We start from the raw sequence: 127,630 nt of genomic DNA on the forward strand, positions 1-127,630 counted from the left end.
CACTGAATGCCCAGGGCCTCAATCAGCGCCCACACACAGCAAGGGCAGCACTGATAGATGAAGGAACCTTGGCTCCCAGGGGGACAGAGGGAAGGCAGGGTCTGCTGGCTCAGGGATGGATTAACTGGACAGCAGCCTAGTCAGTCAGATACTTATGGGGCAGTTGCTATTCTGAATATAGTATCAGCCAGGCAGTATAAGGACCCCCCCACCACCAGTGGTGTCACATGACCTCAACCTCTGAACACTGCTTATAACCCTGCAGAGCTGCATCCGGCCTTTGGGCACTAGAAGAATATGGTCTGGGTGAGCAAGGTCAGATGACAGTAAGACATGGAGGATAGATAAGTACCGGACTAATGAGCCATCTGCCGGGCAGTGAGGTTTCCATGCCAGGCAGCACAATAGCTCTGCAGATCAGTCTCCAGATAAACCCAGAGAACATCAGAACGTTTAACAACAAAACTGAGCTGTAATAACAGCACTCGCTCCAATCTTTGGGGATGCATGCGTGCATGCTAAGTCACTCAGTCGTGTCTGACTCTGTGCGACTCCATGGACTGTAGCCCACCAGGCTCCTCTGTCCATGGGGTTCTCCAGGCAAGAGTACTGGAGAGGGTTACTGTACCCTCCTCCAGGGGATCTGATACATTTCACAATTGTGAGTCAGGTGGCCAGCTGTGACCACCCAGCGGGGTTGATCCTCCAACCCAAAGTCCTCCTAGTTCCTCCTCTCGTCCTCAGCCACGTCCAAAGCAAACCATGTGGTGCCCAGGCTCTGACATGGTCCCGCCACTGCACTGAAGACAAGAGCAAAACCATCATCATTCCTTGAGAGCCAGTCGGCCCTCCCACCTCACCCCAGAGCAGGCAGGGGACATGAAGTGACATATGCTGGACCATCCAGATCTGAAAATGATGACCCCATGCTGCACAGGGCTCCAGCCTGGCCAACTCCCCAGACCGCCAGGAGGAGTCTGGAAAGCCAGTGACCATCCACTAGGTGAAGGCCAAATGGCCAGGAAAGGAAAAGCAAAGACCGCTGATTGTGGCCATGGTCAGCCTAGCCCAGGCAGACAGGCAGGGAGGAGGGAGACCATGTGCCCCAGACACTCTCTCAGTAAGCAAACCCCAGACATTCAACAGATGGAAAGCAGTGGCTTGGAATTCTCTTAAAATGAAACAATAATTGCATTCTCTGTCTGGTTTTTACACTGGCTTCCAAAAGCAACAGGCACTGAAAGCCCTTCAGCATCACCACCCTCCCCCAAACTTGTTCCCACCCCCAAGAGAACTGGGGAGCCGCAGAGGCAGTCCCCACTGGGATCAGCAGGTCAAGAGCTGCCTGTTATCCCTCCCTTTCCCCTCCCCACACTCCCTGTAGCAATTAACAAGGGGGGTGGCGACCAGAACAGTGCTGAAGCCAGCAAATAGCGGGTGGCTACACGAGGACAGAAATAAAATTGCCATTTCAGCTCTGGGTGCAGCTGGAAAAGGCGATCACTCTCGAGGGTGTACACAAACTTAGGGGAAGGAGGTACCTGAAGGAGAAGGAACTTTTCCCATCTCCTACTGAAATTAAATAAGGATGGCTCTCACAGCAGGGAGAGATGGACCCAGGGGATTCCCCCCAGGCTTAAGTGGTGCTTGGGTCACAAATAGCTTAGGGGCCCATGCCAGCCAGGTACCTGCTGATGGATGATGGAGCATCCACCTTCAGCAAGAGTCCTAATGGAGCACTGTCTTTGTCGGGAGGTGACCAGCCCTGCAGCCAGAGGGGGTCGCTATGGGAATCTAGTCACCTGAGAGGTGACCAGCCCTGCAGCCAGAGGGGGTCGCTATGGGAATCTGGTCACGTGGGCAAGCGACTAGCTTTGCAGTCAGAGGGAGTCACTCACTATGAGCACCTGTCCAGAGGGCAGTCGGAGACCGGCTACCCACTTGGCCCAGATTACCAAGGCGGCTGGAGTCAAAGGGACGATGAGGGGGCGTGCCTTAAAGTGGGAGGGGAGGAGAACGGAGTGTAAACCCGGGAGGGAGGCGAGAGGGGGCGGGAAGGAAAAGGAGGGGAGGTGGAGGAGGAGGAGCCGAGCCCGCGGCCCCGCCCGGCGGCGCTCTGGTTGGCTGGCCCCCGCGTCCGCCCGCCGCCCGCCCCCTCCTCCCACGCCCCGCCCTCCCCGCGGCGGCTGGCGTCGAGAAAGTACAGTAAAAAGTCCAAGTGCAGCGCTCGGCAAGATGGGAACCGGCTCCTCCAGCTACCGGCCCAAGGCCATCTACTTGGACATCGATGGACGCATTCAGAAGGTAGCCCCTTCCCCAGCCTCCCCCGCCGGGCTGCGAGCGCCCTCCCCGCGCGCCCCTCGCCGTGCCCGCCTGCCGGCAGCTCCTCCCCGGTGACCGCGCGGGGTCGCGGAGGCGGGTGGGGGCCGGCCAGGGGGGCGCCGGCGGGGGAGGGGTCCGCGGTCCAGCGCCCGCGCATCCGCGGAGGCGGCTGCGGCCTCCGACAACTTGGGCCGGGGGCGGTGGGGCTCCGCGGGGCAGGTGTCCCCACGCGCGGCCCGGTGGAAAGGGGCGACCGCAAGGGGAGTATTTTTTCCTTTCCTTGGGCAGAGCTTTCTTTGTAACAAATATGATTAGGCTGAGTTCCGACGTTCCGAGGCTGGTCCATTAAACCTTTAATTTCCGGTGGAAGGACCCTGGAACAGTCGCCCCAGGAGCCGGTGGGCAGACCCGCGGGACGGACCCCCCGGACAAGGGGTGCGGGTGGTGCCTGGAGCTCGAAGCCCCTGCGGGGGCCGGGCACCACTTCCTGCCTAGCGGGGAGCAGGTTGGGGCGGGTGTCGGTGGAGGCTGGCACGGCAGGAGCTGTCGTCCCCCACCCCTTCGGTTCCTCATCCCAGCAGGTGGGCAGCCCTGAGCCTGGAGGGGGTGACCCGGGGCTGCTTCACCTCCTGGGGACTGCGGAGAGACCCTATGACCCTCCGGACGAGCTCTGCATTCAGAGCATCTCCTGCTTCTGATTGGCAGAGAGGGACAAAAAGAGAGCTGGCTTGGAGGACGCTTCTCTAAGCTCCCTCTGAGGTCCTGGGGGTTGGGGAGAGGAAGGCCACAGTGAGGGAAATGCTCCAGCTGGACACTTCAGGGAAGCCGTGCATCCGCCGCGGCTCACTTCGCTCTTCCCAAGGCTCATCCAGAGCGGGGAAACAGGCAGAGATGCCCCAGCCGGGCACAGAGCAGGCGCCAGGGCTTGGGTGTCTGGGGTTCTCAGACACCCTCTGCCAGCAGCCTCACTCTCGCCCCATCCCCTGCTTGATCCCAGGAAAGGAGAAGTGTGGGCTTCCCTTCCTCCCCTGTAGCCCACTTCATTGGAACCAGATAATGGGGAGCAGGGGCTCTGAAGCGAGGGCAAGTGGTCACTAGGCGCAGGACTCCCCCAGATCCCCTGGCTTCCAGAACTGGGCATCTGTGACTGCACAGGAATTTAACAGCCTCCCCAGAGGGAGAAAGGGCCCTCTGCTGAGTACTCCCATGCTCCAGCATGGGCACGTGTGCACAGACATGCACACACGGACACACACATGTGCACATGCATCCACACACAGTGTGCACATAAAATGTGTGCACACACATACACACAAGCGCACACACGTACACACACCACATACAGACACACAAGTGCAAACACACAGGCAAAGATGCACACATACACACACGTGCACACATGCAGGCACCACATATAGACACACATACATATACACAGAGGCAGACATACACACAAGCACACACACAAGCACACACACACGCACACACACAGGCAAAGATGCACACATACACACAAACACACTCATGTACACACACAGGCAAAGACACACACATACACAAGCACACACACTTTTTCTATCCCAACAGAGGAGAATTATCAAAGCTCAACCCCTTTTACCTTTTGAAAGAGGTGAGATGAGATGCTGTCAGCATCAGAAGTGACAGTTCCCTCCCAAGAATGTCCTGAAGGTTTCCTGGAGAAATCCAATGAATGTGGGTGCCAAGTGGAAGACAGGCTCCTGAGGGGGGGAGCGCTGAGTGGGGGGCTTGACTCGGCTGTCCTTGGGGACATTTTGCTGCTGAGATACTCGAGGTTCTGGTGATCTCTACAAAAGCAGCCGGACAGGCAGTCCTGGGAGACAGTGAGCACCTGTGTTCCGGAGCTGCCAGATCTGATGTGGAGTGCCAGCTCCACCACTTTCTGTCATCCTGGACAACTAACCCTGAGCTCTTCTGAGCTGGCCTCCAGGCCAGTAAGGTGGGACAAGAGCATCGTCTTTGTAGACTGTTGTGAACAGTGAAGGAGGCCATGTAGACTGAGTGCCTGGAACCCTCTGGAACACAGCAGGTGTGATGCTCTCTGTGGTTGGTCCATGCCCTTTGATACAAACGAGAGGAGGCAGACCGTGGTCCTCAGACCTCAGACCTCAGTCACTGCTTCTTGACCTTGCTCTGTGTCCTCTGCCTTTGCTGCTGGTGCTGTGGGGCTGGTGGGGAGGGCTCCTGGCTGCACCTTTAGCCCTGGGGAGAGCTGGATCATCTGGGGTTCCGAGCGTGTGCTAGAAGTCCTAACCCCCAGCCTACCTCACACTGACACCCAGCAGCTTAGTTGGGACTTTAAATCCTGGGCTGAGAGTTCCTACAGAAATGTTTTCAGTGGCCGCGGTTTCTTAAAGTCCCAGGCGCTGGATTAATTCCGAAAGTTCCCGGCATGCCGTTGTGTTCTGTCTTATCCATCCCTTCTCCTTTCTGGGGAAGTCACTCTTGAAGGGAGAGCCTGGGGAGGCAGGGGGGAGGCAGGAGCTGCTTCTGGTGCTTGTGTTGTTCTGTCCACCCCGTTGGCCCTAGGCGGCTCCCACGTTGTTTCTGCACTCTGTCCCTCAAGTTCTCTGGCTCCTGGTCCTTCCCGTTCCCCCCAGAGAGAGCCCCAAAGGGGAGGAAGAAGGTAACATTCAGAGCAGTGGCTTCTCGGACAGTATCTGCTCCAGCACGGCCTGGGGGGTAGATCTAAAGTTGTCCGAAGGGATGGCCGGCCAGCGTCCCCTCTGAGGATGTACCGTAGGGATAATGCTGTAGGTGTTCCAGGTTCTTAGAGAAACCGGTGGCACCCCAGTGACTGGCTTCCTGCTTCCTCAGTATGAAGGAGACTCGAGCACACACCTCGCATCACCCACCCAGATACCCAGTGCGGGGCCGCCACAGGAGTCTGGGGTTCCCTTGAAGGATCCATGTTCCATCTGCGGGCTTTTCCTGCAGAGGTTGTGCATAGGTGGCTTGGAGGTCGGTGGGGGCAGATGGGGCTAATCTTCCCGGGTCTGGGTCCTTCCTGGGTATACCCGGAAGCAGCCTCCAAGGGGATGGAGAGGCGTGCAGGGAGCCAGTCCCTCTTCGGGGCCTCCACTTCCAGCCCCTCAGATCCGGATTAGTTCCCTAACCTCCCTCAGTCACGATTTCTCCACTGCCGCGTGGGGTGCTCGTCGTCCTGCTTGTTGCAGGAATCAGAGTGGACAGGGCAAATCACTTAATTATCCCAAGTGTTCACTGAGCAGCTGCTCCATGCTGAGGGCTGGGGTCCAGGGTGAATGGGGCATTCACGGTGCTCGGTGAGACCCACCAAGCCATGGCCCCTTTGCATACCCTCCCCGACCCTGCTTCCCCCAGGAAGGATGGACTGAACTGCTGCTGTTGCAGGGCACCCAGTGAGGGACAGGACACAGCAGGACCTGGCTGGTGGACAGGGCTGATGCCGGCTACGTGTGGGTTTCCATGAAGAGGCTTCCTTCCTTAGGGAAGACCAGCCTGGCGGGGAAGGGGCCCTTTTCCCAGGCCACGCAGCTTCAGGAGGACCCAGCCTGCGACTGCCGAAAGGCCAGGGCGGCAACCTCGCGCAGCCAGCTGCATCTCCACACACCTGTCCACATCTCCTGCTCCGCCACTTGTCGGGGGCACAGGTGGGACCTGGCACCGCTTGACACCAGGTGAAGGAGGAGGGAGTGGGAGCCGGGAACCCTCCTGTCAGGACTCCCCTCTGGAGCTGATGCACCTTACCCCCACCCAGAGGGCTTGCTGTTTCCCTCCGAGGTTTCCCCCACCCCAGAACCCACTCCTTTCTCCCACCCGCCTCCGGAGGAGGGTTGGGCTTGGCTGGGTTTCCTGGGGCAAGACAGATGATGCCACTGGCATCAGGGAGCTTGAGGGACTCCTGCCTGGTGGCACGTCTGGGTGTGGGTTTGCCCACCTTCTGAAGGAGGCAGAGAGGCCTTTGTGGGCTTCCTGGCCCTGGACTTGGGCTTAGTGAAAAGCCTTGCCTGGGCAAGAGCAGTCACTCTGGGGACCATCGTGAGTGGCGCTGAAAGGGACCTGTTGGTGCACTGCCTGTCTAGCGACGCCCCCCTCCCCCGACCTCCGCTGCGGGAGAGCCCCTCACCAGGCGCTCTTGGCCACTCTGAGCTGCGTCCCGCCTCGCTCTGTAGCTGGAGTCCAGGTCTCAATGGGTATCGGCCGCTTGAGTTGTGCTTGCCTGTTTCTGCCCTGAAACAATGGAACAAATGAGAAAAACCTGGAAGGAAGAGCAGAGAGCGCCCTGGGAAGTCGTTGAAATGTTAGCAGAAGGCTGTTCCCAGTTCCCGGCTGGTTGTGGTTGGGTCCCCCACCCCCCGCTGGGACTGCTCCCCCTCCCCTCTTTCCCCGCTGGAGCTAAGCCCTCCTCTGCTGAGGCTCCTCTCCATGTGCTGCCTTCCTCTCAACCTGGCTATGTTGCCACTTGGGGCCCCGGGCCCTGCCATGGATTCCTCGGGAGCCAGCAGTTAGCCCCCGTGGACCTTCAGGGCCAGGCCCACCATCCCCTTCCCAGTGCTTCCCTGGGGCTCAGGCCCTCCTCCCTGCTCTGGGGGCCCTGGCTCGGCCTGCCACAGGCTCCCCGTGTCCCCCTGCCCTTCTCCAGCCCTGCTCCCTCCAAGGACGTCAGCCTCCCCTGCCTTTGGCACAGACACAGGCTTTGGCCTTTCAGGCTGGCTGCTCATCTTCAGGGCGGTCCTGTCCTCTGTTTGTTGAAGGGTGCCCCTGCCACAGACTTGTCCACTGTGGTCAGTGTGGCAAGGCCTGGAGCCCTTCCCTGGCTCATGAAATGTCTCCCCTCCTGGGATGTCTGTCCGGCCACCTGGCCAAGCCCAGTGGAGAGTCCCTTTCACCCTCAGACATGTACTTGGCTCGCCCCTCACTCAGAGCCTCCTTTCCCTGCCTATTGGCAGGGTCTCAGCTCATCTGTGCAGGGAACGTCTGAAAGACCCTCCACAGTTCTCTGGGCTTTGCTGTTGTCTGGCTCCTCACATCACCACCAGGTGGACGGCGGCTCCCCTTGGTTGCCCTCCCAAGTCCCAGAGTAGTCATTTATCTTCCTTTAAATGTTCATAATGTAAGAGCTTTAAAAGGATATTTTGAAATGGTAACATAAGCTAGTTGCAGCCAAGGAAGCTGGAGAAACGGGGTCATTCCACACCCTCTCGGGGTTTCAGTGTAAATGGAGGCGGCCCCCGTCATCATGGGGCAGAGACCCTGCCCCTCGCCCGTGATGACCCTGTGTCTGCAGCTGGGCTGTGAACATTGGCGCGTCTCCATTTTCAGTCTCTCTTCACCACGTAGATCAGCCATTGGAGTGCAGCCGCCTGACTCCGGAGGGAACGCACCGGGTGCTCCCCAACACGGCCTCTTGGGTGCAGGGTCTCACGCATTCCAGCCTGAGGCTACAGGGGACCCAGGAGGCTGCAGATCTCTCTCCTCCTTCCCACGGGCTATGGTCGGAGGCCTCTTAAGCCAGACACTTCCTGACACCCGGAGGCCCTGGGAGGGGGTTGGCTGGGGACCCGAACCCCACTAATGCCATTGGGGTTGACGGATAATGATGTGGAGACCTTGTAGGCCGAGTGCAGGGAGCAGGGCTGCTCTCCACAGTCACCTATGTGGTGGGCTGAGGCCATGGTGCTGGACACAGCATCTCAGTGCCTGGCTCTGCCAGGGGAAGCCCGCAAGGAGGTCACCTTCTCCTTGATGAGGTGGGTGCAATGCTGGCGTCCCCCACCTGGGGTGATGCATATGGCTCTGAACACCACCCATATGGAGCCCAGGGCAGAACTGGCCCCCTGCAGAGGCTCAGTGAGTGCATCTTGTCCCCTGGCCCCACTCCCTGTGCCCAAGACCTATCCCCTCGGAGACTCTGGAAGGAGCCTGGCAGTGCCTCGGTGTCCTCAGTTCTGTATCTGTGAGCCCACTACGACAAATAATCACAAAGAGGGGGCAGTGCCAAGGCCCTGAGACCCCGGGGCCCACTGCCCAGGCAACTCCTTCTCCAGCCTGGCAGAGGCGATGCCTATTGGCAGCAGGTCTACCTCATGCCCTGACCTAGGGCACCAGTGGTCTCACCAGAGCCCTTGTGGGCTGAGGGGCTGCTTGGCCTCAGAAACATGCCGAATGCAGCCCTGGGGATCAGGGAAGAAGAGCACGGGCAGAGCGCCCCATCAGAACCGACGTGCAGATGAGAGATGAAAGGGATGCCTCCAGGATGCTGAGCCCTGTGCCAGCCATGGGGGCCCAGACACCAGCCCGGCTGTGGGCAGCAGGAGCTGGGTGGACAGGTAGCCTAGAGTCACTACAGGCTGGGACCCTGCACCCCTGTCCTGGGTTTACTGTCTGCGATTGGCAGGCTGCACTCCTGGGGCCTGGAGGGGGGCAGACTTTGGCAAGAAGGTCTAAGTGGGTCCCCAGAGGACTCAGAGGGACCTCAGCTGTCCTTGTGACAAGTAGCCCAGTCCTACCCCACTGAAGGATTTCTCCATGCTCCATCTCCACCCCTCCCCACTCGGAACAGACAGGCCATGAGATGGAAGAGGGCCCCCACAGCCCTTGCCTGGGTAGGGGAAAAGCGGGGATGGCTCACAGCCAATTGAAGGGACACATCAGTGGCCCAGCTCGAAAGGCGTTGACATGGAGCCTCTTGCTTGGCTCGCCGGGCTGTTTCCTCATGCTTTGTGGCTATTTGCATTTCCAAGGTTGTGAATCTTTCTGAGAACAGTGTATTCTAAGACCATGCACACCTGAAGATACAGCTGCAGGAGTCTAAAATGTGCACGCATGTCTCCCTGGGCACCAGTTTACAGCTGTGCTGTGGGTCACTGCACAGTGCATTCAGCTGCCTTGGAGATGGCACCAAGCATTTTCAATCTCAAAAAAGTAATATCTGCAGTCGATGGTGTGGTTACGTGCCTTGACCCTACTCCTGCCTGCTTGTCCCCTGCACCGGCTCCATCACCTCCACCAGGTACCACATCTCCTTCTCGATTCCCAGAGCTGTTCACCCAGTGGGAACTTTTGCCTAAACAGAAACTTTCAGCAGCTTGACTCTGTCTGTTGTTGCTCAGTTGCCAAGTCCTGCCTGACTCTTTGTGATCTCATGGACTGCAGCACGCCAGGCTTCCCTGTGCATCAACAACTCCCAGAGCTTGCTCAAACTCATGTCCATTGAGTTGGTGATCCCATCCAACCATGTCATCCTCTGTCACCCTCTTCTCCTCCTGCCCTCAATCTTTCCCAGCATCAGGGTCTTTTCTAGTGAGTCAGCTCTTAGCATCAGCTGGCCAAAGTATTGGAGCTTTACCTTCAGCATCCGACCTTCCAATGAATGTTCACAGTTGATTTCCTTTAGGATTGACTGATTTGATCTCCTTGCAGTCCAAGGGACTCTCAAGAGTCTTCTCCAGCACCAGAGTTTGAAAGCATCAATTCTTCAGCGCTCAGCCTTCTTTATGGTCCAACTCTCACATCCATATATGACTACTGGAAAAACCATAGCTTTGACTGTATAGACCTTTGTCGGAAGAGTAATGTCTCTGCTTTTTAACTCAGTCTAGACACGATTAAAGAAAACCCTGAATGTTCTGTTCCTTTGGGTTCAGATTCCCTGCCTAATATATTTTTTTTATTTTTAAAAATTGTAGTAAAATACACATAACATACAATGTTACCGTCTTCACCATTTTACGTGTACGGTTCAGAGGCATTAATTCATTCACACTGTTGTGCAACCATCCCCACCATCCATCTCCAGAACTTTCTCATTTCCCCAAATGAAACTCTGTCCCCACTAAACACTGCTTTTCTGTCCCCTTGCACAGACCCTGGCACCAATGACTGTCTTCTGTCTCTGTGAATCTGACTTCTCTGGGGACCTCCTCCAGAGGGGGAGTGTCATACAGTATTTGTCCTTTCATGGCTGGCTTCCTTCCCTGACATCACGTCCTTGAGGCCAATCCAAGTTGTGGCAGGCGTCAGAGGTGCCCTTCCTCTTTAAGGTCAGGTGCCCTTCCTCTTTAAGGCTGAGTCAGATTGCCCTGTGTGGATGGACCACACCTTGCTGACCCGTTTATTCATCAATGAATCTGTCTGCTATCTTGTAAACCTGAATCATTTCCACTCTTTTCCCCTCAGTTTGCAAAGAGTAGGTCTGTTGCAGTGTTGCGTTATTGTGTCTTCTGGAAAACGTTGTGTTCCCGTAGTCCTCCCGTTTTCCAGACCTGGTTATGTTCATCCTCGGGTGGGTGTTTGCAGTGGGGGCCCTGAAGTGTGATGTGTTGCAGGCGGGGATGAAAGTAGACTGTTCAGGGAAGACAGATGCTTTTCCGATGCAATTTCCCTCAGTCCGTTTACCGGCAGCGTGACATCAGCGTCAAGAGCATCAATTCAGGGAGGGGTGCGGTTTGTGTGCGTTTGTACCCGTGAGTGTGCAGGCAGGTTACGTGCCTCAGTGTCTTCATCTGTGTGCTGGCGGGAAGCCAGCGCCCACCTCACAGGGTGGCTGTGATGAATTTCAAGTGTGTATGTCTGGTGCTGAAATGGGGTGGTGCATGGTGTGTGCTCTGTAAGGTCATGTTGTTTTTCTTTATCTGTGTCACGGATTTGAGTTGCCAGATCTCTGTGTCTTGTTGGGGGAGCCTTCCCGAGGCCCCTGGCCTTGTGCATCTCCCCATCGTTCCAGGCCCAGGGCCGTGTCCAGGCATGCTCTGTGGAACGAAGGCCAGGCCAGCCCCACGGGTGCGTCCCGCTCAATGACACTGCTGACTGTGTTCCCCAGATTGGTCCCCAGTCCACACTCCTTCCCCCATTTTTTCCAGGAAACGCAAGACCGGGAATGCCTTTTATTTCTCCTCTGACTGTTTCTGAGGCGGCGCTCTGTGGGGACTGCAGTGAGGAGGGCGGGTGGGAAGATGGGACGTGACCCCCCAGTGCAGGCTCTCAGCTTGGATGCACCGGGACCACCAGCCCGGATAGTGACATGGGGCAGCCTGCGTGTCTGTACACGCTCCAGCTGCATTAGGGTTTCTAGGCCTCTGGTTCATTTATTCTGTTGGAAGGAGTTGTAGAGATACTCACAAACACTTAACAGTAATTTTATAGGCGGAGGAAGCCTTCCTGTGGAAGCGAGCCGTGTGTGGAGCATGCTTGGCCAGTCACTGGCCTCTGTAGCCTGGAGGGACTCGCTGTCTGTCCCTTGTCCACTGGCTATACCCCCCCAACCCAGGCCCTCCGCACCTCATGTGCAGCCTGGGAGAGCTACCTGGTCCTGTGGGGGGTTTGGACAGGGGAGCTTCAGGGAGACAAAGTCAGAGCCCGCCCGTGGATGCTGGGAGTCAGGACTGTTTGTCACAGGCAGATCCTCCTCGGTTTAGCCCAGATAGAACACAGCCACAAGGCAAAGCGGCCACCGCCCTCCCATCAACCACGCCCAGCCCCGCAGGCTCCAGGTACCCGGGTGCTATCCAGGGGACTCAGGCATCCCCAAGGCCGGCTGCACGTCATATTGATTCATCCTGTAAGCAGAACAATTAGCGGAACCCAGCGGCTCAGGCTGCCTTTATCCTCACAGCTTCTGCCTTGGGGATTTGTTATTGTTGTTTTTGCTTTCATAGTGTTACAAATCACAGAAAAAGAGGCCGTGCATTTGACATGATCATCTAGAGATCTTCAGGAATCTCTCCACCTGCAGTTTACATTTGCAAAAGCAGCTCACGCAGAGTGTCGTTCCTGGTTACGTAAAGGCTGACTGTCAGCCGCAGCAGCTGGGTGTGGCTGGTGGCTTGTCTGGAGCCTGTCTGCTGCACGCCCCAGTTCCAGGGTGCTTTGGGGAGCAGCCCCCAAGATGTTTTCGCTCAGAGTTGTGTTATGTAAGCTTCACATGGAGAAAAGTTGAGATATGGGCAGTGCTTAAAGACTCAAAATTAATGGTCATACATACTCTAAAAAAAATCTCTCAATGAAGCTTCTTATGTAAGCCTCAAATGTCTTACCATCACTGTTAATAACAGAAAAATCCAAAGCTGGGAACAAATACAAGGAGCACTGAAACTCATGACTCCAGGGATGGCCCAGGACGCCCCCTGGAGCTGCCAGGATGTGCAGCCGTGGCCCAGCATGCATGGGAGACCGATTCTGCATGAGGTGTTTTGAAGGCTGAGCCACAAAGAGCAGAGATGAGAGATGGCATCTATGCCCTCTGGGCAGAGACACACAGAATGTTCCAAGGAATGAGGGTGTGGAGGGCACTTCTGGTGGCCAAGTTATAATGGGGAAACGTGTAGAAGCAGTGAATTTCCTCCAGGAATGTTTCTTGAAGCAGAGCTGGGTGGCACTGACAGAAAAGGTGGATGAGATGGGTCACAGCCTCGGGGAGTGGAGAGCACACACCTGTGCAGGTGACGCCTGGGTGGCGGAGGAGCAGCAGCCCTGTGGGTGGGCGGAGGCCGAGGGAGGCCCTTCTCAGCGCGAGACTCTGGTACCTATCCAGGCGCCTAGGGTGTTAAGCTCTGATCATCGGGGTCCGACTCTGTGGGCTTCGGTAAACAAGCCTGGAGGGTGTGGGCTTCATGCACTGCCAGACGCAGCTGATGTTTTGAACTACAGACATGTTGAGACCTCTTTCCACCTGACCATTGCTCCCTGCACCCCCACATTTCCCCCCAGAACATGATGGAGTGCGGAGCCCCACACCCTGGTTTTCCCGACTCATCTTATTTTATGCACAGTCGCTCTCCTTCCAGTCCCTTCCCCGAAGCCCAGGGCCTCTCTCGGGATAGAGGACCCTGGGTCTCTCATGTTGGTGCTGTAGCCGGGGCCCTCTCTGGGTCTGGGGTCTCTGACTCCGTCTCCAGCCCTGCAGTGACCCCTCCAGCTCCCACCCTGCTCTGAAACACCAGGCTTGGCTTCTGGAAGAAGGAGCCATGGGGGTATAGGCTTTCAACCAAGTGCCCTGAGCCCCAGGCATCAGACTTTAAGAGCAGTGTACCCGAGAGGAATTGTTTGGTTCAGTGCAGAGGCTGCTTGGGTCACACGGCCTCCACATGCTGGGTGACATGGGTACCGTGCAACCTGGGACAATGTAGGTCTCAGTGTGGCCTGGAGACACCCCCCGGCCGATGTTACCTCAGGGACAAGCACCCCTGAAAGTCCAGCAGCACTGAGCAGAAACCCCGATCTTTGGAGGCACTTGGAGCAGCCGTAGGGGGGCCCTTGGGGGTTTTCTCCAGATGGTGGACACTGGCCTCTGGCTGGATAAGAAGCTGGACGGTGGGGTTGGACCCCGTCGAGGCTACCATTGCCCGTGCCCAGAGACATTTGTTTTCTCGCAGGAAAACTATTTTTCTTTTTCTTTTAATTTTGTGTTGGAGGTCGGCTGATTAACAATGTTGTGATAGCTTCAGGTGAGCCGCCAAGTGACTCAGTCATACACGTACATGTATCCATTCTCCTCCCCACTCCCCTCCCATCCAGGCGGCACATAACGTTGTATGCTCAATTTTTCTAATGAAATTTCAAACAATAAAAAGAAAAGGAAACACAGGGGGCCATGGAGGGAAGAAGGAAGGCCTCTCTCCACTGCACGTGGAAGCTCGTCGGCTCCCCCGTGCCCCACGGCCAGCTCTGTTCAGCAGCCTTCCTTCCCCACCTCCCATCTCGATGTGATCACCGTTGCTCACCAGGGTGTCTGATGGCCCAGGTTCCTCTGGCCGGTTCCTGTCTGCCCACGTTGTGACCTCATCTTGCCTTGTTCCTGGGGCTTCCTACTGTTTTCGGTGAATTGTGTACCCCCCCAGAAGGTATGCCCGTGTTCTGACCGCCCCCGCCCAACAACCTGTCAATGGGCTGTTTGGAAATAGGTTCTTTGCTGATGTAACCAAGATGAGATGAGACGGGGCTGGACTTGACTGTCCTTGAAGAAGAGGGAGGTGTGCCCGTTCAGAGGACAGATGGTGGAGGCAAAGCCTGGGCTGATGCATACACAAGCCAAGGAGCCCCGGGGGTGCTGGCCACTCTCCAAACTGCAGAGAGACAGCATGGATCCTCCCTGAGAGTTTTCAGAAGGACCCAAACCCACCGCCACCTCTACTGCAGACTTCAGCCTCCAGAGCTGAGGATGAACTTCTGTGGGTTTAAGCTGCCCTTTTGTGGTATCTTGTTATTGGGCTGACTAAAAATTTCCTTTGGGTTTTTCACATCATTGTACAGAAAAACCCAAAAGATCTTCTTGGCCAATTAATACAATAGCCCCAGGAAACTCATAGCGTTGCCTCATTTTAACTTAATTACCTCCTTAAAGACTTTCTCCAAATACAGCCTGGAAAGCCTGGACCCTTCTCTGGAAAAGGCTGAAAGGCACAGCTTCCCTAGACACGCCAGATCCCTGGATCCCCTATTCATTCCTGCCAGGAAGTGATGATGGAGCCGGATGCTTGCTTCCCAGGTCTACTGAGGTCTGACCTGAGCTGGAGGGAGGGGTCCTTCCCGCCTTCTGGTCCTAGGTCTCACTTTCACGTGGTTTCTTCTTGTCTTTTGCCCTCGCCCAACCTCCACCTTCTTCATCTGCTTTGAAACAGGGTGGGAGAGGCTGCGTGCTGGGACCAGGCTCCCCGTGGATGGTCCCCAGGGCCCCAGGTCCTCCCCAGCACCTTCCCTTTTGCACCCTTCCCTGCCCTGGGACACCCAGGAGCCCTGATCCTGGAGTGGATCCCCGGGACCACATTCAGAGTTCTGATGCAGCAGAGCCCTGGGCTCTGGGTCACGAGCCGCCTCTCACTGGGGTTAGAGCTCGAGAAGGAGAGCAGGTTCGAAACCCTGGGAAACGTCCGCACCTCCAGCCCCGTCTCAGCACATTTCTTATTCTCTTAGTTCGTCGCTTTCTGCATTTTCAGTCGCCTGTGATCCATTATTTATAACAGGGAAGACACCAGAAGTGAAAAAAAAAAAAAAAACAGAGTAACCCAGAGAGATGACAAGGTGCTGAGTGGCTCAGCCGTGACAAATGGGTTTCATGGGGAGAAGGCGGCTGCTGACTGGGTGGGAAATGGGCCCTGAGATCCCACTGAGCCTGAGGAGGCTGGGGTTTACAGCGACTGGGTGGCCGAGTCCTGCTGGTGAACATCACTAACCAGGACGGAATTCCTCCAACTGGGCTCTGTTCCCTCCAGCCTCTCCACCTCCCTGCCCCACACCCACAGCAGCTCTTACGGGAGGTGGGGGAATTGCAGCCTTTGACCCTCCAAGCCATCAGTGTCTCCTGTCTTCAACCTGTCCTTCCCTGGTCCTGTCCTAAAGCTTTATCCCAGGCCTGTAAAGCACTCCGCACTTCACATAGCGTCAAGGACTCCTCATTGTTGTTCAGTCGCTCAGTCGTGTCCCACTCTTTGCAACCCCGTGGACTATAGCACACCAGGGTTCCCTGTCCTTCACCATCTCCTGGAGTTTGCTCAGACTTATATCCATTGAGTCGATGATGCCATCCAACCACCTCATCCTCTGTTGGCCCCATCTCCTCTTGCCCTCAGTCTTTCCCAGCATCAGGATCTTTTCCATTGAGTCAGCTCTTTGCACCAGGTGGCCAAAGTATTGGAGCTTCAGCTTCAGCATCAGTCCTTCCAATGAATATTCAGGGTTGATTTCCTTTAGGATTGACTGGTTTGATCTCCTTGCAGTCCAAGGGACTCTTCAAGAGTCTTCTCCAACACCACAGTTCCAAGGCATCAGTTCGGCACTCAGCCTTCTTTATGGTCCAGCTGTCTAAAGGACTCCTATCACCTGCAAAAGAGATTCCAGCCATCTCAGAATGAAGGTCAAGGTGTGCCAGATCCCTGGGGCGTCTGTAGCAGATTGCCACAAACAGAATAACAAAAAAGAACAGAAATGTATTCTTTCACAGTGCTGGAGGCTGAAAGTCCTAAATGAGCTTCACTGGGGTCAGAGTCAAGGTGTTGGCAGAGGCCCTGGGGGAGCATCCACTCCTTGCCTCTTCCCACATCTGGGGCTGCTGGTGGACCTCTGCTTATGGCCGTAGCCCTCCAGTCTTCAAGGCCAGTATCCTCCAGGTCGTATCTGCCCCACACTCTTCACATCACTTTCTCCTCTGTGTGTTGTTAGCTCTCACCCCGTCTCCCTGGTGACTGTATAATTTCATTTAGGCCCACCTACATCATCCAGGATCGTCTCAGGAGCCTTGATCTAAGCACACACTGCAGAGACTATAGGGCAGTATTTACAGGTTCCCGGGGTTAGGGGGAGGGTATCTCTCAGGGGCATGGGCTTCCCAGGCGGCTCAGCGATAAATCCGCCTGCCAATGTCGTAGATTCAGCTTTGATCCGTGGGTCAGGAAGATCTCCTGGAGAAGGAAATGGCTACCCACTCCAGTGTTCTTGCCTGAAGAATCCCATGGACAGAGGAGTCTGGCAGGCTACAGTCCATGGGATGATAAAGACTCGACTTAGCAACTAAACAACAACAATCTGTGGGGTGTGTTCAGTTGCTCAGTCGTGTCCAATTCTTTGTGACCCTATGGACTGTAGCCCTCCAGGCTCCTCTAGCCCTATGGACTCCTCTGTCCATGGGATTCTCCAGGCAGGAATACTGGATGGAGGGGGCCATTATTCAGGGACTGCAGGGATGTCAGCTACATGGTTGTAAACACATTCCAGCTCCAGATGGCCCCACATTTCCTGGGCTCCGCAGGCTCTCTGCATGTGGTCGCTGTGCCCTAAACCCCACGGGATCGCTGGTCTGGAGTATGCGTGGGGCAGAGCAAGGGGGTCGCACCTTCCCTGCAGCCCCAGCCCGTTCCTCTGCTCCTGTGGTCCACCCGACCCTCCCAGCCGAGCTTCTTTCACAGACATGTCCCTTCTGCCTTTAGTTTCCTGTGTGTTGTGAACATCCCGCATCCCCTGCCTCCGGCACAGGTGACAGGAGGGGCTTAGATGTCTCTCTAAGATCTGCTGCTCCCCCAGCAGATCTTGCTCTGCGTTTGATTGTATTAACTCATGCCATGTGAGACCAATGCGCTTCTCAGATGCTCTTGCCTAACAGACGTTTATTGAAGGCCTCCTGTGTGTTGGACCCCAGAGAAGGTGATGCTAGGGAGGTGATGTGCTTCAGAACATCAGCCTCAAGTCACCCTCCTTCCCCCTGGGTTGCTTTTCCCATGGCCCAGGTTTCAGCAGAATGGGGTTTGCCTCCACCAGTATCCCATGCTGCTTGTATGATCTTGGGCCTTAGTTTTCACATCTGTAAATGGGGCTGGTACCTGCCTGGCACACATTTGGATCATGCTTAACACACCCTAGAAGTCTTGGGAAGTGTTTTATAGAGGCTGTGTATCTTCCCTACATAGCAGATGAGGAAGGTATGCATTGAAGAGGGTAAGGCATTTGCCCATGATCCCAGAGTCCATGAGAAGCAGAGCCGGTAAACCAGGAGGGCTGACTTCAGGCCCGTGTGGTGACCGTGCCTCTCGGGGAGAAGGAATCTCACCCGTGGGGTGAGGTGGTCATCCCAGCGTATGGGGCTTGGGGCAGAGGCTGCCCAAGGGAGCCCCCCAACACCATGAAGCAGGTGGAGCTGGTGTTGTCCACTCTGAGGATGAGATGTCGGAGACTAGAGGTGTTGGGAGACTTGCCTGCGGTGCACAGTTTATTCGAGAAGGAACAGAGTCAGGTCCTGATGCCCAGCCTGGAGGCTTTTCCTCGGCTGGTTCCTCCCGGCCTTGCAGGCTCTGCAACGAGGTTGGGGTTTGGGGCCTCTCTCTGCATTCACCCCAGACTCACCCTGTCACAGCTCCAGGAGGCTTTGCATGGCGTGTGCTGCGTCCCGAGCGCATCCATGATTCCTGGCCTCACCCAGCCCTGGTCTCCATCAGCTGAGATGGTTTATCACACTGAGCCACCAGCTCCACCCTTCTCCCTCGCTCTGACCATCACCTGCCGCTGGACTGGCAGTCGCCCTTCCTTTTCATCCTGCTCACTTGCTGTGTGACCTCGGAAGAAGGGTTCCTCCCCTCTCTGAACCTTAGTATCTGCAAGATAGGAATAATAGTCCCCACCATTAAAGCTTGCTTTAAGAATTGAAGACAAATAAGTGGCAAGAAAAGGGGACCATTCTCTCTTTCTTACACACACACACACATATACACACACTTGTTTTCAAGTCAGGATCCACAGGGTACATTTACTTGCTGTCACCCTTGGCCTCTTTCTATCCATTTTTTCCATCCCCTTTGCGTTCCTTGTCATTTGTCTAGGAAGACATATTACTTATGGTCCTCAAAACATGCCCTGGAGATAGATCTCTGACATCTGAGAAATAATAAGGGAAATTGTTGTCAGTTTTCTTTGCATCTGACGGTAGCACTGTGGCTTATCTTGAACCCTAAGAAAGAGATCTTGATTTTAGAGATCCACGCTGAAATACGAGCATGAAATAATATGATGTCTAAAATGAGCTTTCAGATAACCCTGATGGAGGGAGAAGTTGGGAGACAGAGAAGGCAGGATGGATCTTGTGTTGCTAATTGTGGAAGCTGGGAGCTGGGGACTGAGGTTCTGTTATGCCAGACCTTAGGCTTTTGTAGTAACAGAGCATTTCCATTATGTGTAAAAGTTCTCTCTTTTTTTTTCTTTTTAGGGAATGTACGTAATGTGCCCGGTTCATAGTAATAAATGGTAGTTTTTGTTTTTATTTTATATGTTTTCAAATGACAGGGCCAGAAAAATACCTCTTAAATTGGAGCGAGAAATGAAGCCTAATTCAGATTTTATCTTAGACAAAGAAGCCGTGATTGCCTGCCTGGTGGTTAGCAGTGATCCATTCTGAATGTGACATTATTGTAACATGTTCTAGAAACAAGGGGCAGGATGAAATGAACATTATATTCACCTTTATGTATGTAATTTATAATTTGAGGTAGACTGCAGAGGAATTGCAGATATACATGCGTGGATGGGGAGATAGCCTACAATCTTTCCTTTGGTGAAAATGTGTATTTCTTGAGGGATAGTAAAAAGAAAGTTAAATATGGGATTTGGGTCTTGGTCTCTTTGTAGCTTGTTTGTTTTATATATTAAACACTCATAATTCCCAGGTGCTGAAAAAGCAATAGAAATTCAGCTTTTAATTCCCCCAAAGATAGCAAAACCACCACTGAGTTGGCGTTCAGCTGTCCTGACAGCTGGCCTGGTGAGTTCTAACTCGTGGAGCTGGAGCATAGGCACTGGGGCCAGACTGAAATACTCTGGTTTACTTTGAGGGAAGACACAGCCCTATAAAAGCTTAATAGTTTATAAAAGCTGTAAAAATGACTCATGGTCTGATAGACAAAGGAAAGGAATTTGGATTGGTTTGTCTTCTTCTGAGCGTGGGGTCCAAATCAATATTCACTCCAAGTAGGTGATCAGAAATATCAGTAATTTAAGAACAAGGCAGACAGAATATAGACACCGCTCAGGGGGAGGGAAGCAGAAAAGAGGCCAAGTGACCACCTCTGCTTCCCATTAGGACCACCGTTAAAGTCTGATTTCAGCACTGTGCACATCTCTGGGCTTGGAGCCAGGTGGGCCAGGTTTATATCCAGGACCACACAGACCTAGCCAGGCCAGGTTCTCTCTCTGTGTCAGAGCTCTCATCTGAGAGCTGAGGGGATGATGATACTCCATGCTTAGGAGGTCCCTCCAAGGACCCAAGGTCACAGGGTGTAAAGATACTTGGCTCAGGTTTTGGCCAGAGCGTGGACTCAACTGTGTTAGATGTTGGTGGTGGTGGTGGTGGTGATGACGATGGAGTAAGGGATGGTGGCAGTCACGGTGGGGACAGTGGTGGTGATGGTGGAGGCAGAGGAGGAGGTGGTGGTGATGGTGATGACGATGGTGTAAGGGATGGTGGTGGTCACGGTGGGGACGGTGGTGACGGTGGAGGCAGAGGAGGAGGAGGAGGTGGTGGTGGTGATGGTGATGGAGTAAGGGATGGTGGTGGTCACGGTGGGGATGGCGTTGGTGACGGTGGAGGCAGAGGAGGAGGTGGTGGTGGTGGTGATGACGATGGAGTAAGGGATGGTGGTAGTCACGGTGGGGACAGTGGTGGTGACGATAGAGGCAGAGGAGGAGGTGGTGGTGGTGATGGTGATGGAGTAAGGGATGGTGGTGGTCACAGTGGGGATGGTGATGATGACGATGGAGTAAGGGATGGTGGTAGTCATGGTGGGGACAGTGGTGGTGACGGTGGAGGCAGAGGAGGAGGTGGTGGTGGTGATGGTGATGGAGTTTGGGATGGTGGTAGTCACGGTGGAGGTGGTGGTGGTGATGGTGGAGGCAGAGGAGGAGATGGTGGTGGTGATGACAATGGAGTAAGGGATGGTGGTGGTGACATTGGAGGTGGGGTGATGGTGGAGGTGATGGCAGTGGTGGTTGTTCACCTATAACCACAGGTGCAGAGTTTGGCCTCAGCTTATTGACGCAGAAGGATGCTTGGGCCCTGATATCCCAACATGTGAAACCACCCAGAGATGCTGACATGTTGATGTCAAGGCTGTGTGTCCTTGGTGCCTCTTGCTTGTGAAAGTGGCCTTGGTACATCAAGGGGGTGCCTCTCCATCTCCAGGGAAGACATCTGTGAATTTCAAGGGGCCCTCCTGTAATCACAGCTGCCACTTAGCTGAGCACTTACTGTGTACCGGGCTCTCTGTATGTCATGATGAAGCCTTCACCCTGGTATGACAATGCTCACTCTGCAGGGGAAGAGTCAGAGCCTCAAGGTTAAGCATCCTGCCCTGGGTCAAGCTGGAAAAGGAGAAACTGGGCCTGAAGTCACTTCTCTGACTCCTCCCCATCCACCCCTCTGCTCTGCATGTGACTGGAGCAGTGCGCAACCCTGGCACCAGCTCAGGGCAATCCTGGGATGTGAGACTGTGGGAACCTCAGGGGCTGCAGCCAATCCAGGGCCCACTCCATCAGAGGCAGCCAGCTAAGGGCAGTCACTCACTGACTGTCCTTGCTCTCAGGTGCCCCCTCTGCCCTGAGGGCCAACAGTCAGTGCAGTGATTTGTACAACGTTTGCAACAGAACTGTTTTTCTCTCAAAAATTTTACATACAGTCCTATAATGTAAAGCTTATACAAACAGTTAACTGACTGTATTAGTACTCATTTATTCTGTAAATTCAAATATACAGCCCCCACTGGAGAATTAGTGGGAACAGAAAGGTTTCATGTGTGAGCACTGAGTTTGGAATTGGGGTTTAGGCTGGCAGCCGCAGGCTTACATTGGCGTCAGCACCAGTGAGCTTCAGCTCATTTCACTGACCCCCAGAAGGCTGCATGAGGAGGGCCCTGGCCTGACCGTCCTGTGGCCATGGACAGGCCTGAAAACCCCAGCAGGGCGGCCCTACAACTCTCCGGCCAGGAGGCGTGTAGATCCGAGCCACTAGGGTCTCAGGACAGCAGTCATGGGCAGGCTCATGGGTGCTGACTGTGTGGACCTGACACCCAGGATGACATCTCCCTCCCCAGATGTGTTGGTATTTAAGTTATTACAGCTGAGTAACTTGCTTTAGAGGGGCTTCCTTAATGGCTCAAATGGTGAAGAATCCATCACAATGCAGGAGACCAGAGTTCAGTCCCTGGGCAGGAAGATCTGCTGGAGAAGGAAATGGCAACCCATTCCAGTATTCTTGCCTGCAAAATCCCGTGGACAGAGGAGGATGTGGGCTACATCCATGGGATTGCGAAGAGCTGAACACGACTGAGTGACTAATACACACACACACACACACACACACACACAGTTCAGTTCAGTTCAGTCGCTCAGTCGTGTCTGACTCTTTGCAACCCCATGGACTGTAGCACACCAGGGTTCCCTGTCCATCCCCAACTCCAGGAGCTTGCTCAAACTCATGTCCATCATGTCAGTGATGCCATCCAACCATCTCATCCTCTGTCACCCTCTTCTCCTCCTGCCCTCAATCTATCCCAGCATCAGGGTCTTTTCCAATGAGTCGGTTCTTCACATCAGGTGGCCAAAGTATTGGAGTTTCAGCTTCAGCATCAGTCCTTCCAATGAGTATTCAGGACTGATTTCCTTTAGGATTGACTGGTTGGATCTCCTTGCAGTTCAAGGGACTCTCAAGAGTCTTCTCCAACACCACAGTTCAAAAGCATCAATCCTTCAGTGCTCAGCTTTCTTTATGGTCCAACTCTCACATCCATATATGACAACTGGAAAAACCATAGCTTTGACTAGACAGGCCTTTGTTGGTAAAGTAGTATCTCTGCTTTTTAATATGCTATCTAGGTTGGTCATAGCTTTTCTTCCAAGGAGCAAGTGTCTTTTAATTTCTTGGCTGCAGTCACCATCTGCAGTGATTTTGGAGCCCCCCCAAAATAGTCTGTCACTGTTTCCATTGTTTCCCCATCTATTTGCCATGAAGTGATGGGACCAGATGCCATGATCTTAGTTTTCTGAATGTTGAGTTTTAAGCCAACTTTTTCACTCTCCTCTTTCACTTTCATCAAGAGGCTCTTTAGTTCTTCTTCACTTTCTGTCTTCAGGGTGCTGTCATCTGCATATCTGAGGTTATTGATATTTCTCCTGGCAATCTTGATTCCAGCTTGTGCTTCATCCAGCCTGGCATTTTGAGTGATCTACTGTGCATATAGGGCTTCCCTTGTGGCTCAGCTGGTAAAGAATCTGCCTGCAATGCTGGAGACCTGGGTTCAATCCCTGGGTTGGGAAGATTCCCTGGAGAAGGGAAAGGCTACCCCCTCCAGTATTCTGGCCTGGAGAATTTCGTGAACTATACTGTCCATGGGGTTGCAAAGAGTCAGACACAACTGTGCAACTTTCACTTTCGCTCACTTTGCATAGAAGTTAAATAAGCAGGGTGACACTATGCAGCCTTGACATACTCCTTTCCCTATTTGGAACGCGTCTGTTGTTCCATGTCCAGTTCTAACTGTTGCTTCTTGACCTGCATACGGATTTCTCAGGAGACAGGTCAGGTGGTCTGGTAATCCCATCTCTTGAAGAATTTTCCACAGTTTGTTGTGATCCACACAGTCATAGGCTTTGGCGTAGTCAATAAAGCAAAAGTAGATGTTTTTCTGGAACTCCCTTGCTTTTTCGATGATCCAGCGGATGTTGGTAATTTGATCTCTGGTTCCTCTGCCTTTTCTAAATCCAGCCTGAAATCTGGAAGTTCACGGTTCACACACACACACAGTTGCTTTATAATTAGTGTCTAAAGGAGTTTACAGAGACCTACTTAAAGAAAGGAAACCTGTCGCAGCGCTGGCAGACCAACGCCCCCTGCCCTCACTCCAGAGCAGTGCTGCTCAATCAGACCCCCTTCCCAAATTGGGGGCATAGCTCCCCCGGAGATGGTCTTGCCCCACCTGCTGTCTGAACCCCTGGGAGACCCGCCCAGGCTCCCTGCAGCCCCCTAGGAGGACTCTACCTACACCCGTCCTGGTCACTGAAAACCTCACTTGGGTGGGGTCTGGAAGATGCAGGGGTGTGACGGGCATTAGGTTAGGGTCTGACGCTGTAGAAATTCTTCACCAGGAAGTCCCGCTGTGTGGGCGGCGAGTCTTAACTGGAACTGGTGGGCAGTGGTGGTGGGGGTGGTGGGGACCACCTTCTCTGCAGCCCCTTCTGCCTGCATGGCCTCGGGTCCCCCAGGGGCCATGGACAGTCCCTCCAGCCCCATCTCAGCCTGAGTCCCTGCAGCTGGCACAGAACCCTGGGACCTGCTTCCTTGTCCATCCCGGGAGGTGTCCGGCCTCATCCTTCCCACCCTGTCCCCCCACCCACAGGGTCCCTGCCTCTCTCTCCATTCTGGTTTTCTCCGGTGCTTCCAACTCACACAGCAGCTCCCCCCATTCCTGGCCAAATGCTATTTAAATTCTGAATTTTGTCCTCTGGCTAACTGTCATTTAATTTTCTCATCCTCTTGGCTTAAAGCCAAAGAGTATTCTTTCCAAATAAAAATGGTAAAGACCTTTTTTTCCCTCTCCCAAGATTCTTATGTAAATGCAATGCAGCCTGCTGTTAGGAGGGAATATTCATAAGCCAGTTCTGTTATCGATTATTAACATCAGCTTCTAGATCTAGATCCCTTTTGGCTACAAAAGCCCCACGTATTCTTTGTAGAATATTTGAAAACTACAGAGCAGTATAAAAAAGAAAAGAGAAGAACCCGTTAGCTCACCAGAGAGGAGAAACTGCTGCAAACATTTCAGGACCTCTCCCGCTGGTGTTGTCAGCAAGATGGAGAGGGACAGGATCATCTTCTTTAACATAATTTTTTCTTTTGATCATTGTCACTCAGCATGACAGAAGCAGCAGTGTTCAAAATCATGATTTTAGTGCCTATATAATGTTCCATCGTGGAGACTTACTTAAGATGCAATCGTTTTGTTGTTTTGAGACGTTTAGCTTAATTCCATTTCTCAGCAGTAATGAACACAAGAGGAACACCTCCACTAGCTCTTTGCTTGCAAAGGGCCCGTGCAGGGCAGTGGTTTGGACCCAAGCCTGGGAAGTGACCAGAACACAGTCTAGCACTTCATAAAAGTTTTTATTTTTTTGGCCGCACAGCATAGCATGTGGGATCTTAGTTCCCTGATCAGGGATCGAACTCACGGCCCCAGCATTGGAAGTGTGGAGTCTTAACTACCAGACCACCAGGAATGTCCCCATGAATGCTCTTATTATTATTAAAGTTTGCTGTTAGTTTTAGTTTTAGATTAAAATTAAAATTTAGATTAAAATCTGTTTCTGGAAACAGGATACTGGGTCAGAGGGCACACATGTGGCCGCAGTTCTTCCCAGCAGGGCCACCTGGGTACATGTTCCTCAAAGGGTGTCCCTCTCTCCACCCCCAGCCAGAGCTGGTGTGTTTATTCGGATAAGCCCTTGGGGAAACGTGAAGACTAGCATGTAGTTGTAAGCGATACCACGGAAGGATCTGTGTGCCCTTCACCCTGTTCCCCGCAGTGTGACGTCCTGCAAAGTTACAGTCTGGGGTCATGGCCAGGATATTACAGTGGGACAGTCCCCCGCCTTATTCAGACTTCCTCATTTTCTTGTGCTCATTTGAGGGCGTATATGGAGTTGTACAATTTAATCACATGCGTAGGGTCTGGTATCCTCCACCACAGTCATGGCAGAAGACAGTCCAGCCCTTTCATGACCACACCCACCTCCTTCCTCCACCCCCACCCCCACCCCACCCCAGTGCTGTCTGTTCTCTCTCTCTTTGTCATAGTAGAAATGTCATATGAGTGGAGCCATCCAGTAGTAAGCTTTGGGGGTTAACTTTTATTCACATAGCGTACATCTCTTGGGATCCATCTCAGCTGTCTAGATCAATAATTCATCCACAGTGCGGATGGACCAGAGTTTGTTTAACATTCACCCGTTGAAGGGCATCTGGGTCGCTTCCAGATTTGGGCTCTCCGTCCCTTTGTCATTCTTACCAGTGTGATGATTTTCCTTCCATTTCTTGGAGGCCAGTTTGGCTATTTTTAGAAGTCAGTACCCTCATTTGGCTGGGTGGAGATTTCTGATGTCAGTGGGATATGCATAATTCATCATCATCAAGATACAAGAGTAAATACAGCTGTGGTGAAGTGTTAGATTTAAGATGCTGGGGGCTGAGATCCATAGTCCACGTGGATGGAGCAAGGAGGGGACCAGAGCCTCCAGGTCTGATCAACAGAGGAGGAAGCAGAGCTTGGGAACCACCTGGAGCAGCAGAGCTCGCCATGTGCCCTCCAAAAGGACAACCTGCCTTTCTCCCCTCCCTCCTTCAGGACCTCACATCCTGGTGTCTGCAGACCTCCCCACCTCAATCACTCTCTTCTTCAGCTGTAGCCATTTAAAATCACGTTGGGGAAAAAAAAACTGCACTAGAATTATAATTAAGAAGATTTTGCTCAAGATTCATTACTCCAAGTTCAAAGATGCTCTGTGAAATTTGTTGCTAAGGCAGTTGATAAAAAATTTTACATTCAGTGTGAGCATCACAGCAAAACAATGAACGTAATTGCATGTTTTACAACCAACCCCAAAAGCACAACTTAACTGACACAGATAATGTTTAATGACTTTGAAAGGGAAGTAATGCCATCCTGGTTTATGAGCCCTGTGAGATGTCTCTCTCAAGAAAAAAACTGTAGCCGGCCTCCCAGAGAGAATTCCCAGGGACGCACTACTCTCTCGGGAGGTCTCCGACCAGCCATCGTCCCGCCTGGTGCCTGGTCCCTGCCCAGCATCCACACATTGAACTCCTCTTTTGTGATCGTGGTAGGTTTTGGCTTCCCAGACTGCAAAACTCAGCCCAAACCTAAATTGCCACTTGGTTATCTCATTTGTCCAGGACTGGGAGTGTTTCACAGCGTGGAGCCACAAATGTCGAGTGAGAAACCCACAGCTTCCAGTGGTCACTGACTTTAAGCCAACCCAAACTAGAGTTTGACAAACCCAGCAAGAAATGTTCTCAGCAGCTGCAAGGAAGTGCCTCAGACAGAGTTAGGAAACAGAGCTCAGGGCACCAAGATATGAAAGGGCGATCATCGCAGCCCCTGAGGGTGCTCAAAGGTTGTCTTGGTTGTCTCTCAGCTTTCTAGGTTGCTCTGCTCTCTTAACCACTGCCCCTCCCATGTGGGCTCCCAGTTACTCAGAAGGGAAATATTTACTCGGCAGCCACATTTGGGCTGAGTAGATGCTGAAATGGCCAGAGTAAATGGGGCAGGGACCATGACAAGTCATTTTCACCTGTGGAGACCAAATGGAAGGATGCTACACCCGATCTTTCTTGTGTTTGAATGCCCCAGCCACGGCCTCCAGGCTCGTTCTGTGCCTGGACTGCTGGGAGCCAACCCTGGACTCCTTCATCCGCCACCTTAAAGAGGGGGAAGCAAAAAGACAGAGGAGAGCAGGTAATGGACATTAATACCAGCATTTTGGGAAACTTTGGTTTAAGAAGTTCACCTATGTGAATTTTACATGTGAATTTCAAGTTGTGAGTGTCGGGGCCATAACCCTCAAGTGCGTACTGCAAAAATCAGAGCTGACGCTGGTGAAGATGGAACACAGCATCTTTTCTTAGCAGCCATGACTGTCATGGGGCTGGCCGGCCATGTACCACGGTCACGGATGCACAGACAGGGGCAGGGAGTGAAGTCAGAGACCCAGGGGACAGAGTCTGAGCTGCATAAAACCCTGTGTGTCACAGTACAGGAGGTTTCCCCACAGCAGAGTCCATTGCTGAAGGGATGGGCTGGTTGCCAGAGATATCTCACTGCACCAGCCACTCCAAACTGGGAACCAGACTGCTGCTGCTGCTGCTGTTTGGTCGCTCAGTCACGTCTGACTCTTTGTGACCCCGTGGACTGTAGCCCACTAGGCTCTTCTGTTCATGGGATTCCCCAGGCAAGAATACTGGAGTGGGTTGCCATTCCCTTCTCTGGGAGATCTTCCTGATCCAGGGATCGAACCCACATCTCCTATGTCTCCTGCATTGACAGGCAGATCCTTTACCACCGAGCCACCAGGGAAGCCCGAAAAATAGTACACTTTGGGCTTAATTCTGCACCCTCCAGATTAACACACACACACACACACACACACACAAACACGGCAGGTGAGCCAGATCACAGCCTGAATGGAGAGGCAGAATCGGGGGAGCCCTGGAAGGGTCCATGAGCCAAGTTGGGGAGGTGAACGCAGGGCCCTCTCAGGAGGTGAAAGATCCTCCCTGTTGGAACAGGTCCAGCACGCATGGGTGGGGCTGCCCCCATCTGTGGGTGAACCTCAGGGCCTGTGCAGCTCCCTCTGAAGCCTAGAGTCCCACCCCTCCCCATTGCTGGGTGACCTGTGTCCTGGTTCCCGCCCACCCCATCATAATCGGTTTCCACTCTGGATCAGCTCAGCCACTCTGTATTCACGCGGGTCCCCTCTCCTGTACAGTGTCCCAGTGCTGAAACACGTAGCCATGTCTCTCAGCAAGAAGTCCTGGTTGGAACCTCTCCCGAGGAACATGAAACCCCTCCCTTCTGGCTTGTTTGCAGGAAGACCACAGAGTGCCCGCCAGGAGCCCCGCTGGGCAATGATCAAATCTCCATCCTCCTAACCTCGAAACCAGAAACTCGATTATCTAAGCTGCCTGGGGGCTTGGACACCATCCGTCCACCTGCTTTTTGACACATGGACAGCAGTGTGTGGCTGGAACACGGGAACTCGGGAGCCACTTTGTGCATCCTCCCCTCCATGAACCTCTGAAGGGGGTCTCCCAGGGGAGAGAGATGAAAACGCAATAGGGTCCCGTCCCTGGAGGAGACCTCCAGACTCAGAATGAATAAGAAGTCACCCCCAAGCCTTTAGAAACTGCAGTCCCATCTCTTTAGCCCCGAGCCCACCTGGACGCTGGTTGGCAGCGCTCTGACCATCTGTCACACAGTCGCCAGCCCTGGTTTCTAAGTGTGTTGGTGGATGTGCTGTCGGTACCAAGAAACAGAACCGTGCTGGTGCCAACTCAAGATGCTGGGCTCTCCTACCCCTCCCCCTGCCCCCTGTGGTCTGGCCTCCCTCCCCTCTCTTCTCCAGGGCCGTTCCCGCAGTGATCTCACTGGTGGCCGGTGTGGTCGGCCTGGGTCCCGTGACCCTGGGACTCACCCCAATTGCCACCAGCTCCAAATTGCTTAGTAAAGTCAGAAAGATCCCCTGGAGGAAGCAATGGCAACCCACTCCAGTATTCTTGCCTGGAGAATCCCATGGAAAGAGGAGCCTGGCAGGCTACAGTCTATGGGGTTGCAAAGAGTCAGATATAACTGAGCGACTAAACACACACACACACACACACACACACAAAGAGCCTGTGTTTGGGTCACGTGTGCACTGACCAGAGGGAGACCTGGGCTGTGGTCCTGGCTCCCTGACCACTTGCCAGCTGGGCCCAAGGGAGCCTTGTCCACCTCTGTGTGCTGCTTCCCTTGGGGGCCCTTTGGAACGGGGCTTGGCAGGTGGTTGGCGCTCCCTGAGTGTCCAACTCTGCAGGCAACCAGTAGGTTCCAGCACCAGAGTTCCCTGTGACCTTCACAGGTCCCGGCTGAATACATGGAACGATCAGCGTTCTGCAGACGAGAGGCCTCTGGGTTCTCATTTGTTTCTCTTCTCTTGTGTTCATATTGCAGAGCTGCCAGTCAAACCCCATGGAAGGGTTGGGGTGATCCGTTGTGCTTACTGATGAACGGCAGCCGGTTCTGCCTCTAGTCGGATGGCAATATAAAATCTTTATTCCTCTGTTAATCTTGCTGTCTCCACATCTCACTTATAAGTTTCATTTCACCAACACTTTTTTTTTTTTAACTGCTGTTTATTTCTGGATTGAGGATAAAGGATTTGCAGAATGATTCAGCGTGGGAACAGAGAGCCTTGTGCCCCCCTGACCAGGCTGCTGGGGGATCTTCCCACGCCAACCACGCATTTGTGGGGCACGGGCTGCTTTCCCACGCCAGGAATAATCCTTCTAGGCCGGAAGCTTCTTCTGGCACCTGGCGAAGAGCTGGGCTGTCTGGGCGTGTCCCACGTTAGAGTCACGTGCTGCTGATGTTAGGGTTCATGTGATGTTCCAGCCCTAGCTTCTCACCTGTGTTGTCCCCACTAAAGGCTTCTCAACTATTAATAATAAGGTGAAAGCCTGATCAAACACACATGTAAAGTGGCCACACATCAAAGAATTTTACCCTAACAATGTCTTAGCCGAAGAAGGAAACTGGTAAGAAGTCACAACTGGTTCAAAAGAGAAATCAAAGAACCGGGCATTTCTGTACAGTAGAGGCCTGCTGAAATGGATTTACCGGTGGACACAGCATGATTTTCCATTGCAATGGAAGACACCCAATGCAGTCTTTTCTGCTTATTCCTGATTTCCTTCCAGCCCCCTACCCTCCAGCCTGGTGTTAAAAATAATCTCTAAGCCTGTTCTGGACACAGGAGAAGGCTGGCCTCCCTCCCTGGGTTGAGCTGAATCAGTCACAAGGGGCAGCGAGAATGGCAGTGAGCCCCTTGGGCGCTCCTGGACTTGCTTTGCTGGAAGACTTCATAATTGGACTTTTTACAGCTTCTATTATTCGCTATCCTGAGGCTAGGAAACCATCACAAAAGACTCGCCTCTAGATTTCATCAGCGGTGCTTATAAAGTTGGGCAGACTCACTTCTTGTCGAGGTTCCCCGGATATTCCAGGCTCTGGGTCTGTCTTCCCTGGGGAGGGCCTGCTCAGTCGTGACTTCCTGGAGCCATGCTCCACTCCTGACCAGTATCTGGTCATGACCTGCAAGCCGCCTCACCCCTTTCTGGAATCTTCGGGCAAATCGAATGTTCACAGACAAAGCTGCCCTACCCTCTGCCTCCACCCACCCCTGCCCTTTACTGGGGTCTGGAGAAAACCCACAAAGTCAGTCTGCACCAAATGGACATGAACTTCAGAAAGGTTCAAACGGGAAAGTCAGAAATGGCCCCTCGTCAGTGGTGGGATGGCCAGACTCCATACCTCACCCCACACAGGCGCAGCCCTAGAAGCCAAAGTGAGAATGAAAGCCTGTGCCGGGGGCCCTGTAGGTGTGCTGTCCTGAGAATACGATGGATGAAAGCAAGAGCCTGCTGGCAGTGGAGCTGGGAGGCCCTGTGGAGGAGCTGCGCCAAGTCCTAATGGCTGGGAGGAAGAGAGGGGAGGAGAGCCCCTGGGAAGCAGGGCCCTGGAACCAAAGAGGGCAGGGAGGGGTGCCCGTGGACTAGAGTGAAGGCGGGCTGAGGGCTTGGCCAGGACACAGGCTCCAGGGACACACTCCAGAACCTCAGGAGCCCAGCGGGGAGGTGGACCTTCCTTCCACCGTGGACGCACAGGGCAGCAAAGGCTTCTGCACAGAAAGGCAGCACCACCAGGCCTGAGTTCTAGAAACTGAGGCTGGGTGCTGGGCCGGGAGCCTGCAGGGCCAATGCGGGGGGTGCTGCAGGGGTCCTGGTGGACCTGCATTGAGCCAGGATGGTGGCCGCGGGTGGACAGTGCCCATCAATGGCCCCGTCACTGGGGAGTGCAGACACCGCCTGGGGTGGGGGATGGAGTGGGCAGCCTGGACGGGGGTGCTGGCTTTGTCTCAGCGTTGCCAGGCCAGTGGCACACAGGAGCTGTGGTAGTCAGGGAACGGCCACGTTTGTGGGGAAAATATCTGCTTGCTCTATTTCACTCTTTCCAATTAAAAAAGATGCAGTCTGATCTGGCTGAAAAAAAACAGTGCTCTGGGCACTGAAAAATCCCCACTCTGTTCAACGTGGCTCTGCCCATGTTCAGTGGAGAGGCTCTGCCCACTCCTGCTGGTGAGCAGAGGGGCCTTACAGCCATTCCAGGGAGAACACTGAAGGAAAACAGCTATTGTGATGAAAACAGGAGCCTTGGCGGGGACTGTCCATGCACCGTCCAGCCTTGGAGAACAACCGCAGGCTGTACTTGAAGTCCCCTCTCCCAGGGAGCGATTCTGGAGCCCACACTCACAGTCGAGACCCCTCGGACAAAAGGTGCAGGTGTGAACGTGTTTCTCTCCTGTCCAGCCAGGACTGGACACCCAGGCTGGGTGCAGAATTAATTGCGTTGCGTGAAATTTGTTCCCTGTGTGGACCCACGGTTCCAACCACATCCTTTCTCATTGTGATTCCCTGTCTGATTTAGTCCTGCAGCCCCAGTCCCCAAATCCTAAAGGGCAATCTTTTATTTTTAAGCTGATGACCTTGAAATTGTTTTTTAACATAATGGCCCCAGAGGTCGTTGAGCTTCCCGCACCCGCCCCGCAAGATGGGGCATGATTAAGCCGAGGTTGTGGGTGGTACATCAACGTCCCCAGTGGGGCACAGGGCAGCCTGTCACCTGCCAGTGTGTTTACCTGGGTGACAGCATTGTTTCTCACAACTCTTCAACGAACAAGAGAGTCATGTTTTCCTCAACTTGTATAAGTCAATTCAATGAGATGTGCATGTAGCATTCCAGAGCTCACGGTGATTTTGGTTTTTTCTTTGTAAGATTAACCTGCAGGTCGGGAGCAGAGAGAACCCCCTGGAATCTGACATCACCGTGGAAACCAGCTGCCCCACTCCTGCCCGCCCCTCACAGCCATGTGCTTCTGTTTTTGCAGGTGGTCTTTAGCAAGTATTGCAACTCCAGTGATATTATGGACCTGTTCTGCATCGCTACCGGCCTGCCTCGGTGAGTGACTCAGAGTCACCCCACCAGAGGGTTGCCTTTAAATTCACCCGGAGGGGCAGGTACCTGGGGGGCCGAGTGGCTGAGTGTAGGGGATGGGAGGCCTGGAAGGGTTGATGGACTCACCTTGCACCTTGCACATGGGACCTTTCGAATCAATGGATGAGTCCCTGGAGGTTTCAGCCACCGCTGCCGGCTGCCCACCAACAATCATAGCTGTGTTAGTGGAGTGAACCGTTGGGCAGGATTAGGCAGAAACTGCTGTTTTAAAAGTTTCTTTTTTTTCTTTCTTTCATTTATTCCTTTGTTTTGGGAGAAAGGATAAAGAAGGGTGGTAATGTTTAGGCTGTGATCCCCCAGCCCCAGATGACCCAGGGATCCAGATCAACATTTAAGAAAAAAACTGATATCAGAAATAAGTTGAAAAGACCAGAAACCTACCCTCGAGAACCACAGTCAGCAGTTTGTTCTAGCAAGTGAATTTTCTGTCCTAACTTCGTGACTATAGAGAGTAATCAGGAATAACTTTGACCTGCAGTTAACTTTAAAGTTACGACCCAGGTCAAGGAGGGTGAGAAGGAAGAACAGTCAGGACCTTTCAGAGTCAGGTGAGAAAAGGAGAGTCAGGCAATAGGTCACATGCCTGAAATTACAGCAAATGGCAGCTTGGAGCAGCAAGAAATGGCCCACAGTTTGGGGCATCTTTTGATAAGCAGTGTGCTAAGAAATAAATATATATTCCTTTTTAGAACAACCCTGCGATTCAGGTGTCACTGCCACGGCGCAGATTTTAAAAATACACAACTGAAAACCAGAGTTAAGTCGTATGATTAATGCAACACCTTGGGTGAGAGGCCCCCAGAGATGGAGGTTAGAGGAAGATTCAACTTATCCTCTTAAAACTGTTTAGTAGGAGAGCTTTTTGCCTGTTTAGATGGACTCCCCCAGGAAATGAAAGGGAAAAGCAAACCCTGAATTCATTACCGGCTGATATAAATGTTCATTTCTACTTTACCACAGTTTTATTGAGCCTCCCAACTCAACAAATTAGACTCTCTCCAATTCCCATTTCAAATGACTTACACATCTGTTGAGCACTTAAAAGTGCACCTGCAACCCTTAATTCTGTTACCAAGCTGAGGCCAGAGTCTTGGGGCTGACCACTCAGAGCCCCTTGGGCAGGACCGCCTGGTGCTCAGGTTCCTACCTCAAGGGAGGCCCAGATTCAAGTGTGCACCCAGGAGACAACATCAGGGTGAAGACAACAGCTTCTCCTGTCTTCCAGGAACACCACCATCTCCCTCCTGACCACGGATGATGCCATGGTCTCCATTGACCCCACCATGCCCGCCAATTCAGAACGGTAAGTGGCTGGCAGGCTTCATCAGCTCTTTCTCGCCATGTCTGACTGCTCTCTGCAGGCACGCCGGGGTCTCCAGGGTTGTTTTCTTAATGTGCAGATGCAGGGAAATCCGCGTTTAAACCAAAGATGGGAGAGTCTGGGTAGGAGGCTTCCGGTTACTGTCCAGAACTTGTCACTTTCCAGGAAAGCAGCAGCTCTAAGCGTGGCCAGGGACCTTGCGGAGGGTCCACAGGAGCCCTCTGAGGGGGTAGTTACAGCTGGGGAAGCCGAGGACTAAGTGACAGCAGCAGAGCTGGCCCCTGTCCATCAGAGCAGGAGATTCCCTGACCAGAGCACCTGGTGACACTGGGCATTGACCCCTTGAGCAAGTGCTGCCCACCAGCTACTCTGCCCAGTGATGGGAGGAAGCCTGGGCGCTGGAGGAACGGAACCAGGAGAGGCCGGAGAGGTAGAGGCTTGGGCAGTAAACACATTTGTGAATATCAGTAGAACAGCCTGACCACTTGTGGCCAGAGGGAAGATGAGGACTAAGCAGAGCCTCCCACTCGTGCCCGGCCCTCTGCCCAGCAGCCGGAGTCCCTGGCGGTCCCCACTTTATATTTTCAGTGGGGCCAGGCAGGATCCAAACCATGTTCCATGCGAGGCTGGGAGCGGGAGCGAGATTGGGCATGGGGTACCCTGGGGACCCCTGCCTGTTGCTCCTGCCGCTCACTGCATCTCCCTCTGAGCAACACGGGTCAACCCAGCCATCCAAGTGGACTGATACAGCTGCTCCAGCCTGCAGGAGGGGGCGTGTCCAGGCAGACCCTCTCATGTCCTAGCCACCGGAGGGCCCCTGGCTGCCTGATGGCAGTGTGGAAATATTTAGGCTCCTGGGATGCGGTCCCTGGGACCTCCGATGTAAGTGCCTTAAAGTTTCCCCCGACCCAAGGTGCGTGCAGATCTGAGCTGAGCAAACGTCAGTTATCACTCGGACCTTGGTGCAGGGCCCCCAGTCACCAGCAAGGACTGCCAGTGAGAACTGCCAGGCTTTGGTGCAGAAAGCCGTACCCAGGAGGTACGAAGTCCTGGAACATTCGAACAACCTCCACTGTCCTTTGAGCTCAGTGGTGGGCGGCCAGTACTGTCCTGCCCTGAGCACTGGGTGCTTCTGCCAGGCCTCCCCTCCCCCTCCTTTTGTGTCCATCAGTCTCCTGAATTTTTAATTTCATCATCAGGAGTTTCTGCTCCCACGTGCTCTGGCGCTGATTACGCTCAGCTTATCGGCTCCGGGCTCCCCGGAAGGAAGAATGCTAATTGAATCCCCAAAGACTCCAAGAACATTGTTGTAAATTGCAGCACCAGCTCCAGCCTGACCCAGATCTGTATTCATGAGAAAAGGCACGAGTGACCTGTCACCCTTGACGTCCACAAGACAAAATGATGTCATCAGAGGGGAAGTGTCCTGTCCATGTGATCTGGTCTCTGATGGAGCAAAGCTGCGTGTTTCCTGAATTAGTTAAAGCAGTTTGTAGGTTGTCTATTCTGTTTTGTCACTTCATCATATCTCGTTTGGCACTTTATTCTGTGCCAGCCCTTGTCAATGGCGTGCAGTTTTGTTCTCCAGGAGACGCTGGGGGAAGTCTAATGTTTTGGCTGCCACAGCGGGGACAGGTGTCTAGCACCCAGAGGGCAGAGACCAGGGCTGCTGCTCCATGTCCCCGAGCCAAGGGCCAGCCCCACCCCCCACCCCAGACTCACCTGCCCGAAGGTCTATGGCGCAGAGGCTGGGGACTGGTTTTAGTGGTCCCCACAACTTTCTCTTTGCAGACCTACACGTTGCCCCCAGACCACCAGCCTCATGTGCATCCCCAGGAGCTGGTTGAAGCAGAGCCTCTTCCCTCCTGCTCTCCAACCCCTCCATCTGGTTCCCTAGGTCCGGGGTGGGTCCCCAGAACTGGCATTTCCGCAGGTTCCCAGGTGGTGGTGATGTTGGCCGGGACCCCCTTGATCACCATTCTGGCCACTGAGCATCTCCGTCTGCTGCCTTCACCCACTCCCTGCATTTGGGGTTGTGGGCCTTTTCCATTTTTGGAGTTTCCGCCTCCAGCTTCTCCCCGTCTGTGTTTGTTTTCTTGCTCTCAGCCCTGAGGAGGCAGTATTCCCAAGGTTTCACACCCGAGCCCCCGTCCAGGCCTCCCATCTGCTCCTTTGCCTCCTGCTCTCCAGTACCACCGTTCCAGCTGCCACTGGGCTGTCCTGCCCACTTTATATATGCATAGTGTGATCTAGCCCAACAGAACAGTGACTGTCAGCCCTGACTAAAGGTGTAAACCACCAGGGATCTTCAAAAAGGTGCTGATGACCAGTCCCCCCTAGGACCTAGTAAATTCAAATTTGTGAGGGATTTATTTTTAAAGCTCACCAGGTGATTCCAGGGCTTCCCCAGTGGCTCAGTGGTCAAGAATCCACCTACAGTGCAGGAGGCCCAGGTTCGATCCTTGGGTCGGGAAGACCTTCTGGAGAAGGAAATGGCAACCCAGTCCAGTACTCTTGCTTGGAGAATCCCATGGACAGAGGAGCCTGGTGGGGTACAGTCCATGGGGTCGCAAAGAGTCAGACGACTGAGGGGCTAACCACAACAAAGGTGATTTGAACATGTGACACCAGAATCACAGATGTAAAGTGTGGGAAACCTAGGAAACTGCCCTTGACCCCAGCAGTGACCAGAAGGTCATGCCCACCAGACACAGGGTTTCCCTTTTTGGTAAGTGCTGGATGAATTTTGCTTCTTCTCAGAAGACAGTCACATCAGGTTGTGTCCCTCCAGCTTCCTCCATCTCTGAAGACCCTGCAGCCCCTCAGCCTTGCCAGCCTGGTCAGTGCCTGTCCACCCCCCACCCCCACCCCCGCCAGCCTCAGACTCAGGAACCACCTTGCAAGAGGGGCTCCCTGGGGGCATCAGATGGTCCACCTCACCTGCCTTCTGCCCAGGTCATGTTCTCATGGGGCGTTTTCACAGTCTTTTCTCCAAATTCCAAGGACTCTTGACGGTGATCAGCTGGATACCGATCAGAAATCAGGGTGCCCCATCTCTTATATTAATCTTTTCAGGTCGTTTCAAGCCAAATTTCATGACCTTCTGACTCTGTCTTCAAAATACTTCTTGTCTTAATAATCAGTGAATGTTTCAGACCAGCAGTTTAAATAACCTGGCATATATTCACCTAAGTCAGAGGGGCTCTTATCAAATAGTGGGCTGAGTGGCTTCCTCTTTCTTTTGGAAATGGTAAGAAAGCTGATTGCTAACCACCCGATTCCTGAAAACCAGCAAATGCAAGTAGACACGTCCCAACTTTGCTCAGATCCTGCTTAGAGGGACCGAGCATCTGGTCCTTGCTGGACTGGGGACATTCTGGATCCCATGGTGTCCCACTGACAGGCATGTTGCCTCCTGAGAACACCTTCTGTTTCTGCCACTAATGCTTCAAGACCCTCATCAAAGGAGAGAAACAGGCGCTTAAATAGTTCAGGGAAAGATGGGGCACAGGGCAGAGCATGTGGAGAGAGGGAAGAGCCAGGAGGGCACAGCACACGTGTGACATAATCACTCCTTTAGTTCCAGTTTTAGCCAAGCTGTGATACGTGAGGTGCCCACTGCATGAAATGGCTGAGCACTTGCATGGGTGGTGTATGTGACCACGTACGCCAGCTGGGAAAATGCCTCCTGGATTCCATCCTGGCTCCCACTAAACATGTTTGAAAAGACATAGTTACATTTCAGAAAAAGACAAATACAAGTTCAAGGCAAGTGGAAAGTGGTTTATGTTGGTCCTGTTGTTGAGGAAGAAATAATGAAGCTGCAACTCATTTTCGGGCTGAGGCAGGAGTTTATTCATTCGTGGAAACGCTGTGACTGGTTCTGAGAACATTCCTGCCATTGAGAATCAAGAGGATTAAGGATGGAGGAGCCAAGTGCCATTTTGCAGGGCCCAGCTGTGGTCTGAGTGTGCTGGGATGCACAGCTCTGCCTCTCCCTCCACCCACCTCCCTCACCTGCTCTGATTCACTACCACCTCCCACACCTGCATCAGGTCTGTGGGGAGGAACGGAGGAGAGACAGTCTTGTGGCTGCAGAGGAGGGGGAGAAAAGAGAAACAGGGATGAGGGGGAGGGAGAGAAAGCGCCAGGCTCCCTCTCTCCCCACGGCCCCGGTGTCAGTGCTGCTTATGGGGGAGGGGTGCGGAGGGAGGAGGAGAGGGGGTGGTGACGGTCGCCTCGCCGTGGCTCTCCACCCTCTCACTTGGTTACCCAGACCCCAGCCCCTCACTCCTCTCCTGGGTGGGGCCAACACATGGCTCGGAGCACGCCACAGCTGGTTCACAGTCAGCTCCATGCACATTCGGGGGGTTTCAGTGAGCTCCCCCTCCCGGAGCTCTGCCTCCCACAGTCTGCAAGCTGACGAGGCTGACGCCTGCTAGGGTGGGGGGAACCAGGGAAGATGGAGTCACCCTGCTCAGTTTGTCAGTGTGAAGACCAAGACTACTGGTACTACCTTGGCCAAGCCCTCCCTGCCACGGGCTCAGCAGGTGGGACCACGCTTCACGCTGCGTGGGTTCTGAGGAGGGTGCTCTGTGATCTGCCAGGACCCGAATACCATTACTGTGAAGCCTCTGTAGTGAAGGTACCCACATCCCAAATAACCAGCTTCCAGGGGTCTTCGGAAGAGGCCCTTTCTCTAGGCAAGGTGCTTCCCTGAGGAGGTCTGGGGGCCTTGCCCGTCCGTACTCTTTCCCAGGAGGACCCTCGTGGGAGGCCAAGGTCTGAGAGGCTCCTGGAGTTGTCTGTCCACCAGCCACAGTGCCACGCGGCTGTTATTTTTATACTTTATCGGCATTTTACATTGCAGACAATTTTTTTCTGTGGCCTGGAAACCATTAAACCACAGGTATGAGCCCAGTTAACACTGGAGGCAAAGGACCCACCTGCCAATGCAGTTAGACGTCCCAGAGACGCCTGGGTCAGAAAGATCCCCTGGAGGAGGACACGGCAACCCGCTTCAGAATTCCTGCCTGGAGAATCCCGCGGACAGAGGAGCCTGGTGGGCTTTGGTCTGTGGGGCCACACAGAGTCAGACGTGCCTGAAGTGGCTCAGCTCACACCCAGGCTCGGTGTTTGGTGTGCATCCTTCCAGCACCTATGCCTTCTTCCTCCAGGGCTTAGCTGGCTGACTCGCTGTGACCCTGTCTCTTGCTCCATCTTCCTAATGAAGTGTCGTGGGCATCCCTCCACCTCGGTACTTGGACACTGTCTCCATCTTTTTAACAACCTCTCGACCTTCCACGGTTCAGCTGAGGCATCATCCACCCCCAGTGGAGAGGGGCCTGAGTATTTCTTAGCCATTCAAAAGGCAGCAGCCATGTCCTTTCAAGGTGTACTTGACCGTGGAACGTTGGGTCCGTGAGGGCAAAGCCTTTTTGTCTGGCTCGCTGTTATGTCACCAGAACCCAACCACACTGAGCACTCAGTGAAAAAATGTGCTGAATGAATGAATAAGTGGCATATGAAGATACCCCGGTGAGATAGGGGTGCCCAAACTCCAGGATCTAATACCTGATGATCTGAGGTGGAGCAGATGTAATAATACTAGAAGTAAAGTGCATGATAAATGTAACGCAGTTGAATCATCCCAGAGTCTCCCCCTCACCTCCCCCGTCCGTGGAAAACTGTCTTCCGTGAAACCAGGCCCTGGGGCCAGAAGCGGGGGGGTCGCTGCCGTAAGAGAGAATCAAAGGCGTTACTGCTGTCATTCCCAGGTTCACCTGATGAGACCGTGGATTTTAAACTTGACTCCGTGGTTGCTGTCCCCAGGGTGCTGGCAGTCCATACGCCCACCAGCAGTACCTGTCGGAGTCTGATTCCCTGTGCCCTGTAGCACTCTGGTCATCTGCTTCTAGAATTTTGCTAAACCGTTGGGTTAAAAAATAGCCTCTTTGTTGGGGTGCCTCTCTTTATTTTTGTTAACTGTTGTCAACCATTTCCTGTTCCTATTTTTTGCCTGTTTCCCATTGACTTAATCATCTCCCCCATCCCCAGCTTTGCTGGGGGTCCTTGTATGTCAGGGACCATGACCTTCAATCTGTGGTGACATCACCAGTATCCTCTCCCCACCACTGTGGGTCTCTTGATTACTGGTGATGACATCATCAAGGTGCATCACCAAGGTGATGACATCACCAAGGTGCCAGTGCATTTTCGCCTGAGTTATTGACACCATCCTGTCTTGTGTATGTGGGGGATGCCGTCGGCAAGAGCTCAAACCAAGTCAAAGTGGGAGAGCCTCCTGCATCAGCCAGGTGTCAAGGCAGACCAAGGCAACTCTGCCATCCAAGCTGCATTCAACATGCTTGTTTTATTAACCAAATATGAACATGGCAGAGGGGGTCCATTATTTAAATAATATATTTAAAGTGTTGAGAATTTCTCTGAATGAAGAAGCTCAGAACCACCAAAGAAGCTCATTTTTTTAAAAGACCTAATTCACTGGTAAATTCTAATTCAGCCCAAGTGCTTATCTTTTGGGCCAGATGTGTGTGGACGTCTTTGATGGCGTCTTACAGTGGAACTGCCTTCTCTCTTGCAGAACTCCCTACAAAGTGAGACCCGTGGCCATCAAGCAACTCTCTGGTAAGGCCTTGCTATCGTTTTTTTAAATTAAAAAAATACAGGAAGCTGTAGGCTGCCCGTGGATTGAATATGTATGAGTTAAGCATTGAAGCCCGGTGCCGTTACAGAATGTAAAGTCACATACTGCTGTTAAGGCAGCCATGCTGTGTCCTCCACAACCCCCCAAGTGCCCAGCCCCCCAGAATGCCCTGTCCTGACAACCTAGCAGACGCTGGGTGACACCCCAGTCCTGTCTCCCTGGGCCACTACTTGTGCTGTCCATTCAGACTGTAACGCAAGAAGCCCAGCCCTCAGGATGCCTCATAGACTCAGTGGTGTTGGTTGTTAAAGTCCCATTGCCTTCTGGATCTTGGATCACTCCTATTTATGTATGACATGTGTAATAATATGCTCCTGTTTAAGTGTGTATTTTGATAAGGCTTTGAAAGTTTTATTCATCCTTGTCAACTGTCACCAAAACCAAGACCTGGAACGTTTCCATCACCTAAAAATGTGCTGTGCCTCTTCCCGCTTAACCCCGGCCCCTCTGTCACAGGTCTGTGTCAACCACACCCTCTCTTTGAAACCGCAGGTTAGATGTGTCTTTTTGAGACTTTCGCAGAGAAGAAATTACATAAAACGTACGCTTTTTTGACCCAATGTTGTTTCTGAGCCTCGTCCGCATGTTGTATATGTCATTCTTTCCTTTTTATTGACATGTACCATTCCAGGTGTGGCTGGTCTGCAGTGTTTATCCATTCACCTGTTGAAGGACAGCTGGGGTATGAATAAGGCAACTATGAGTATCCAAGAACAAGCATTTACAGGGACACAACATTTTTATTTCCCTTGGAGTCAGTGGGATTGAATGGATTGCTGGGTCATGTGGTTTAGTACACGTTTCATTTTATAAAAAAATACTTCCATGCAGTTCCTTTCCTTCTAATGATCCAGATCTAATGGGCTCTCCTTCTTCTAGCTACTGAAGGAGGAAGCTTGGCTCATTAATATAGATCTTTCTTTTTTTATATAATAACACAAAGCTAGAGATTTCCCTCAGAGCATACTTTAGCTATATCTCACAAATTTTGGTGTATTGCGTTTTCATTTTTATTCAGCTTAAAATATTTTCTAATTTACCTTGTAGTTCTTTTTCTGATCCATTTGTTATTTAGAAGTATATTACTTAATTTTCAAATCGTTGGGTATTTTCCAGTCATCTTTCTGGTACTGATTTCTATCTTTTTTTTAATTTATCTTTGGCTGTGCTGGGTCTTCGTTGCTGTGTGAGGGCTATTCTCTAGTTGCAGCGTGGACTTACTGCAGTGGCGTCTCTCGCTGCAGAGCAGAGGCTCCAGGTGCGCGGTCTTCAGTAGTTCCAGCTTGCAGCCTTAGTTGTCCTGTGGCATGTTGAATCCTCCTGGACCAGTGATGGAACTCATTGCCCCTGCATTGGCAGACAGATTCTTAACCACTGGACCACCAGGCAAGTCCCTGGTATTGATTTCTCTTCAATCCTTTGTGACCATATAACTTCAGTCTTTTTTGATTTACTGAGATACATGGTGTATCTTGGGACTTCCCTGTAGCTCAGATGGTAAAGAATCTGCCTGCAGAGCAGGAGACCTGGGTTTGATCCCTGGGTTGGGAACATCCTCTGGAGAAGGGAATGGCAATCCACTCCAGTATTCTTGCCTGAAGAATCCCAAGGACAGAGAAGCCTGATGGGCTACAGTCCATGGCGTCACCAAGAGTCAGACACGACTGAGCAACTAACACCACCACCTTGGTGACTGTTCCACGTGCACTTAAAAAACAACGTGTACTGTTGTTGCTGGGTGAAAGATTCTATAAATGTCAGTTAGTTCAAGTTGGTTGATAGTGTGTAGTTCAAATTTTCTCTATCTTTACTTATTTTTTGTCTACTTGACCGGTCCATTACTGAAGGATAAGAATTGCAATATCCAACCCTATTGTGGATATGTGGTTTCATTTCTTAGTTCTCTTGGGTTTTGCGTCATGCTTTTCCTGTTTGTGTTATTGGGTACGTCCTTGGGATTGTTGTGTCTTCTTGATGAATCAGCCCCTTTATTCTTATAAAAATGTGTGCTTTATTTCTGGTGCTTTTTGGTGACGTCTTCTTTACCTCAAGTTACGATCACCACTCTGGCTTTGCTGTACTCAATACTCCTAGTTATATCCCGTTCCCTCTTTTTTACTTTTAACATGTTTATGTTTGAAGTGGATTTCTTATTAGTTCTGGCAATTTCAGCTTTTTGGTTAAGTTTTTGAGCCATTTACATTAAATGTAATTATCCATACGTGTGTGTGTGTGTGTGTGTGTGTGTGTGTTAGTGGCTTAGTCATGTCCAACTCTTTGTGACCACATGGACTGTAGCCCTCCAGGCTCCTCTGTCCATGGAATTCTCCAAGCAAGAATACAGGAGTGGCCTCCTCCAGGGATCAAACCCAGGTCTCCCACATTGCAGCCAGATTGTTTACCGATCGAGCTACCCAGGAAGCCCAGTTATCCATATAGTTGGGTTTAAATCTACTGAAAGTTTTTAAGCTGTACATTTACATCACATTACATTTGTGTAATTGTGTAATTACACATTACATTTGTGTAATCACATTACATTAAATGTAATTATCCATATAGTTGGGTTTAAATCTACTTTCTTGTTATTCATTTTCTATTGGTCTCATTTTTCTTTTTTGATATTGTCCTCTCTTTCTACACTTTTTGATGCTGAACATTTCTTAATTCCATTTTTTTCCTCCACTCTTGACTTATGAGCTGTACTTCTTAGTTTTATCTCTTTGTGGCTGTTCTTGTGTTCAATATGTAGCATCAGCTCATCACAGTCTGCCTTTATTATATTACTCCACTCCACAAGAATACAAGGTTCTCAAAACAGTGAACTTCCGTTTCTCCTGCCTCATTCTTTGTGCTTTATGTCATACTTTTTACTCCTACACATGTTCTAAACCCCATAATACATGGTTATCATTTTTTGCTTTCAATAGTCAATTATATTTTCTTTCATGTCTTTGTATATCCATGTTTGCATTTTTTGTTTTGTTGTGGGTCATCTGGATTTTGTTTTCTCCCACTAGAGAGCATGGGCTTTGTCATGGCAGACAGTTGAGTTACTTACCAGTGGGTCTGATGCCTTTGAGACTTGTTTTTTAGCTTTGCTAGGTCAGTTCTGGAGAACCCCTGCTCCAGAGAGAGTTCCGTCTGGTGGCTGAGGTGCCATCCCTATGGGATCTCCTCTGACCACCACGCATTCTGCATTACAGCTCCTTGGAGCTCAGATATTTGGAGATGAGGTTGGGACACTGGATAAAGGTCATGGGGGCCTTGGAGGCCCATGAGGAATGGCTGCCCTGATTCCTGTGTGGGGAGGGCAGCAGAGGAGGTGAGGAGTGACCAGACTCTGACATGTTCTGAGGAAAGAGTCATGCTTATCTCCTGGCCGGGTGGAAGTGGGATGTAAAAGAACGAATTGTCAGAGAAGCCTTGAGTTCTGGCCTGAGCCACAGGGAGGGTGGCACTGTGGTGCTGGAGAAGACTCCTGAGAGTCCCTTGGACAGCAAGGAGATCAAACCGGCAAATCCTAAAGGAAATCAACCCTGAATATTCATTGGAAAGATTGATGCTGAAGCAGAAGCTCGACTACTCTGGCCACCAAATGCGAAGAGTCGACTCATTGGAAAAGACCCTGATGCTGGGAAAGATTGAGGGCAAGAGGAGAAGAGGGTGGCAGAGGATGAGATGGTTAGATAGCATCACTGACCCAATGAACATGAGTTTGCGCAAACTCCAGGAGCTGGTAAAGGACAGGGAAGCCTGGCATGCTGCAGTCCATGGGGGTCACAGAGAACTGGATACGACTTAGCAACTGAACGGCAACAACATGAAGAGGGTGGAACGCAGCCCCGTGAGAGCGTGAGCTGAGGGTCAGTCTGGGTGGGGAACATGGTTTAACCTCTTGGACCTCAGTGCCTGGTAGACGTGTCTAGGGGAGCTGTCACATCTGAGCTGGATGTGATGACATGCACTGGACCTTCAGCGTGGGTGGTGTTCTGCAGCCAGGGACCTAATGAGCTCCCTCGGGAGGAAAGGACTGAGCCCTGAGCCCTGAGGCCCCACCCTGAGGACTGGATTCCCTGGGAAGGATACTCGCGACTTGACACCATCAGAAGAGGGGCCTTTTAAGAAAAAAGAGGAGGAAAAAAACAAGAGCAGGTGGATGAGATAGGGATGAGCTTCAGGAAGGGAAGACAGGGACCTGCCAGTGTAGTCAGGTATTTGCAGGATTGTCTCTAGGGGAAGAAGGCAGAAGGATTTCTGTGTGACTCTCTGCCCTTTGGAGCCTGCTTGTGGGAGTTTTGACTCTGGCTCTCTTGTGCAAACAGCCTCCACCTCCCATCCAGTACCACCCAAACTGGCTGCCCACGGCCTCCAGCCTTCACCCTGGCTCGGTGACCGGTCGTGGCCACACAGCCCTGAGTCAGGACCTGTCAGGAGCCCCACTTGCCCTTTAGTCATCAGCCCACATACACAATGGCGGGAAAAAGAACCCCGGGAGAGGATGCGGGAGCCTTGTGCCCAGACTCACGGGCAGCTACCGGGCCTCCGGGCCTGTCCTGTCCAGAGACCCCCGCCATCTTTGCTGAGTCACACATTTCCATAAATGCTCCTGACAGTCCTGGTGGGGCAGGCAGTGCAGAAATGCCCCCCAAATCTTGCTGCCCTGCGATCCATGGAATTCTCCAGGCAAGAATCCTGGGGTGCACAGCCATTTTCTTCTCCACGGGATCTTTCTGACCCAGGGATTGAACCCGGGTCTCCTGCACTGCAAGCAGATTCTTTACCATCTGAGCCACCAGGGAAGCCCATTTAGATATTAGGAAACAGTGTAGAGAAGAGTATTGTGCAAAACATGGCTTTTCATAAAAGAGACAGGGGCTGCAGGGCCTGTCTTAGGAGCAGGAAACAGCCCCCGCCCCACGAGGAAGGGCCGTGGAACAGCCGCGTCCTCCAGAACAGAGGACCCACACGACCCACACCCCTGCCACCACCGTACACTGGGAAGGTTTGTGTTTACCAAACTCTGTTTCAGAAAAATGTTCTCTTTGCCACATCCTGGGAGACAGTCACACAGAGAGACTGTTTTTCCCTTTTATGAGTAAAATAAAAGTTAACGGCAGCTACAAAACTTCCATGCATCTTTTTTTATGATGACAGCACTGTTTCTTTTGAAAACCATCAGATTATTTGTCATTTTTATATGATGTGAGCAGATTAAACAGTGGGCTTTTCCTAATTCTGGAATACATGACTTTAGCCTCCAACCCATGCGCTGCACCCACTGTGAACCCCCACCTAACGGTGGGGAGCGAAGAGGGCAGATAACCATTGGAGTAGGGCAGCTGCATTCTTAACCCCGTGATCAGAGCTCCCATGGGGAGGATGGGTCCCTGGAGAGGAGGGACCTTTTCCCTTGTTGACTGAAGGCTGCCGGAGCCCCTTACCGAAGTCAGGACTAAACAAGAAGCTGAAAGGGTTTCAGGGAGGGGCCCCGGTGGTGCCCCCAGGATGCATGGGCTGCCGGGAGGGGACCACACGTATCAGAAAGCCAGCCACCATCCAGAGGCGGATGTGCTGTAAAGGCAGACTACACACAGAATTTTGCAGGCCCAGTATGGAGAAAAGGAATATAAGATGTGTCGTGGATAATGTTTATGTTTCATGTTTTCTTATCAAGATGTAATTCACATAGCATGAAATCCTCCATTTTCAAATGCACAAATTCAGTAGTTTGTAGCGTTTTCACTCTTGTCCCAGCATCACTGCCCACTGATGCCAGAATGTTTCCATCGCCCCCAGCAGAAGCCCCATAGCCTCCAGCAGCTCCTCCTGTCCCCTCACCCTGGCAACCGCTCGTCTGCCTGCCGTCTCCACGGATAGGCCTGTTGTGGACGTGTCGTATCTTGAAGTATGTGGTCCTTTACTCCTGCCTTCTTTCACTTGGCCTGATGTTGGCAGGGTTTTTCTGTGTTGCAGTGAAGGTCAGCGTTCATCCCGTCTTGTGGAAGAGCCACAGGGTATTTATTACTCACCAGCTCATGGATGTTGGGATGCTTCCACTTTTTGGCTACTGTGAATGATGCAACTGTGAACATTTGTGAGCAAATTTTCCAGGGAATGGTACATGTTGAAATGAGGTATTTTTGAGATAAGTTGTGTTGGATAAAGTATATCAATTAAAAAAGCAAAAGAGCCTAGCCACCTTGGAGGAAGGGTCTGAGATAAGAGCATGTGTGAACTAAGTACTCCCTTCTCTGAGCTGAGCCCCCTAACTGCAGACTTTCTCTGCAAAGGGGAAGACTATAATTTCTGAGGACTGACACCCCAAGAAGGGTCCTCCTGGTCAGAGAGGAAGCGATGGACCGCCCCTCTGGGGGACAGATACCCACCAAATACGCAGTTGCCCAAAGGGATGCAAAGCGATGAGCTCAGCTGCTCTCCTGTACCTACTCCTCCACTCACATTTCCCAGCTTTGCCTTTGCTCCTCGCACCCCACCCCCCCAGCTTTCCTGGGATCACCTCCAAGTGCCCTGCTGGCGCCCGAGTCTTTGTCTCCAGGTCGGCTTTGGAGGATCCCAGTCTAAGAAACAAGGACTGCCCAGCTGCCCTCGTTCAGTGGTCAGTTGGGTGAAGTGACCTCAGGAAAAGCGAGCCAACCACACTGCACTGCCGTTTCCCTGCAAAGCAGATGTCAGGATGCACAGTTCTTCTGAGGAAAAATGAAGTAATTCACGCAAACTGCTCAGCACGGTGCCTGCCACTCGGGGAGCACTCGCTAAATGGTGCTATCATTTAAAATGCCCTAAAGGGCATGTTTGCATGGCTGACTGCATCTCTCTGGAATTGTTGAATTTTAATAGAGCAGGAGTGCTTCCTAAGGCCTGAAACTATGCACGGAGGGCTGGCTCCCTTTTCCCTTGCCAGTCAAGTTAACACTTGACATTTGAGCACAAGCGTGTTGCTTAGAAGCAGTAATAATGGTTCTTAATAATATTTTCTATTTTTAGTGCAATTTCATGGTCATCTTTACTTGCATTCTTTTGAAAACAAAAAGGGTTCAGCGTATGAAATGAAATGCTACCACCCTCCTGTGAGATTTCTGAGCTTAGTCCACTTCTGTTTTCTGTAGCTTTATGGAATTGCATGTTCACACAATCTGTGGGGTGGTCTAAGCCGGCTTCAGGAACACTGAGCACATCACTGTCAGGGGTGTGGCAGCAAACAGGGATACTGAACACAGAATCTGCACGTGATGGCAAGAGAATCTGGTCCAGTTGGCAAGTGGTGTCCACGGGTCCCACATCCACAGATGCTGAGGACCGACTCAGGATACCAAAATCATCAGCAGACTTTGGTATCCTTGTGGGGCAGGGTCTTGGAACCGATCCCCTGCGAATACTGAGGAGCCACTGTGTAGTACCTCCGGGAGGCAAACCGTTCTCTCTGCCTCCAGGCATCTGTGACAGCCACACACCCCACGCATACATCCGTGTCTCCCTACCTGTGCGCTGAGGTGCACACATGTGAAGGGTACTCTGTGATGAACTTTGATGAAAGTACGCACGCGCATAGCCACCACCCCAGCCAAGACGAAGAATGTTTCCATCGCCCCAGAAAAATTCCTTTGTGCTTCTTTTCAAGTCAGTTCCCACACACCATGAGAAACCTCTGTGTGACTTCTTTCACCACAGGCAGATTGCTCTTTCCTGTTCTTAAATTTCACGAGCATGGAATCACACAGAGTGTGCTCTTTTGTGCCTGCATTCTCTCGTTCAGGATCGTGTTTTTAAGATTCACACGTGTAATTTATTTACTTTGTATCTCTGTTGTTGTTCAGTCTCTAAGTCAATGTCCGTCTCTTTGCAACCTCCTGGACTGCAGCATGCCAGGCTTCCCTGTCCTTCACTGTCTCCCAGAGTTGGCTCAAACTCATGTCCATTGATGATATCCAAGCCTCTCATCCTCTGTCACAACCTTCTTCCCCTGCCCTCAATCTTTCCCAGCATCAGGGTCTTTTCCAGTGAGTCAGTTCTTCGAATCAGGTGGCCAAAGTATTGGAGCTTCAGCATCAGTCCTTCTAAATGCATATTCAGGGTCGATTTCCTTTAGGATTGACTGGTTTGATCTCCTTGTATCGCTGAGTAGTATTCTATTTCATGAGCGGTCCATAGCTGCTCAGCAGTTCTCCTGTGGATGGACATTTCCAGTTTGGGGTTTAGCTATAGTGAGCATTTGAATGTCTTATTATACACACATTCATCAGTTACCTTGGGTAATACCTAGAAGTGATGCTAGTCCATATGGCCAACTGTTTTCCCAGGTGGCAGTACTATTTCATGTTCCCACCAGAAGTGTATGAGTGATCTGATTGTCATATCCAACCTAACACCAGGCATTCTGAGTGTTTTTAATTTTAGACATTCAAGTAGGCGTAAAATCTTATTTCTTTATGGTTTAAATTTACATTTCTCAGATGACTTAATAATTGCTGAGCATGTTTTCCTGGGCTTGTTGAGTACTTGAATATCTTACTTTGTGAAGGTCTATTCCAAGCATTTTGTGCATTTTTTAGACTGTTGTATTCGTTTTTATCACTTGTTTAATCGCACAGTCGTGTCTGACTCTTTTGGGACCCCGTGGGCTGTAACCCACCAGGCTCCTCTGTCCATGCGATTTCCCAGGCAAGAATACTGGAGTGGGTTGCCATTTCCTTCTCCAGGGGATTTTCCCAACCCAGGGATGGAACTTGAATCTCCTGCATCGCAGGCATTGTTTGCCACTGAGCCACCTGGGAAGCCCCGGTGTTTACCACTGGTTTATGGAAAACCATATATTCTGGATGCAGTTCATCTGTGAGACGTATATAGCAAGTATCTTTCCCAATTTGTGACTTACCTTTTGCATTTTCTTGAAGAGGTCATTTGATGAGCAGAAGTTTCTAAGTTGATGAAGTCAGTCGCACAAGTTTTCTTGATGTATAATACTTTCTGTGTCTTCTTTAAGAATCCTTTCTCGACCCCAAGTCATGAAGATACATTTTCTGGAAATTTAGGGTTATAGTTATTATATTTTAATTTGTGACCCATTTAAAATTAATCTTGTGTATGGTGTGAAGTAAGGGGTTGATAGTATTTTTTTTTCCGTACATGTATCCAGTTATCATAGCACCCCTGTTTAAAAAAGACTTTCCTTTTCCATTGAACCACTTTGGTGTGTTTGTTGAAAATTAATCGACTCACGTGTGGGTCCCTTTCTGGACTCTGTTCTGTTTCATGCATCTGTTTGTCCTGACACCAAGACCACACTGCTTCAATTGCTAGAGCTTGGAATCCAGTAATCTTCCACATCTGTACTTCTTTGGGGGTTATTTTGGTTCTCTGGGTCATTTTCTTTTCCCTACAAATTTTAGAATAAAGAATCAACTTGTCAGTTTCTTTCAAAAAGTCTTCTCTGACTTAGACTTGGATTGCATTCAATATGTAGATTAATTTGGGAACAATAACATCTAAGCAATATTAAGTCTTGCAACCATGAGCATGGTACATCCCTCCACTCAGCCAGACATAGAGCTTTCAGAATGAAGGTCCTGCATACTTCTTGTTAAATCTGTTTCTCAGCATTCTCTGTTTTCTGGCATTATTGTAAGTGGGATCTTATTTAATTTCCCATTTGTTTGCTCCTCTTTTATGAAAACTACAGGAGATATTTGTGTATTTTTAAAATGTTTATTGGAGTATACTTGCTTTACAGTGTTTGTGTGTTAGTTTCTAGTATACAGCAAAGTGAATCAGCTCTGTGTACATATATATCCCCTCTTTTTTGAATTCTTTCCCATTTAGGTCACCACAGAGCACTGAGTAGAGTTCCCTGAGCTACACAGTAGGTTCTCATTAGTTATCTATTTTGTATATAGTATCAAAGGGAAAAGGGGAAAGATGTACCCAACTGAATGCTAAGTTCCAGAGGATAGCAAGGAAAGATAAGAAGGCCTCCTTAAATGAACAGTGCAAAGACATAGAGGTAAACAATAGAATGGGAAAGACTAGAGATCTCTTCAAGAAAATTGAAGCTGTCAAAGGAACATTTCATGCAAGGATGGGCACAATAAAGGACAGAAACAGAAGCAGGTAAGGACCTAACAGAAGCAGAAGAGATTGAGAAGAGGTAGCAAGAATACCCAGAAGAACTATACAGAAAAAGGTGTGACCTTTTGACCTGGATAACCACAATAATGCAGTCACTCACCTAGAGCCGGACATCCTGGAATGTGAAGTCAAGTGGCCTTAGGAAACATTACTACTAACAAAGCTAGTGGAGGTGATGGAATTCCAGCTGAGCCATTTAAAGTTTTAAAACATGATGCTGTTAAAGTGCTACTCTCAGTATGCTAAGAAATTTGAAAACTCAACAGAGGCCACTGAACTGGAAAAGGTCAGTTTTCTTTCCGACCCCAAAGAAGGGCAATGCCAAGGAATGTTCAAGCTACTGCACAATTGCACTCATTTCACATTCTAGCAAGGTAATGCTCTAAATCCTTCAAGTTAGGCTTCAACAGTATGTGAACCTAGAACTTCCAGATGTACAAGCTGGATTTAGAAAAGGCAGAGGAACCAGAGATCAAGTTGCCAAAATTTGTTGGATCATGGAGAAAGCAAAGGAGTTCCAAAAAACATCTACTTTTGCTTCATTGACTACACTAAAGTCTTTGACTGTGTGGATCACAACAAACTATAGAAAATCCTTAAAGAGATGGTAATACCAGACCACCTTACCTGTCTCCTGAGAAACCTGTATGCAGGTCAAGGAGCAACACTTATAATCAGACATGGAACAACTGACTGGTTCACAATTGGGAAAGGAGTACACAAAGCTATGTATTGGCACCCTGCTTATTTAACTTCTATGCAGAGTACATCATGCGAAATGCTGAGCTGGATGAATCACAAGCTGGAATCAAGGTTGCTGAGAGAAGTATCAACAACCTCAGATATGCAGATGATACCACTCTAATGGCAGAAAGACAGAGGAACTAAAGACCCTCTTGGTGAAGGTGAAAGAGGAGAGTGAAAGGCTGATTTTAAACTCAGCTTTCAAGAAACGAAGGTCGTGGCATCTGTCCCATCACTTCATGGCAAATAGATGGGGAAAAAATGGATACAGTGACAGACTTTATTTTCTTGGGCTCCGCAATCACTGTGGACGGTGACTGCAGCCATGGAATTAAAAGATGCTTGTTTCTTGGAAGGAAAGCTATGACCAACCTAGACAGCATATTGAAAAGCAGAGACATCACTTTGCCAACAAAGGTCCATCTAGTCAAAGCTATGGTTTTTCCAGTAGTCATGTATGGATGTGAGATTTGGATCATAAAGAAGGCTGAGCACCAAAGAATTGATGCTTTTGAACTATGGTGCTAGAGAAGACTCTTGAGAGTTCCTTGGACTGCATGGAGATCAAGCCAGTCAATCCTAAAGGAAATCAACCTTGAATATTCATTGGAAGGACTGATGCTGAGGCTCCAATATTTGGCCACCTGATGCAAAGAGCCAACTCATTGGAAAAGACCCTGATGCTGGGAAAAATTGAAGGCCAAAGGAGAGGGGTCAGCAGAGGATAAGATGATTAGATACCATCATCAACTCAACGGACATGAATTTGAACAAACTCCAGGAGACAGTGGAGGACAAAGGAGCATGGTGTGCTGCAGTTCGTAGGGTTGCAGAGAGTCGGACACAATTTACAGACTGAACAGCAATGATCAATACTGTGTATGTGTCAATCCCAATCTCCCAGTTCATCCCACACACACACCCCTTCCTCCTTGGTAGATATTTGTGTACTGACATAGGATCTTATGACATTGCTCATTGGTTCATGTGTTATTTCTGGTAGTTATTTTATAGAATCTTAGGATTTTTCCATAAAAACAATCATATCTTCTAATAATAAAGACAGTGTTACTTCCTACATTCCAGTCTTTTGGGGTTTTATTTCTTTTACTTGTCTTATTGCATTGGTTGAAACTGCAATACAAGAGAGCAGACATCCTTACCTCATTCCAACCTTAAGGAATATGCATCCACTTTTTTACCATTGGATGTGACATGAGATATAGACCTTTTGTAGATGTCCTGTATCAGATTGAGGATGTCCTGTTCTAGTTTGCCAAGAGTTTTTGTGTCAAATGGTCTTTGACAAAATTCTCTGTTAAATTCTGCCAGATGTTCTTTGTGTACCTACTGAGATGGGTTAAGGAAGTTTCTTTTTATTCTTAGTTTTCTAAAGGTTGTTTTCTCAATATAAACAGGTGTTAAATTTTGTTACGTGTTCTTTCTGCATCTACTGAGATGACATGGTTTTTTTCCTCCTTTATTCTGTTAAGATAGTGAATTATAGTGACTCATTTTCGAATGCTAAAACAGCTTTGCATTTCTGGGATAATTCCACTTGTATTCTCAGGAAGTATTCTTAGGAAAATATTTGGGAAGAAATTTAACAAAAGGTATACAGACCGTCTACTCTGATATAAGATGTATTCTCCTTTTATATATTGCTATATTTTATTTGTAATAATATGTTAAGGAGTTTTGTATCCATGCTTATATGGGATGCTGGCTTATGCCATTTTTCTTGTGATGTCTTTGTCAAGTTTTTATAAAATATATTGGGAGGTTTGCTTTTTTCTCTATTTTCTAAAAGATTTGATGTAATTTGGGTATTGCTACTCCTGCTGCTAAGTCACTTCAGTCATGTCCGAGCCTGTGTGACCCCATAGATAGCAGCCCGCCAGGCTCCTCTGTCCCTGGGATTCTCCAGGCAAGAATACATATATTCATTTGTGTGTAATGTATTTCTTGATACGCTCAAGGTTAGGTTTATCATGTTACCTTTTTTTTTTTTTATCTTGAGTTTGGTTTCCTGTTCCTTCTCTTCTTCCTTCTCTTAGATTCATTGGATAAATTTTGTATTCTATTTTATTTCTTCTATTGACTCTTTACCTCTACTTTTTAGCATAACTTTTAGTTGGTTGCTATATTTCACTATGTATCCTTAACCTTTTCTTTTTTTTAATTACAAGCTTTCTTTTTTTGGAGATCCAATAAAAAAGCAAAGTTAAGTGAAAAGCAGGGAGAGTTCCCCCATATTCCCTCCTGATACACTCACACAGCCTCCCCCACCATCAACATCCTGCCTTAGAGCTTTACATTCATTGTAATCAGTGAGCAACACTGACGCGTCATTGTCAACCAAAGTCCATGGTTAATATCAGCGTTCAATCTTTGTGGTAGACAGTCTGGGTTTCAGATGCGTAATGACCTGCATCCACCGCTACAGGGTCATACAGAGTCGTTTCTCTGCCCTAAAAATTCTCTGTGCTTCACCTGTTCGTCTATCCTTTCCCCTGGAACCCTGGCAACTACGAATCTTTTTAATGTCTTCATAGTGGTGCCTTTTCCAGAGTATCTGTAGTTGGTATCATACAGTCTGCAGCCTTTTCAGATTGATTTCCTTCACTGAGGAAGTTTCCTTTCTACCTGGTCATAGCTTCATAGCTCATTTCTTCTTCGTGTTGATTAATGTTCCATGAATATACTGTAGTTTGTTTATTCCTTCACCTATTGAAGGATGTCTTGAGTGTGTCAAAGTTTTGGCAACTGTGAACAGAGTTGCTGTAAACATTTGGGTGAATGTTGCCGTTTGTTTTTGCGTGTACTTATTTCCTTCTTGGGTGCACTGGGTCTTCATTGCTACGTGCAGGCTTTTTCTATTTGCAGTGAGAGAGGGCTACTCTCTAGCGGTGGTGTGTGGGCTTCTTATTGTGGCGACTTCTCTTCTTGCAGAGCCACAGGCTCTAGGGTGCTCCGGCTTCGGTAGTTGTGGTGCGTGGGCTTAGTTGCATCAAGGCATGTGGAATCATCCCAGGGATTGAACCTGTGTTCCCTGTATTGGCAGGTGGATTCTTAATCACTGGACCACCAGGGAAGCCCAGTCATTTGTCTTTTATGGATCTTGGATCCAGGATTCTTTTTCTTCTGCTTTCTCGTGGGTTTCAACTGTTTGGGGTAAATACCCAGGAGTGCAGTTGCTCAGTCGTGCATTTAATTTTGTAAGAAACCACCAAACTACCTTCCAAAGTGACTGCGCTAAGTCACTTAAGTCGTGTCCGACTCTGTGCGACCCCACAGACGGCAGCCCACCAGGCTCCCCCATCCCTGGGATTCTCCAGGCAAGAACAGTGGAGTGGGTTGCCATTTCCTTCTCCAATGCATGAAAGTGAAAAGTGAAAGTGAAGTCGCTCAGTCGTGTCCAACTCTTCGAGACCCCAGGACTGCAGCCCACCAGGCTCCTCCATCCATGGGATTTTCCAGGCAAGAGTACTGGAGTGGGGTGCCATTGCCTTCTCCGGAAGTGACTGTACTATTTTGCATTTCCACCAGCCATGAATGAGAGTTCCTGTTGCCCCGCATCCTCACTAGCATTTGGTGGTGTTGGTGTTTTTGATTTTTTTTTTTTTTGCTATTTTTTCAATTCTAATAGGTGTGAGTGGTATCTCATTATGGTTTTAATTTGCACTTCCCTGATGACATTGAGCATCTTTTCATATGTTTACTTGCCACATGGATATCTTTTTCTCTTGAACTGTCTTTTCAGATCTTTGCCCATTTTTTAAATCATCCTTAACTTTTTATTCTATTTAAAACTAACGTTGTACCACTTCACATAAAAAGTAAGGACTTTGCAATAGTAGAATTCCTCCCCACAACCTTTGAGCTATTGCCACAGTTCACTTTAGACCTATGCTATACACTGAATGCTCGTGTCCCCTCAAAATTCACATGTTGAGATCCTAACCGCCAGTGTGATAGCATTTGGAGGTGGGGCCTTTGGATGCTGAGTAGGTCATGAGAGTGGAGCCCTTATGAATAGGATTAGTGCCCTTATAAAGGAGACCCAGTATTCTTGCCTGGGAAATCCAATGGACAGAGGATCCTGGTGGGCTGCAGTCCATGGGGCCACAAAAAGTCAGACATGACTTAGTGACTAAACAATGAAAGAGACCTCAGAGAGCTCCCTCGTCCCTTCTGCCCTGTGAGGACAGTGGAACAATGGCCATGTATGTGCCTGGCAGTGGGCCCTCCCCAGACACTGACTCTGCTGGTGCCGTGATCTTGGACTTCAGCCCCAAAACTGTGAGAAGCAAATGTCTGTTGTTTACAACCCACTGAGTCTCTGGTCGTCTGTTACAGCAGACGGAGCAACTAAGACAATTTACATCCATTATAAACTCCATAATACAGTATTAAGATTTGTAAACAGCCAGCTGTCTTTTGAAGAAATGATTAAAAGAAACTTAAAGATAACTTTTTGCCAATTCTGCTGCTTTTTTTTTTTCCTGTAGATTCCAACTTCTAAGTGGTGTTACAGCCCTTCAGCCTGAAATTTTTCTTTTTTAACATTTCCTGAAGTACAAACTGCTAGTGACTAATTCTCTCAGCTTTTGCCTCTCTGAATTTGTCTCTGTTTTGCCCTCATTTTGAAATCTTTTTCAGGGTATAGGTTGCTGCATTCAGGGTTTGGTTTTGTTTTTGTATTTAGAAGGAGTCTAAAGATGTCCATTTTTTTTTTTTTTTTTTTCTGGCTTCCACTGTTTCTGATGAGAAGTCAGCTTTTATTGTTGCATTTTGATGTTGTTCAGTTGCTCAGTTGTGTCCAACTCTTTGTGATCCCGTGGACTGCAGCATGCTTCCATGGGGTGAAGGACAGCCAGCTCCCCTGTCCTTCACCGTCTCCCTGAGTTTGCTCAGACTCATGTCCATTGAATCAATGATGCCATCCAACCATCTCATCTTCTGTCATTGTTGCCCTGCACGGGTGTCCCGTTTCTCTGGACACTTTGAAGGTGTTTTCCTTTATCCATGGGCCTCAGCACTTTGACCCTGCTTTGCCTTCATTTTCTTCTTGCTTATCCTCCATGGTGTTCTTTGTTGAGCTTCCATGGTGTATAAATTTGTTTTCATTAAATTTGTCAACATTGTCACAATTACTTCATTAAGTGTATTTTATGCTCCTTTCTCTCCCCTTTCTTTCTGAGACTAGTTACATGTAGTTAGAACATTTGTTCTTATCCCTCAAGTGACTGGCTCTGTTATTTTTTTTTTAATGTTCTTTTCTTTCCACTCTTCAGATTGGAGAGTTCATGATGATGGATCCTCAATTTCCCTGACTATTCTTCAAATTGCTATAAGCCCATCCATGATTTTTTAATGTCAGATATATTTTTAAATTCAACAATGTCATATTCTTATTTGTAGATTTTCCTCTTAAGATCCCCTATCTGATTACCACTCACTAGCATCTTTTTCTTTAGTTTTTGGATGTATTGCATGCTCAGTCACTCAGTCCTGTCTGACTCTTTGTGACCCCATGGACTATAGCCCACCAGAGTCCTCTGTCCATGGCATTTTTCAGGCAAGAATATTGGAGCTGATTTCCATTTTCTCCTCCTGAGGATCTTCCCAACCCAGGGATCAAACCCCTGCCTCCCATGTTGGCAGGCAAATTCTTTACCGCTGAGCCACCTAGTTGGAGAAGGAAATGGCAGCCCACTCCAGTATTCTTGCCTGGAGAATCCCAGGGACGGAGGAGCCTAGTGGGCTGCCGTCTGTGGGGTTGCACAGAGTCGGACACGACTGAAGCGACTTAGCAGTAGCAGCACCTAGTTGGCCAAAAAGTTCTTTTGGGTTTTCCCGTAAGATGTTATGGAAAAACTTCCATGAACTTTCTGACTAATCCAATACTTATAATTGCCACATGAAAGGCAATTGTAAGTACATTCTCATTTCAACCTCCGTGTCATCTGGGGTTTTATTTTTAGTTTATCTTGTGCAGCCTCTACGATTATGCAGCTGATGGAGGAGACCCTTTGGTTCTGCTCAGTTTCTGATAGAGTTTTGCAGGAGTCCTCCTGTCAAATGAGGCCTCCATCATCCATCACCTTCTTCGATCAGAGTTGACCCTAAGAGACTTCTTCCTGACACCCATCTTCTGGGGTCATTTTGCACACCATCAAAGCCCAGACACAGTGGTCCAGGGTGGACTCCCTTTGGCTTCACCGTAATTCTACTTTCCCACAGAGTGTCCTATCACCAAGACATATGAGGTTATCACATAATGGACAAAGTCCCGCCAGCGTGCACCGTCAATCAGCTGCCAGTTCTCAGCTTCAGATTCCTCTGAGGGTGTCCTTCTCCCTCAAAAGTCCAACCCCTCATCAGGCCATGGCGGCGGAGGGTGGGCGTCTGTTCTCAGAGAGGAGGCCAGTATGCAGAATGTCTTTGCCCTCATGGGTCAGCGAGACACTGCCCATCTTTTTTTTTTTTTATGTTGATGCCTTTTAATTTTTATTGTTAATTTTTTTATTGGCGTATAGTTGCTTTACAATGCTGTGTTAGTTTTTGCTGTATATCAAAGTGAATCAGTCGCACGTGTACATATATCCCCTTTTTTTGGATTTCCTTCCTATTTAGGTCACCGCAGAGCATTGATAAAGTGCCCTGTGCTGTACAGTAGGTTCTCATTAGTTACCTATTTTCTACATAGCAGTGTATATGTGTCAATCTCAGTCTCCCGTTTCATCCCACCCCACCTTCCCCCCCTTGCTGCGTCGCAAATAAGCTCATCTATTTTTATAGATTCCACACGTATGCATTAATAGACAATATTTGTTTTTCTCTCTCTGAATTTTTTAAAATGAAACAGATGAACATTTTTAATGATAAAAGGTACAATTCACAAAGAAGATAGACATCATAAACCATGAAACACCTAACAACAGAGAAACAAAGATACATAAAGCAAAAATCAGAAGAAATATAAGGGAAAAGAAAAAGACATATAATCATAGGCGACACTGCCCGTCTTTGCAGCCCACGTGGGAACATGTCTGGGGTGCACCGGGGGGTCTGGCCAAGTCCCACCGAGGCTTTCTCGCTACATCAGCAGCCGCTTCAGGCTCTTAGGAGCCTTACATGATCAGCATGTACAAACCATTCAGAACAGTGCCTGGAATCTAGGAAGTGCTCCATAAAGACTGCCGTGGTTGTTGCAATCATGATACTATAAAGTTGCATTGCTGTCTGTCCCAGGAGCTACTCCCTTTGAGACATTTTTCTCAAAAACTGAGCCTAAAGGGAGAGGAGGGCAGAGGGAGGAGTTGTGCCCAGACATCTGAGGTCAGACTCAGCTATGCAGACCTCAAATCCCAGCTCCAGAACAGAAGGGGACACAGTCCAGTTCCTGCCCCCGAGGGCTGGCGGGTCTGCAGCGAGCCTGCAAGGGCTCAGCCAAGACAGCTATGTAGGAGACACTCTCTCCCTACATCAGATATGGTCGCCAGGGCCCCAGGGTCCCCTTCACTTTCTTTGTCTCATCAGAATGGCTACCAGGAAGTGAAAGCATCTAGTTGAAGCCACACTGAGCATCACCTGGAACATCCCTTTGGCCGCCAATAGCCCAGGGTGATTTCTTGGCAGGACAGACCCTGGAAACGGTGCTTGTCCCTTTAAGGAGCGAGGCCAGGCCACTGTTCATCATCCCATTTTATTGTGCTCCTGGGCTGTAAAGGAAGCGCCCTCCTTCTGCTCTTTGTTTTATGACCTCCATAAACAGTGAATTGCCATGACTGTGCCTGGGGCTAGAATGGCCTCGCTGGCTGGAGGGGCCAGGAGAGCAAAAGTGGAGCAGAGGTGAGTCCCCCCTTCTTCCCTGGAGAAGGGCAGTGCCACCCCCAGAAGGAGGGGTGGGAGGGGACACACAGGGAGTCCCCTCCTGGCCCTACCTACATGTAGCTCTGGAAATAAATGCACCCCCAATATTCAGGGTCTCAGATGGGGGTGATTTTCTCTAATGCAAAAGCAAGACATGCCCTTTTGAAGGAATATCCATGTTTTTTTTAGAAAAAGCTTTGGGAGGGAGTCAGTTAAGTATATTTTTTGAAGGATGCTCACGGGAGAAGGAAATGGTAACCCACTCCAGTGTTCTTGCCTGGAGAATCCCAGGGACGAGGGAGCCTGGTGGGCTGCCGTCTATGGGATCACACAGAGTCGGACACGACTGAAGTGACTTAGCAGCAGCAGCAGCAGGGCTTTGGGTGAGATGGATAAAGTCAGACAGTTTGTGTATCATACTGACAGCATGGAGACACAGTAAAAATATCGTGCAACAGTTATACAGACGTTATCAGGAGAGATTGGGACTCACGGTGGACTCCAGGCAGCACACACATGCCCACAGGTGTTACTCATGACACTGTTGGGGGTTGAGGTTCCAGAACCGTGCCAATGTCCCCAGGCCTCCTCCCTGCAGGCACAGGTGTGGGGCCAGAGTGTTACTAGGGCTGTGGTTGTCTCCCATTTGCCCTCAGGGAGGATGGTACGTGTGCCAACCAGCCTGGGTGTGCGGAGGATGGAGGAATGGCCGTGGACAGTCCAGCGTTCCGTCCACTGTTCTGTGCTGTCCAGCACGGCATGAAAAGAGCAGTACCTGTCCGCTGACTGGCCTAGCTGGCCACGGCATCGCCTTCAGCTGACCTCTGGAGTAGGAATTGGAGGGTTGGGCTGTCTTGTCGATCAGTTAAACCTGACTTTTATGTCGCTCTGTGCTGCAGAGACGCAGGATTTGTCTGAAACAAATAAACAATTCCTGGAAGGGCTGGGAGAGGCGGAGGCGGGTTCCTTGAAGCATGCACAGCAGCAGAGTCGGGCAACAGCCTCTGGCACCGGGGTAAGGCAGGCTTGGATGCTGTTCTGGCCACTCGTGGGGGCAGCTGAAGAAACAGCATGGGGAAGGGTGCCCATCCTGCCAGCCCACAGGCAGAGTCCTGCCCACAACCCCCACTGGGCAACTCTGCACCCGTCTCCAGCGGGTGGGCTGCTCCTGACCCCTCATTTCTGGCCCAGGACAGGTTGAGGACCACCCTGGTAGAGAGCCACGGTCTGGAAATATCCAGAAAACCCAGTTCAGATGCTGCCAGACTGCAAGATGGTCCTGGAACTAAATGCAAGTGTTCCCTTATAGGTGGGAGACTCTGCCAGCCCCGGCATCTACCTGGCAGGGCCCATTACCCAAGAGGTCAGCGGACGAGGCCCCCAGCATATTTAAATCAGGCCTGTCCCAGGTGTGAGCAGGGAGAGAGCACCCTAGACCTGCAGAGGCTGGTGACGAGACCTCTGTGCTGACGGCTGACTGTTTGGCCTTCATTAAATCTTTGCCTTAGTTAAAGCCGTGGGCACTCATTAAATCGTGGTGAGCTTGGAGCAGCATCCTTGACGTTCAGTACAATGTCCTAGACCTGGGGACATTTCTGATGATATGTCAGCTGTTCTCGCGGAGCAGAGTTTTCCCTGAAGTACACGTGGGTCACCCGTGGCCGTGGGCCGCCTCCACCGCAGCCTCCATTCTGTGAACCAGCAGGCATTCTGCTGACTCCTGTTCTCAGTCTTACTTCCTCTCTCAGTTATCTCAAAAACTTCCAAAGGTTTTTCAACAGTCCAGTCGGACACCAGCATGACCCCCCAGTCATGTCCAATCTTGAACTGCCAGCATCCCTGGCTGTGGCTGGTTATTCTTTTATTATTATTATTATTATTATTTTGACAACAAAAACATTTTGTATTGGGGTATAGCCAATTAACAATCTTGTGATATACCCCACAATCTTCTTGTGAGGTATAGCCAATTAACAATCTTGTAAACAGTGAAGGGATCCGCCATACATATACATGTTTCCATTCTCCCCCACCTCCCATCCAGGCTGGCATGTGCCATTGAGCAGAGTTCCATGTGCTATACAGTAGGTCCTTGTTGGTTATCCATTAAAATATAGCAGTGTGTACATGATCTTCCCACAGTCCTCAACTATCCCTTCCCCCCACCCCCACCCCGGCAACCATGAGTTCATTTTCTAAGTCCATAAGTCTCTTTCTCCTTTGTAAGTTAAGTTCATTTGTATCATTTCTTTTTAGATTCCACATATGCGGCATGCCACGTGATATTTCTCCTTCTCTGTCTGGCTCACTTCACTCAGTATGAGTCTCTCTAGGTCCATCCACGTTGCTGCAAATGGCCTTATTTCATTCTTTTTAATGACTGAATAGTCTTCCACTGTATATACACACACACACACACACACACACACACCACATCTTCTTTATCCATTCCTCTGTCGATGGACATTTAGGTTGCATGAAATTAAAAGACGCTTACTCCTTGGAAGGAAAATTATGACCAACCTAGATAGCATATTCAAAAGCAGAGACATTACTTTGCCAACAAAGGTTCGTCTTGTCAAGGCTATGGTTTTTCCTGTGGTCATGTATGGATGTGAGAGTTGGACTGTGAAGAAGGCTGAGCGCCGAAGAATTGATGCTTTTGAACTGTAGTGTTGGAGAAGACTCTTGAGAGTCCCTTGAACTGCAAGATTAAACCAGTCAATCCTAAAGGAAATCAATCCTGAATATCCATTGGCAGGACTAATGGCTAAAACTGAAGCGCCAGTACTTTGGCCACTTAATTCAGAGCTGACTCACTGGAAAGACTGTGATGCTGGGAAAGGTTGAAGGCAAAAGGAGAAGGGGGTAGCAGAGGATGAGATGGTTAGATAGCATCATCGGCTTAATAGACATGAATCTGAGCAAACTCTGGGAGATAGTGGAGGATAGAGGAGCCTGGCGTGCTATCCATGGGGTAGCAAAGAGTCAGACACAACTTCGCAGCTGAACAACAATGGCTGTTGGTGACCCTTAGTGACATAACAACACCTGTGGCTGTCAGGGACCCTTAGTGACAGAACGACAGCACCTGTGGCTGTTGGCAACCCTTAGTGACATAGTAACACCTGTGATGTAATAGCAGTGGTGATGGCTAAGGCAGGACTGTGCAACACCGGCCAGGCTCTGCCCAGCGTATTCTACACACAATTTGTTTTAAGTTCAGAACTCCCCTGGGAGGAAGCAGTGGCCCGAGGCAGGAATTCCAGTGTACTGGGCTGGGGCGGGGGAGGCACCCACTTCCTGAACAGGCTGTGTTTATGGATGTGTGGGTGTGGTTGGCCTTTTGCAGAGAGGCATTTTTTTTGCCCTTTCCCCTTGCACAAGAATGCAGATTGTGCAGGATCTAAAGAAGCAGCTCAGGGCGAAATTACAGAGATGGCAGCAGAATGAGCGCCATGACCTGGGCACCGGCGCCCTGGGGCTCTCTGCCTGCCAGCTTACCTTTGTGCCTGTGCCCTTTCTGAAGACATCAGATTTTTTGACATGGGTGGCACATGGGCTGAGGTGTAGCTGTTACGTGGACCGGAATATGAATATCCGAGCCTCGAATTCAGCCAGGAAAAGGAAGGTATAGGATGAAGTGCTTGGGGTAGAAATTAAATTTCAGCATCAAAATCCTGTGGTTAAGACTTCCAATGCAGGAGGTGCAGTTAGAGCCCTGGTCGGAGAGCTAAGATCCCACACACCTCTCAGCCAAAGAATCAAAATGTAACACAGAAGCAATACTGTAACAAATTCAATAAAGAATTAAAAAATAGTCCACATCAAAATAAAAAATCTTTTAAAAAAATCCTGTAATGCTCAAAGGAGCCCACCTCAAAAAACAAGGGAAAATTCCCCCTTAACTTTTTCTTTCCATTCAGTCTATTAAATTTTTTGTTAAACGTTTTTTAAGTCATTAAACAATCACATACAGTTGTAAGAAAAAATGCAGAGACCCAGGCACCCTTTACCCTTTTTGCTGGTGTGGTAACATCCTTCAGACTGCAGTAAGAGCTCACCCCAGACGCTGCTGCAGTCAGGCACAGAGCATCTCATCCCCCAAGGGGCCCTCATGCTGCCTTTCTATGTCGTTCAGTGGCTAAGTTGTCTCCAACTGTCTGTGACCCCAAGGACTGCAGCATGCCAGGCTTCGCTGTCCTTGACTATCTCCTGGAGTTTGCTCAGATTCATGTCCATTGAGTCGGTGATGCCATGCAACCATCTCATCCTCTGTCACCCCCTTCACTTCCTCCCTTCAGTCTTTCCCAGCATCAGGGTCTTTTCCAAGGAGTCAGCTCTTTACATCAGGTGACTAAAGTATTGGAGCTTCAGCTTCAGCATCAGTCCTTCCAGTGAATATTCAGGACTGATTTCCTTTAGGATTCACTGATTTGATCTTCTTGCTGTCCAAGGGATTCTCAAGAGTCTTCTGTAGCACCACACACCAATTCTTTGGCACTCAAATTTCTTCTTGATCCAACTCTCACAGCCATTTGTGACTACTGGAAAAACCATAGCTTTGACTGTACAGACTTTTATCAGCAAAGTGATGTCTCTGCTTTTTAATAGGCTGTCTACGTTGGTCATAGCCTTCCTTCCAAGGAGCAAGTGTCTTTTCTATAGCATCATCCAGATCCCTTTATCCACCGCCCCTTAACCCTTGACACTTACTAATCTGTTCTCCATCTCTATAGTTTTGCATTTCAAGAATGTTCTATGTATGAGTGAGTTTGGGGATTGACCTTTTTTCACCCAGCATAATTCTCTAGAAATGCATCCAGGCTACTATGTGTATCACAAGTTCAGTCCTTTTTATTACTGAGTAATATTTCATGGTGTGGCCGGGACACTGTTTATTCATTCATCTGCTGAAGGGCATCTGGGTTGTTTCTGGTTTAGGGCAATTAAAAATAAAAGCTGTTCTGAACATTGTGTACCGACTTCTGTGTAAACATAACCTGTCACTTCTCTGTCCCAGAGGGCAAGTGCAGGTCATACAGTAATTGTATGTTTAGTTTTGTTAAGAAACTGCCAAACCCTTTTCCAGAATAGCTGTTCTGTTTTACATTCCCACCAGCAGTGTGTGAGTAAGCTAGTTTCTCCACATCTTTTCCAGCATTGGGGGTTGTCACTTTTTTAAATTTTTTTTAGCTTTTTTGATAAGTGTGCAGTGATATTTCAGTGTGCTTTCATTTGCGTTTCCCAATGACTCATGTAGCTCAGCATCTTTTCATGTGCCTGTCATCCATCTGTATATGCCCGTCAGTAAAATGTCTGCTCATGGCAGTCCCTGGCGGTCCAGTGGTTAGGACTCAGGGCTTTCACTGTGGGGGCTGGCATTCAATCCCTGTTCAGAAACCAAGATCCCACAAGCCAAAACAAGCAGATGAGTAAATGTCTGTGCCCTGCCCTTTTCAAATTGAATTGTTCTGTTGTTTTACTGTTGAGTTTTTACTGTTCTTTTCATTGTCTATTTTCAAGTCTTTGTCAGATACGTGATTTGCAAATTATTTTTTCCCCCAGACTATATACCTTTTTATCTCTTAACAGGATTTTTCCCAAAGGGAAAGTTCTACTTTTGATAAAGTCCAGTTTATCAATTTTCCCTTTTATGGACTGTTTTTGTTGTCAAGTCTGAGAACTCTCTGCCTAGCCCAAGAATCTGAAGATTTTCCTCTATTTTTTTCTAGATTTTATAGTTTCCTATTTTACATCCAGAGTCCACTTTGCATTTGTTGCTGTTATTCAGTCACTAAGTCATGTCGGACTCTGTGACCCCATGGACTGCAGCATACCAGGCTTCCCTGTCCTTCAGTATTTCCCGGAGTTTGCTCAAACTCATGTCCATTGAGTCGGTGATGCCATCCAACCATCTCATTGTCTGTCACCCCCTTCTCTTCCTGGCCTCAATCTTTCCCACCATCAGGGTCATTTCCAATGAGTTGACTCTTTGCATCAGGTGGCCGAAGTATTGACACTTCAGCTTCAGCATCAGTCCTTCCAGTGAATAGTCAGGGTTGATTTCCTTTAGGATTGACTGGTTTAATCTCCTTGCAGTCCAAGGGACTCTCAAGAGTCTCCTCCAGGACCACAGTTCAAAAGCATCTGTTCTTCAGTGCTCATGTTCTTTATGGTTCAACTCTCACATCCATACATAATTACTGGACAAACCATAACTTTAACTCTACAGACCTTTGTCAGCAAAATGATATCTCTGTTTTTTAATATGCTGTCTAGGTTTGTCATAGCTTTCCTTCCAAGGAGCAAATGTCTTTTAACTCCATGGATGCCTGCAGTCACTGTCCACAGTGATTTTGGGGTCCAAGAAAATAAAATCTTTCACTGCTTCCACTTTTTCCCCATCTATTTGCCATGAAGTGATGGGACCGGATGCCATGATCTTAGTCTGAATGTTGAGTTTTAAGCCAGCGTTTTCACTCTCCTCTTTCACCCTCATCACAAGACTCTTAATGGTCTCACCATTTATATTTTTCTTTTACCAGAGTTTTGTAGTTTTCAACACACAACTTCTCCATATGTTTTATTTACATTTATTTGAGTTTTTTTAAGTGTATGTTCCTGATGTTCAAGCTGGTTTTAGAAAAGGCAGAGGAACCAGAGGTCAAATTAACAACACCCACTGGATCATGGAAAAAGCAAGAGAATTCCAGAAAAACATCTATTTCTGCTTTATTGACTATGCCAAAGCCTTTGACTGTGTGGATCACAAGAAAGTGGAAAATTCTGAAAGAGATGGGATTACCGGACCACCTGACTTGCCTCTTGAGAAATCTGTATGCAGGTCAGGAAGCGACAGTTAGAACTGGACATGGAACAACAGACTGGTTCCAAATAGGAAAAGGAGTACATTAAGGCTGTATATTGTCACCCTGCTTATTTAACTTCTATGCAGAGTACATCATGAGAAACGCTGGACTGGAAGAAACACAAGCTGGAATCAAGATTGCTGGGAGAAATATCAATAACCTCAGATATGCAGATGACACCACCCTTATGGCAGAAAGTGAAGAGGAACTCAGAAGCCTCTTGATGAAAGTGAAAGTGGAGAGTGAAAGAGTTGGCTTAAAGCTCAACATTCAGAAAACAAAGATCATGGCATCTGGTCCCATCACTTCATGGGAAATAGACAGGGAAACAGTGGAAACAGTGTCAGACTTTATTTTGGGGGGCTCCAGAATCACTGCAGATGGTGACTGCAGCCATGAAATGAAAAGACGCTTACTCCTTGGAAGGAAAGTTATGACCAATCTAGATAGCATATTCAAAAGCAGAGACATTACTTTGCCAACAAAGGTCCATCTAGTCAAGGCTATGGTTTTTCCTGTGGTCACGTGTGGATGTGAGAGTTAGACTGTGAAGAAGGCTGAGTGCCGAAGAATTGATGCTTTTGAACTGTGGTGTTGGAGAAGACTCTTGAGAGTCCCTTGGACTGCAAGGATATCTAAACAGTCCATTCTGAAGGAGATCAGCCCTGGGATTTCTTTGGAAAGAATGATGCTAAAACTGAAACTCCAGTACTTTGGCCACCTCATGTGAAAGTTGACTCATTGGAAAAGACTCTGATGCTGGGAGGGATTGGGGGCAGGAGGAGAAGGAGATGACAGAGGATGAGATGGCTGGATGGCATCACTGACTCGATGGACGTGAGTCTGGGTGAACTCTGGGAGTTGGTGATAGACAGGGAGGCCTGGCATCCTGCGATTCATGGGGTTGCAAAGAGTCGGACACGACTGAGCGACTGAACTGAACTAAAGTGTATGTAAATGGTGCTGTGATTTTAATTTTAGTGTCTACATGGTCATTGCTAGTATATATAAATACAGTCAATTTGTATATTTATCTTGTATACTATGACCATGTTGAACTCACTTGTTAGTTCTATTTTTATATTTTGCTGAATTCTAATTGCTAATATTTTGTTAAGAATTTTTGCATTCATATTAATGGCAGATATTGACTTGCAGTTTTCCTTTTTTGTTGTCTTTGTTAGATTTGGTATCGGGTCAATACTAGCTTCATAAAACGTGTACCCTTCTATTTTCTAGAAGAAATTGTTTAATTCTTGAAGGACTGATTAATTCTTCTTTAAATGTTTGGCCAAATTCTCCAGTGAAACCATTTGCACCTGGAAATTTCTTTGGAGGGATTTTTTTAAAATAAACACAATTTCCTTAATAGTTGCAGACTTTTCAGATTGTGTGCTTCATATTGGATGAGTGTGGTAGTTCATACTTTTCTAGGATCTGGTCCATTTTCATTTAGGGTGTCAAGATTGTGTGCTTCGAGTTGTTTTTAGTGTTTCCTTGTTACCCTTTTGAGGTCTGTGAGGTCTGTAATGCTGTCTCCCCTTTCATTCTAGATACTGGTGATCTGTGTGTTCTCTCTGTGTTTCTTAGTCTTGCCAGAGATTTGTCAATTTATTGATATCTTTAAATAACCAGTCCTTTGTTTCATTGATTTCCTGGGTTGTTTTTCTGTTTTTTATTTCATTGATTTCTGCTTTTTATTGTATCCTTCCTTCTGCTGTTCTTGTGGGTTTATTTTTGCTTTTCTTTTTCTAGGTTCTTAGATTATGGAGTTAAGAGTTTTCCTCTCTGCAAATGCAAGCATACAGTGCTATAAATATTCCTCTCAGCACTGCTTTAGCTGTGTCCCACAGCTAAATTGTCATGTGTTGTATTTTCATTTTCATTCTACTTGGCAGAAAACAGCAAAATTCTGTGAAGTAATTATCATTCAGTGTCTATCTTTATATCCCTAAGACCTCATGTTTGACCCATGTATTACTTAGAAGTGTGTCATTTAGTTTCAAAGTGTTTGAAGATCTTTCTGTTACTGATTTCTAGTTTGATTCTCTTAAAGGTCATAAACCATACTCTATTTGGTTGTGGTTCTTTCAGATTTGTTGTGGGTTTTGAGTGTGTGTTCACCGACCTATGGTCTACTTTGGTATATGCTTCATGGGCACAGGGCTTCCCTGGTGGCTCAGCTGGTAAAGAATCTGCCTACAGTGCAGGAGACCTGGGTTTGATCCCTGGGTTAGGAAGATCCCCTGGAAAGGGGAAAGGCTACCCACTCCAGGATTCTGGCCTGGAGAATTTCATGGACTGTATAGTCCATGGGGTCGCAAAGAGTTGGACACACCCGAGCGACTTTCACTTCACTTCATAGGCACCTGAAAAGAATGTGCATTCTGCAACTGCTGATGGACTTTTAAATATATCTCAAGACTGAGACAGGCCACTAACTCTTAAAGCTTGTATGATACACTTTTGCCCAAGATTTCAGAGTAAGTGATCTAAAATACTGCTAAGTTCACCAAAGAAGCCTGTGAAGCCTTCTCACTGGTGGGTCTTGTCAATGGAGCCACCATTTTTCTCCCCTGAGGGGTCTGGTCCTCTCTGAAGGATAGAACTTTGATCAGCTCAACATGTGGCTCAAGAAAGTTTCCTGGCTGACATATTTACCCTTGTATTTCCAAGAGATATGATGGGACATCGTTTTCCTTCTTCTCATCAACTCATAGGATGCTAAAGCCAGAGGAAACCTTGGGTCATCTGGTCTACTCTTTCCTTTGGCAGGTGAAGGAATGAGGTCCTAGAGGTTATTTTAGATTATTTTTTAAAATACTTCTGTGAAATTAACATAAGTTATTATAGAAGTATATTAGATATAGAGAAACAAAAATAATCTTACAACCAAAAAGTAACTACTATTATTATTTTGGAGTATACTCTCCCAAGTTTTAAGAAATGGAATCACACTGTACTATGACTTTCTTAGCTTTATAATAGGCATGAACATTTTTCTAAGATATTATTCCTAGTAGCAGAATACGCTTCCACAGTACAGATACACCACACCACATCTAAATGGTATAAGTGATGTCCATCACAGTTTTCACTGCGTTAAATAACGTCATGATGAACATCTTTTGTGTCCATATATGTGGTTTTTCCTAGAACTGGAAACAGTAAATCAGAGCACGTGAACATGTTTAGCTTTGGAGCCCTGTTGCCAAATTGGATTATCGGGGGTTTTGTTTGTCTGGACACGCTTGGCTCGGTTTTGATTTGTGTCGGGTTTAGAGTCTATATGGAAGCTTACGCGAGTTCAGGAGGAAGCCTTGTTTAGGTCCCCAGAATTTTAAGGTGTGAGCTAAACTGCCACCTGGAACCAAGGGGAGAGCCCGCCCTTCCCAAGAGCACAGAGTGGCTGGAACGGTGCCGTGCATTCCTCACCTCTCTATGAGGCATCCCACATTGGGCCCGGCCAGGAAACCGGAAAATGGGCAGCTACATACAGCCTGGGGTCTGGACCTTGTAAACCCAGCCGCCCAGCCCAGTTTTATGTAACAGGCAACAGAGGGACAAACTCGCTCACCCCAGCTGCTTCCTCTCTCTGGGACCTACCGTGAGAACAGTGTGTGTTGCACTCAAAATATGCCTTGAACTTTCTGTCATAGTAATTGCCCCCATAAAATGGTCCGGGGCATTGCATGAAAGCGTCCCGTATTTAAAGACCAGTCCTGCCTGCTTTTATGGCTGGTGCTGACTACAGGAAGATCACAGCCCCGGCCACTCTGCTGAGGCACCACTGAGAGCTGTCCCAGGGGGAAAGGGCATCTGAAGCTGGACGGGAAACCCGAGGCCCAGGAAAGGCCCTGCTGCCGACCAGTGACCCGAGCACCCCTCCCCCAGGTACCCAGGCAGCTCCTGGGCACGGTGTTGGGGTTCAACCCGTGGTCCACAGAGTGCACCCTTTTCCATTAGTCTTTCTTTTCTCATCTGCAGAGAAAGAAGAACTGATCCAGAACGTGCTGACCCAGGTGGCGGAGCAGTTCTCAAGGTACAGAATCTTCTGGATGCATCCTTTCCGGGGCTGGGTACTCTTTCTCTTCTTGGCGGGTGGGCCCGTTGCCGTGAGGCTATCTCAGCCGGTGGGCTCTCATCCATCACTTCCCCAGAGAAGCTACCTGCCCGGTGGGGTCCTTTGGGGAATTCTGTAACTAAGCCAGCATGCATGGGGCCCAGGAAATGCTCGCCTGCTGGTGCTTTCAGAGTAAGAACCCGTGTTGCTGAGAATGTCCTCAGGGGCTCTTCTGGGGCGAGGACTTCAGCCTACGGGAATTGGCAGCATAGAGATCCTGTGTGGATCTCTGGCTCACTCTTCATTCTGAGTTATGCTGCCGGTTCTGGAGTCGATGCTTTGCATTTTCTCAGTCACCTTCCATGGCATCTTACTGCCCCTCAGGTAGTTGAAATGGGGAGAAGCCATATTTCCTTAAAGTTGTTGAACTGAATGGGTTGGATCCCAGAGAAGGGCACACCAGCTGCCTAAGGTGGTCTGTGCCCAGCGGGACAGGGTGTGTGTGTGTGGAGGGGTGAGTGCTGGTCCATGCCAGTGGTGAGCAGAGAACCCAGGTCCTCCCCAGAGAGTATCTGCTCACTGGCCAGGTATGGGGAGTAATCATGCCCGCTCTGTGTTCTGGTCTTGGAAAATACACCTTCGAGATAATTCCAGAGTGTATCCTTTTCCTCCTCCCCACTGCCTCCCATCAGTTCCTTAAAAGCAACTCCTCTGTTTGGATCCCTTACCAGCCCACCTGTGGGCCTCACCGTGGCAAGGAGCCGGCAGATGTTGACTGAACCAACTTTAACTTGGAGAATTTGAGAAGTTATGTTGTTTTGTTTTTTTCCTTCCCAGAGCTTTTAAAATCAATGAGCTGAAAGCTGAATTTGCAAATCACTTGGCAGTGCTAGAGAAACGCGTCGAATGTGAGTGGCATGTTGATGTCTTTTCGCTGATGTGTCTTTTAACCTCAGTTTAAATTAAGCCACTTGAGCTGTGGTGCGTGATGGTGGCAGGGGAGGTGAGGCTGAGAACGAATGTTTTGTCTCTGTGAAATACTCAGTACTTACCTTTGAAGTTAACGAAGGCTAGAAGAGTGATAAATCTTAAGCGTTTTATTCTGTTTTAAAAGTAACCCAGTAACTCGCAACGTGTTAGAAGTACACAGTAATTTGCAATCCGGTGCATGTCATCACATGGTATGTGTCATGGTGGCACAGAGGAACACAGAGGAGACCACGGGGCTTCCTAGACCGGGCCCCGCCAGAGAGGAACCTCTGCAGAACAGCTTGTGTGTGTCCCTTTCTACATAAATGAGAACACACCAACCCATACTCTCTGGTTTCACAATTTTAGGGGAAGATGTCTACTTAATGACCACCAAGTCCTGACTCAGTGACCAAGTAGCTAAAACTCCAGAAGATAACAGCTTCCAGTCAGTCACCCTTTGTGTCCCATCCGTAAAATAAGGGGCAGTGCTTGAATTCCTTGTGGTCCACAATTCCCCGCCCAGGGCCCAAAGAGATGGCTCTTTGTCAGTGTCAAGGCTAGTGTCAAGGTTAATGGCTCCTGGGCACTGCATTTACTGACTTGCGGAGTGAGTAAACAGACTCTAGACGTGAGGCTATCGGGATGGCATCACAGCCTCTACCTGGCTAACTCATTGAAGGTCACTTTTCATACCTTGTATGAACTGCTTGGTTTTTTCCAAGAAAAAAAAAAATCACGATTGTGTCCAAAACCAGTTCGCCTAAAGAACTTGAATCGTGATTTACAGTCACCCTCTTCAAAGTGCAGCGGCATTTTTTAAATCCATTTGATCATTAGAGCTGCAAAACAGTTCTGTTTTCCCCACTGACAGTGAAGAAGCCAAAGAGATTAAGTGACCTGCTTGAGTTCATTCAGCAAATTGGAAAAGTAAATACCATAAAGAAGGCTGAGCAGCGAAGAATTGATGCTTTTGAACTGTGGTGTTGGAGAAGACTTGAGAGTCCCTTGGACTGCAAGGAGATCAAACCAGTCAATCCTAAAGGAGATCAGTCCTGAATATTCATTGGAAGGACTGATGCTCAAGCTGAAGCTCCAACACTTTGGCCAGCTGATAGGAAGAACTGACTCACTGGAAAAGACTGATGCTGGGAAAGATTGAGGGAAAGAGGGGAAGGAGTCAACAGAGGATGAGATGGCTGGATGGTATCATCAATTCAACGGACATGAGTTTGAGCAAACTCCGGGAGATAGTGAAGGACAGGGTTGCCTGGCATTGTGCAGTCCATGGGGTTGCAAAGAGTTGAACAAAATTTAGAGACTGAACAACAAGCCCTGAGGTCCTAGGGCTTTCATCAGCACCTTTCACCATGAGGAGCTGGGGATTTGAGGGGAGGCTTGAGGAAGAGCAGGTTAGAAAGCTGCTGAGGCAGCTGGCCTTGTACCCACTGCCACGGACACTGGTCGTGGCTGCATCGAGCAGAAAAGAGGTTTTGCCTCCTAGGGATTTGGGGGGGGGTCCCCTGGGCACTGAGAGTGTCAGGACGAGGCTCCTCAGTAGCTGTTCATCAGGAGCAGTGCCCCATACGCCACATAGAGCTGATGATGTGAAGACTCGAATCTGGCAGATCTGAGCCCCAGATATACAGTATCCCCCGCACCCTAAGATCAGTGCTGGGACCCCCACGGCTCATGGCCACTGCTGCAAACATCAGGCTTCTTCTCTGTTCACCAGCTGCAGATCCAGAGTCTGGGCAGAGTGGACCCCATGCACACACACATACACACACACACCCACACACACACACACACACCCCACCCCCTACCCCTGCCCACTGCAGGGAAGGCCAGAGAAACTGAGTATGTTTGTTTCCCGTGGTTGTCATGTCAACACACCCAAACTAGGGGGTTGGAACAACAGGAATGAATTCTCCCGAAGTCTGGAGGCCAGATGCCGAGGTCACGGTGCCGCGGGGCCAGTTCTTCCCGGAGGGGCCCTGTCCTGAGCCTGCTGTGGCTCCCAGGCTGCCCGCGGGCTTGGCATGTGGCTGTCACTGCACTCAGCCTCCCCCTGCCCTCCTTTGTGTTCAGGTCTCCCTCTACCTTCCCGCATCAGGCACCTCTCTGTGGATTCTGAGCCCACCCTCACCCAGGACGATCTGATCTCAGGATCCGTTTCCTAAACAGAGTCACACTTGCATTCTGGGGATCAGGATGTGAGCCTCTCCCTTTGTTGTTGCTCTTCAGTTGCTCAGTCACGTCCGACTCTTTGCAGCCCATGGACTGCTAAACGCCAGGTTCCTCTGCCCTTCACCATCTCCTGGAGTTTGTTCAAACTCATGTCCATTGAGTCATTGATACCATCCAACCTTCTCATCCTCTGTCATCCCCTTCTCCTCCTGCCTTCAATCTTACCCAGAATCAGGATCTTTTCCAATGAGTTGGCTCTTCACATTAGGTGGCCAAAGGATTGGAGCTTCAGCTTCAGCATCAGTCTTTCCAATGAATATTCAGAGTTGATTTCCTTTAAGATTGACTGGTTTGATCTCCCTTGGTTTCCAAGGGACCTTCAAGAGTCTCCTCCAGCACCACAGTTCAAAAGCATCGGTCTTCAGCACTCAGGCTTCTCTATGATCCACCTCTCACATCCGTACATGACTACTGGAAAAACCATAGCTTTGACTTGACAGACCTTTATTACGCTCTCTAGATTCGTCATAGCTTTTCCCTATGTCATTGCCTGTCTCTTACGGGGGCACAATTCAACCCACTGCTGTGAGCGTTCGCTGTTTCATCTTCTGCAGTGGAAGGCAAGCCCCACTTCCCACCAAGCCCCATGGGGTAGAACTGTCCACATGTGGGAAGTGGTTCAGCCAGAGATCACAAAAAGCGTTCACTGCTGAGTCACTGCCTGCACTTACAGAGAAGAGCCGTCTTCCAGTCACCACCTGGAGAGCAGATGCCTGGCGGGTGGACGGGGGCAGCAGGTGCCTCCTGCTTCATCCTCCTCTCTTCCAGCTCCACTGGCCCCTCCCTGCACAGAAGCCAGCTCCAGGCCTTCCATTCTTTGTACACTGGCGGGTTAAAGAGGCCGTTAATTAATTTTCAGAACTCCTGCCGAGAGCTGTGAGACCGAGGGCTTCCGGTCTCTGGCCGTGAGAGCAGCAATCGGGCAGAGAAGTGTCTGTATTTTGCCTTCAAGTGGCTCGTGGATTGAGAACCGTTAAAGGACAGAGCCCTGGTAACCGTCTCCCCCTGGTCTGTCCTTGCCCCAAATCCTCCAGAACTAGCTCGAATCTCCTCCTAGGGCTCTTGTGTGAATCACAGAAGTCACACACATGCACACAGGTGACCTGGAAGACACGGTCCAGCTCCACGACATCGCGGTTACTCGTGTTTTTACTAGTTGTATTCATCCTAGCACCGGAGGCCTGGGCCCTGCATGGGAGAGATGGAGGGGGCTTGCATTTCTCAGGGGGAAGAGAGGGTCAGGGTTAGGGTTCTAGGTGCTTTGGTCAGCTGGATCGTTGGGGTGGGGGGCACTCTGGGCAGCGGGTTACCCCAGCCCCATTTTAGTACCTCTCCCCATGTCAGCCCCCAGCACCCCACCTCCTCCTGGCTGCCCGTCGTGCACAGGAGTGGCGGGTTCACACACTGCAGGAGTTGGTTCTTGTGCCGCTTGAACTCCACTTGGCTTTAGGCCCGGCCTCTCCTGGTGCTTGTGGCTGACTGCTCCCAGGCTCGCCAGGCTCCACCGTTAACACGGAAATGACCACAGTTGCCTCACCTGAGCTGAGCCCCCGGGGGCAGGGGGGTATGAGTTCCAAAGAGCCGCCCAGACGTAGCATCTGTGCCTCCCGCAAAGACATCACAGGGACCCTGGAAGTGGACAGTGGAGGCCCTCTGGACAGTTGGCAGTCAGACCTCTGCCATCAGTCACTTGGGGAACTGGTCACCCCAGCCTCTCAGAAGGTCAGTCCCGACCCTGCACTGCCGCCAGAAGCAAGCCAGCTGTGAAGGCTGCCAGGCTGCTCCAATTGGCCCGGCCAGACGTGGACACACACACACACACACAGAGGCACACACACACCCATACATGTAGACACACACAGAAACAGGGGCACATATACTCAAAAATACACAAACCCTTACATACATACACATGTGAACAGACATGTGCGCCATGCTCACACGCATACGCGCTGTGTCTGGTGTGTCTGAGCTGCTGCTGACTGTTCTCTGCTTCTGAGGTCCAGAGAGGGACCAGCTAGAACTGCCTATCTGTAAACCACATTACATTGGTTTGACTTGTGTTTGAAAGGAATTTCCTGCTTTTTTTTTTTAACCTTCTCAAGTGTTTAATTTTTTGGAGTCAAATATAAACTTTTCTGTAGCTCTTAATTCACCTTCAAGGCTTTCCTTCCTTTTCTACAGAATGTTTTCCTTCTTTGGGAGGCTGGGGTCTTGCTTAGGTGGAAGGGTGTTGTAAACACAGGACACCCAGGGCCTCCTCTTGCTTCCCGGCTGGAGGTGAACCGTCCAGGGCACCCCCCTCCCTCCCTCCCTTTCTTCTTATTTGCAGGACAGGCCCAGGCACCCTGCAGGCACAGGGCAGCCCTGCTCCCATCCAGCCTTTGTCCCTGCCCGTGCGTGCCACCTGCTTAGTCACTCAGTCATGTCTGACTCTTTGCGACCTCATGGGCTGTAGCCCACCAGGCTCCTCTGTCCGTGGGATTCTCCAGGCAAGAATACTGGCGTGGGTGACAGTTACCTTCTCCAGGGGATCTCCCTGACCCAGGGATCAAACCTGTGTCTCATGTCTCCTGCATCGGCAGCTGGATTCTTTACCACTAGCGCCACCTGGACCCGAGCTCCATCCCTGGATCAGGAAGATCCCCTGGAAAAAGGCATGGCAACCCACTCCAGCATTCTTGCCCAGAGAACCCCATGGACAGAGGAGCCTGGCGGTTTACAGTCCTTGCCCAGGCCTGGCCCCAAACCTAAAGACTGGAGAGCTGGCCCCAGGGGCCTGAGTTTACAGCCAGGTCAAGCGAACAACCCAGAAGACTGAAAGCAAACCTTGCTTTTCTTTTTGTCACTCAGGAAATGTGCGTTATGCAAATTCCTTAGCAGAGTTCTTGGCAGAAATGCTGAAACACGGCTCTATTCCTACGTGTCTGTAAACAATTTTCAAAGCTCTGCAGCCTCACCAGGGCCTGGCCTGCCCACAGTAGCCTCTCAGGAGAGCCCGATGGGGCTGGAGGGAGGAGAGAACAGGACAGAGCTGCCTCCGTGACCACCCTCTTGCTCCTGCCCACTGAGGCCCCATTCCTGAAGCCAGCATCCCTCTTAGCAAATCATTCCTGAACATTCTCCTCCAGGGTGGCTGTGACCTGCCAAGGCCCATGGGGCTGCTTTTAAGTCTGAGAGAGGCCAGCAGAGTCCATGTGATGCTCAGGCCGCTAGTCTGGGGCTCTGGTCTGTGCCACCTGTGTTTAAAGTTTGGGACTGATGAGTGGGCCGAGATGTGGGCAGCTGACATCCATCCCCACCATGGGGCCTCACTGGGTGGCCACAGGACCTGGGGGAGGCCCAGCACAGTTGGCCTTCTCGCTCCCCCAGGATCTTCCAAAAGGGATCCTGGTGTCCAGCGAGGCCTGGGAGGGGCTGCCCCAGATCTATGCGTGCCTGCATCCGCCCATCGCCTCCCAGCTTCCTCCCTGTGCTCTGGAGCTTTGCTACCTCCCGGCTTCCTCCCTGTGCTCTGGCCCTTTAATCCCATGACATGTTGTTTTCTCGTCCATTGATGAATGCACTTTTTGCCATCTCATTGCTCACCGTCAATTTCCTCGGCAACCAGGCTTCATTTCATAAACATCTTTGCCGTAAATTCTGAATCTCTGAGATTCAGATAAGTGATATCATACCATGTAGCCCAAAAGACTGAATCTTAACATCACCCCCAATAAATGGCCAAGGAATCTGATCTACATCAATTCCAATATCCATTCGATCAAACATCAGGCAGCCACCAAGAGCCATGAGCTAGTGGGCAGCTGCTAACAGGAGCATCCTTGACCTTGATGATGGAAAAAAGCAAATGAGAAAACAGAGTGGCATGATCCCCAAATTTGTTTTTTTTTTTTAAGAAATTTTTTTGATGTGGATCATTTTTAAAGTCTTTATCTAATTTGTTACAGTATTGTTTCTATCTTATGTTTTGGTTTTTTGGCTTCAAGGTATATTGGATCTTAGCTCCCCAACCAGGTCCTTGCATTGCATTGGGACCCTTGCATTGAAAGACGAAGCCTTAATCACTGGATTGACAGGAAAATCTCCTGTCTTTTTAAAAATAAGAGTAAATAGATAGATATTAAGAATGCATGGAGATGGGAGAGAAATGCCTGGAAGGATACACTCACACACACACACATATATAATATGTTGTTGTTGTTGTTCAGTCGCTCAGTCGTGTCTGATTCTTTGCGATCCCATGGACTGCAGCACTCCAGGCTTCCCTGTGCTTCATTATCTCCTGAAGCTTGCTCAAACTCATCTCCATCGAGTTGGTGATACCGTCCAACCATCTTATCCTCTGTCATCCCCTTCTCCTCATGCCTTCAGTCTTTCCCAGCATCAGGGTCTTTTCCACTGAGTTGGCTCTTGGCATCAGGTGGCCAAAGTATTGGAGCTTCAGCCTCAGCATCAGTTCCTCCAATGAATGCTGCTGCTGCTGCTGCTGCTAAGTCACTTCAGTCGTGTCCGACTCTGTGCGACCCCATAGACGGCAGCCCAACAGGCTCCCCCGTCCCTGGGATTCTCCAGGCAAGAACACTGGAGTGGGTTGCCATTTCCTTCTCCAGTGCATGAAAGTGAAAAGTGAAAGTGAAGTCGCTCAGTCGTGTCTGACTCTTAGCGACCCCATGAACTGTAGCCTACCAGGCTTCTCTGTCCATGGGATTCTCCAGGCAAGAATACTGGAGTGGGTTGCCATTTCCTTCTCCACCAATGAATATTCAGGATTAATTTCCTAAGATTGACTGGTTTGATCTCCTTGCAGTCTAAGGAACTCTCAGGAGTCTTCTCCAACACCATATAATAGTAAATGAATTCTCTTCTGGCCCAATGGGCTCATGGATACATTTTTAAATACTCTTCTTTGATAGGCCCTGTATTTGCTCCATTTTCTGTAGTAGTCATAGGTTATTTTGTATTCAGAAAAGTGATGCTGGAAACATAACGAGTGTATCCATGGACCCTGACTGGCAGGGCACCGATGCCCTGTTTGGACTATACAGCATGGTCTGTCTCTTCCCCACATGGATTCCCTTTTTGGATCCAAGTCTGTGTCACATGCCAGGTCCCTTCTCCAGCTGTATTCCCCTTTCTGAAATTTTCTGCCCTTCACGTGTTAGCAACCCTTTCCTGGGCCCCTTCCTGCCACTGCTGTTGACTCCACTGTATGTCCCAGTGACAGACACGGCTGCATCATGGTCCCCTCCTCCGAGAGGTGAGCGTCTTGCAGTGGGACCGAGGCTGAGGAGTGCCCTGGGCGGGTGCATGCTCCTGGTCCCAATGCAAACCTTTACGACGTGTGCTGCTAACTTCTTGGGAGTGGACCCAAGCCTCCGTCCATCTCTTAACAGCGTGGTGCAAGAAACGACTGAGAGCATCCTACCCCAAAGGAGGATGCGGGGTCCCAGAGGGAGCTCGGAGTACTGATGTCGTTTCCTCCACCCCCTCCACCTCACTGCCCCGCGTCCTGGTACAAAAGGGAGGAGGTGGTTTTTGAGCCTCTGCCTTGGCATCCCACATGGCAGAGAAGCAGGTCACCAGGACCTGATTCACAGATCAGATCCTCCAGATTCCTGCCACATAAACGGAAGGACGCCGTGGTTTCACAAAGCCTGGCCCCCGCTTGGCCCCTGACCCTGAAATGCTTAGAAAACCTGCCCAGGGAGGTTCTAGTTCCTGCCTGTCTGCCCAGGGCAGTGCTGGGAAAATTTCCACCCCCATGAGCTCCAGAGCTGCTGACAGCTCCTCCCGGCGGGAGGGGATTAATGGAAACCAGCGGAAGTCACCGAGCTGCTTTGTTTTTCTTTTAGAAATCATCTGCATTTTATTTTTAGCCATATTCAGAGCCACGCTCCATGAAAAGGGGGATGAGTGGCATCGTGGGTAGTATCTTTTTGCATAAAAATTGAGGTGTGATTACAAAGTAACAAAGCTCATCTTTTTTATTTCTTATGAACTGACTCTAGTCTGAAAGCCCTTCCAAAGCTGGCAGCATTTCTGGGCTAAATATGCACCTGCCAAGTGTGTATGTCTTGAAGTTGAATACTCGCTTGTGGGTGTAAGCGCCAGTTCATCCTTTGATGAAAAACAAATTAGTAGTGTGCTGACTTAAGGGACCCCTCCTCGCCACAGCACCCCGGAAGTATGACCAAGCCTGGGGTCCTCCTCCTGGCCTGTTCGTTTCTCACCATTTCAGGTGTGGACTTCTCCTGGTTAACTGCTCTACAGGATCTTAAAGTGCAAAGCTCCTTATCTTAATGAAATTTCCATTCTTGCTGGGAAGCTGTGATTTTGCCCCCTGAACCTTCCATTGCATTTTAATACCGTGGGAACACATAACCCCCTTTTTCTTTGGGGGATAAAAGACGCTCTGTCCCAGATCCTCAGCTGGTGCTTAGGGATATGGAGAGAAAGCAAGAAGTGGGTGAGGGCAGAGTGGAGATTCATGGAGAGGGGCGGGGGAGGGGCTTCCATCCTAGAGGGCCCATGGGCCTGAATGCGATGAACAGGCGTGTGTCTGGGGGCAGCTGTGTTTCAGCTGAGTGAGTGGGAGGCCAGAGAATCAGCAGGGTGGGCGGGAGTGGGAACCAGTGTCTGAGCCAGCCTCCCCTCCTTCCCGCCCAGCAGGGGACATGGGAGCCGTGGGCGAACCCCCAGTTACCAGCCTCCCCATCCTCCGCATGTATCCATGGTAACCCCGTGTTTCTCTTGGCCCCCAGTGGAAGGACTAAAAGTGGTGGAGATTGAGAAATGCAAGAGTGACATTAAAAAGATGAGGGAGGAGCTGGCAGCCAGAAGCAACAGGTAAGGTCTGCGCCGGGGGAGGCGCAGGCAGACGGCTGGGGGAGAGCACTGCGTAGCCATATGGGGTGGAGGGGGCCCTGGGCTTTTTTTTCCCCAGAAGCGAGGCTGAAGAATCTGGTTCAGCTGGGCTTGAGTGGGCACCGTCTGGGATCTGCTTTTCAGTTACACAGCTTTCTTCTCATAAAAGAGAGTTTATGGCCGTGGGAGGCGGGGAGGATGACGTCACAGAAGAAGAGAGGAAGCGTCCCACAGAAAATGGTAAAGATTCACACTCTCAGCTTGAACAAAGTCGACATCGATTATTTTGAAAAAGGGACCAATTAAAGGAGAAGGGTCTTTGGCTTCCAGAGGACGCGTGTCCTGGGGCCCCAGAGGCCCCGCTTCCATATGGACGTCCCCACAGCGCAGAGAAGGCGATGGCACCCCACTCCAGTACTCTTGCCTGGAAAATCCCATGGACGGAGGAGCCTGGTAGGCTGCAGTCCATGGGGTCGCTAAGAGTCGGACACGACTGAGCGACTTCACTTTCACTTTTCACTTTCATGCATTGGAGAAGGAAATGGCAACCGGCTCCAGTGTTCTTGCCTGGAGAATCCCAGGGATGGGGGAGCCTGTTGGGCTGCCGTCTATGGGGTCGCACAGAGTTGGACATGACTGAAGCGACTTAGCAGCAACAGCACAGAGTGGCCAGTCGGGGGAGCAATACCACAGTCTGGACACAGAAGTCACTTGTCCCTCGGAACGAGTGTCCCTCCATGCGTCCCCCTGGGGAGCCAAGGTGCCGAAATCCATGAAAAAAAACCCCCAAGCACTTCTTGGAGAGTGGGGTTTTGGGTGCAGCGGGACCCCTGGCCAAACTGGGGTCAAAGCAGAGGTTCAGGTTGGGGGTGGAGATGCCCCGTTGGCCGAGATGACGCAGGATGTGGTGCACGCATGGAGTGTGGACTGTGTGCAGGGTTGTGCCGGGTGCTTTCTGATGCGACCAGCTCCGCCTGTCTGCCCTCTGGGGTTGCTTCATGCCCACGGTCACCTGTCCAGAGCCCGCGTGGTGACGATGTGGCCTGTCACCCCCAGAACACTATGCCACTAGGGTGCCTGAGGTTACACTGGGCCTAATGGGACTTAGCAGGACTCCTGGGCCCACTCACAGCCCTGTGCAAACACACTGGATCGTCTTACAAGGCCGCCTGACACCCTGTAGGTCATTGTTGGAATTTTCAAAATTGAGGGCAACCTGCTTAGTGGGGAGGGTGGCTGAGTGCGGGGCCTTTGGGCCAGGAGGGGACAGGGAAGCTGGTGGTCCCGCCAGAGAGTGGTGAGGCTGGCAGCCTCGGGGTGGGCTCGGGGGCATGTCTTCCCAGGACCACGCCATGTCCATGTCATACTTGTCATCAGTTTGGATTCTCTGAGACCAGCCTGGGACTGGCTGCCTGTGGCCCAGTGCCATGTCTGCTGCAGCGAGAGGGGGCAGGGGTGTGCTCTGGGCCCCGTCCCCCACCTTCCCTCTGTGGAATCGCCTCACCCACAAACATGTTGCATCCATGGAGCCCACAGAGCACTTGTGCGAGACAGGTCGGCTTTTTTGAGGTATAGTTGGTTCCCAGGTGGCGCGGCAGTAAAGAGTCCTGCACCACAGGAGATGCAAGTTTGATCCCTGGGTTGGGAAGATCCAAACTAGATCCCCTGGAAAAGGAAATGACAACCGGCTCCAGTATCCTTGCCTGGGAAATCCCATCGACAAAGGAGCCTGGTAGGCTGCAGTCCATGAGGTTGCAAAGAGTCAGACATGATGTAGCAACTGAGCACACAGGTTAGTTGAAGGTGCACATGGTAGGAAGGGGTTTTATATGGAGCCTCTCATCCCTTCTCAAATGACTGACTCCTGCCACCTCCCTGGAACAGCCGGGGTGAGTCACGAGCCCCCGCCAGGCTGCAGGCGCCCTCGTCTGTACAGAGCCCAGTGAGGGCAGGGGCGAGGCAGTACTTCCGGTATGGTCTCTGACACGCACTGGCCATTCGGATCGCAAGAGAAAAATCAGAATTTCACCCGGGTTGTGTTAGTTTCCTGCGGCTGCTGTAACAAAGTACCACTAACGGGGGGCTGAAAACAGTAGTTTCTTTTCCCACAGTTCTGAGCATTAGAAATCTGAACCAAAGCTGTCAGGAAGGCCAGGCTCCCCAGGAAGGCTCTCGGGGGACCTGTTCCAGGCCTCTCTTCCAGCTTCTGGGGGTGTTGGTGATTCTTGGGGCTCCTTGGCTTGCAGGGCATTACTGCAGGGTCTGCCTCTGTCTCCACATGGCCTTTCTCTGTGTGTGTCTATCTCTGTCCAAGTGTCCCCTGTCACCCGTCAACTCACACAGATGTGAGAGCTGGACAGTAAAGAAGGCTGAGTCCCGAAGAATGGATGCTTATGAGCTGTGGTGCTGGAGAAGACTCTTGAGCATCCCTTGGACAGCAAGGAGATCAAACCAGTAAATCCTAAAGGAAATCAACCCTGAATTTTCACTGGAAGGACTGATGCTGAAGCTGAAGCTCAATACTTTGGCCACCTGATGCGAAGAACTGACTAATTGGAAAGGACCCTGATGCTGGGAAAGATTGAGGGCAAGAGGAGAAGGGGTGACAGAGAATGAGTTGGTTGGATGGCATCACCAATTCAGTGGACATGAACTTGGGCAAACTCAAGGAGATAGTGAAGGACAGGGAACCCTGGCCTGCCTCAGTCGATGGAGAGGTTGGGGCTGAGGGTGGGGGCAAAGAATCAGATATGACTTGGTGACTGAACGACAGTAGTCATACTGGGTGAGGGGTCACCTTCCTCCAGCATGGCCGATCTGAACTCATTACATCTGTGACAGCCCTGTTCCAAATGAGGTCACAGCCACAGGTGCTATTAGGACCTCAGGGTATGAGGACACAAAGGGGAGAAAACACACCACGTGGAGAAGACCCACCTGATCTCTGAGCACAGGGGAGATGAGATGTCCCCTGCAGGTGCCCCTCTGGGGCAGAGAGAGCTGGGCTCATCCAAGTGTTGAAGCCCCTTCCGTATGCCGCCCCCTGCCAGAAGTGCATTCTTGGAGCTCACAGTGCTGCGGTAATCCGAAGAGGCGCCCTCCCTGTGTCATAACCAAGTCTAGAGCGATGTCATCTCAGCCAGAGGTTTTCACAGCAGCCATGTAGGTGAGAGACGAGTAATTGTAACTCTTCATTCAAAAATAGAGTAGCATAAAGTCTCAAACATTGCAACACAATCGGAAGAAGGAAATCTAGCCTCCTGGGCATAGGTCTGATCCACAGCAGCATCACCCACCTGGGACCCTGGCCCAGGAGCCCAGCGGCCTCCTGTGCCCTGTACAAACAGCCCTGCCCTTTTCTATATGGAGAAATTGACTCAGACAGAGGGTAAGTCGTTTGCATCGCCCTCCTCAGTCTCTGTTGATGGCAGGGTTCCATCCTAACTAATCACACAGAGGGTCAGGCCATTCAGTATCCCGGGACCTGGCTTGTTACCTGGGACCAGCTTTGTTACCTGGGATCACATGGCTGAGCAGCTCTTTCTGACGATGTCAGCCCAGCTGGGCAGTGGTCCTGCCTATGGCAAGGCTGAGAGAGGAACAAAGGTCCCAGTCTGGGTGAGCCCAGCTCTGTACCCGCTCAGGTGGTCAGTGAGTCTGAAGTGATGACCACCTTCACCCACCCATGAGCACACCACAGTGTGGCCTTGGAGCCAGGGGTCTGCATGGACCAAAACCATCTTTCCCCAGGGAATAACAGGATAGTGGTTGGGTTGGATCAGACTCAGACCCACAGACACCCTCGGAGCGGGCAGGAGTCCCCTGAGACCCAGGCCTTGGGTTTCTCTTGGCTTTTCCCCAAGAGGAAAGAAGGCGAATCGCCCGCCCAGCTGTAGGGCAAGGTCCGACCTCACTGAGCACGTGTCCACAGAGTGGAGCGGAAGGTTCATCCCAACGGGGCTCTGCGGGAACCCTCAGGGCAGCATCCAAGGGCCCTGGAGCCCACCGTCTCTGCTTCTGTCCCAAACACATGGCCTTGACCACTGGGCTGAGCCCCAGGAGAGGGAGGGCTGGGAGCACAGAACACAAAAGCAAAAACCCGCCCCAAATAGAAAAGGAGAGACACCATGCCAGAGGCTCTGTCAGCTGGAGGATGCTGGTTCCCGTGGCAACGGGCACAGAGGGAGCTGGCAGGGGCACCTTGCTGACGTGGGCAGGCCCTGGCAGGACCTCCCAATGCTGGGGTTTTCGAGCAAGCAGAGAGATCCCAGCAGTCAAACCATCCTGGATGGCAAAAGCCCTCCTGGGAAAGGTGCACAACCAGCCTGCCCAGCACGCGTGCAGATGTTGGTTCAGAAGAGGTTAAAAGCACGAGAAGAATAATGACAATGCTGCGTGTGGTCTTCAGAGCGTAGACCAGCTCTCACTGCTCAGACGTGTGTCAGTGGAAGTTCTTGTGTACAAGGGCGACCCCAGACATCGTCTGGTGGGCGCGTTTTCCTGGTTCACTGTTGCTCTTTTGCTCACGCTGTCTTAAAATCTCCCTCCACACACGAAGCTGTCCTAAGCACCTTGGATGATTCTCCCAGGCATCGGGTGGAGGGAAGAAGCAGTGGGACACTGAGAAGATCACAGTGAGCCTCTTTTTCCAAAAAGGAGCAGGCGTGTTATTCTGAGTTTGCACGTGGTGTAGCCTCCTCGTCAAACCTGCAGACGATACTGGTGGTGGGGAAGAGTCGGTAATAACTGCAGCAACCACAGTGCTCCCAGCTGAAATCCAGTCCAGAGCTTCCCAGATGTTCTGTGTACAGAGACCCAGTTTTGAAAAACAACTATGAAATACCGCGTTGTAATTTTTTTTACACTTACAGAATTGTAAACAATCAATAGATCAAAATGCAGCCTCAGACATTCTGAAGGCTTTGGTCCAGCACGCATTCTCACTCACCAAATGAATGGGTTCTTTTCTTGGTAAATTGTTCTCTATTACTTTTCAGGATATACTGTAGGCAACGTTTCTTTTTCCCTTTTCACCCCAAATTCCCTGGCTTCACATAATACTTGTAATTAGAGATGACATAACAGACCTCCCTGTCGAGGTACTGTAATGATTTAAATTATTTCCCACTGGGGGACTTTCAGGTAGCTTCTACTTTGGTTTTTGCAGCAATAGATAACGCTGTGGTGACTACCTTTGAGCCCTTTGCTTGCATCTAATTCTTTTCTTAAAGTAAATTCCCCAGCGGAGGCTTGCGGCTTAAAGGATATGAGTTTCTTTATGGCTTTTACAATACAATATGAATTGCTCTCCCAGGAGATGAAACGTTATCTATAGAGCTGCACGGGCTTCTGTGTTGGCCCCACCCCCTGTCTGGGACTCTCACACAAGGCATGAGAGGGGCAGAGTTTAGACACCCCCCAGGTTCCCTGTTTTTGGGGGACTGGGAGTTCCTTCAAAAGGAGTTAAGGTGCCCAGGTCTCCTGGAGCAGCCCCCAGATATGTCCCCACAGGCCAGCACACTCGGCCCTGACGTTAGAAGGGGGCTTCCCTCCAAAACCAGCGGGCTCCATTTGTTCCGTTCTTGTTGCCTCGACGTTAAATGATGAAACGGAGTCAGACAGCACGTTCAGCGTGTGTGTAAGGCGGGGCATCCTCGGAGTCCTTCATGGGAGGGGTTGATGGCCTGTGGTCCACCACACCCTGGCGCCCAAGGAGGATGTGCTTTTGGATGAGGTTGAGCTCTCTAAAACATCAGCAGTGCGTCTGTGACACGTTAGTGGAAAAGGCAAGCTGCCAGAGAGCGAGCTCAGTACAATTCCACCCTTGTTGAGAAGGACCGGGGGCTGCCCGTGTGTGTCCATGCCGAGGAAGGTTCTGGAAGGATGCCCTGAACTTAACAGAAGGCATTTCCAGGCGTGAGATTTAGAGGAAAGAAGTGGGTAAAATGGGACTTCCTAGTTTTTTAACTTTACTTCTATGGTTTTTTAGCTTTTTAGAGTAAACGTGTCTTACCCACATCATGAGAAAAAGATTTTTAGAAGCCTCTCTAAAGTGAAGATGACGTGTTTTCTGAGAGCTCAGTATCATCTCAAGAGGTCCAGCAGGGGTCCTTGGGGTTTAGCAGTGACACATCTCTGGCTCTGTGGCTTATTTTTCTGGAACAAATAAGATGAAAGGCGTTTGTGGGGTTCAGGTTGGATTGAGTTTGGGGTGTTTTTTAGCAGTGGCAATTATATTATTTACAATCTACTATGTGCGGGTCACTGTGCTAGGTTTTCTTCATGTACTAACTCTTTTTTTATGTATTTTAAACTTTTTGTTTTGTGTTGGGGTAAAGCCAATTAACAGTGTGGTGATAGATTCAGGTGAGCAGCGAATGGACTCAGCCGCACATATATATATCCATCCTACCCCGCTCCCGTCCAGGCTGCCACGTGACGTTGAGCAGAGTCCCCTGTGCTATACCGTAGGACCATGTTGGTTACTCATTTTAAATATAGCAGTGTGTGCATGCCCATCAACTCTGGGGTTTGTTGTTTGGGCTCCAATGAGGTCCCCACAGTTAGCTGCCTAGGCGACACCAAGGCCAAGGTGGTGGTGCCAGAAGTAATCTTTGCTTTTCTCTTCAGGACCAGCTGTCCCTGCAAGTACAGTTTTTTGGATAACAACAAGAAGTTGACGCCTCGACGCGATGTCCCCTCTTACCCCAAGGTAAGATGACAGCCTGCCTGTGAAGAAACCACCGTCTGTGTCCACAGCCTCAGGGCACACCCCCCCACCACCTCTGGCCCCACCCAGGGCCGCCCTGGCCTCCCAGCCCCACTGCAGTCTGCACATTTGCAAAGCCAGCTCTCGCCAAGGCCCTGGCCATGGCACACTTCTATTATTCTTAGGCAGAATATATTTTCTCGTTGACATTTGTTTAGCAGAAGTGGTCCCAGACCACAGCTTACTGCCAGGAGATCATAGCTCCTCCCAACCCCCATCGCCAACTCGATGAACAAACGGCTCTGACACTCAAGTGTTACTTGAAAGAACTTTCATTTTTAACTAAATTATTTATAATCTGCTTCATTGCATCTCCCGTCCCTGAACAATATGTAGTTAGTATGAGAAGTTTTGCTTTTGGGTCACAGAGGATGTATCAGTTACAGGAGAGAGGCCCTTATTAGAGCAGGCAATGCCCTGGAAATTGGGAAGGCCTTCAAAACAGCTACAAAAGACGGGTCCCATGATGGTGGTCCTCCATCTCACAATGCCTTCAGCTGGAGACTGAGCGGGATCCTGGCCCAGATGAGTTTTACATATTTGCCCACTAAGATCTGGGCTTTGCCAAGACTAAGATCCTCCAGACGGGGGCAGGGGCCTGGGGTTGCCGGCCATGCACAAGGCCAAACCCCCAACCCGCCACCGTTCCCACAGCAGCAAAGAGCCTTCCAGAGCTGCCAGGGGTCTCCCTGACTTGGATATGAAAGACACACTGAATGTTGTCCAAGGTCATCACGTGGACCCAAGTGCCCTTTCCCATAGGAATACATGACCCACGCCTTGGGACCCTGCCCTGGGAGTCACAAGGCCCAGCCTGGGTCCTGAACAAAAGGCACCCATCTTCCACAGGAGTTCCTTCTAAAAACACAAAGAGAAAGACCTGGGCGATGACTGGATTTAATCCCAAACACCGTGTCTACGGTCTGCTGTTTCCTCTGACGATGTAACCTAAACTCTGGTGTTCCATAGAACCCACAAGCTGTGTTGTTACAGCCCACGGCTGAACTAGTGACAGGTTCCAAAAACAAACCTCAGAATAGCTTCTTAGCCAGTATGTGAATGTATGCCCATTTTTCCCCCCTCGATTTCACTTTATTGTATTTTTTAAAGTCAGGTTTCTAGGGATGTCACTAGCACGCAGTCACAATCACCCTCTGCAGGTGTGGAGCACTGTCAAGGGTGACGGGCTTACATGGTCACATGCCCTCCACCACGATCAGGGGTGAACACTGTGTCTCCCCCAGATGCCCCCTCGGCCCCTGCTCGGTCAGTCCTAAAGCACTCCCCCAGCCCCAGCCCCCACCGGTGGGGTGTCCGTCCCTGTAGCGTCGTCCCCTCCAGAACTCTCGTGGGTGTGGCCTTGAGAATGGACCCAGGTGTCCTGAGACGGGTTGGGACGACATGGAGAAGGCGTGGCAGGCCTTTGTCCAGCACAGAGGCCGGAGCCAGCTCACACCGCTCCCTGTCCCTCCAGTACCTGCTGTCCCCTGAGACCATAGACGCCCTGCGGAAGCCCACTTTCGACGTCTGGCTCTGGGAGCCCAATGAGGTGAGTGCGAGAGCCATCGGAATGGGCGCCAGCCTCAGGGACCAGATGGGAGGCATCCCCATCCCTCTTCTCCTCTCTCTTCTCTTCCTTTTAGCTTGCTTCCCCAGTTTTGCAGCCAGGCTGCCCCTTGGGCTCGGGAAGGCCCTGAGCCAGAACCAAGGAGCATGTGAGCAGCAGTGCCTAACACCAGGATCTGGCTGCTCAGAAACGCCCCCACACCCCCCCACCGGGCCGCATCCTGATCCCCCAGGGCAGCTGCCGAGCCCCCGTGGGAGTGAGCCTCCAGGCTTCGGGATTATTTCAGGAGGGGGCTCCCACTTGAGGTCCCGCTGAGAGTGGTCAGCCTGGGGAGCCATGAGGACTCGAGAACCCATGATCTGTCGCTCGGTCGTGTCTGACTTGTGACCCCTGGACTGCAGCCTGCCAGGCTCCTCTGTCCAGGGTATTGTCCCAAGCCAGGGATCGAACCTGGGTCTCCTGAATTGGCAGGTGGATGCTTTACCACGTGAGGCGCCAGGGAAGCCTTCAAGGACTCAGAGTGGCTTCTTACCACGTGACAGTTCTTTTAAATTTCCCTTTTGCTGAGAAAACACAGGCATGGAGATTGCTGTTTGTTTAATCTATTACCTAATAATGTCAGATACACCCTCCTCTCTCTGAACCCCAAGAAATCACAAAGCCACATAGACCTCAGGCCGCTGAAAGCAGCAGATTCTCTCCAGCTTTTCAGTCATGCAGGAGCGCAGAAAGGCTCATGCTCTTGGACAAGGGCAGCAGAGCGACTTCCCTGCAGGTCCAGGAAATGGATCATGCACCCTGAACTCTCCTGCGTGAACCACTGTCACTCGCGTGGTCTCCTGGGATAAGAAAAGCCCCAGCAAGAGGGGCGGGGAAGCACAGATCTCGCCTCCACCCAACCCGGTCCACCCTGAGAAGAGCAGCTGGATGGCACGGATGCTCCAAAACGTCCAACCAACCAGCATGCAGGACTGGAGCTGGGGGCTCAGGGAGGAGGGGCTATTGTAAGTGTCACCTGCCGGATCAGTGCTTGATTGAAGACAGACGTGGTGGAGGGAAGCAGGGCAGGAGGAGAAGAGTCAGGTGTTCCAAGAAAAGCGTGACGACCTCTTGTCCCAGTAGCTCGCGCTGAACAGGGGACCCTGTTGGCCTGTCCATGAGCAAGTGGGCCCATGGGCACTTAAAACACGCACCCCTGTTTCCAGCAGGTGGGCAAGTGCTGCTCTGAGCACATCTCACGCTCCCCATAGTCATTTTGACCTCCGCCCATAGGGAGAAAGAGCAAAGCTGGGGTCCTGATGGCAGAACCCTGCCATTCCTGTCTCCACAGAACACAGGCTGCTTGTGGCCAGAGAGGGAATGCTCCACCTTTGTGTCAGAGGTGGAAGGATCCCCGCATCCACCAGGGGGAGGCCGCCTCTCTGCCCTCATCACTCCACCTGTGGGATGTATGCGCAGGTGCTGGCAGGGCAGGGCTAAGGAGAGGGAGGCAACCCCCTGCAGGTGTGCTTGGCCTGAGAGGCCGTCATCTAGCCCCAGGGTTTCACCAGCACACCTCCACACCCCCAGGGAGCCTGGGGAGGGTTCCATTGCTTCTGTAAAGTGTCTCCCTGCCCGAGGTGGCAAACCAGAAGTGCTCACAGACAGCAGCCCTGGCCTCTGGGGGTGCCGTGAATTTTGGAGAATGAGCAGCAAAGGTGAACAGGTACAAGTACACATCTGAAAGCTTCAGCAGCCCGAGTGGCCCCCAGCACTGCATCTGGCCACCCCCCGAGAAATCAGAGCTCCCGGGTGGTGGTGGTTCACTGACCCCCCTCCACGCAGGGGTGATGCGCCCTGCATCACCCAGGGCCCAGCCCAGCGTCCTCTGATCACAGACCAGACGGGGAGATGACCTCACGCTGCTCCACTCTCTCAAGGGCCGGCCTCTGAGTGCCCCCACAGCTCTGCATCTGCCCAGCCCTGCCTTGAAGGCTGCGGGACCTCGCTGTCATCTCATGTGTCCTCCACGCTCACCATCACCCAGCTGCCAGCCCAGGACCTGCTGCAGCGTCCACAGCTGCCGTAATGGGAGCAGATGTACAGACGCATCCCTCCTGCTCTGAAGCCACCACATAAGTGGCGCCAGATGGTTTCATCTGCTGATCACCTCCGCCTCTTGACTGATTTCACAGCAAACATTTCAGCTCTGCGGGGTTGCCTGCAGCCGCGAATGGGCCGGTGTGGCGGGGAGCAGGGGTGTCAGAGCTACAGCCCCTCTGATCCAGGACGGTGAGGGCATGAGCAGCTCTGGATGGCTAGACCCTGACTAGGTGCTCATGCTGCCAGCCAAGCTGGGGTGACCCGGCCACCAGCCTGGACACCAGCCCTCCTGCCCTCACACCAGGACCCTGCACTCCCCATGTCCTGTCAAGGGCTCCTTCAAAGCCCCGGTTTCCAAACCTTGGCACCCAGTCTGTGTCTGGGCTGTCCCCTCAAGGAAGACCAGCATGTGGCCCCTTCAAGGACTTTCCGTCTGGACGTCCTCCCGGGCCCCCACTGCAGGGCTGGGGCGTTTTCCAGTTTCCTAAGTGGGTTCTTTGTGATGCCACGCAAGTCTTTGCTTCCAGAGGTGTTCTTTCCGTGGCCAGCTCATTGACCCTTCATTGTAGGATTGGATTTGCAAAACTTCTAAATTGCAGTGTTTCTAGTTCTCATATATTTTGTAACAAGAAAAAGTGGATTTTCAGCTGTATTCCCTGAATAGGTCTGCTGGGGCTGTCATAGCAAATGCCGCAGACTTGGGGGTTAAATAGAAACCTGTTTTCTCACGGTCTGGAAGCTCGACCTCCGAGATCCAGGTGTGGGCAGGGCTGGTCCCTCCCGAGGCCTTTCTCCTCCGCGTGTCGACAGCCTTCTCCTCCTGTGTCCTCATACGGGCGTCCCTCTGTGCGTGTCTGTGTCCTGATCTCCTCTCATAAAGACACCTGTCCTAGCAGATTAGCGCCTGCCCTAGTGACCTTGCATAACCTCAATTATATCCCTAATGGTCCTCTCTCCAAACACAGTCACGGGGAACTCAGGGCCTCAACAGCTTGATTGAAGGGTCATGATTCAGTCCTTAATACACCCTTTTTGGGAAGAGAAGGTTTTCCTGGTGAACAGAGCAGACAGGAAGTCTGTGCAGACACCAGGGCAGGGCCGGCACTGGGGCTGAGGGGCACAGATGTGGGTCCCAGGGTGGGGAGCTGGGGGACGGGGGCTGGTGTCCTGCTAAGGTGATGCTAAGTCAGCCCCACTCTGAGACCTCCCGTCTCCCTGGGCTCTTCTCCCAGAAAGCAGAGCCCACTTTGTCAAGCTCTCACTTTTTAAAGATCATTTAATCTTCTTGGCTTGATTAAGCTTCAAAGTTCTGAGTGGCATTTAAATAGATTGCAACCGTGACAGTAAATCCTCTCTGGGCCTGGAAGCAAAATCAACATCAAGTTGAACGGGGATTTCTGTAGAAGGCGGCTCAGTGAAATGAGGTTTGGGAGGCGGTGCTCCCCAGAAGGAAGTTTGCCTTCCAGACACTTTGGTTCATGCATAAGAAAGTGCGTCCCAGCAGGGCCCCTGGGGGCCCGAAGAGACGGGTTTGGGATGGATGAGTATCTGTCAACGCCACTCCTCGGCTCCTCAGCTCCCAGCCTCGGGCTCTTGCAGGGTCTGCGGGAATTGGAGGTGTCTCTCAGAACCTCAGGCCAGGATCCTGACCCATCGAGATGGGTGCTTGTGTGTATAAATAAGTCAAGTCACTTCCAGTGTGGTCATTTGGGGATAGCGTCACTTCATCTGGTCACTGTCCCTCCTGTAGAGAATGCCATTGACTTCTAACCCCGACTGCTCTTTCAAAGCCCCCACACCCCTTCTGGGGGTGCTGAAACCCCCTAGTCAGCAGGCTTGGGTCCTGGGGCCCCCTGGAGGGGAGGACTCCCCTGGGGTCCAGCCCGCCACGCTGCTGACCATCCCTCTGCTCCTGCGGCCCCCTGGGAGGGGAGGACTCCCCTGGCACCCAGCCCGCCACGCTGCTGACTGTCCTTCTGCTCCTGCGCCTGCAGATGCTAAGCTGCCTGGAGCACATGTACCATGACCTGGGCCTGGTCAGGGACTTCAGCATCAACCCCATCACGCTCAAGAGGTGGCTGGTGAGTGTCGGGCCCCTGCCGGCCCCTGAGCACAGTTTCATCGAGTTTCCTGGGAATGGACCATGGGTACCTTCCTTTGGGCCTGGGCTTCCTGCAGACAAAGGCCACACTCCTGTGAGAATCCTGCGGGGACCCATCCCCAACCAGACACTCTCTGTTCCTAAGCTTCTGTCTTAGGAGAAAATAGTAGGAACCAGGGAGAGTCGTGTGAAGAGTGTGTTCTAAGCAGCATGTGTGCAGGGAGGGAGGGGGTGCTATGCAGGTGTATACATGTGTGTGCCAGTGTGTGTGGAGTACGTGTGTGTGTGTTCATTTGTGAGTGCTGGTGCCTGCATCATGCGGGGGAGGGGCTGTGTGTGTGTCCATGTGTAAGTGTGTGTGTGTGTGTGTGAGGTGTGCATGTGGGGGAGGGGTGTGCATGTGTGACTGAGTGTATGTTTTGCAACAGATCTTTCTTTTTAATAAAATGCTGCGCAGAGCCAAATGTTAGAAGGCTGTGGAAAGGGACTCCCCTGGTGGTCCAGTGGCTATGACTCTGCTCCCAGTGCAGGAGATCCGGGTTCCATTCCTGGTCAGGGAACTAGATCGTGCGTGCCACAATTACTGACACAGCCAAATAAACAAATAGGTTTTTTAAAAGCCTGTGGAAGGTTAGATGGTGGCTGGGGACCTGGCACCCACACGCAGCCCCCTTGCCCTCCCCCCAGCTTCACACCCCACTGTGGGTCCCCTGGGGACACCTTCCCCTATGTGGCCCTTGGGCACCCCTGGGCCCCTCCCTCATCCTCAACCCCAGGAAGCAGGAATGCAGTTGGATGAGGACCGGGTGGGAGTCAAGAGCTGGCATCGGGAAGAAGGTGCGGGGAACTTGAGGAGGGTGGGCGGTGGGCACAGGGCGGACCGTCTCGTCCCGCAGCTGTGCGTGCAGGACAACTACCGGAACAACCCCTTCCACAACTTCCGGCACTGCTTCTGCGTCGCCCAGATGATGTACAGCATGATCTGGTGCTGCAGGCTGCAGGTGGGTCTGGGGGCATCCCTCCTGGTGGGGAGCTTAGGGTGGGTCTGGGGAGCATCCCTGCTGTTGGGGAGGTGGGGAGCTTAGGGCGAGTCTGGGGGGCATCCCTGCTGGTGGGGAGTTTAGGGAGAATCTGGGGGGCATCCCTCCGGGGGGGGAGTTTAGGGCGGGTCTGGGGGGCATCCCTGCTGGTGGGGAGCTTAGGGCGGGTCTGGGGTCATCCTGCCTGCAGGGAGCTTAGGGTGGGTCTAAGGGCATCCCACCTGGAGAGGAGCTTAGGATGGGTCTGGGGGCATCCCACCTGGAGGGGAGCTTAGGATGGGTCTGGGGGCTTCCCACCTGGAGGGGAGCTTAGGGTGGGTCTGGGGGGCATCCCACCTGTGGGGAGCTTAGGGTAGGTCTGGGGAACATCCCACTTGGAGGGGAGCTCGGGGCAGCAGCTCCTCCACCACCTGGGGAAACACCGCCCCTCCAGTTTGTCAATTAACAAGTGGGTGCCCACCCCCCACCCCAGGGAGAGGCGCGTCCTCCCCCACCAGGCCAGAGCTGGGGGAGCTTCATCCCCCTGTGTCACTGCCCCACCCCCCTGCCAGCCCCCTCCTCACCCACCAAATCCTCTCTCTGATCCAGGAGAAGTTTTCGCAAATGGACATCCTGGTCCTGATGACTGCGGCCATCTGCCACGACTTGGATCATCCAGGCTACAACAACACGTATGTACATGGTCCTTTTCTCTTATCAAGGGCACTCTGGGTGTCAGAGTTGAGCTTTTCAGCTCAACCCCCTGCCAGTTCCCAGCGGGAGCTGTCAGCGAAGCACTCCTGAGCCCCCAGCTCCACCCCACCTCTGTAGGACGCAGCCTTCCCACCAAGGACTTTGTCCAGGGCCAGGCCTTCCCAGCAGGATCCCAGACCCCAGGGGACTGCCTCAGCCCTCTGTGGTCCTGGCTGCAGGTCTGCGTCTACACGTCTACACGGCAGGGCCTGGCAGCAGCAGAGCTCCCCGCCCCCTGCAGCAGGGAAGGACGTTCACACACCCGTGGACCGGGAGGGGCGGACCTCCACCCAGTCTCTGGATCTCACTCCCCTAAGGGCAGCCTCACCAGCCTGCTTCCAGCAGGAATGAGACAGAACAAGGGCAGTGACAGCAAGAACAGGGGTATGGACACGAGGAGGCAGGGAGGGTCCAGGGCGGGCCGTGGGGCCAGGAAGATGGGCCAGGCTCTGCTGGAACATTGATCCACTCCTGCCTCGGGGTGAAGACAGAGTTCCACCCCATGTCCCTGCCAGAGTCCAGGCCCAGTGCTGCTGGTTTGTGTTCATAGTGATACGTTGGTTGTTCTGTGGAGTTTGTGTATTTGTGTGTCGAATTTTCCCATGTGGGCGATGATGCCCAACCTGTCTGGGAAGCATGCTATTGCTACTCAGGACCAGAGTGGATTCCAGGGTGTGGACGTCCGTGCCCGGAGGAGGAGGTGTGCACCCCCTCAGTTCACACTCAGATGCTGCGCTGAGCACATGACAGCCAGGGGCCCGTGCCCACAACATCTAGCCTTCCTCCCACATCCTACGGTGTCTGCAGGGTGCCTTGGCAAAGGCCTGACCACCTTGAGGGCACCTCCTCAGGGAGGCCCTGAGGTTCATTGGTGGTGTCCACTGTTAGGACTGTAACGACTTGGGAGTATCTGGTCAGAGGGGCAGCTGAGACCCAGGAGAGCCGGGAGGAGTAAGTTCCTGGCGCAGCAGAGTGGGTCCCCTCCAGCAGCCCCATCGCCTCCACCTCTACACCAGCACGCGCACCCCTGCACCACTGCGCCCACTCGCATGTGAGTGCAGGCACCCGAGGGTCCCTTTGCTGTCCAACCCCAGGTACCAGATCAACGCCCGCACGGAGCTGGCCGTCCGCTACAACGACATCTCGCCCCTGGAGAACCACCACTGTGCCGTGGCCTTCCAGATTCTCAACCAGCCCGAGTGCAACATCTTCTCCAACGTGTCGCCGGAGGGCTTCAAGCAAATCAGGCAGGTGTGTGGGGCAATGCCGCGCTCACTGGGGAGTGGGGGTCCCTGGGGGACAGTGAGCCCCACCAGAGAGGAGACGCCCTCTCTCCCTGTGCCTGAGGCTCCCAGGAGCTCCCAGTCTCCCACAAGGATCCTGGGGGGCCGGCCCTCCTTCCACGCCTTCTCCAAGGCCGGGTGACAACGCCCCAGGAAGAGGTGTGTGCTTGGCCTGCATGGGCAGTGTTCCATGGACCTTCAGGTCATGACTACCATTTAATTTAACCCTTTGAGATACGTCCTTTCTCATCTCGCAGCCCAGGAAACTGAGGCTGACACAGACAAGGTCACTCACCCAAGGAAGCAGGTCCTGGACGGACACGTCTGGGACATCCAGCCCGGCAGAACCCCGACCACTGCCCCTAGGCCCTGCTCTTGTCCCCTGCTGCCCCGTGACCAGCCAGCCTCACATCCCACTTCAGAGAAGAGACCTTTCTGCTCCTGGGGGCACATGGGGCAGGGGATGGGGGCGGCCACCTGTCCAGAGACAGAGGCTTGCAAGTCACCAAAGTCACACATACACCCCCTGCATACACACAGCAGGTCTCACTGAGCACAGCCCTGTGCCCCACCCTCTGGCATGTTCAGAGGAGGGACAATGTCAGAGCAATCCCGGAGGGGTGAGGTGGGTTGAATGATAGCCACCTCCAGCTAAAAAAATAGTCACGTCCACCTCCTGACCCCCCAGGAGCTGCGAATGTGACCTTATTTAGAATAAATCTTTGTAGCTGTAATTAAACTAGGATCTTTAGAGGTTAGCTCAGATTATCCACAGGGACCCTAAGTCCAGTGACAAGTATCTGTATAAGAGACACACAGAGGAGAGACACAGAGGCCGTGTGACAGCAGAGGTGGACACGGGAGTGGTGTGGGCACAAACCGCGGAGCCCAGGGGCTGCCAGAAGCCAGAGGCAGGGAGTGGACTGTCCCCGGAGCCTCCAGAGGGGGCACCTTGGTTCCTAGACTTGTGGCCTCCAGAGTCATGAAGAGATGCCTTCCTGCTGCTCTGTCCCCCGCGTCTGGCACTTTGCACGGCAGCCCAGGGACTCGAACAGGTGGGAGCCGCGTCCTCCATGTGGGAGTCCACACAGTGTCTCAGTGGCCTGGCTTCCAGAGGCACCTGATAAAGACACCCTAGAGCCCAGGGCAGGACGAATGCCTCCTCCTGGAGAACCGACAGCCTCGCCTTAGCAGACGGCTGCAGTCCTGTTCCCATCCTTTCGCTTCCAGGAAATCAGCGCTCAGCCAGGTCTTAACGGCAGGCCTTGCTGAGTCACCGATTCCTGGTGCAGTTATCACCAGGCTTTCCGGCCTCCCTTCCACGTGTATGGACCCACAGAAATGGCAGGCACCTGCTCTGTGTTTTTCTATTTGCTATAGAGAGTCTTTCTGTGGAGCAGGTAAGGGGGCGAGTCTTAAAGAAAGGGCCCTCCTGTGTGCCGCCCCTGATGACTGCCAGGTGAGGAGCCCCGCCAGGAACTCAGCTCAGAGCATCCAGGCAGCTGGCCCCCTCCCCTCGTGTGAGGAGCAGTCAGAGCAGGAGGGGACGCGCCCTGCCTCCTGCTGCCCACACGGGGACACGCTGCTGCCTCTGCCCCGGACACCTAACTGACTTTAACGCTTTCTGGGGGGTAAAATCCATTGTCCCAGTTTTCAATAATGTTTTGTTCTTGAATATCTTGAGAGATAACTCATCATGAGAGTAGATCCTTCACTAATAATTAAATCCTTACCGAGAAATTGCACAATTCAGAAGGCCAGTGATGCCCTCTCCCCAAGTACATTTTTTTATCTGTACTGACTGGTTTGAGTTCCGTATTTGATGTTTCTGGTGGTGTTTTCTTAGAGAAGTAGAACATCATACCCGGGACAGAGGTGTTCCCTATAAATATTTGTGGGATGGATGGACAAGTTGGGTGAATGGATGGATGGACGGATAGCTAAGTGAATAAGTGAACGGATGGATGGATGAGTGAACAAGTGGATGGATGTATGGAGAGATGGATGGATGGATGGACAAGTTGGGTGAATGGATGGATGGATGGATAGCTAAGTGAATAAGTGAATGGATGGATGGATGAGTGAACAAGTGGATGGATGGGTAGACAGATAAATTAATGGGTGGATGTGTAGGTTGATGGATGGCCATGGTTTCAAATTACATTACGTCTACTAAACCAACATTTGGTTAACAAGATCATAAAATATTTGTATTAAAAACATTTCACTTTTGCTTACAAATTTGTTAATAGAAGAATGCTATTATTTATCATCAGACTTTGTTCCCAAGCAAGATATGCACATACAGTCACATACAGATTAGATAATAAGAAAAAAATACTCTTGGAAAATGGGTCATTGACCTCCAGCAACAAGATCTAGGAAGAACAAACCGTATATCTAGATTAGTGAACTGGCAGGAAACGTTTGTCCTTGGCTAAAATAGACTGGACTTCACAAGGAGACACGCTGAGCCTCTTCTCTGCAGCTGAATGCTCCTAGTGGGCCTGGGCTCAGAGCCTTCTCTGGGGACGCAGCCTGCATCAGGCATCCTTGGGCTCAAACCCCAGCCTTCCACTCGCCAGCTGTGACCTGGGCAAGCTCCTTAGCCTCTCCAAGTCTCAGTTTCTTTATAAAAACGAGGACAGTACCCACCCCTGGCATTGGCATGAGGTCTGAATGAAGTGACGTGAGCAGAGGGCTCCGCATACAGTGGGTGCTCACTGAGTAATTATTGGAATTATGCCCCGTGTTAACTCTTGGCTTTCACTTCTCAGGGAATGATCACGTTAATCTTGGCCACTGACATGGCAAGGCATGCGGAAATCATGGACTCTTTCAAAGAAAAAATGGAGAATTTTGACTACAGCAACAAGGAGCACATGACCCTTGTGAGTGGGCTTTTTTTCCTTCTCTGGGGGGCTGGTGGGTGAGCCCCACCCCCCAGCTCAGACTGGGAACCAAGAAACCAAAGGAAAATGCATACCCTCACCTGGAGTGAGGTATCAGTAACACCAATTTGCAAAGTCTCAGCGCTTAGCAGGGAAAGCCCCCCAACCCCCAGTAGGACCCTTTCTCCTGGTTAAGGGAATTCCTTTCCCATCCTTCCATCTCCTTTGGATTCGAATGTGATAAGTGGGCGAAGGCAGTTCCAAATGCAGAGGCCCGGCCAACTCAGGGGAATGCCAGGCTTGGGAACAGAGGGCAGAATCCAGGGCTGCCCCGACATTTGTGTGACTGTGCTCTCACAGGCCCACCACACCCCCGTCAACCGGCAGGGCTGTGGTTCCCACCCCGGCCTCCCCTGTGGTGTTCAGACCATGGGGTGCTGATGAACCCCCAGGTGGTGTTTCTAGGGGCTCCAAGTAGCCTTGGTCCTGTATGTCTCAGCATAGAAAGAATTCAATGAGAGGCAAAGGCATGGATAAGAGATTAGAACAAGATGCGTGTGAGGCTTACAAGTGGGTGGGTGAGAGGATGCCACACCCTGAGAACTTGGTGGGCTCGGTCCTATAGTCAAAGGAAATGTAGGGAGAGCAGAAAAGACCACCTTCTTCCTGGTTCTTGAGTAGACATCGCGCTTCCGTCATGAGCTCCTCCTCCACGTCAGGTGGGGTGGGGGTAGTTTTCTTGTCCCTATGTGCTTAAGCCGGGACTGTCATGGCAGCACGGAAGAATGATCTCAGGTCACAGTACAATGAGGGTCTTTCACTCTAAGACATCACCTTTCCATGAATTATTGTCTTTTGCATGTGCAGAGTATGTCCTAGGAGGCATTACCTCACTGAGCTCACTGGGCAGGAGTGGGTTGCTCGCCACCGTTGTTTGTGGTTGAGGGTATGTCCCCATGCTTCTATCACGTGGTTTTCTTGCTAAGCAAGCCTGCTTGGTTTTATGGTAAAGAAAACTCACTTCTTGAGTGATCATTAACTTACAGGGGTCTTGCGTATTTTTTTCTCTACGTATAATCCGTTAGAGCGTGTGTGTGTGTGTGTGTGCACGCACATGCGCGTGTTCAGTCATACCTGACCCTGCGACCCCCTGGACCGTAGCCCGCCAGGCTCCTCTGTCCATGGGATTCTCCAGGCATACTGGAGTGGGTTGTCATTTCCTTCTCCAGGGGATCTTCCCGACCCAGTACTCAAACCCATGTCTCTTGCATCTCTTGCATTGGCAGATGGATTCTTTAGCACTTGAGCCCCCTGGGAATTAACTGTTTAATCACATATTTTCCCTTTACTCTGTCCCTGTCACCGAGGCCGGTGGGCACGCTCCCTGCTGCTCTGTGAGGGTCCCCTTCGCCCTGTGTGTCTAACGCACTTCTTCAGTGCTCAGCAGGCCCACAGGGTTTCTTCTCATGACCGTTTAAACCTCTGCCTCCTGACAGCGCTGTCTGTCTATATTTTTTATGTATCGTCAACATCAAAGAGATACTTGTGAGCTTTGCAGTATGTGGTTCATAAGACAAAATGTCCATGTGTTCAAGGGGCTTTCCTGCTACTCAAGCGCCTCCAGGAAAGAGTGTGGTGATGCCCCGTTCTCCTCCCCTTGCAGTGGGAAGTGTGCCCTTTTTGGGGGAGGGGGCACAGCAAAGTTCAGTTCCTCTCCACACGCACTGCCCACCCTCCCCCCTGCTGGCCTGTGATGGCAAGCCCAGACCCAGAGCCCAGCAAGGTGCGTCCCTTGCTGCACAGCTGAGTCCAGATCTCTTCTTTCAGCTGAAGATGATACTGATCAAATGCTGTGACATCTCTAACGAGGTCCGCCCCATGGAGGTGGCAGAACCGTGGGTGGACTGTTTGTTGGAGGAATATTTCATGCAGGTAAGCGTCGCACAGGCCACGCCTCCTGGGGCTCTTTAGCCCCTTAACTGGGTTCCTGTTTGAAATGTGACAGAGGCACCAAGGTGGCCAGTGTCAGTGCTTCTAGAAGCCTTCACAGCAGGGGCACGCCAGAAACACGTGGGGTTGTAATTTGAGACACACAAGGCAGGGACGAGCAGGAAAAGCTGATGTCAAATTGTCACCGTGTTAGCACCCCTGTTATTACTGATTAACTCCCCCCACCCAATGGGGGCCCCTGGGTGCATGAGACCAAACAGTTATGGCTGGGGACACTCTGGGATAGGAAGCAAAGCCAGCCTAAGACGGAAAATGTCAGAAGGGACAATAAGCCTCTCGCTAGAGCAGCTTGATGAGCCTGGGGCCAGGATGAGGGGTCGCAGGGTGGGGGGTGCTGGTCTACAAGCTGCTCTGCTGCTGAGCAGCCAGCAGGGCCTGGAGCCGTCCTCCCCGCCCCTGGACACACCGTGCAGGCTCGGGGGCCCCTGGTTGGCACTTACAGCGCCCTCATCTCCCACGCGCTCACTACCATCTGTGATGCGGGTGATTCTGCTAGCATGTTGGCTGTTTTTCTCTTCCTCTGAGAGCAGTGATCCTTGAAGCTCCCAGATTCCACGAGTGTTTCTTTCTTTAACATCATGTTTGGTACCTTCCCTGCAGAGTGACCGCGAGAAGTCAGAGGGCCTCCCCGTGGCCCCATTCATGGACCGGGACAAAGTGACCAAAGCCACAGCCCAGATTGGTTTCATCAAGTTCGTCCTGATCCCGATGTTTGAGACAGTGACCAAGGTGAATGACCACCTCTGCAAGCTGGTGACCCAGCAGGGAGAAATACACGTGTGCATTCACATGGACACACACACACACACTCACAGACATGCACTCACATGGACACACACAGAGGGACACACACAGACACACGACATACATTCACATCACACACACACACACACTCCCACGGACACACACTCACACATGCACATGGACACACACAGAGACTCACACTCCCATGACACACACACACTCCCATAGACACACACTCACACAGGCACATGGACACACACAGAGACTCACACTCCCATGACACACACACACTCCCACAGACACACACTCCCACAGGCACATGGACACACACAGACACACACTCCCATGGACACACACACACACAGCCTCATGGACACACTCACATTACACACACACACACTCCCACAGACACACACTCACACAGGCACATGGACACACACAGAGACACACACTCCCATGACACACACTCACACAGGTACACGGACATACTCACATGGACACACACTCAAACATACACACATGTGCAGTAGCCGCCTACCTGACACTCACCCGAAGCCCACCACACCTAACACCCGCGTGTTCAAACAGACTGCCCCCCACCCCTCCTGGCCTCCGTGCCCACCCCCCAGCCCAAGCAGTGACCCAGCCACAGAACCACAGAGCCTCTCGCTGCCCCTTCCTGGGCCAGGCGGCCCTCCTGCACCGTGTCTCTGGAGCCACCCCAACCCCCCCACCCAGGGCACCAGCAGGGCCTTGTCAGCACCTCTCATCTCTGCCTTCAGAAGAACTTTCTGACCTGCCCGCCCCAGGGCCTTGTCAGCACCTCTCATCTCTGCCTTCGGAAGAACTTTCTGACCTGCCCGCCCCTGTCTCCCCCACCCCCACAGCGATCACCACATTAATCCTCAGGAAGGAGACAGCCTCTGCCTCTCTCCATGGCTCCCCACTGCCCCCAGCACAGGGCAGACCACCCGCCTTTTTGGGCCGTCGCCCATCCTCTTGGGCACTTCTGCCTTACCGGAGAGGCCCCTGGCTCCTGGTCCCACCTTCTTCAAGTCTCCAGCTCTAAGCTCAGCCTGCCTTGGCCTGGGCCCCCCTTGCTGTTCTCAGCAACCTTCCAGAACTACCTCAACGCACCCTTCCTGAAGCCCCACAGCACTCTTACCCCACAGGTGGCAGGTGCCAGCCAGCAGTGGTGATGGTGGGCCTGCCCTCCTCCCTTGCAGGAGCAGGCTGGGGCTCGGGGCTGTGTGCACAGGGCCCCAGGGGGCAGGGAGGCAGGGGATGTGCCTCCTGGGACTGAGGAGGGGGCTCCTCAGAGGGAGAGGCAGCCCCCTCAGAGCTGAGTCTCAAAGACAAAGCATGCTCACCAGGTGGACCTGGGGCCATGGGCACTGCAGGCGAGAGGCAGAGCCACAGGGGGATCCAGGCCCCAGTGTGGTGCGGGCAGAGGGGGTCCCGGGCCACATGCGGGGTCCCTTCACTCCCCCCACCCGTGGCTTCCCGGAGTCTTGGGGGTGAGGTTGGCGAGGTTGGCATTTGGGAAAAGAGAGTCCGCGGAGGGATGTTGGGGTTCTGGGAGGCAGAAGGAGGGAGCGGCTTCTGCCAGTCCTCGTGGGAAGTGTGAGAGCTGGAAACAGCGGGACTCAGAACAGGCAGGTGGGTGCTCTGTCCCCGCAGGCTCCCAGGAGCCGTTGAGCAGCCAGCCTCGTGCCTGGAGCACCTTGGATTCTGCCCCCGCCGTGACCCTGGACAGAAGCATGTCTCCAGGGCGGCTGGTTTCCCACGATGCGCTTCCCGCGAGGATGACAGCCTGTTGACAGCCATCTTTTCTCTCACAGCTCTTCCCCGTGGTTGAGGAGCTCATGCTGCAGCCATTGTGGGAGTCCCGAGATCGCTACGAGGAGCTGAAGCAGATGGACGATGCCGTTAGGGAGGTGAGTCGCCTCTGTGAAGGCCTGGGATCCACGGGCCCCACCCCGCCCGGCCACACCACCCAGGGGGCCTCCAACCGAGCGCATCTGTCCCACAGAGACGCCAGGCCTGATGCAGAGGTGTTCTATCCTCAGGGAGCTCACAGCATGGGAGGCACAGAGCCTTGGGGGGAGTCTGTGCCCTGAGGTCGTGGTTGTCCAATGGGGTTCGAGGACATCACTGCCTCTGCCACCTGCGTCCCCTCAGAGCGGGTTTCTGGCCCCGTGCAGGTCCCTCCCCTCCTCCCAGGGCCGACTTTATTCAGAAGCAAGGCCATGGAAGAGACTCCCTGTCTCTGGAAAAGCCACCACACCCAGCCATGGGACTCTGCTGGCACCTTGAGGAGGATCGAAAGACCCAATCCGGCTCTAGTTGGCTATTCGGGTTGGTCCTGTGTTTCAGGGAGGCTCAGAGCTGGGGTGGAGGCTTTCAGAGAAGCTGTGAGAGCTGGTCTGGCCCCAGCAGGACCCCAGAGGGTGCAGACCTGCTTCAGGGCCCCCTGCCACTTGGGACCCCTGGGATGTGCCCCTGTGACGTCCAGTCACTCAAGTGTGGCCTCCCCTCCATCCACCCTCCCTCCCCGTCTCTCTCGGGTGCCCAGTGCACCCCTGCTGCTGCGGGCTTGGTCCCCACTGGGCCTTGCCTGGCACTCCCCCGCCCACACCCCAGGGTCCCCTCCCATGCCATTTGTTCTTCATACTCACTGCAGGCAGGGCCTCAACCCTGCCTTCCAGCCAGGAACTCCCGCAGTGCCTTGCTGAGCCTCCGGTGGCTCTCCTCTCAACCTCCTTTGTGTACGATGCCAGACACACTGTGGTGCTTTCGGGTCGATAGGCAATCCCGGCCGGCAACCGATTTCTCTAGTCGGATTTTCCTCCCAGGAAGTCACACAACCCCAAAAGCCTAAGAGTACATGATGCACAGAACAGATGTAAGAGGAGGCGTCTTCAGCCATGCCCTCTGACAGGAGGGCTTACAGGCCTGGCCCCCCTGGTCCAGCCTCGAGCCGTCACTGCAAAGGCCTCAGTCTCCAGGCCCCAGGCCGGCTGCCCAGAAGGCCAGTAGGACCCTCCACGGCCCCTTCCTGCCCCTAAAAAGAGCTGACCCACAAAAGAGGTAATGGGGCCATGGACTCAGCATCCACCATGGCCAGTTCTCTGGGGCTGCCCCTGCAGCCAGCAAGAGCTCACTGTCCAAGACCGAACGGAGGCCACATGGTGAGGCTCCAACGGCCGGGAAGGTAGACCGTGCAGAGCTGTTTCTGGGAGGTGCCCCCAGGGGCACGTCTCCTCACATGTCTTAGCACCTCCTGTCCCAGGAAGCTTTTGAGCAGACAGGCAGTCGCTCACTCACTGTCCGTCACCTCCTGTGTGCTCTGTCCTGGTCATAGCAGAAGGCTGAGAGCCTGATGTCTGGGAGCGCCACGTCAAGAGAGAAAAGCAGAGACCTCGGGCGACAGAGCGAAGGTAACGCTGTTCTGAGTGATGTCTCGGTTGTTGTTCAGTCACTCAGTTGTGTCCAGGTCTGTGCGACCTCATGGGCTGCAGCGGACCTGGCTTCCCTGTCCGTTACTGTCTCCCGAAGCTTGCTCAAACTCATGTCCATTGAGTCGCTGATGCCATCCAACCATCTCATCCTCTATCATCCCCTTCTCCTCCTGCCTTCAGTCTTACCCAGCGTCAGAGTCTTTTCCAGTGAGTTGGCTCTTCACATCAGGTGGCCAAAGGATTGGAGCTTCAGCTTCAGCATCAGTCCTTCCCATGAATATTCAGGCTTGATTCCCTTTAGGATTGACTAGTTTTCAGACTGAAACGGGGACAGTGTGAAAAACTGGGAAGGATGGAGGAAGGGAAGGAAGGGAAGAAATCTGTATGTACAAATGTTTTTAAATGGAACGTCTCTTCCTAGCATATAATTGTTACAATTAGGCTCTGAAAGAAGGGGTCATGCCTTAGTTAACAGAAAAAGATCAATGATTAGCATCAGTCAGTTCAGTCGCTCAGTTGTGCCTGACTCTTTGCAACCCCGTGGACTGCAGCACACCAGGCTTCCCTGTCCATCACCAACTCCTGGAGCTTGCTCAAACTCATGTCCATCAAGTCGGTGATGCCATCCAACCATCTCATCCTGATTAGCATAGGTACCACTTATAAGAGAAAACATTTTTCAAAGCTTCTCAGAAATAGTCTTTGCTTATGTCACTACAAGCACATCCTCTGCACTTGTGGATCCTGGCTATTCATTCAGTCCAGGCAGAAGGCAAACCAGTTCATTCAGTCTCCATGGGGTCTGGTCACACCACATGAGTCCAGGCTTTGTTCATTACAAGCTGAGTGACACCCACAGGTGTCTCAACCTCTCTGAGCCGCAGAGCCCCAATCTCTAAACTAGAGGTAATAATCCCATTCTTCTTGTTTTAGCTGTTCAACAAGCAGAAAATTCTGATACAGAAAAATCGCTCACTGTATGTGATGCCATGAGATTTGTGGTGTTGGCAGAGCATTTTTGATCCCACCAACACAAACCAGCATCTTTTCCCTTTTCCAAGCAGACTGTGCCTGAAGAAAGCAGAGAGCTGCAGACTACTCCTCTGGACCCAGCCGGCCGAGCTTTGCAGAATCATCCATGCAGGAAAAAGTGGTCCTGAGTGCCTGCCACCACGAGATCGTTTTCTAAGAACCATTTTGTTCACTGATACAAAAAAAAAACAGGACTTCACAAGCTGTACAGAATTTTTATTTTTAAACTGTCTTTTAAATAATATATTCTTATACAGAAATGGGTCTGAGCTTTTTTTTGGTGGAGTTGGGTACCCTGGGCTGCTTCAGGAATCTCCCTGGTGCCCACCTGAAACAAGAACACTGTGCCTTCCTCACCCGTGTGTCTTAGAACGATGGCCTGAGTGACTTGCTGAGTGCCTCCATGTAATTCGGCATTAGATGTCAGCTCAGTGCCCAGAGCACTGGGGACATGCGTGTCCTCCTTGTGAGTTGCTAGGGGGATATTGGTGGCTGTGCTCGGGGACGCGGGACTGGAGGTGGCTTGGTCAGGCTGCAGGTGGTGTGAGCCAAGAAATCCATGTGGGACACAGACAACCACAGGCTTGAGCCTGTTTCCAGGGGTGGGGATTCCACATCAAAATGAGCAGATAGGACAAGGAGCCTATTTACTCAGCACATTTCAAGATCCCTGTCTCAGGGAACGATGGGCCCCATCTCAGGTCCTCCTGCTGCTGCTTCTGTTTTAGGGACAAGCACTGAGGATGTTCTGGGTGGACTGGCGCCCACAAGGGGAGACCCAGCCCCATCCAGTTCACAGTCCAGACACCCCCTCCCCATGTGCATTTAGACCCCTCAGTTCTCCCCAGAGCTGTGGGTTCCATCTCTGTCCCCCTGGTAACACCTGCTCTAAAAACTGACTTTAGGGGCCGTCGGCATAGTCTGAGCTCTGGGGACATTTCATTCGTGTGTTGGTTCAGTTTCCTTGGAGCATCTGTTCCCTCTGGTGAACTCCAGAATATTACTTCTTTGAATAATTCATTTTGGGGCTGTGAAATGTTCCATCTCTTCTTGAGTTCAGTTCCGTACCAGAGAGGGACCTTGGGTTCCACATCTCTTCTTAGTTTTGTTTATCATTTTCATGTTGCTAAAGCCACTGCACACCGCAGCTTAGGTTAAACTACAACCCAAACTCAGCAGGCGTTTAGATAAGATGCCTTCGGCCTGCGTGTCCTCCTGTGCTGGCGTTTTATCATCCGCTGTCCCCATCGGTGAGGCCGTGCTCTGAACAGCGCCTCTGTCTGCTGCACGCGGAATACCTGCCTCACCAAACTCTGCCTCAGTCAAGCTTCCCACGGTGATTACGGAAGGTAACACTGTGCACACACATGCACACATGCACACAGTCACACATAGGTCCACACACACGGCTGCATAAGCATACACATACTTGCATACATATATTCACGTGTCCACATATGGACACTGAGGCCCCGTGCATGTTTACGTATACATGCGACATACATGCAATGCTTACATATACACTGAGCCCTGTACACACATGCTTACATATACACTGAGCCCTGTACACACACACTTGCATATACACGTAGCATATGTGCAACATGCATACACATGTTTACATATGCACTGAGGCCCCATACACATATGCTTACATATACATGTAGCATGTGTGCAACATACATACACATGTTTACATATGCACGGAGGCCCCATACACACATGCTTACATATACATGCAACATACGCATGCTTATATATACACTGAGGCCTCATACATGTGCTTACATATATGTGTAGCATATATACAACACACACATACATGCTTACATATCCATCCAATCATATGTATGATCTATGCGTACACACATAAACATATGCATGTACAATCACACATATGCACAGGTGCTCACACGCATAATGCTCAGGTGTGCACTGTAAACATGATCACACATGCAGACATGGACATGTGATCATACTCAGGCATGTGTCCACACACACACATGCATATACATAATCACAGATGTCCACAGACACATAAGGTCATACCTGTACATGTGTGTGTACACATGCACACATATACATTTATATACATACAATCACATGTACACTTGTGTGTATACACACTCTAACACACCTCCTCTGCCTGACTGGGTGTAGGTTACACCAAGTCCTGGAACAGGGAAGTCAAGAAAGAAGAGGAGAGACTGTCCTGGCAGCGCCTGTGACAGCCCAGGTGTTTGTGTCAACAGCCTGGCGTCCTTAATGGGATGCCTTAACGCATGCCCCGACCCCCAGACCAGGGGGCCAGGCCGCACAGCAGAATGCGAGCGGTGGGTGATGCTGAACCATCGTCCTTGCCCTCCCCAGTCCGTGGAAAAATCATCTTTCATGAAACCCATCCTGGTGCCAAGAGGGTTGGGGACCACTGCCTTAGAGAATCAGGGGCCCACTGGATGCTGTCCCCAGCCTTCTGCTTCGGAAGCGCTTCCACACTGTAGGGAGATCCTACCCCATGAGCTGAGCCATGGGATTGCTGAGGCCCCTTCCTGAGTCTCCTCTTATATGGAGACGTCCCCCTCCCTTTAAGTTGCAGAGAAGCTGCCAGCCAGCCCCCCACTGCACAGACCAGCCCCAGAGCCCATGAGCCCTGTCCACCCAGGTCAGCCTGCACACCAGGACCCAGAAGGCCTCCTGCCCGGGGACACCCCACATGCTGGCCAAGAGACCACGTACCAAGTGCAGGCTGAGAGGAGGAGGTGGCCTCCCTCTGATCTCAGTGAAGGATGAAGCCAAGCTTCACAGGGAGCAGGTGGCGGAGACACAGCAGTGTCCTGACCCGCACACAGCACACTACAGTGAGACAACCGCCCCGTCCTGCTCCCCAGTCACAGCTCCACCACACTGTGTTCATACGAGCGGACAACACAGCGCTATTTTCTACGGTTTCTCTCCCCAAGAACTTCCCCAAGCATGGGTCAAACACTGGATCCAATAAATCCCCAACAAATCCTCCTGGAAAACACCATCCTGGGGCTTGGTTCTGAGAGTGCTCTGCCCGGGGAACCAAGCTCATGCCGTCAGAAAGGCCGTGCAGTTGCTTGTGAGTTCAGCTGTGACCTTGTCACCAAGAAGGGAGAAAGGAGAGGTGTCTGTCTGCATGGTGTCCCTGTGGCTGAACACCCCCACCCCATCTCTCAGACCACAGACATCTCCTGTGGGCTCCTCCATCCATGGGTTCCTCTCTCTATGGGCTCCTCCATCCATGGGCTCCTCCATCCGTGGGCTCCTCCATCCATGGGCTCCTCCATCCGTGGGCTCCTCCATTTATGGGCTCCTCCATCCGTGGGCTCCTCCATCCGTGGGCTCCTCTATGCACGGGCTCATCCATCCATGCACTCCTCCACCCATGATATCTGAAGCCAGAATGACATCTTTAACTAAATCACTTGGGAACATCCATTCAGCATGAGGATTGAATGAACACTAAACACGCACAGTACTTCATCCTGGATAAACAGCCATTAGAGGAAGATAAACAGCCACCGGTGGGAACTGTGGGCTCACAGGTTTCCTCTGGCGAGAAGAGCGGCTGCTCTGCGGGGCCAGGCACCACGGAGCCGCCCCGCCCGGTGGGTCAGTGGCCGCAGGAGTCGCCACATCCATCCTCACCCCAAAGCAGCAGGGGCACCGGTTCCCCACCTGCACTCAGGAGAGGGCCCCAGACATGACACGCCACTCTTATTGCCCCTCCAGTGTTATCATGAGGGGAGTTTTTACAACACAAATCAAAAGAATTTAACTGTAATTTGAATAAAGGGCAGGTGAAACCATCACTCTGGATTTTGAGGGGACATTCTCCACCAGGAGAGGAGGGGCTGGCAAGGGTGCTAGGGATTCGGGGTCCCCTGTGTCTTCAGGCAGATTTTCCCGGAGGCAGGCTGGGTTTCCAACCCACCTCGGGGAAGACAGAGGGCCAGTGGGTCCCACAGAGTCTCCGGAGCTCGGAGGTGGGTGCCTCCAGTAGGAGACAGCTTCTGGTGGTGGGTGGGGGGTGAGTCCCCTTGTCATAGGCTGAGTTATGTCCCATGAAATTTATCATCTGAAGCCCTCACTCCCTGGCACCTCAGAAAGTGACTGCATTTGGAGGTAGGATATATAAAGAGGTAATTATGTTAAAATGCAGTCGTTGGCGTGTGTCCTAATCCACGACGGCTGTGTCTGTATAAGAGGACACAGATGCGCGCAGAGGGACACAGATGGACAGACGGACACGTGGGGACGCAGGAGGAGACGGTCTCCACACGCCCAGGAGAGAGGCCTTGGTGGGGATCAGCTCTGTCCACGCCTTGACCTTGTGGACTTCTCACACAGTTCCCATCACTGTGTCCAGGCGGCCAGCATGGGGCCAGCACACTGGAGAGCCAGACAGAGTGAAACGGGGACCCTGGGCGACCCCTAAATGTCCTGCAGCCCTGCAGCCGCCCCTCCTCTCTCCGGAACACTGCTTGTCCAGGGAGAGGCCTGTCCAGCACCGGGGACCTCCACAGAGGTGTCCGCTTGGGCAGAGGCATCAGCTGCACCCCTAGAGACACCTGGCCAGGCTTCCCCAGCCCCGAGGGGCCCTGTGAGCTGGGAGACAAGACTGAGGGCATTAGGACAACAGTGGATGTGCTGAGATGGAGGAGGCCCTTTGGAGGTGCCCAGGAGTCAAGGCCATGTCCACCTGGCTGGGCCTCCTTGCTCAGGGGCCCCTGACTCTTCCTCAGCCAAGGAGCCCAAACCGAATCCCTGCCTCAGAGCCTCTGCTGCAGAAGCCAATTTAGGTTCTGACTGAAACGGGCAGACGGGTAGACGTCTTATTTTTCCTGTAGTTTCCAAATTTTCTACAGTGACTGGTTTTACTATTCTAAATAGAATAAATAAATAAATTTTATTTTTTAAATGGGGCATGGAAAACGCAAGACTGTCCATGAGGGACATTTTGGTGCCCGAGGAGGGAGGTATAAGGGGCAGAGGGACTTTCCCATCTCAATCTCCGCACACATGCCCATTGCCTCACACCCCGGGACTCTCAGTGACCCCAAAGCCAAGCAGTGGCCCCGGGTTCTCGGTGACAGAGGTGCCCAGGGTTTGGGGACCAAACTGTATTTTCCAAACCTTCACATCCACAAGTAGGAAAAACTTCCTTCCCCTGATTACGTTCTGGCTCTTCCTTTTGAAAAAAACAGGACCTCCTCACGGCAGCACCAGCAGGACAGGCTTGGCCCCCGCTGCAGGCACCACCTGCCCTGTCTCTCGCTCCCCAACCCTTCCATGTGTGCTGAGGCCCCTGGGTGTCTACCCCCTCGGCACTCCGGGCCAGCAGGGAAACCAGAGAGGAGCCACGTCCAGCATCCCCGGGGTCCGTGCACGGCTTGTGGCACACAGGGTGCCTGGAACCCATGGTCCTGCTGCCCCCAGTGATTTGGGGTGACTCATGTTGCTTCCAAGGACTTTTAATCATTGTTTTAAAATGGTTTACCAAGACCCCACACACTCTGGGGCGACTCTGGTGACCACTAACAGACTCTGGTGACCAATTACCAATCGAAGGAGTGAATTTTGAGTTTGTGGTCATTAACCTAGACAATCACTAAGAGGAAAACCGCTGCACGGTGTGTGTGTGTGAGTGGTGGGGGGACGGGGCACCCCTGCAGGCATGTGTGTTTGTGTAAGCATGTGTGTGACTCTGTGTGTGTGTGTGTGTGAGCGTGAGGGGGTGGGGTACACTTGCAGGCACATGTGTGTGAGAGTGTGTGTGTTAGCATGTGTGTGTGTACGCACATCTGTGAGCATATGTTGAACCCACTTCCAGCTGAGAGGAACAATGCCCCAAAGATGAAACGATGGCACACATCCACTCTTGGCACAGTTTTCAGACCTGGCAGTGAACGGGGTAAAAACAGGAACATCTGGGCTTCATTCGGGAACAAAGGGACAGGTGTGAAGAGAGGCAGCGGAGGGGGACATGCCTTCCAGGCAGTGTCCTGAGATAATTCGTGGTCATGAGAACTCTTGACTAATTTCTGCTGTTTTCCTTAACAGTATTAATAATTCTACAAAAGCTTCAAGATGCACTCAGTTCAGTTCAGTTCAGTTGCTCAGTCATGTCCGACTCTTTGCAACCCCATGAACCACAGCACGCCAGACCTCCCTGTCCATCACCAATTCTTGGAGTTTACCCAAACTCATGTCCATTGAGTTGTTGATGCCATCCAACCATCTCATCCTCTGTCTTCCCCTTCTCCTCCTGCCCTCAATCTTTCCCAGCATCAGGGTCTTTTCAAATGAGTCAGCTCTTCACATCAGGTGGCCAAAGGACTGGAGTTTCAGCTTCAACATCAGTCCTTCCAAAAACACCCAGGACTGATCTCCTTTAGGATGTACTGGTTGGATCTCCTTGAATCAAAATGCATTAGACATGCTGATTAGAGTGAAACAGAGGAGAGGCTTGGTAACTGGGGCCACTGACCCCGCTGCCTGCCTCACTGCTGCTGAGACACCCAGAGGCACCTGCCCTTAAATAGCCGATGTGTGTCCCACAGATACTAATGGACCCTGGGGAGTGGTGGGCAGCGTGGCTCACAGCACCCACCTCCATGGAAACGCCTGCCGGTTGCATAGGCCAAGGCTGCCTGCTGGGCTGATGTATGCACTGTGCCCACCACGGTCTACCAATTGAAAAGGAACTGCTGCTGCTGCTGCTAAGTCACTTCAGTCGTATCCGACTCTGTGCGACCCCACAGACGGCAGCCCACCAGGCTCCCCCGTCCCTGGGATTCTCCAGGCAAGAACACTGGAGTGGGTTGCCATTTCCTTCTCCAATGCATGAAAGCGAAAAGTGAAAGTGAAGTCACTCAGTCGTGTCCGACTCCTAGCGACCCCATGGACTGCAGCCCACCAGGCCCCTCCGTCCATGGGATTTTCCAGGCAAGAGTACTGGAGTGGGGTGCCATTGCCTTCTCCGGACAAGGAACTGCACAGAAACGTTAATGTTTATAGATTGCCTGCTCTGCTCCAACAAGCCCATCTGCCCTGAATGAAGCCCTGCGAGGCTTCCAGAAACCCAGCCGGCCTCGTCCAAGCCAGCTTGCTCCTCCCTCCTGCACTGGCCCAGCTTCCACCATCAGGATGGACCACTGTCCAGAGGCTACCTGCTTCTGAAAAGAACCTGGCAGGATTGGGTTTCAATCCTTCTGGATTCCTCTTCTCACTAATTGTGTGGAGCCTAACAGCCCACCTCCTGTATTTGTGTCCTGGAGCTGTTGTGGCAAAGTGCCCCAAGCTCGGTGACTTAAAAACAACAGGAAGGACTCCTCTGGGGGTCCAGTGGTTAGGACCCCGCACTTCAAATGCAGGGGGCGCAAGTTTGATCCCTAGTTGGGGAACTAAGATTCAACATGCCGCCTAGCACTGCCAAAACAAAACAAAACAAAACAAAACAAAAACACAAGAATTGATTCTCTCGCAGCTGAGGCAGCCATAAATCCAAAATTGAGCTGTGGTCAGTCGCTCTGCAAACTCTAGGGGATAACCCTCCCTCAGCTCTTCCCAGGTCTGGCAGCTGCCAGCCGTCCTCGCTAGTCCCTGGCTCATGGGGCAACAAACACCCCAATATGTGTCTCCCCGTCACATGGCCTTCTCCTCTGATCTCCTTGCCCAACTTTCCTTCTCCTTCCGAGGACACCGGCCGTTGGATGAGGGCCCAGCCCAACCAGGCTGACCTCACCTTCCCTTATGGCATCTGTGAGGATATTTCCAAATCAGGTCACACTCACAGGAACAAGCGGTTTTGATCTTTGAGGGGAGACACAATTCCACCCTCTACGCCCTCACAGTCTGAGCTTTCCCATCTGTCCATTTCTACCTCTCTGGCTGGTTGTGAGAATTAACTCAACAGCCTGTGCCAAGCGCTCTGCACATTCTGGTACCCAGCTCTCCTTGAGCATCAGGTACCCTCAGGAGCTGCCTGCCCTGCCTCTCTCACGGCTTAAGGCATCACTGCAGAAGGCCATCAATGATGTTTATCCCCTGGCAGGGGGTAGCTCTGTTACTCGGGGGAATCTTCTCTTGATCAGGCTCCCTCAAAAGAGCTGGGATCCAAAGAAGGCAGAAGGCAAGTGCTTGTAAGGAAAGGAGACTGGCAGATCCAGAGCAGAGGCAGGGGTGGGCCAGTGGGGTCTCTCTGAGAGGACTGGACACTGAGTAAAGTGTGACTCAAAAAGAGGAGAGCTGGTTGAAACAGGTCAGAATGAAAAGGATGGATGGACCATAAAAATCCAGGAAAATAAATGATGACCCTCTGCTAGATCAAACTCAAACCTGAAATGTCACCTTCAACCGTCTGTATACAAATGGGGAGTGTGTCGGTTAGATCTAGCTGTGTAACAAACGCCCTAAAATTTAGAGACTTGAAACAACATTTGGACTTCCCTGGTGGTCCAGTGGCTAAGACTCCACGCTCCCAACACAGAGGGGGCCAGATCTGGGAACTAAGGTCTCACATGCAGCAGGGAAGATCCCGCTGCTCCTGGCGCAGCCAAATACATAAATAAATAGTTCATATAAGGAGAAAAGGAGAAGCAACAGCATTTATTATTAATATTCCTCAGGGCTTCGTGGGCTGACCAGACAGGATGGCTGGTCTGTCCCAGCTCAGCTGGAGCCAGCTGGTGTACATGGCCTTGCTTGCACGTCCGGCAGTGCTTGGCATCAGCTGGAGTTGCAGCCACACGTGTCTGTCATGGTGCTGCAGGCTAGCAAAGTGTGGTTTGTTGATATGGCAGCAATGTGGTCCCGGCAGTGAGAGAGCGTGAACCCCGGGACCCAAGTACTTTCCAAGTCTGATCAAGCCTCACAGTCACCCTGTCCCCTTGGCCACAGCAAGTCACTTGGCTGTGACTGGATTTAAGGGGTGGAAAACTAGATGTTTCTTCATGACAGAGCTGCCAAGAACACAGGGCCTTTTGCCGTCTACCAGAGCGGGGACGACTGCGGTGTAGAACACAGCTGGCATTATTCTCCAGGCTCCTCTGGATACCTGTTTCCTCCTCGACCACCAAGCCCCCCACCCCATCAGTTTTACTAACCCTCCCACAAGTTACTTGATTTCAGGTGTGAAGGCACAGGGCCAATCCTGTGGAGAGCAGCTAAGTTATTGTCACATCCCAGGGCTGTGATTCTAGAATGCCCATTGACGAGATTCAACTAATAAAGCTCTTGAAAGCTTCCCTGTGGTCCTTGGAGTGACTGCCCCGTCCCACTGTGGGCTCTGCTATCAGTGCACCCCCAGTAATGATGGGTCTGTTTGTCCCAACTATGAGAATCAGGTAAGCCTTACACCCCGATGGCCAAGCCTGAGAGCAGACTGCATCTGGTACCATTTTGTGTGTGTGTTAGTTGCTCATTCATGTCCGATTCTTTGCGACCCATAGACCTTAGCCCGCCAGACCCCTCTCTGTCCATGGGATTTCCCAGGCAAGAGTACTTGGAGTGGGTTGCCATTTCCTCCTCCAGGAGATCTTCCTGACCCAGGGATTGAACACAGGTCTCCTGCATTGCAGGCTGATTCTTTACTGTCTGAGCCATCAGGGAAGCCTAGTACTATTTTATCTCACCAGAATTTATACATGTTTGTTTATTCCACTGAGCCACCAGGGGTACTTAATAGAAGTGTAGAGGATTTTAAGACATTATCCTGCAACAAAAGCCTGTAATCAAGGGATTCTTAAAAATGAATGTGAGATTTTATATTGAACCCCTAAAGGCTCACAAAAAGTGCCATATTTGGCCTTTAAAATGGTGGGAGGGCAAGGTGGAGTTTTCAGGCAGCCGTAAGACAAGCAGATAATAGCGTCTTAAGAGAGGGAGAAACTTCAAGTAAACCAGGAAACATCTATAGGCTTTGACATGCTGCAGCCGAACAATTGTGTCTCCAGGGCATTTAGTTTTACTGGAAAGTGTTTATTAGAGAGTGTTAGATTGGGCAAGGCAGATACAAATGGTTTGTACATTCCAATCCCTATTTTGTTAAAGAAAAATGTTAAAAGGTATTTCACACTCCTGGGTGAAATGACAAGCGGTATTTTTCTAGCACACGTTCCTCATTTTCTACAATGAGAGTGTATCACTTTTTCATCAGCAGATAGCCATGAACAATACTATATGTTGATGGGGTAACTTGGCCAAGACTCAGGCTGGGCAGATGGTAGATAAGAAGCTGGCAAGACTGGATCACAGCCCCTGTACATGGAACCCAGAGCCTGAGCTGTCAGCAGGAGCATCTCTAAGCCTCTAAGTAGGTGGTAATGGTTTTCTCTATCTTTATTGTCTGAGAAACCCAGCCCCATAAAGGTAAAAACGGCCCCACTCTTGGGTCAGGAGCCCCACCCTGGAGACCCTGCAGGCCATGGAGTCCGAACTCCCCACTGGGACGGCAGATAAGGGGTATCCCTCAGGACTCCCTGAATGAGAGCGTAATTATGGAGTGGGTGTTGAGGGCTTAATTCTACTGAGAATCACTGGTGCATAGTTAGATGTTTAACTGTCCAGAATCAATCATGCAAACTTGAAATGAGTGAGGTAAGTGTGGAGTTTGTGGAAATAAACATGAGGGTTGAGTTTGCTTCTTAAATAACTGCCTTGTATTTATTTTCATTCTCTTGGGCACATTAGAAGTTTAACCTTGCTCATGACCTTCTGAGCCTACGTGGCACCTGCCTGATACAAGTAGGTGGTCAGACCCCTCATTCCACCAGCACCCTCTAGGTCAGGTCAGGTCAGCCCTTTCGTTAGAATTGCAAGAAAAAGTCCAATAAGCATTAGGAACCTTTTTTAGAAATCTCGTTCTCCGAAGCTAATCTCTGACAAGTAAGCTGTCCTCACTGGTATCTCAAGAAAACACCTGAGTGCTGGGGGAGGGGTGAGGACCGGCACCAGGAAATGCAAGGGAGGCAAATGCTCTGCTCCTTGATGGTACCCAGCCTGGGCAGGTGAGATGTGCCAGGATGCTTGATGGACGTGAGTGAGGGAATGAATAATGAACAGTTGAGAGGCAGTCTAGGAATGTTGTTAATGCAGATAAGCTAGTGGAATCATCGGGTCTACTGGTCAAGCTTTCCTCTGAAAGTGTTACTAGCCCTGCATTAAAATTGGCTTAAAGAAAGCTTGGAAGCGCGAGTGAGAATAGAGATGCATGGATCTCCCTGAAGATGAGACACTCATTTCTGATAGGACTTCACAAAAACCCCTGGAAAAAACTCGTGGCATTTTCTTGATCTGCTGTGGTGGGCTTATCTGCTGCTCCAGCTGAACAGATTCTCCACGTGTTTGTGTTTAGGAAAGACATGCCTTCTTTTGCTCAGAAATGAAGAGGTGTAAAGAAGGCACACATGACTGCAGAAAGACCAAAAAGTGTTCATAAAGGTTTCTCTCAGTGGCAAAAGCTGCTCTCGCCGCTGCAGGTGGTTGCAACAGAAATGGACCTTCCTCTGCCTCCGCTCAGGCCACTGCATCCCAAACATGGCTGCTGACAACCGAGGGGACAACTCTGCTGCCACAGAGTCAAGCAGCCCCCAGGGAGAGGGGCAAGATGATGTAAACCCATGAGGTCTGAGCTTCTGTCTTTATCAGGGTATCGTCCTTGGTGACCGCAGCTGGCCTGTGAGTCATCATCCATCACTGGCTGCGTCCACAGGCTGATGGGGGAAGACCCCTTGCTGCCGGTGCAGTTGGTCACTTCCACCGAGTGCTGCTTCCTGGGGAAGGAAGCCCCCCACTTCCTGGAGGGAGCCCCCCGACTCAAGGTGAGGCATCTGGGTCTGGTCTTTCTGGGGTCCAGTTAAGGCTATGGACACAGCACCATAGCTCTTAGGGCCTCCATGGGGTGGGCCTGGCTCCCACCAGCCCCTCCAGCAGAGTCTCCCGTGTATGTGTGCTAAGTCACTTCAGTCGTGTCCAACTGTTTGCGACCCCATGGACTGTAGCCCACCAGGCTCCTCTGTCCATGGGATTCTCCAGGCAAGAATACTGGAGTGTGTTGCCATGCCCTCTTCCAGGGGATCTTCCCCACCCATGGATCAAACCTGCCTCTCTTATGTTTCCTGCATTGGCAGGCAGGTTCTTTACCAGTGAGCCACCTGGGAAGCCCAGGATCTCCTGTGGTTCCTTTGAATGCCACACCAGTAGTCAGTGCTGACCAGAGCAGGAGACCCTTGTCATCATGGCCGAGGGTTCAGTGACCAATCAGTACACAGGCTATGTCCAAAGTCCCCAAGACGCTTTCCAGCTCGAAGCCTGTCCTCACCCTGAGACACCCTCCCAGCCCACAGGCTGCCCACAGCATGCCCAAATCTCAAGAAGCATCATTCACAGCCAACAGGTGAAAGGTTTTCTCTGCAGGGAGCCTTGCTGGGCTCACACGTTCATGCCTCAGGCTGATCCAGCCTGAATTGCTGAGGGCCTAGAGGGAGAGAGCAAATTAGCCAAGATGGCAGCGGTCAGGCTCTCTTGCCCCACGTTTTATAAATAGTGATGTAACAGCTGAGATCATTTATAGCGCTACGCACGTGCATGGTGGTGTGGCCCCACATAAGCACCATCTGAGATGCTCTAGTAGGAGAGACAAGTCTCGTGCTGTGTTAGCCATTAGAGAGTAAAGTGTGTCCGAGTTACAGCTGCATCTGCTGCACCAGCCAGGAGAGAATCAACATGTCTGCAAGTTCCTGAGCTTCCTCGAGTTTTCTTCCAGCTTCCCCACCTGTGCCATGTCTACCCTGGGTTCAGCCAAGAGAGGCAGGACCCAACTGGATCAGCCAGTGCCCCGCAAGGTCAAAGGGATGCAGAATTGGTCTGCCTCGCCAAGAGTTCTCCCAGTTCTGGGATGCTCAGGAACCACGTGGACTCCATGAGATTAGCTTCTCTCTGATGTTACAGCCAAGAAAAATTACTATTTTTTTTTTTTTTTTACCACACCACACAGCTTGTGGGACCTAAGTTCCCAGACCAGAGATTGAACCTGTGCCCTCGGCAGTGAGAGCAGAATCCCAACCACTGGATCGCCAAGGATGTCCCCAAAAATGATCATTTTTTAAATGAAGCTTTTTATTTTGAGGCAATTGTAAGTTCCCCTGCAGCTGTAAGAAAGAACACAGAGGGCTCCCATGTAGCCTTTACCAGATCCCCGTGATGGTAACATCTTATAGAAATCTGTACCGAATCACCACCCAGTTGTCGACATGTTGACCAGCACAGTCCAGACACGCAGCATTCCATCCCCATGAGAAGCCTTCTGCTGCCCTTTCGTAGCCTCACCCTCTTTGCTTCCACCTTGCCTCACCCCCTGACAACCCGTAGTCCGTTCTCTATCTCTATAATTGCATCATGAGTGTTCTATAAGTGAAGTCACACAGTATGTGGTCTTTGGGGGTTGACTTAGTTAACTTGGCATCATTCCCTGCAGGTTAATCCAGGTGCTTGTGTGCATCGGGAATTTCTTCCTTTTTAAGAGACTTTTGTTTATTTACTTTTGTCTGTGCAGGTCTTCGTCGCTGCATGTGGACTTCCTCTAGTTGCAGAGAGCAGGGGCTGTTCTCTAGCTGCAGTGTGCGGGCTTCTTATTGCAGTGGCTTCTCTTGTGGAGGACGGGCTCTAGGACACACGGGCCTCAGTAGCTGTGGCTCCGGAGCTATAGAGCATCGGCTCAATAGTTGTGGTGCCCGGGGTTAGTTGCTCCACAGCATGTGGGATCTCATTAGACCAGGGATCAAACCCATGTCTCCTGCAAGAGCAGGCAGATTCTTTAGCGCTGAGCCACCGGGGAAGCCCAGGAATTTGTTCCTTTGTATGGCTAAGTCGTGCTCCACAAACTGGGTACATCACAGTTTAACTGTTCGCCTGTTGAAGGGCATCTGGGCTGATTCCAGTTTTTGGCTGTTATGAATAAAGCTGCCTCAGACATTCACCAACATGCTGTGTGTGAATATGATATTTCGTCTCTCTAGGATGAATGCCCAGGAGTGTATTTATTAGATCATGTGCCGAGTGTATATTTGCTTTTATAAGAAGCAGTCAAATCATTTTCCAGAACGGTTATACCTACACCTTTCCACCAGCAATGGCCAAGTGGCCCAGTTCCTCCACACTTTCTTTAGTATCTGGTGTTGCCACTGTTTAATTTTGCTTTGGTGAGAGGCCACTGTGGCTCTAGTCTGCACGCCCGTGATGGCCAAGCACATCTGAAAAGATGTGCTCTGTGTACGCTCATTAGTAAAATGTGTGTTATGGATATGGCTCGCTTTCAAAGCTGTTTGGGTATTGTTGTGGCTTTGCTGTTTTTATTGTTGAGTTTTGGAAGTTCTCTGTATATTCTAGATTCTGTCAGATATGCAGTTTACAAATATTCGCTGCCATCTGCAGCCAATCTTTTCATCCTCTTAACAGCATCTTTCACAGAGCAAATATTTTTAATTTTTTAATATTTTTTTATTTATTTGGCTGTACAGGTCTTAGTTGCAGCATGCAGGATCTCTCATTCCAGCATGCAGACTCCTAGCTGCGGCATGTGGGGTCTAGTTCCCCAGCCAGTGACTGAACCCAGGACCCTGCATCGGCAATGTAGTCTTAGCCACTGGACCACCAGGGAAGTCCCCAAATATTTCTAATTTTAAGTCCAAATTATCCATTTTTCCTGTCACCAATCTTGCTTTTGACATAAGGTCTAGGAACTCTCTGCCTATCCCCAGATGCTGAAAGTTTTCTTCTATAATTTTTTTCCTGAAAATCATATGGTTTTACATTTTAATCCAGTCCATTTGGGGTTTCCTTTCTGATGCTGGGAGGGATTGGGGGCAGGAGGAGAAGGGGACGACAGAGGATGAGATGGCTGGATGGCATTACTGACTCGATGGACGTGAGTTTGGGTGGACTCCGGGAGTTGGTGATGGACAGGGAGGCCTGGCGTGCTGCGATTCATGGGGTCACAAAGAGTCGGATACGACTGAGCGACTGAACTGAACTGAACTTCCCATAAAGTGTGAGGCTTAGTCTGAGGCTTGCTTCTCTCCCCCACGGACGTCCAATTGCTCTAGCACCAATGGTTGACCAGGTTATTGTTCCTCCAAGGAATTGCTTTTACATCTTTGTCATAAGTCAGTTGGGCATATTCGTGTGGGTCTATCTCTGGGTTTTCTGTTCCATTCCATCGATCTCTGCGTCTATGCCTGCACCAATATCACAATCTCAATTACTGTAACTATAAGTCTTAAAATCAGATGGACCAATTCCTCTCATCTTACATTCTTTTTCAAAAATATTTAGCTATTTAGCTTTTTGAGGTACTTTCCAGATGGGGCAGTGGTAAAGAATCTGCCTGCCAATGCAGGAGATGCAAGAGACACAGGTTCAGTCCCTGGGTTGGGAATATCCCCTGGAAGAGTAAATGGCAACCCACTCCAGTATTTTCGCCTGGGAAATTCCAAGGACGGAGGAGCCTGCTGGGCTACAGGCCACAGGGTCACTCAGACACAACTGAGTGATTGAGCACACACACATACATATTCTAGTCTTTTTGCTGTTGCTCAGTGGCTAAGTCATGGCCAACTCTTTGCAACCCCATGTGCTGCAGCATGCCAGGCTCCTCTGTCCTCCATGATCTCCTGGAGTTTGCTCAAACTCATGTCCCTTGAGTCGGTGATGCCATCCAACCAACTCATCCTCTGTTGCCCCCTTTTCCTCCTGCCCTCAATCTTTTCCAGCATCAGGGTGTTTTCCAGTGAGTTGGCTCTTCTAGTTTTTTACCTTTCTATATAAATTTTAGAATCATATTTTCTGTATCTATAAAATACTGTCCGTATTTTGATAAGAATTGCATTAAACATATACTTCAACTTGGGGAAAACTGACATCCTTACCGTACCACCTCCTGCAGACCTTGGTGTGGGGCATGAGCCATCCTGCCAGGAGCCTGGCTGGTTGGGGTGTGTTGTTGCCATGGTTACCACAGAGCCTCGTAATTTCCAGGCCTAGGAAGTTCTGTCTACTTATTCTATTGGTTACTCAGCAAGCGGCGCAGAAATCTCCAGCTGTAATTGTGGTTTATTTCAAGGTTCAGTTCTTTCAGGCTTTTCTTCATGTGTTTTGAAGCTCTGGTGTTAGGACTGACACATTTAGGAATGTGGTATCTTCTTGACAGCTTGACCCCTTCATATTTGTGTAATGTTTGTCTTTAGTAATAGTCTTGGCACTGAAATCGACACTGTCTGATATTAACACTCCAGGCCACGCTTGACCTCTGCAACAGTCCATACTCTGTCTGTGGAGTGTTTTTCTCTCTAAATAAATCCACTTCTTACCTATCACTTTGTCTCTGAATTCTTTCTGCAATGAGACGTCAAGAACCTGAGCTTCATTAGGTCCTGAAATCAGCTACGCTAACTCCTGCTCATCATCAACACCACTGGGAACGTCTTCTGTGCCATTTCTTTGTGACAGTTTTTTTGGTACTAACAGGAGAAGGCAATGGCACCCACTCCAGTACTCTTGCCTGGAAAATCCCTGGACGGAGGAGCCTGGTAGGCTGCAGTCCACAGGGTCGCGAAGAGTCGGACACGACTGAGCGACTTCACTTTCACTTTTCACTTTCATGCACTGGAGAAGGAAATGGCAACCCACTCCAGTGTTCTTGCCTGGAGAATCCCAGGGACGAGGGAGCCTGGTGGGCTGCCATCTATGGGGTCGCACAGAGTCGGACACGAGTAAAGTGACTTAGCAGCAGCAGCAGCAGCAACACTTAGTTGGGAGACAACCTTGGAAGTGATAGCATCTAAAACTGAACTAAGGCCTCCACCCAGGTGGAGGATGGTGACTGCAGGTTGAGCACAAGTATGTGAATAGCATGGTTGGATGGCATCACCAACTCAATGGACATGGGTCTGAGCAAACTCCAGGAGATGGTGAAGGACGGGAAGCTTGGCATGCTGCAATCCATAGGGTCACAAAGAGTTGGGAACAACCAAGTGACTAAACAAGTGTGTAGACACCAGACTGGTTGGAACCAGAAGCCTGATGTCTGAGAGGCAGGGAACACCACCCTGTTCCCTCCCCACCAACCAGGCAGAGAAAGGTCACACACACTGCGCCCTTCCTCCAATTGTTCATAAAAACTCTTCCCTGAAACACTTCATGGAGTCTGGGCTTCCTGAGCACAAGCTACCTGTTCTCCTTGGTTGGTCCTGCAATAAACCTTTCTCAGGGTCAAAAAACAAACAAACAAAAAACACTCCAGCTGTTTTCTTTTTAATCTACACAGTATATCTTTTTCTGTCCTTAGGGCTCCCCTGGTGGCTCAGACGGTGAAATCTGCCTGCAATGCAGGAGACCCTGGGTTGGGAAGATCCCTTGGAGAAGGGAATGGCAACCCACTCCAGTATTCCTGCCTGAAGAATCCCATGGACAGAGGAGCCTGGTGGGTAACAGTCCATGGAGTTGCAAAGAGTCAGACATAACTGAGCGACTAACACTTTCTTTTTTCAATCTGTCTCTATACTTAAAATGACTTCTTCTAGATAGCGTATAGAGAATAACACTCATAACACATGAAACCGGATATTTTTTAAAGAAGCAGAATTTTTTAAAAGCTAACAGAAATTTTAGATCTATTTGTTATGATTCATTGAAATAAAAAATTAACACAATGATTATACAACAAAGCAGACACAGCTGAAGAGAGAATTAATGAACTGGAGGCTAGATCTATAACACAGGCAGATAACGATTGAAAACTATTAAAGAAAACTTTAGACAAGGAAGATACAATGAGAAGCTCTAACACATTTTCTAAGAGGGTATGGAAGAGGCAATATTCAAAGATAAGAGAATTTTTTAGACTTGGAAAAAATGTACAAAACTGTGCTTTTGTTGGGTATTCCAAACTGGTTATAGGAGTGGTTTAAAGGTAATAGAGGCTTATTTTCTGTCATGTTAAGAAGTCTGGGGACTTCTCTGGTGGTCCAATGGCTAAGACTCTATACTTCCAATGCAGGGGACCCAGGTTCAATCCCTGATCAGGGAACTAAGACCCCACATGCCTCAGTGAAGATCTTGCATGCCGCAACTAAGACCAGGCAAATACAAACATATCTCTTAAAAGAAAAAGTCTGGATATTGGCAGTTGTGGGTCAAACATGAAATAAGCCTCTTGCCAGTCTCACAACTCCTCAAGGACCCAAGGGTGTCTCTTTGAAATGCAGCCATCATCAAGGAGGATAACACACCATCTTACAGTTTCCTAGGAGGAGAGACACCCAAGCTTCAGTTGGCACCCAGCTCCACATCACAAATCCTACCTCCAGTCACAAAGGTAGAAGCAACTGAGCAGCTCCATTCTAGAAACATGACTATAATGGGTTACTAGAGATAGCAGTCTGAGTTACTACCTGTCTGACTTATAGCAGGCTGGTTTGGGAAATAGATGGGAAAACAGTGGAAACAGTGTCAGACTTTATTTTTCTGGGCTCCAAAATCACTACAGATGGTGACTACAGCTATGAAATTAAAAGACGCTTACTCCTTGGAAGGAAAGTTATGACCAACCTAGATAGCATATTCAAAAGCAGAGACATTACTTTGCCAACAAAGGTCATCTAGTCAAGGCTATGGTTTTTCCCATGGTCGTGTACGGATGTGAGAGTTGGACTGTGAAGAAGGCTGAGTGCCGAAGAATTGATGCTTTTGAACAGTGGTGTTGGAGAAGACTCTTGAGAGTCCCTTGGACTGCAAGGAGATCCACCCAGTCCATTCTGAAGGAGATCAGCCCTGGGATTTCTTTGGAAGGAATGATGCTAAAGCTGAAACTCCAGTACTTTGGCCACCTCATGTGAAGAGTTGACTCATTGGAAAAGACTCTGATGCTGGGAGGGATTGGGGGCAAGAGGAGAAGGGGACGACAGAGGATGAGATGGCTGGATGGCATCACTGACTCGATGGACGTGAGTCTCAGTGAACTCTGGGAGTTGGTGATGGACAGGGAGGCCTGGCGTGCTGCGATTCATGGGGTCGCAAAGAGTCGGACACGACTGAGCGGCTGATCTGATCTGATCTGATCTGATCTGTAAGATAAAAGGATTGGTTCCTATAGTTTATGGGTCAGAGTTCTTTTCTATATACGATCTCGCAATTGTCCATTTATATATTCAGTCTCTCGGTATTCATCATCAAGGTCATCTCATGGTCCCAATATGAAGACAGTAGATCCACCCATTGTGACCACATTCTAGGCAGAAAGAAAATGAGCTGAAGGTCAAAGAGGATGTCTCCTGGGTGAGTCTCTTTGCAGGACTTTACATTATGAGATTCCTCCAAAATACATTTGCTTAGATTTTTCCAGTACTCCCCACCATCAGGGAGGCAGGGAAATGGAGTTGTTTCCTTGGCCTAAGAGTGCTCCCTCAAAATGAGACCTTCTGCTGAAGGAAATAAAATGAGAATGGATACAGGACAGGCAGCTGGCAACCTCTTTTATACCTTCAGATTGAAAAAATGGAAGAATAAATCTATCTTAAAAAGTGTATTTATGAAAAATGCATCACTGAACAGAGTCTTGAATGTATCCTTCAGTATAAACTGTTTTATGACAGTTACGTTAATAAAGAGCTGGTTGATCATAACTCTTCCTAGTCAAGGTCACAGGCTATAAACACTCCCCAGGGTCTCCTCCAAAGCCCTCCACTTCTTACATCCTTCTATCCCCAGGGCACTGAGACAAAGATAGAAGAACAGTCTGAGTATACTGATATGAACACAAATTGAAAACTGCTCAGCTAAAACGGAATAGTTCAAAGACACCATAAATTCAGGGATTTGGTCATTTGGCAAATTGACTCTTCAGAGAACTGGCTTTTAGCAATTGCCCAAGAGCAAGAAGTGAGTTCAAGCAGAAGAGAACATCACGGTGGTTGGTGGGGCAGAGGAGGGGACGGGGTCTGTCTGAGCCTTCCGGGGGCTTTCCTGCAGCTCAGAGGGTCCTGCCCACACTCAAGGGGAGTCCCGGAGCTGGAAGGTTGGCCCCACTGAACAGCAATCGCTCTCTTTGAAGTGGGCAATTTACATCCTTCTGAAAACAAGGAAATGAAATTCAAGCTGAAAAATCTGAGTTCAGGAGAGACAGCAAATTCTGAAGAAATGCAAGAAAACGTGTCCTTTGCACTTTTGAGACCGAGTGTGCTTTTAAATGGGGTCCCTTCGCAGCCAGGAAAGCAGGATGAACCTCACTGGGGAAAACACGGGATGAAAGAGGCCAGGAAAGGGCGTCACAGCCTTCTCGGCAGCCCCTCTACCCCTGCCCCTGGGGCAGGCAGCTTTCTGTCCATTGCAACCAACATCTTAGGAAGTGAGAGCGACCACTGCATGCACTTCCCTCCCCTGTGAGGGGGTCAGATGCTACAAACACACATGCACATGTGCACCCACCCAGTCACACGTTTGCCACACGTGCGTGCACACACACACGGGCTCTCCACTCGCCGGTCCTTCCCTGGGGTTTTCCATTTTCCCACCTGCTGGGACGATTAGGAGGTGCTCTCTGGTTCTGCTTGGTGTGATTTGTTCTGCGCTTTCCTCAATGCAGCCCCATCTGCAGAGCCTGCTCCTTCCATGTGAGATGTGGGTTCCCACCCGACTCAGGGAATACTTGGGGTCCTCCTGCCACCAAGTCTCCCACAGAAAAAAAAATTGTTTGCATTCCTCCATCAGACACATTTTTCCCATTAAGGAAGCGTCCATCATTAAAATGCAAAATGGAAAGAAGGAGGGTGCAAGCAATAACTTCCAATCAAGAAAAACATCAAAAGTGCCTCTGATCCTGGGAGAAGGGAAAGTGGAAAAACCTCAGGGTAGAAAGGAAGTCTTGCCTGGTCCTGATTTGATGGAAGAGTTGGAGGCAAGAATATTAAGAAGGCAGAATAGGAGAGTATTGGATTGGAAGCTTTTTAACAAAAAAGAAATGTTGGTGAGTTGATGCATCATTGACAGTTCACTGGGAATCAGTCTTCTAATCACACCAGACCTGGGTTCAATCCCTGGGTTGGGAACATCCCCTGGAGGAAGGCAGGGCAACCCCCTCCACTATTCTTGCCTGGAGAATCCCATGGATAGAGGAGCCTGGTGGGCTACAGTCTCGGTGGTCACAAAGAGTCAGACATGACTAAGGGACTAATCACACAGCACAGCACCTGATGAGAGGGCTTTAGGAGGAAGAGATCGAGTCCCAGTGCAAGCTGGAGAGAGTCACAAAACACATCTCTTTTGCATGATCTTTTGGTGATGTCCTTGGGAAACCACT

General features: G+C 50.9%; 1 protein-coding gene across 4 annotated transcripts; it reads left to right on the top strand.

The window, feature by feature from the left end:
• Positions 1 to 2,176: 2,176 nt before the first annotated feature.
• PDE9A (phosphodiesterase 9A) lies at positions 2,177 to 106,514 on the top strand. Of its 4 annotated transcripts, none has more exons than XM_019963052.2 (19): positions 2,177 to 2,304; positions 32,578 to 32,648; positions 33,931 to 34,008; positions 40,631 to 40,674; positions 70,381 to 70,435; positions 71,294 to 71,364; positions 80,440 to 80,524; positions 87,173 to 87,254; positions 88,786 to 88,860; positions 92,955 to 93,041; positions 93,958 to 94,062; positions 94,690 to 94,772; positions 95,928 to 96,084; positions 98,894 to 99,007; positions 100,835 to 100,939; positions 101,618 to 101,746; positions 103,603 to 103,698; positions 105,126 to 105,201; positions 106,287 to 106,514. In XM_019963052.2, the coding sequence occupies exons 1-19, from the start codon at positions 2,236 to 2,238 to the stop codon at positions 106,295 to 106,297; spliced, it is 1,593 nt and encodes a 530-aa protein (XP_019818611.2). In that variant the 5' UTR covers positions 2,177 to 2,235; the 3' UTR covers positions 106,298 to 106,514. The 4 variants fall into 4 exon arrangements, with proteins under 4 accessions (XP_019818611.2, XP_019818618.2, XP_019818627.2 ...); XM_019963059.2 differs by having other exon boundaries at positions 105,129 to 105,201; XM_019963076.2 differs by lacking the exons at positions 2,177 to 2,304; positions 32,578 to 32,648; positions 33,931 to 34,008; positions 40,631 to 40,674 and adding an exon at positions 59,482 to 59,500.
• Positions 106,515 to 127,630: the final 21,116 nt, after the last annotated feature.

The sequence above is a fragment of the Bos indicus genome, chromosome 1 (genome assembly GCF_029378745.1).
Source record: "Bos indicus isolate NIAB-ARS_2022 breed Sahiwal x Tharparkar chromosome 1, NIAB-ARS_B.indTharparkar_mat_pri_1.0, whole genome shotgun sequence".
Classification (NCBI taxonomy): Eukaryota; Metazoa; Chordata; class Mammalia; order Artiodactyla; family Bovidae; genus Bos; species Bos indicus.

Coding starts and splice junctions, on each gene's coding strand:
- PDE9A (XM_019963052.2), top strand. CDS start 2,236: ATGGGAACCGGCTCCTCCAGCTACCGGCCCAAGGCCATCTACTTGGAC. Junction 32,649..33,930: donor ATCGCTACCGGCCTGCCTCG/GTGAGTGACTCA, acceptor CCTGTCTTCCAG/GAACACCACCATCTCCCTCC. Junction 71,365..80,439: donor GCTAGAGAAACGCGTCGAAT/GTGAGTGGCATG, acceptor CTTGGCCCCCAG/TGGAAGGACTAAAAGTGGTG.